Genomic DNA, 122159 nt, shown 5'->3' with positions numbered 1-122159 from the left:
TCATTCCCCATTAAACAGGAAGTGTGATCTGGGAGTTCTAAGTCACAGACTTGTACAAGCAGCAGAGTTAAGCTACTCTCCAGAGTTTATGACAGTGTCCTCCTGCCCTTTGCTTATGTTCAAAACACTGAGAAACCAAGATAATATCTGTAAGCCTGGGAAATCTTGTAGAGCTCATTCCCGGAATGCAAGTGTGGTCCAACATTCATGAATCAATGTAATTAATTCATCCTATTAACAGACTAAATCAGAAAAACTATGAGATCAAGATAGGCAAAAAATGTATTCAACAAAATTCAACACCTATATATGATAAACAAACTAAGAACTGAAGAGAAATGGCACATCCAGATGATGGAATATTATTCAGCTCTAAAAAGAAATGACCTGTCAAGTCTTGAAAAGACATGGAAGGAACTTCAGTGTATATTGCTTAGTGAAAGAAGCCAATCTGAAAAGGCTATATACTGTATGCTGCTAAGTCACTTCAGTTGTGTCCGACTCTGTGCGACCCCATAGACAGCAGCCCACCAGGCTCCCCTGTCCCTGGGATTCTCCAGGCAAGAACACTGGAGTGGGTTGCCATTGCCTTCTCCAATGCATGAAAGTGAAAATTGAAAGTGAAGTTGCTCAGTCATGTCCGACTCCTAGCGACCCCTTGGACTGCAGCCCACCAGGCTCCTCCATCCATGGGATTTTCCAGACAAGAGTACAGGAGTGGGTTGCCATTGCCTTCTCCCATATACTGTATGATTCCAACTATATGACATTCTGGAAAAGGTGAAACTATGGAAGCGGTAATAAAGATCAGTGGTTGCAAGGGGTTAGGAGGAGGGAGGGAAGCAATGGCAGAGAATAAACAATTTTATAGGTGGGTAAATATATTCTGTATGATGTCATAATGGTAGATACATGTCATTATACATTTGTAGAAACCTGTAGAATATACGGCAGCAAGAGAAAACCATTATAGAAACTATGGACTTTTGAGTGACTATAATGTGCTCCTGTAGCTTTATCAATTGTAATAAATGTACCACTCTCGTAGGATGTTAATACTATTGGATGCTGTGCCTATGTAGGGAAACTCTGTACTTTCTTTTCAGTTTTGCTGTGAACCTGAATTTGCTCTAATCAAGTCTATTAAAAATGACAGGCACATCCATACAATGGAGTGTTATCCAGTAACAAAAAGAAATGAGCTTATTTTCACAAAAACTTATGACTTTTTAAAATTTGTTTTTTAATTGAAGGATAATTGCTTATGACTCTTAAATGCGTATTATTAAATGAAAGAAGTCAATCTGAAAAGGCAACTTGCTGCTGCATGATTCCATTTGTATGACATTATGAAAAAGGAAAAACTATACAGAGAGTAAAAACATCAGTGGTTTTCAGGGATGTTGAGAGAGGAGGAGAGAGTTGAATAGGTGAAGCACAGTGGTTTTTTAGGGTGTTAAACTATTTTGTATCTGCTATTATTAATTTATTATACTAATACCATACTTAATATTAATATCATGATACTATAATGATGGATATACATGGCACTATGAAATTGTCAAAACCCATAGAAACTTTACAGCAAAAACCTTGAACATTATGTTCAATTTTAAAAAATAATTTATGCAGTAGAGGGAATCTCATAATGGAATTTAAACTTTGATAAAATAAAGTGTATTATACATTTATGAAATAACCTCACCATACAAGGTGAGAGGAAAAGGGATTGACCCAATTATCTTGGGACATGAGTGAAGTGAGACTAGAGTCAAGTAAACTACATATAAGCACTGTACTCTGGTTGCTAAAGTTGCTTTCCACAGGCATTCAGGTTAGTCATCCTGAAGCTGCTACACATGTATTTTGGAACCGAATAATTAAATAAATGAAGGGCAGATGGTGAAACCCAGGAGTGAGAGATTACTGTTAAGCTAGTGCGGAAGGCTAGAATGACCTACATGATATTGGATTAGATCTGGAGATGTCAGTATGAAATGATGTTTAGCTTAATGCAGACTCAGATGAGTGCATACAGAGAGATGTATAGGTATGCTTATATGCATGGGTTAATATAAACGTATATGTTTCTTTGCTCTCTCAGCTGGGAGGGCCAGAAACGGACACTCCAATAGCAGCAAGCATACTCAGTGCTCATATCTTGCCTTCGTTTTTATATAACCAGCTTTATTGAGATTTAATTCACATACATATAATTCACCTATTTAAAGTATACATTTCAAAGTTTTCCAAAGCAGCTGCACCATTTTGCATTTCTATCAGAATTGTAGAGTATGAGTGTTTCCAGTGTCTATGCATCCTTTCCAACAGTTACTGTTGTCCATCTTTCCAATTACAGCTGTCTTTGTGGGTATGAGATGGTATTTCACTGGGGTTTTGATTTGTATTTCCCTGATGGTTAATGATGTTCAGCATCTTTTCATGTGCTTATTGGTCATTTGTATATTTTGTTTGAAATAATGTCTCTTCAGATCCTATGTCTATTTTTAAACTGAGTTATTTTTCTTTTCAATGGGAGTTCTTTATATGCAGTCACACTGTGAGGCACTGGGGGGTTAGGGCTTCAATGTATGGATTTGGGGGGACAATGAACAGTTGTAAGAGTGGGTAATTTAGCCCCCCAAAACAACTGTTTAAATTATAATAAGTGTTATAAGAGGCCATGGCTGTTTTCTTTTGCTCTCTCATGATATCTATCTCATATTTATATACTTTATGTAAATAACAATACATTTACATACTCTATCATTGATCAAGAAGTAGCAGAAGTCCTTTATATTTGCAAAAGAAAATAACAGGAAAAAAGTTTATTTTATACTTTAGAGTTCTTTAGGATGCCCTATGTTTCATTACAATTCATACTTCATTAAAAGAAAGAAAAGAAAAAATAGGGAATTCCCTGGCAGTCCAATGGTCAGGACTCGGCACTTGCACTGCTCTGGCCCGAGTTCAGTCTCTAGCTGGGGAACTAAGATCCTGCAAGCCATGCAGCATGTCCTAGATAAGTAAATAAACCCTGACACAGGTGACCATGACAACCCACACACAGGGTTGAAGAAGCCACTGTGGGAGAATGTCCCCTGGGTCCTCCAGACCTCACTGAGAGAAAACCATAGATTTGCACTAAGATTTAGCTACAATAATATTTGTTGTAGCACTTTTTAACAAACTGAAAGTTGGAACAAATTAAAGAACTGATTAAACAAATAGATATATACCCCCAAATAAATTTGTAATCATCAAAAATGATGTTGCCAAATATTTATCAAAATGTAAATGGTGGTTGAGTATACATCAACATCAGTACACCTTCTCTGACCCTCTAGGCATGCCTTCTGTGGACTCTAACCAGGGCTATAGGAATAGAGACAGGCTAGAGTTTGAAGGTAGGATGCACAATATCAGGTTCTCAGCAGGACCCAGGAACTGGCAAAGACATCAGTAGTCTTGGAAATACAGTGTACACATGGTGAGATTCATTCAGCAGTCTCTCTGGAATGTTCCCCAGGAAAACTGAGGTGCAGGTCCCCGTGGTTTCAGCTGAGGAGGAGCAGAGTTCAGTCAAATGCTGTGTTTTAGATTGGGAGATATTGTAAGAAATATGAGAGTTGAAGACAAATACCTGGGCTAGGATTTACCTGCTGGCTATTTGACCTTGGACAAGTCACTTCACCTTACTGAGCCTCAGTAAAACTAGAAATAATACCTGTGTTGTACTAGTTACTTTATCCCTTCCCCCTTTTAAAAAATTAAGGTAACAAATACTGCTGCTACTGCTGCTAAGTTGCTTCAGTCGTGTCCGACTCTGTGCGACCCCAGAGACGGCAGCCCACCAGGCTCCCCCGTCCCTGGGATTCTCCAGGCAAGAACACTGGAGTGGCTTGCCATTTCCTTCTCCAATGCATGAAAAGTGAAAGTGAAGTCGCTCAGTCGTGTCCGACTCCTAGCGACCCCATGGACTGCAGCCTACCAGGCTCCTCCGTCCATGGGATTTTCCAGGCAAGAGTACTGGAGTGGGGTGCCATTACAAAACAACCTAATTTAAAGTAGGAATGTATGTGGGTGCACACATTCATGCTAACTGTTCCCTCTGCCCAGCACACTTCCACTATTTCATTAAGACTTTCCTCAAAGATCAAGGAGGCCTCCCTGCCTACCTAATCTAAATTTAACCCTCTTCCCATTTCCCGTACCCCATCTACTTTTTCTTTGTGTACCATGCATCACCTCTACTATACTATGTAACTTACTGATATATTGTGCTTACTGTTTATTGACTACTTACTAAAAGTAAAATTTCATAAAGGTAAGGGTTTTTGTCTGATTAATGTTGTATCCCCAGAACCAGGAAGAGGGTTTGGCTCAAGTCACAGGTTAAAGTGTCTGCCTGCAAAGCGGGAGACCTGGGTTCGATCCCTGGGTCGGGAAGATCCCCTGGAGAACAAAATGGCAACCCACTCCAGTATTCTTGCCTGGAGAATCCCATGGACGGAGGAGCCTGGTGGGCTACAGTCCACGGGGTCGCAAAGAGTCAGACACGACTGAGCGACCTCACACACACAATATGTTTCATAAAACAATGCTTATCACATGGGATACATATGTGATACTTTACAGTATTTTATTTTTTAAAATGGTCACATACAAGATTCCATTTATACGATGTTCCAGAAAGGCAAAATTAACCTATAAAGATACAAATTGGAAAATTGGTTGTTTCTCAGCATGTGGGGGAAAGGATTGATTGGAAAGGGGCAGAACTTTCTGGGGATATTAAAATGTCTTGCATTTTGATGGCATGGTATACAACAAATTTTACATTTTATTCTCTGTGAGTTACAGATAGACGCATGATAGATAAATGCAGATAGATAAATGCAAATTATTCTATTTAAATTTTAACCCAACTTTTAAAAAGAACTGGCAAATAAAAAATATTAGTCTTAACAAAGATTTCATCCCTCTTACTATTGTACTGGGTTTCAACCCATAGTTTAAAAAACTGACTTACGGGTTGCTGTGGAGTTAAGGCTAGACATCATTGGTAAGGCAGGTAGCACTCCACTTGTATCTGGTCCCATCACTTCATGGCAAATAGATGGGGTAAAAAAATGGAAACAATATTTTCCTGGGCTCCAAAATCACTGCAGACTGTGACTGCAGCCACAAAATTAAAATACCCTTGCTCCTTGGAAGAAAAGCCATGACAAGCCTAGACAGCATATTAAAAAGCAGAGATATCACTTTGCCACAAAGGTCCCTCTAGTCAAAATTATGGTTTTCCAGTGGTCATGTACGGATGAAAGTTGGACCATAAAGAAGGCTGAGCGTGGAATAGAATTGCAGTACTGGAGAAGATTCTTGGGAGTCCCTTCCACAGCAAGGAAATCAAACTAGTCAATTCTAAAGGAAATCAATCCTGAATATTAACTGGAAAGGCTGATGCTGAAGCTCCAATCCTTTGGTCACTGGATGGGGAGGGCTGACTCATTGGAAAAGACTCTGATGCTGGGAAAATAGAGGGCAGGAGGAGAAGGTGGCAAGAGGATGAGATGGTTGGATGACATCACTGACTCAATGGACAAGAGTTTGAGTAAACTCTGGGAGATAGTGAAGGACAGGGAAGCTTGGCATCCATGGGATCGCAAAGAATCCAACAGGACTTCAGTTCCGTTCAGTTACTCAGTCGTGTCCGACTCTTTGCAAACCCATGGACTGCAGCACGCCAGGCCTCCTTGTCCATCACCAACTCCTGGAGTTTACTTAAACTTATGTCCGCTGAGTCGGTGATGCCATCCAACCATCTTATCCTCTGTCGTCCCCTTCTCCTCCTGCCTTCAATCTTTCCCAAATTCAGGATCTTTTCAAATGAGTCAGTTCTTTGCATCAGGTGGCCAAAGCATAGGAGTTTCAGCTTCAGCATCATCCTTCCAATGAATATTCAGGACTGATTTCCTTTAGGATGGACTGGGGTTGGATCTCCTTGCAGTCCAAGGGACTCTCAAGAGTCTTCTCCAACATCACAGTTCAAAAGCATCAATTCTTGGTGCTCAGCTTTCTTTATAGTCCAACTCTCACATCCATACATGACTACTGGAAAAACCATAGCCTTGACTAGATGGACCTTTGTTGGCAAAGTAATGTCTCTGCTTTTTAATATGCTGTCTAGGTCAGTCACAGCTTTTCTTCCAAGCAATAAGCGTCTTTTAATTTCATGGTTGCAGTCACCATCTGCAGTGATTTTGGAGCCGCCCCCCAAATAAAGTCTGTCGCTGCTTCCATTGTTTCCCCATCTATTTGCCATGAAGTGATGGGACCAGATGTTGTGGTCTTAGTTTTCTGAATGTTGATCTTTAAGCCAACTTTTTCACTCTCCTCTTTCACTTTCATCAAGAGGCTCTTTAGTTCTTTGCTTTCTGCCATAAGGGTGGTATTATTTGCATATCTGAGGTTATTGATATTTCTCCCAGCAATCTTGATTCCAGCTCGTGCTTCATCCAGCCCACCATTTCTCTTGATGTACTCTGCATACAAGTTAAATAAGCAAGGTAACAATATACGGCCTTAACGTACTCCTTGGAAACAGTCTGTTGTTCCATGTCTAGTTCTAACTGTTGCTTCCCAACCTGCATACAGATTTCTCAAGAGGCAGGTCAGGTGGTCTGGTATTCCCATCTCTTTCAGAATTTTCCACAGTTTGTGGTGATCCACACAGTCAAAGGCTTTGGCATAGTCTGTAAAGCAGAAATAGATGTTTTTCTGGAACTCTCTTGCTTTTTTGATGATCTAGCGGATATTGGCAATTCGATCTCTGGTTCCTCTGCCTTTTCTAAAACTAGCTTGAACACGTGGAAGTTCACAGTTCAGGTACTGCTGAAGCCTGGCTTGGAGAATTTTGAGCATTATTTTACTAGGGTGTGAGATGAATGCAATTGTGTGGTAGTCTGAGCATCCTTTGGTATTGCCTTTCTTTGGGACTGGAATGAAAACTGACCTTTTCCAGTCCTGTGGCCACTGCTGAGTTTTCCAAATTTGCTGGCATATTGAGTACAGCACTTTCACAGCATCATATTTCAGGATTTGAAATAGCACACTGGAATTCCATCCCCTCCCTTAGCTTTGTTCGTAGTGATGCTTCCTAAGGCCCACGTGACTTCGCATTCCATGATGTCTGGCTCTAGGTGAGTGATTATACCATCATGATTATCTGGGTTGTGAAGATCTTTTTTATATAGTTCTTCTGTGTATTTTTGCCATCTCTTCTTACTATCTTCTGCTTATGTTAGGTCCATACCATTTCTGTCCTTTATTCAGCCCATCTTTGCCTGAAATGTTCCCATGGTATCTCTAATTTTCTTGAAGCGATCTCTAGTATTTCTCATTCTATTGTTTTCCTCTATTTCTTTGCACTGGTCACTGAGGGAGGTTTTCTTATCTCTCCTTGCTATTCTTTGGAACTCTGCATTCAAATGGGTATATCTTTCCTTTTCTCCTTTGCTTTTCACTTCACTTCTTTTCACAGCTATTTGGAAGGCCTCCTCAGACAGCCATTTTGCTTTTTTGCATTTCTTTTTCTTGAGAATGGTCTTGATCCCTGTCTCCTGTACAATGTCATGAACCTCCGTCCATAGTTCATCAGGCACTGTCTATCAGATCTAATCCCTTGAATCTATTTGTCACTTCCACTGTATAATCATAAGGGATTTGATTTAGGTCATACCTGAATGGTCTAGTGGTTTTCCCTACTTTCTTCAATTTAAGTCTGAATTTGGCAATAAGGAGTTCAAGATCTGAGCCGCAGTCAGCTCCCGGTCTCGTTTTTGCTAACTGTATAGAGCTTCTCCATCTGTGACTGCAAAGAATATAATCAATCTGATTTTGATATTGACCATCTGGTGATGTCCATGTATAGAGTCTTCTCTTGGGTTGTTGGAAGAGGGTGTTTGCTATGACCAGTGTGTTCTCTTGGCAAAACTCTATTAGCCATTGCCCTGCTTCATTCTGTACTCCAAGGCCAAATTTGTCTTACTTACTGACAAATTTGCCAATAGGACTCACTGACTGAACAACTCCACCGGCAACATTTCAGACATTCAGTAAAGCTTGGTTTTCTTTTCACATCCCTGAGGGCGCTTCTCAACATGGAGTCAAACACTTGTGTGCCCTAGCTACCACAGGTTGCTCTCTGGGGTGCCACACCTGCAGAGCTCCCATATCTCCCAATCCCAGGAGCCCACTCACCTGGGACTCATGAACTCGGGCTGGGAAAGGTCCTGGTAATGAACAATGAACTAATAAGCCACCACCAACCGGAAGAGTTTAAGAAAGGTCAAAAGGAGACAACATATGTTCCGACCACCTCCCAGAATCCTCGCTGGCACCCATCTTGGCTGAACAAGGCTTGCACCACCAGGAAGGACTCTGAGTTAGAATGATTGGCTAAAGACAACCTGGAAACTAATCCCATCACCATAAAATCTGAGACTGCAGAAACACATGGCAGAGCTGTTCTCATGGAGCCCTTTCTCAATAAAATCTCTTGCTTTGTCAGCATATGTGTCTCTTTGGACAATTCATTTCCGAGTGTTAGACAAGAGCCCAGTTTCAGGCCCTGGAAGGGGTTCCCCCTTCCTGCAACAGGTCCATGCCTCTACCCCAAAGCCTGGCTGAGCCCCATTGTTCACCACGGCTCCCTCACACCCATGCCATCTTTCTCCACACAGCTCAACCTCCAGCCCCGAGGAAGGCCAGCTAAGTGAGCGGCTTGACCCCTCTTGACTCAGTCCTGTCTGGGGGCCACGATCATCAGGACCTGGAGGGCACACAGGCACAGAAGAAGCCGCCACGCACGGGGATCTCTAAAGCAAGTTCCCTCCGACTGCAAACTACATCTCCCAGAATGCCCGCGCTGCCGTGCTGCACATGCGCAACGAGAGGCCAGGGGGCGCCTGAGGGGTGGTCCCGGCTAGTTATCTCATTTCAGCCTGCTTAGGCGCCTGGGTCTCCCCGGAACGAGACACACGCGCAGTGCCCTGGCAACCTTGCGGACTTACTCTATTTTAAGAATTCTCCCGGAAGGATCACATTTCACTAGAAACTTGAGGACTTAACTCTGGAATTTGAGTTTGAGTCCAGGCCTTTCGTTATGGGCCTGTGAGTATGAAGTTACAAAATGAGAGATACGTTTTAGAGGCTTCCTTAAAATACCTGCAAATAGAAGCTAACAGTGGTTGAAGTTAGTACTGAGCGAGTGGGATAATCGCTAAGAACATACACACACAAATTTATATTGATTACACAACTCGCCTGAGTAATATTTAAAGAGAAAAATTTGAGAATGCTTGGAGAAAGTTTTCCTCTTCAGGGCAGTTCAATATTAATCAAGATGTGTTACCAGTCCTTTGGAGACAGCAGCAAGAAGGTCCACTTCAGAAGTAAAGGAAGCACCTGGTTGCACCTCTCCATTCTTTCACGGAAGAATGGAGAGGTTCAACCTGGTATTGTAGGGCACACGTGGAGCACAGTTCTCCAGGAAAGACCATTAATGGTGCTGCTTCCTGCGGTTCTTGTCAGTGGTGGGAGGGGCGGCCTGCAGTCCAGCGGTGTTCTCCGAGCTTAGGTGAGTTCTCGCGAGTCTGGAGCAGTTCTCCGGGGACACGTGCAGGCCTGTTGTATGCTGCTGCCGCCAACTTGGGTTGCAGGGCCTGTGCAGGCTTCTGCTCACCACAGGCGGAGTTGGGGTTCAGCATAGCGGTTCTGCACCAGGAGCTGTAATGCGATGGGTTCGGTGCAAGGCCTCTGCAGAGTGTCCTATACAGGTAAGGGAAACTAGATTAAGCACAAAAGAAGAGGTTAGAACTTACAGCTTAGATTCTCTTTTATTTTTCCCAGGGACTCTAGCAGCCTTTACTGGTGGCAAATCCCTTCTCTGTCTTTTTACTTTCTCCTCATGCTTGAGGGGAGCTAAGGGGCGATGGAAGGTCTGATTTCTTTAACTGTTGCTGAGTTTGGCTTTTGTCTTCCGTGTGGAAGAGCAGAGCATCTGTGCTGCCTTGAGATATGTCATATTGTTAACGAGCTTCAGCCCTGACTGTTCGTATTCCTGAGCGACCGCCAGTTGAAGTTTTATAGAGTCTAATCTTTTAGAGACCGAGGACAGTAGACAATTAAAAATAGATGGCCCAAATGTCAGCAAGAGGACAGTTTATTAAGAGGCCCAGGAAATGTAGGTGAGGGCTTGTTTTGTTGCTGTTGTTTGGTCAATAAGTCATCTCTGATTCTTCCGCCACCCCATGGACTGTAGCTCCCTCCATGCACCCGTTCCCCGCCCTCCCTGCCCAGCTTCCCTGTCCATGGAATTTTCCAGGATATGAATACTGGAGTGCATTGCCATTTTGTTTTCAGGAAGTCTTCCTAACCCAGGGACTGAACCCTCATCTCCTGCATCAGCAGGCATATTCTTTACCATCAAGGAAGCCAATGGCTTTTGTTAGCCAAGTTGGTTTTCTAGTAGCCTGTCTACACTTTCTTCGATTAGGCCACTTATATTGATGTAAAAGCAACATGACGTTTTGACCCTCTCACAGACTCCTCCTTGGTCAGCTAACTGATAATCAAGGGCAGTCCAGTTGTCCTAAAATCCCTGTTGCTTGGCATATAGGATTAACTTATCTTTTGCCATTTTAAGAAAAGGAGTTTCAGGTTGGAGAGAGGTTCACAAGGGTCATTTTTGGGGGTGAGGGAATGGGGGCAGTTGGTTCTGTTGTCTTGGGTTATTTCTCTGGAGGCTGGGGCTCAGGATCCATCTTCATTCAAGTGTGATGTACCCACAGAGTTATTCCCCTACAACTTCAAGGAGGAATGGATGGTTAGGATCACTCTGGAGTCCCTTCCACTTAGGAGTGAGCTGTTCTTGTGGGCTGCTGGTTTTCTATGTGTTTAGGTACACCCAGTTCCTGGCCCAAAGGAGTATAGGGCCAGGTCAGTGTGTGTGGTCCTCCTGGTTACCATATTCTGTGAGACCTTTCATGGATTCTTCTACCTGGAGAACTTGAGTTGTTTTATTCCAAGGGGGTTAGGTGTCCCTTCTGGGACTTGGGGAATGGGTCTATCATACATGAGTTCAAATGCACTTGTTTAACTTATCCCTACCTGGAACTAACCATATGTGGAGCGAAGCAATCAGAAGCGCCTTAATCCAGTTTTCTTGAGTTTGCTGGCATAGTTTGCTTGCTAAGGACCATTTCAAGGTTTGATTGGATCTCTCTGCTTTCCCTGATGAGTATAAGGTCCACTATCACAGTATCCCCTTCATCACTTGAGACACAAATGCTGAATTATTATCATTTTGTAGGGCTCCTAGGAGCCCAATCCTGGGGATTATTTATTTTAGTAATGCCTTAGTCATTTCATCTTTCCTTTCAGTTCTAGAGGGGAATGCTTATATCTGAAATTGCCTGGTACTCTCAGCATGACAATGAAATCAATCTGCCAGTGTTCTCTAGGGTATGTCCCTCTGGTTTGAACAGGTCTTCTTTGGGGGCCTCTGGGGCCTCTGGTGTTGGAGTTATTTATTGTGCCAATGGGGCAAGTGTCAACTACCCAATTGATTTATGTTTTTCATGGCTGGGGTCTCCATGATCTCAACTGGCTAATAATTGATATATAGGACTTCCTTCTGGAGAGGATGATGGCACCCCACTCCAGTGCTCTTGCCTGGGGAATCCCATGGACGGAGGAGCCTGGTAGGCTGCAGTCCATGGGGTTGCTAAGAGTTGGACACGACTGAGTGAGTTCACTTTCACTTTTCACTTTCATGCATTGAAGGAAGTGGCAACCCACTCTAGTGTTCTTGCCTGGAGAATCCCAGGGACAGGGGAGCCTGGTGGGCTGCCGTCTATGGGGTCACACAGAGTCGGACATGACTGAAGCGACCTAGCAGCAGCAGCTGCAGGACTTCCTTCCCATAGTGAGATCCTTAATGGTCCTCCCTGATGGTTTGGCGAGCTACAGTTTAGGGCATTAACTAGCCACCCATGGCTCTCCAAATCCCTATTGAAGCCCCATTTTGGGGCTTTGTGTAATTCTTTTCTGTATAGATTGGGGAATAATTGAATGGATCTGACCTTCAAAGTATGTGGGTTAGTTGCCAACTTGCTGGCTTAGGTCCACCCTTTTTGGCAGTTCTGGAGAAGGGAAAGGCTACCCACTCCAGTATTCTGGTCTGGAGAATTCCATGGACTGTATAGTCCATGGGGTCACAAAGAGTCAGACAACTGAGCGACTTTCAGTTTGGCAGTTATGTCCACCATGTTGTTATATACACCATTATTACCTCTGCATCCTCCTTTTGGTGACTCCAACAATGAATCATTGCTACTTTTTTTGGAAGCTGTACTACTTATGAGAGTTGTACTTATAAGAACTGTACTGCTTCAATAGGGACTTTCCTGGTGGCTTAGACAGTAAAGCGTCTGCCTACAATGTGGGAGACCTGGGTTCGATCCCTGGCTCAGGAAGATCCTCTGGAGAAGGAAATGGCAACCCACTCCAGTACTCTTACCTGGAAAATCCCATGGATGGAGGGGCCTGGTAGGCTACAGTTGATGGGGTCACAAAGAGTCGGACATGACTGAGTGACTATACTTTCACTTTTACTGCTTCAATATGCTTAAGACATGTACTGCCTGTTTATTCTCTGCAGTAAGCGTAACTCTTCCCCTCCAAATAGCTCCATGTCTGGGTAGGATGGCATATGCATATCAGGAATCTGTGTAAATATTTAAGATCTTCTCTGTCTTGATCTCTAAGTTTTAGGTAAGGGCTGTCAGCTCCACCTTTTGGGCCAAAGTCCCTGGGCATAGGTCTCTTGGTTCTGTGATTTGGGTCTGGGAGGTTACCGCATATCCCACTAGCCTTTTCCCCTCACTCATAGAGCCACACCCATCCTCTTCAGCATTCAGGAGAGACTCACTTCCTAGGTTAAGGCAATTGGGATAGACTGTTCAAGGGCCTCATGTTCAAGGGCCCTATTTCTGTAGGTGGTTAGATGACAGGATTTAGGGTACAGTAAGTTTGACAGATTTTTGTTTCTTTCTGCCACACCATGCTCCAGTGAAAGTGCTGAGTCCTAACCACTGGATTGCCAAGGAATTCCCAAGTTTTTATAGTAACCACTGAGTTGTCCAAAAATGTAGCCTGGACTTGAATTGACTTTCTGGGTAATAACAATTTCAGTCATGTTTAACTCTTTGCAACCCTATGGACTGTAACCCACCAGGCTTCTCTGTGCATGGGATTTTACCAGCATGAATACTGGAGTGGGTTACCACTTCGTCCTCCAGGGGATCTTCCTGATCCAGGGGTGTCTCCTGCATTGGCAGGCAGATTCTTTGCCACTGAGCCATTTGGGAAGCCCATTCTTTTCCCCTGGGGCTTATTAACGCTTGAAACCAGTGTGGGTTTAATATGATGATTGACTGTCAAAACATTTAACTTCTCAACCTCCTTTAGCCAGTAGCTGCTACTGCCTATAGGCAAAGAGACCATTCCTTAGCAGTTTGATTTAATTGTTTGGATCTGTCCAGAGAAGTTTGTCCTCAGCCATTAACATTTACATCTTGTGCCCACTGTCTAGGGGAATGCCAGTCTCCAGTTTGTCTCCCATTAGGTGAATATCCCTTCCTATCAGGGATATAGGACATTTGGGGATGTATAGGAAGAAATGGGTGAGAGTGTATTTGTCCAGTTTGCATTTTAATGACTCTGTGGGAGCCTCTTCTTGGGCCTTCCCTGATACTCTGATAATTTTACAACTCTTGTAACTGAGTTTGCCTTATCTGGTGTTTAAAAATGAGAACACTGGTGGCACCAGTATCGACTAAGAATTCAACAGACTTTCCCTCTATGACCAGTCTCAGATGGAGCTTCTGAGGGGTCAGTTGGAGTGCCGACTTAGGAGCCCCTGGCCCCATCATTCTTCATATATTTGGACCACCTGCATTTGAGGGTAGTGGCTGGGATCTGCCATTTCTATCCCCCTTTGGGGGCGCTGAGGGCATTTTCCTTTCCAGTGTCCTTCTTGTTTACATGTGGCACTGATCATGTACTAGTTTCCTTGACTTGCTATCCCTTAATGGAGGCGGAGGGGGCTACTCACCATGTTGAGAATCTCCATGGGCACTTAGTCCAGATTCCCTTCCCACCTGGTTAACACTGAAGGGCAACAACTGATCTCGGGTGGCCTCGACATGCAATGGCTTGGAGCGGGGCTTGGGTTCCTAGCCAGAAATTGAAACTGGGTCGCAGCAGTGAAAGTAACAGATCCTAACCACTAGATCAGTGGTCAGTGACAAGGGCCCTGGCCTTCAGCCTTGCAGAAAAGAATTCCTACAAAGATGGAAAGTAGTAAAGCAGGTGAAGTATTTATTAAGAGGAAAGAGTACAGTACATGTGGACAGACACATAGCCAGACTCAGGGAGAGAGAGTTGCTGAGTCATGACCTTGTGACAGTTTGAATCACATTTATGGGGCATTTCTTTCGTTCTCCTTTGACCAATCATTTTGATTTGCCTGGTTCACAGTCCATATTTGGTATATCTCAGGATCCTCTCATGTGTGCATGCATCTTTTAACCAAGATGGATTTTACCGAAAGGCATCTGGTAGAACATCCCTTGACATAACTCCCCTTTGGCCCCCAAGGGGCCTATCTGTGCATTTGTGGTCAGGGAGATCTCCTGACTTCTAGAATGAAAGTAATTGATCTGGGCAGGGCCAAGCCTTCTCCCTTGATTGTCCTGCTATTCTCTTCTTGGAGTTTCAATCCATAGGGAATGAATCTCCAATCGCTTTACCCTGGGGGGCAGGGGGCCCATCAACTTTCTGCCTCACAACTAGTAGGTGGATTTGCCTCTGGGCCTTTTAACCCTCTATATCTCGGTTATTAAACACCTGGTAGGCAACCCCAACCAGGTGAGAGGTGTGTCTAATGTTGAGGGCACTGTGGGCCTATTGACAGATTTCTTCACTGCTACCTAGGTTACTTTTAGGAGTGATCTGTCTAATTCAACAGCTACTATTTTCAACTCAGCATTGGTGTCTTTTTGGGAGACCAGAACAAACAAACAAACAAAACCCAAAAAACAAAAATCCTTTTATTTACTTAGAAGTATTTCCCTGTCTCATCCTTGAATTTTAAGTTTAATTTCTCATATGTGCTTTCATTCTCTTCCACCATATCCAACCCCAAATTCTTTTTTTGTGTGTTTTGCAGTTTGCACTGTTTTAGTTATTTACTTCCCTAATCCAGATGTGAATATGTTTTTATATATTGAAATATTAAAATAAGAGTCTTTGAATCATAGCTACAGAGAACAAACTTATAGTTACCAAGGGGAGAAGGGCGGGGGGTGGGGGGGAGTGGGGGGGGAGGGCGAGTAGTTGGGACAAACTGGGAGGTTGGGATGGACATACGTACACTACTGTGTATAAAATAGACAGCTAATGAAAACCTGTGTATATCATGGGGAACTCTACTCAATGATCTGTGGTGACCTAATTGGAAAGGAAATCTAAAATATGTGTAAGTATAACTGACTCACTTTGCTGTACAGCAGAAACTAACACAACATTATAAAGCAACCATGCTCCCAATGAAAAGTCTTTTTTAGTGATGTCTGGGTCATGCTGAAATTGGTATAAATTTTCGTTATCTGAACTCTTAGAAAACATGATCATAATATTCAGTGTTTGAAATTAAACTAGTATTATATCAGTACAAAGCACAAGTTAATCCACCGACAAAGCCATAGACTGATTATTAAAGCTTATGATTACAGTGTGCTTAAGTTGCACACTTAAATTATATTGCTCCAGAGTGATACAACAATGGGTAAGCCATTTTTGTTAATTGTAAATCATCAACAGCCAAGGGGGAGAAACAGCAATAGTAAAGACCAGGAAAGGCATAAAATCTTTGCCGTATCAACCTGGGAGGACAGCAGTGTTGTTTACAGTCTTACATCTTGGGCCACCTTATGCATTTTGTATATCTACTACTGTGGGCAAGAATTCCTTAGTAGGAATGGAGTAACCCTATAGTCGACAAAAGAGTCTGAAATGCAGTACTTGGTTGCAGTCTCAAAAATGACAGAATGATCTCAGTTCATTTCCAAGGCAAACCATTCAACATCACAGTAATCTAAGTCTATGCCTTCTAAAAGATGATGCTGTTAAAGTGCTACACTCATTATGCCAGCAAATTTGTAAACTCAGACTGGAAAAGGTCAGTTTTCATTCCAATCCCAAAGAAAGGCAATGCCAAAGGATGTTCAAATTACCATACAGTTGCACTCATTTCACAGGCTAGCAAGATTATGCTCAAAATCCTTCAGACTAGGCTTCAGCAGTAAGTGAACTGAGAACTTTCAGATTTACAAGCTGGATTTAGAAAAGGCAGAAGAACCAGAGATCAAATGGACAGCTTAGGCTGGATCATAGAAAAAGCAAGGGAATTCCAAAAAACATCTACTTCTGCTTCATTGACTATGATAAAGCCTTTGGCTGTGTGGATCATAATAAACCGTGAAATATTCTTAAATAGATGGAAATACCAGACCACATTACCTTGTCCTGTAGGCAGGACAAGAAGCAGCAGTTGGACATAGAACAATGGACTGGTTGAAAATTGGAAAAGGCTATATATTGTCACCCTGATTATCTAACTTTTATGCAGAGTACATTATGAGAAACGCTGGACTGGAAGAAACACAAGCTGGAATCAAGATTGCCGGGAGAAATATCAATAACCTCAGATATGCAGATGAAACCACCCTTATGGCAGAAAGTGAAGAGGAACTAAAAAGCCTCTTGATGAAAGTGAAAGTGGAGAGTGAAAAAGTTGGCTTAAAGCTCAACATTCAGAAAACGAAGATCATGGCCTCAGGTCCCATCACTTCATGGGAAATAGATGGGGAAACAGTGGAAACAGTGTCAGACTTTATTTTTCTGGGCTCCAAAATCACTGCAGATGGTGACTGCAGCCATGAAATTAAAAGACGCTTACTCCTTGGAAGAAAAGTTATGACCAACCTAGATAGCATATTCAAAAACAGAGACATTACTTTGCCAACAAAGTTCCGTCTAGTCAAGGCTATGGTTTTTCCTGTGATCATGTATGGATGTGAGAGTTGGACTGTGAAGAAGGCTGAGTGCCGAAGAATTGATGCTTTTGAACTGTGGTGTTGGAGAAGACTCTTGAGAGTCCCTTGGACAGCAAGGAGATCAAACAAATCAATCCTAAAGGAAATCAACCCTAAATATTCATTGGAAGGACTGGTGCTGAAGCTGAAACTTCAATACTTTGGCCATCTGATGTGAAGAGCCTACTTATTGGAAAAGACCCTGATGCTGGGAAAGATTGAAGGCAGAAGAAGAAGGGGACAACAGAGGTTAAGATGATTGGATGGCATCATTGACTCAATGGACATGAGTTTGAGCAAGCTCCAGGAGATAGTGAAGGACAGGGAGGCCTGGCGTGCTTCAGTCCATGGGGTCCCAAAGAGTCGTATGACTTAGTGACTGAACAACAACAAAAAGGCTTACTGGTTACATATCTGAAGAACATGGCAGGATATCTAAAAAATGATAGTCTCCAAGGATTCTTCCCAGTTTCCAGTGATTTTTAGTTATGGTCCACTGGGTTCTGAATATGTGTAATTACATCACTTGCTGCTTTTTATTTAGTTTGGAAATTTTGCTTATCACTGATTAAGACCCTGTTTTCATCCTTTAGCCTCTGGTTGGCTGCTTTTAGGTCTGGTAACACTTTGAGCTCTTTTTTCACTTCAGATAGCTCAGCTGGTAAAGAATCTGCTTGCAATGCAGGAGACCCGGGCCGATTCCTGGGTCAGGAAGATCTCCTAGAGAAGGAAGTGGCATCCCACTCCAGTATTTTTGCCTAGAGAATCCCATGAACAGAGGAGTCTGGCAGGCTACAGTCCATGGGGTTCCAAGAGCCAGATACAACTTAGCAACTAAACCACCATATCAATTCTTTTTAGAGCTCTTTGTCCCCAGTTTCCCCCAGTTGCCAATAGTGACCTATCTGGAAATCTTTATTGTCTCTGGGTGGCCTCTTCCAACTACAGTTTAAGATCTATCAGTTCCATATATGTATCATGTAGCTATGCTTTCAGTTTTTCATATTTAGTTATAATTTTTTCATAAAGCTTTTTAAGGTCAATTGAGTCATCCTTTTCTAGCCTACTACTGTAAGTCTTTCTTTTTTCTAATAACTGTGTGATCGAGAACAACTCAGCAAGGAATTAGACCAATCCTTAGATGATATGGAACTTGTTTCACATCTGGAAATGGAATTCATCTAAATTTCTTTCTTATTGGGTCTCCCATCTGTATCTGGATGTTCTTTTTTCATTTTAATTTCTTTCTTGTGTCCAAAATTAAACTCCTATATATCTTTTCTTTCTCTGTCACTGTTGCTCTCTGATTGATTTAGTCTCTAATTTATTTTCTCCTTTTTCTTCTTCTCTCTTTTCTCCCTCTTTTTCATTTTCTTTTATTAATCTTTTGGAATAAGCAGAAGTTATACCTACAAGGTGGTTTGACGTGTTTAGATGACTTGAATCATAGAGTTAACTGTTCATGGTAGAAAGTGAACAGGATGGAATGGTTGAAATTGATTCTGGTTTGTAAGGCTGATATATTTTTTTTCTTTTCCTTTATGGTTTATTACAGGATATTGAATACAGTTCACTGTGCACTTCAGTAGGACCTTGTTGTTTACCCATTCTGTGTATAAGAGTTTACATCTACTATTCTCAAACTCTCAACCCATCCCTCCCTGCCCCACCCCACCCAGCTCTCCTTAGCAACCACAAGTCTGTTCTCTATCACTGAAAGTCTATTTCTGTTTCTTCACTTCAGTCAGTTTAGTCACTCAGTCAAGTCCAGCTCTTTCCATGCCCATGGACCATAGCATTCCAGGCTTCCCAGTCCATCACCAACTCCCGGAGCTTGCTCAAACTCATGTCCATTGAGTCGGTGATGCCATCCAACCATCTCATCCTCTGTCATCCCCTTCTCCTCCTGCCTTCAATCTTTCCCAACATCAGGGTCTTTCCCAAGGAGTCAGTTCTTCACATCAGGTGGCCAAAGCATTGGAGTTTCAGCTTCAGTATCAGTCCTTCCAATGAATATTCAGGACTGATTTCCTTTAGATGGACTTGTTTGATCTCCTGGCAGTCCAAGGGACTCTCAAGAGTCTTCTCCAACAAAACAGTTCAAAAGCATCAATTCTTCTGTGCTCAGCTTTCTTTATAGTTCAACTCTTACATCCATCCATGACTACTGGAAAAACCATAGCCTTGACTAGACAGACCTTTGTTGGCAAGGTAATGTCTCTGCTTTTTAATATGCTTTCTAGGTCAGTCATAGCTTTTCTTCCAAGGAGCAAGCATCTTTTAATTTCATGGCTGCAGTCACCATCTGCAGTGATTTTGAAGCCCAAGAAAATAAAGTCTGTCACTGTTTCCATTGTTTCCCCATCTATTTGCCATGAAGTGATGGGACCAGATGCCATGATCCTCATTCTTTGAATTCTGAGTTTTAAGCCAGCTTTTTCACTCTCCTCTTTCACTTTCATCAAAAGGCTCTTTAGTTCTTCTTTGTTTTCTGCCGTAAGGGTAGTGTCATCTGCGTATCTGAGGTTATTGGTATTTCTCCCTATTCCAGCCTGTGCTTCATCCAACTTGGCATTTCGTATGATGTACTCTGCATATAAGTTAAATAAGCAGGGTGACAATATACAGCCTTGATGTACTCCTTTCCCAATTTGGAACTGGTCTGTTGTTCCATGTCTGGTTCTAACTGTTGCTTCTTGACCTGCATACAGATTTCTCAGGAGGCAGGTGAGGTGGTTCTGTATTCCTATCTCTTGAAGAATTTTCCACAAAACAGAATTTTCTGTTTCTTAGATAAGTTCATTTGTGTCATATTTTAGATCCTGCATGAGTGATATCTTATGGTATTTGTCTTTCTGACTTACTTAGTATTATAGTCTCTAGTTGCGTCTGTATTCCTGCAAATGCCATTATTTCATTCTTTTTTATGGCTGAGTAGCATTCCAGTGTGTGTGTGTGTGTGTGTGTGTGTGTGTATTCTTTATCCATTCATCTGTCAATGGACCTTTAGGTTGTTTTCCTGTCTTGGCTATTGCGAGTAGTGCTGTTATGAACATATGAATCTTCTCAAATTATAGTTTTGTCTGGGTTTGTGCCTAAGAGTGGGATTGCTGGATCATATTTCAACTCTAGTTTTAAAAGGAACCTCCATACTGTTTTCTATAGTGGTTGTACCAATTTACATTCCCACCAACAGTGTAAGAAGGTTTCTTTTTCTCCACACCCTCTCTAGCATTTATTGCTTGTAGACTTTTTAGTGATGGCTATTCTGACTGGTGTGAGGTGGTACCTTGTAGTTTTGATTCACATTTCTCTAACAATTAGTGATGTTGAGCATCTTTTCATGTGTCTGTTGGCCATCTGTATGTCTTCTCTGGAGAAATGTCTATTTAGGTCTTCTGCCCATATTTTGATTCAGTTGTTTGTTTTTTTGTTATTGAATTATATGAGCTGTATATATCTTTTGGAAATTAAGCCTTTGTCAGTCACATCATTTGCAAATATTTTGTTCCAGTCTTTCCACTTTGTTTATGGCTTCTTTTGCTATGCAAAAGCTTCTAAGTTTGATTATGTTGCATTTGTTTGCCCTTGCTTTTATTTCTTTTGTCTTGGGAGATATGGCTGATAAATCTTTCATGTTCTGAAGTACTTTTGTCTATATTTATCTGCTCTATCTATTTGTCTGTCTATCTATTTGCTCTATCTATTTATGTATCTATCATTTATCTAGATGTTTCTGCTTTCTTCTTTCTTCTTTCTTCTCTTTACCCTGCTTTTATTTCCCCCTTTTTTCTTCATTTTCTTGTTCTGTGATATGGGGCTTCCCAGGTGTGGTCAAGAACCCGCCTGCCAATGCAGGAGAGATAAGAGATTTGGTTTGATCCCTGGGTCAGGAAAATCCCCTGGGAAAGGGAATGGCAACCCATTCCAGTATTCTCGCCTGGAGCATCCCATGGACAGAGGAGCCTGCTGGGCTACAATCCATGGGGTTGCACAGAGTCGGCCACTACTGAAGCAACTTAGCACACGCACACATGATTTGGGTATAATGACTTCCTCATATTGGTTTTTTTTTTTTCAGCTTCCTAAAGTTCAGTCTATACTATGTTCATCTTCTAGCCTGTGTTCATCTTCTAGACTGTTCTAGCCTGTGTTCATCTTCTAGACTGTCTTGCTTGTCTAGATCTTGCTTTTCTTTGGGTTTCAGAACCTTTCATCTCTAACAAGGGTGAAGTATGATATTCATGTTTCCTTGACTTCTAATGTAGAGGAAAGTGCCAGCAACAATTGTAGTCAGGGTTATTTGTTGCAGGGTTTTTGATTACTTATTCAGTCTCCTTAATGGGTTTAAATTTATTCAGGTTTTCTTCATAATTTAGTATTGGTAAGCTTTGAGTGTGTAGGAATCTGTCTATTCCATCCAGATTATTTATTGGTGTACAGTTGTTCATATTAGTGGTTCTCTCCTACAATATCTTTCTAGTTCTATAAAATCAGTTGTAATGTCCTCTCATTTCTGATTTTAGTTATTTGAATCTTTTCTGTTTTTTCTTAGTCAGTCTAGTTAAATGTTTGACGATTTTGTTGATCTTTTTGAAGAACCAACTCTTCGTTTCATTAATTTTCTCTATTGGTTTTTATTGTCTTTCGTTTATCTCTGCTCTAATCTTCATTATTCTTTCTTCTGGTAGACTTGGGGAACATTCACTTGTAATTATCACTGTATAGTTTTTTTTTTTTTTTTTTTTTTTGGCTGTGCTGGGTCTTCATTGCTGTGCATGGACTTTCTCTAGTTGCACTGAGTTGCAACTATCTAGTTGCGATGTGTGGGCTTCTCATTGCGGTGGCTTCTTGTTGCAGAGCACAGGGTCTTGGGTGCATGGGCTTCAGTAGTTGTGACATGTGTGCTTAGTAGTTGTGGCTCGTGGGCTCTAGAGTACAGGCTCGGTACTTGTGGCCCACAGGCTTAGTTGCTTGTGCATGTGGAATCTTCCCAGACCAGGGATTGAACCTTATATTGGCTGGTGGGTTCTCAACTGCTGGACTACCAGGGAAGTCCCATTATATAGTATTTTTCACTGTAGAATTACACTGTGTTATGAGTCTGTATTCTTAGATGACTGATTGGATCAGAATTCTCTTAAGATTAGCAGACCTCCATGTGTGATACAGTAACTCTCTCCTAAGCAATCCTAACTTTCCTTGATTATTTCACTTTTTAAATGATACTTTTATCATATTGTAGTTTATTTTGTTTATTATTTATTCACTTTGGAATCATTTAAGCACAAATGGGTCAGGAATATTTAACTGTATTAAAATGATACAGCTAAAGCTCTAGAAGAGTACATGACAAATAGTAGGTGTTTTCTGAGTATTTGCTGAACAACTAAATGATAGAATGAATGAACAGTTTTACTGGTTTAATAATCTTCGTGAAATTATATTCCAAAATTCCATACATCACAAAGCTTTTAAGGTGTGGGTAAGCTGGGAATAAAAAAGATGAGAAGACCAGAAGAAAAGGGTGTTTTCATTTTGGTGAGGTAATCTAAATATTCCTTATTTACTATAGTAATTGGTGAGAGTAGTGATAAATCTATATACTAGTAATAGGAGCATTCTTGAAAGCCCTAAGGTGAAAGTGAATTGAGGAAGAACAGAATGTCTGATGTTAAATGAATGAGAGGAAGTGGTTTATAATGATGTCCAAAAATTGGAAGAAGATAATGTAGGGCATTTTAAGGCATGCTATAGCATTTTTAAAAGAGCAGATTTCTTGAAGTTTAATGGACAAATAATAAACTGCATTTATTTTGATAACATTGGCTTATGTATACACCAGTGAAACTATCACCACAATCAAGATAATGAAAATATTCATCATCTCCCAAAGTTTCTTCTTATCCTTTGGAAATTCCTCTTCCCTGACTGGCTTCTGCCTCATCCCCAGGCAACCACTAACCCTGTTTTCTGCCACTATATATTCATTTGCATTTTCTAGAGTCTGATGTAAATAGAATCATAATGTATGCACTCTTATTTTTACTGATTCTTTCAGCACACTTATTTTGAATTTAATGTAATTTTCTGTGTATATCAAGAGTTCATTCTTTTCTATTGCTGATTGGTATTTTTCTGTATGGATAGTTTATCCATTTGTCTGTGATGAACATTTGAGTGAATTTTAGGTTTTGGCTTTTACAAATGAAGCTATGAGCATTCCTGTACAGATGTCTCTATGCTTATGTCTTGGATATTGTATGTTGTATGTGTACATGCCCAATACTTATTCTCTTGGATAAACATTAAAAAAGGAATTGCTGCACCATATAGTCAGTGAATATTTAACCTGAGAAATTCCCTGTTTTCCAAAGGGATTGCAGCATTTTACATTCCTACTGGCTGTGTGTAAAAGTTCATTTCTCTACATCCTTCCAAGTACTTGGTAATAATTAGTTTTTAAAATTTTCATCATTTTAGTAAGTGATTAATGCTATCTCACTCTCTTAAATTAGCATTTCCCTGATGACTGATGATGTTAGGCATTTTTTCTTGTGCTTATTTGACATCAGTATGTCTTTGGTGAAGTGCGTATCTAAGTCTTTTGCTCAGTCTTAAATAATTTCCTTGTTAGAGGTCTTCATATATTTTAGCTGATGGTTCTTTATTAGATGTATGATTTGGAGATACTTTCTCCTAGTCTGTGGCTTGTCTTTTCACTCTCTTAAATTGTGTCTTTTGATGACTAGAGGTCTAGTTTATCCTTTATTATTTTATGGTTCATGCTTTTGGTGTTAGCTAAGAAATTTTTGCCTCATCTTAGGTCTCAAAGGATTTCTCCTTCATTTGATTCTAGGAATTTTATAGTTTTTGTTGTTTGGTTGCTGTGTCCGACTCTTTGCAACCCCATGGACTGCAGCATTTTATATTTAGGACTGCAATCCATTTTAATTTTTTTTTTTTTTTGTATGTAGTATGAAGAATGGAGTAAGATTCAATTTAAATTATAGATATTCAGTTATTCATGGAGAAGGCAATGGCAACCCACTCCAGTACTCTTGCCTGGAAAATCCCATGAACTGAGGAGCCTGGTAGGCTGCAGTCCATGGGGTCGCGAAGAGTCGGACACAACGGAAGCAACTTAGCAGCAGCAGCAGCTCAATTATTTAGGCACTATTTGTTGAAAAGGCTATTCTTTCCCCCCACGGAATTGTCTTTGTGATTATATCAGCTGGATCTATTTCTGAACTATCCTACTCTGTTTCATTTATACATTTTTTAATCTTTACACCAATACCACACTTTCTTGATTATTGTAGCATGTGTATAATAACTCTTGAGATCAGGTAGTGTTAAGCTGCAAACTTAATTTTTTCCTCAAAGCTCTTTTGGCAATTCTTGGTTCTTTTCCTTTCCATATGAATATAAAACTGTCCTTTTTCTATAGGGACAGTTTTATTTCTTTCCTTGTCAGTTTCTCCTCAAAAGCTTGCTGCCATTTTGAATAGGTTGCACTGAAGCTATAACTCAATTTGCAGAGTTTGACATGATAACACCAGGGCTCTGACACATGAATGTCATATAGTTCCTTTAAGTCTTCTTTAATTTCTATTAGTATTTTTTATAGTTTTTGGTATATTGGTGTTTCACATCTCTTGTCAAATATGCCCCCAGATCATTCATATTTAAAAATTTGTCATAGATGTTTAAAATGGTATTATCTGATTTTTTAAAAATTTATTAATTTTTTAATTGAAGGATAATTGCTTTACAGAATTTTGTTGTTTTCTGTCAAACACCAACATGAATCAGCTGTAGGTATATATGAGTCCCCTTCCTCTTGAACCTCCTTCCCATCTCCCTCCCCATTCCACCCTTCTAGGTTGATACAGAGCCCCTGTTTGAGTTCCCTGAGTCATACAGCAGATTCCCATTGGCTATCTATTTTACATACGGTAATGTAAGTTTCCATGTTACTCTCCCCATCATCTCACCCTCTCCTCCCCCCACAATTTCTGATTATTTGTTGATTATATATGGAAGTACAATTAATTATTGCATATTGATCTGGTATATTCAACCTTTATAAGTTTACTGATTAGTTCTAGTAACATTTTCTTTGTAGAGTGCATTAGATTTTCCACATGGAAGATCATGTTATCTACAAATGAATGTGGCTTTACTCTTTCCTTTCCAAACCAAATAGTTTTAATATATTTTTTGCCTTATTGTGCTAACTAGACCCTCCAACACAATGTTTAATAGAAGTTGTGGGAGTAATTCCTTCCACTTTATTCAAGATTATTTTAGCTATAATAGGACCTGTTCCTGTCCATGTACGTTTTTTTTTTTCCCCAAAACCAACTTTTTATTGAAGTATAGTTGAATGTTGTGTGTTGTGTTAGTTTCAGTTGTATAGCAAAGTGATTAATTTTTATATATGTGTATATTTAAATATATTCTTTTTCAGATTCTTTTCCATTATAGGTTATGACATGATATTGAATCTAGTTCCCTGTGACAATCTAGTTCCCAGTAGGTCCTCATTTATCTGTTTAATATATAGTTGTGTCTATCTGTTAATACTAAACTCTTAATTTATTCCTTGCTCTCTTTCCCCTTGGTAACCGTAAGTTTGTTTTCTATGTCTGTGAGTCTTTTTCTGTTCTATAAATAAGTTTATTTGTATCTTTTTGTAGATTCCACATAAAAGTGATAGCCTATGATATTTGTCTCTGACTTACTTCACTTAGTTGATAATATCCAGGTCCATCTTTGTTGCCACAAGTGGCATTATTTCATTCTTTTTTATGGATCAGTAATATTCCAGTTCATTTTACACACACACACACACACACACACACACACACACACACACACGCACACATGCCATATATTCTTTATCCATTCATCTGTTGACAGACATTTAGGTTGCTTCCATGAACTGGCTATTGTAAATAGTGCTGCTCTGAGCATTAGGGTCCATATATCTTTTCAAATTAGAGTTTTCATCTTTTTTGGATATATGCCCAGGAGTAGGATTGCTGGATCATGTAGTAACTCTGTTTTTAGTTCTTTAAGGAATTCCATATAAATAGTTTTGTCTAAGTCTACAAAAGATAATTTACTGTCATTTTTAAGACAAATTGCTTTAAATCTGTAGCTCAATTTTGGGGATAATTAATATCTTTACTATCTATAGTCTTCAAATCAGTGACCATGGTATGTCTATTTATTTTATTTCTTTTAATGACATTTTGTGATTTTATTCCCAAAGATTCTACATGTTTTGATAAGTATAAGTGTTTCTATTTCTTTAGAGTGATTAAAAATGGTATTAATGTTTTTATTTCTGTTTTAATGTTTTTATTATTAGTATATAGAAATGTGATTGACTTTTGTATCTTGTATCCTGTTCCTTTGCTGAACTCACTTACTAGTTTTAGGCATAACACTGGTAAATTCCTACATAAACAATCATTTATGTCATCTCTATGTAGGGACAGTTTAATTTCTTTACTTTCTGATCTGTACACTTCTAATTTTGCTTTCTTTTGTTATTTCAGTGGGTAGAATTTCCACTACTATGTTGAAGTAAAATGGTGATAGCAAACATCATTCTCTTGTTCCTGGTCTAAGAGCGGAATCATTCAGTCTTTCATCATTAAGTATTATATTTTCTGTGGGGTTTTTTTGGTAGATGCTCTTTATTAAGTTATGAAAATTCTTGTCTGTTACTATTTTGCTGAGAGGTTTTTTGTTTTGTGTTTTTAATCATGCATGTACTAGATTTTTAGCAAATGCCAGTTCTCTGTCAATTGACATAACCATTTACTTTTTCTTTGTATCTTGTTGGTTAATTTTCCATTTTTAGCTAGCTTTGAATACTTGAAATACATTATACTTGGTTATAGTGTATAATTCTTTTGCTATATTACTATATTTGGTTTGCTAATATTTTATTGAGTATTTTTATGTTTTAAGTTCATGGGAGACATTGGTCTGTAGTTGGTTTTTTGTTTTTTTTTTTGTACTGCCTTGGTATGGTTTTGGTAATAATTTCCTGATAAAATGGTTTGGAATACTGAGATTTTGGTAGAATTCTAGTTATGGAGCCATGCAAATGATCTCTTTAATCTTAGTTGAGTTTTGGTGTTTGAAGAAATGGTCCACTTCTTCTACCCTGCCAAATTTATGAGGTTGAAGTTCATAATATTCTCACATGATTGTTTCAATGAGTGCAAGATCTATAGTAACTTAATATCTAGTTCTACAATTTCCAACCTCTTTTTAATTCTGAACTGTATTTTTTTTCTTTGGTTTATTTTTCTCTTCGTTATGAGTATCATTTTCCAGTTTCTATACATACCTGATGATTTTTGATTTGGTGGCAGACAGTGTAAATTTTATCATGTTGGATGATAGATACTTTAGTGTTCCAGTGCCTATTTTGATGCTTTTTTCTGTATTTCAGCTAAGTTACTTGGAAACAGTTGTTAACTGGCATCAGAGTAAGATTTAAAGGTTGAACTAATGATTTCCCACTATTGAGGCAAGACCTTTCTGTGTATTCTTCCCAGTGAATTGTGAAATTTTCTAGTCTGGCTGATGGGAACAGGCATTAATCTTGGCTTAATCTTGAACTCCAGTTACTGTTTCCTCCTTCCTCTCCAGTGTCTCTTTTCCCAGACACTAATTTTCCTTGTATACATGCACTGACCAGTACTCTCCTGAATACTTGAAGTGGACCCTCTGCAAATCTCTGGAGCTCTCATTATGTGCAGCTTTCTCCTCTTTGATCTCTGCTCTGTGACTATAGCTGCCTTGGTCTCTCGGTACTGTTAGGTCTTTCTATACCACTCTGGAAGTCTATTGGCCCCTGCCTGGACTCGCTTTTCATGTCATACCTGGAAATGTTCTCAAGGCAGTAAACTGGGCAATCAGAAGGGTCACCTCAATTTGTTTCCCATCTCTCAAGGATCACTGTCCTTCGCAGCCTGATGTCTAATACCTTTAAAATCATTATTTCATGCATTTGTCTGGTTTTTCCATTGGTTCAGGTGAATGTTCCCACCCATTCCATATTACTTCACTTTGGTCAGAAGCAGGAATTTGGAATTGGTTTATCAAATTTAATTTTGTTTTATAAATATGTAAATATTTTTTGTGGTTACATACTCAAATCAACAGAACTATGGTATATTCAAAGAATATAAGATCCAATCTGTGTCCCTTCTATCTTATTTCCTTCCTCTCGTGGTAGCAAGTGTCTAAGATAGCCACCAATGAGTCCCACCTCCTGATAAAATACTCCGCATAAGTAAGCAGCTTCTAACCAACGGCATATGGCAACATTGAGGGGATATCACATATATAATAAGGTTATAAAAGATTGTGACTTCCATCTTGCTTACAGACTCCTCTCTTGACTCCCTAGATAAGCAAGTTGCAAGTTGGAGAGTCCTGTATGGCAAGATACTGAGGGTGGCTTCCTCACAACAATCAGCAAGGACATGAATGCCCTTAGTCCAGCAATCTTTGAGGCATTAAATTCTACCAACAATCATGTAATTGAGCTTGCAAATGAGTCATTTGAGTCTTCAGATGAGAGACCCCAGCCTGGATCAATACCTTGATTATAGATTTGTAGAAGACCTCAAAGCAGAGGATTCAGATAATCCATATCCAGATTCCTGACCCACAGAAACTTTGAAACAATAGATGTGTGTTGTTTAAAACCATTAAGTTTTGGGTAAGTTGCTCTATTTCAAAAGATAACTAATAATACCTTTTGTAGATTATATTTTATTTGGTGACTTATTTTTCCATCATTTGCTTTTTAAGGTAAACACATATACAGTTGATCTTCATTATTCACAGATTCTGTATCTACAAATTCACCTACTTGCTAAAATGTATTTGTAACCTCAAAAATCAAACTCAGTGCTTTTTCAGTCATAGGCAGACATGCCCAGAGTACCAAAAATTTGAGTTGCCCCATGCACACATTCCCAGCTGAGTTTAAACAAGGGAATGCTCTGCATTCTTGTTCCAGCTCTTACACAGAGGTGAACAGATGATGAAGATAGTAGGGGCAGTGCAACGTGGTGCCAGAAACTCCAGCTCCAGGGCCAGCCAGACAGGGTTTGAATATAATTCTGGCCTTTGTTATTGGACCTCAGGCAAATCACTTAACTCTTTTGAACTTTGCTTTTCTGGTAAAATAAAGACAATAGAATCCACCAACAGGAGTTGTTTTTTAAGGTTATAATCTTAATTATACAAAGTTGTAATTTAAGATTTTGAAATCTGTTTTATATTGATTTATTTCCCTTTGGAGGTATGGTTCAGTATTCACTAGTTCTGTGTTTGCAGCAACTTAATTGAACATAGCTACCATGAATAAGAAGAATTAACTATATACATATTCACATTTTAGAAACTAAATGATAATAACAAACTATTCTCATTTTTTCTACCTTTTCCCCTCATAGAACATTATATTCTCTTTACCTCCATAGCAATACATAGAGATATTTCTGTCTCTCTCTTACAGCTGAATACTACTGTTTTATATGTATACTGTAATTTATACAGCTGGACCTGTTGGCAAATGTTTGGGTTGATTGTTGTATTTGGTATTAAAAATAGTACTGCACCATTAAAAAAAAATAGTACTTCAGTGAGTAACCTATTTTTGGGGGGAGGGCAATGTATATTTGGGATATATTCCTGGAATGGAGTTTCTGAGTTCAGAAGCAAAAACTTACATGTAGTGTTGTGGTTTTAGACTTTGTTACTCCTCCTTTTAAGAGGTAGAGCTTAATTCCCATTCCTTTGTTTGTGGGCACCCTTAATGATTCACTTTCAGCACATAGAATACAGAAGTAATGAGATGTCATTTCTAATATAGGTTATAAGATGACTATGGCATCTATCTTGTGTGTGCTCTCTCACTGTCTTTCCCTTGACTCATTTGGTCTGCATAGAAGCCAGCTTATATACTATGAGGCAGGCTTGAGAGAGGGAAGACCCACCATGTCATGAGGATAATTGAGTAGCCGAGGGATGCCCTTATGATGGGCAATTGAGCCTGGAAATTGAAATTCTGAGGCTTATCACCAGCTTCTTCATTGAGTTTAGAAGCATAACCTTGAAATTTAGTTTAAACATCTACAGTTATTTAGCCTTGAAATAACTACAGCCCTGGCTGACGACAGCTTGAGTGCAGCAACCTCTTGACAGACTAGATCTGAACCACCCAGGTCAGCTGTTCCTACATTCTCAACTCACAGAAGCAGTGAAACAGTTAATTACACTTATAGTTTCAAACTGCTACTTTCTAGTAACTTGTTACACAGCAATAGGTAACAAATACATATAGTTATGAGTTGAGTCCAGTCTGACTTTTTGCGACCTCATGGACTGTAGCCCGCCAGGCTCCTCTGTCTATGGAATTTTCCAGGCAAGAATACTGGACTGGGTTGCCATTTACTACTCCAGGGAATCTTCCTGACCTAGGAATCAAACCTGCATCTCTGGGGTCTCCTGCATTGTCAGGCAGATTCTTTACCACTGCTGCTACCCTATTGCCAAGTCTTCTATATAGTGAAAGTGAAACTCCTCAGTTGTGTCCGACTCTTTGCGACCCCATAGAATATACAGACCATGGAATTCTCCAGACCAGAATACTGGAGTGGTTGCTGCTGCCAAGTCGCTTCAGTCGTGTCCGACTCTGTGCGACCCCATAGACGGCAGCCCACCAGGCTCCCCTGTCCCTGGGATTCTCCAGGCAAGAACACTGGAGTGGGTTGCCATTTCTTCTCCAATGCATGAAAGTGAAGTCGCTCAGTCGTGTCCGACTCTTAGCGACCCCATGAACTGTAGCCCACTAGGCTCCTCCATCCATGGGATTTTCCAGGCAAGAGTACTGGAGTGGGGTGCCATTGCCTTCTCCGACTGGAGTGGTTAGCCTTGTCCTTCTCCAGGGGATCCTCCTAACCTAGGTCTCCCGCATTGCGAGCAGATTCTTCACCAGCTGAGCCACAAGGGAAGCCCAGCTCTATATAGGGCTATGTCATTTTTCTGTCCCATTAGTAATATATAAGAATTCCAAGTTCCCATGGCATTCTTACTAACATTCTGTATTTCCAAACTTAGAATACTGTTTTTAAAAAACAAGGTAATAGAAGAGAAATAATATCTCGCTATGGCTTTTTTATTTTTTCATTATGACAGAGGCCTCCCCTCCCTTCAACTTCTCTCACTTTTATTTTCTTCAGTCGGCCTTTGCAGTTACTGCAGTAACAGTGTACCCTAGAGAACTCCTTATAATCGTTCTTAACGTAAATTTCATTATTAATGTATATCCTATTTCCTTGCTCCTCGGTGAACTCTTCCACCACTTTGGCGGGTTTCCCCCACAGTGGAATTTCCATTCCACATTTTCACCCCTCTCAGCAAGTAGAATCTCCTGGTATAGGGTTGCGCCATTTACAAACACTTTTAAGTAAAGTCGCCAGTGAGAATATTTTACTATTCCAAATTATTCGTCTTTTACCAAACTCAGCCTTCTAATGGGGGACATTATCACTCAGACTTCTTACCCAATCCTGTAAAATCTCTCTGCAAAATTTTGTACGTTACAGGTTTGTATAATCCGCTTTTATGTTATCTTTCCCCCTCCCCTCGCTGCCTCTGTGGTACAGCCCAGACAAAGGCGCTGAGTAAACTGAATTCCTCTGCTTGTACGGAACTGACCAGTCTCGCAAGATGGCGGCTCCCACCGAGACATATAGCATGGGAGTGGCCATATTGCCTCCTGAACAAAGCCGCCCAGGGTGCAGAGTGGGCAAAACTCCACCGTACGGAACAGCGCACGCCGGGGAGCCCCGCGCTTTGCTCACCCAGACAGGAAGCGGGAGAACTCAGCCGTCTTGGGTTAAGCCGTGATGGGCGTTTCTGGAACTGCAGGTCAGAAGGCGGACATGTGTGGTGATGAGTGTCTTTTGGATTGGTAATGGGATAAGAGGGGTCCCTGAGTGTCAGTGATTGGAGACTGATGAAGTCACTGGTAGGGAAGGTATGTAGGATTAGGGTTGGGTTTATTTGGGAATCAGGGATGGGGTTAGCTATAAGATTAGTAATTGGATAACGGTGTGTCAGTGATGGGATTATCTGTGGGATCAGAAATGGTGTGTAGGGGGACTGACTGGTGTTGACTGGGTCAGGAATCTAGGGGACTCTGAAGAATCAGTGATTGATGAAGGAGGCTGTGGACTAAATGATGAGGGTGTCCATGTGGCAGGCAGTGATGTGGTGGGCATGGGGGAGTTCTGTGGAGTATGTGATTGCTCGCCCCAGGATTCAGAGATTTGGAGGGAGAACTAATGACCAGGGTGTCCTGGATGATAGCCTAGTTTTCGTTTACATACATTAAAATTTCCACAGGTCACAGGCAACCTTTCAGGTCACATCCCTTCTCAACCCATCACTATGCCCTTAACCTGGTACCCCTAACAAAAATGATCATTTTGAAACAGTAACAAACAAATCAGAAAGGATAGGATTATTATGAAAAGTATGATTTTTGTCCTACCTCTGTTTAAATTTATTGAAATCATTTTATATTTTATTCAAGAAACATTTATTAAACAACTGCTGGGTGCCTGGAGGTAAGTATGACTATTTCTCCCAGTTGTTTCCTTACAGATCTATTTTGACAAAGCTTAGAATACCCCATATAAAACAGTATCCCTGTGGCAGGAGTACTCAGTTCCTCTGAACCAGTTAAATCTTGTCTATCTGACTCCTTGTGGGACTGAGAAGGATTTACCAGGTATGTATCTTCCTGTATTAGGGTATATTCCCTTGTATCAATGGTCCCAACTTACTACTATTTTTATATGCAGACATCCATACTGTTGGAATCAACAAGAAAAGTTTAAACATATTGATTGGCAGAAGTGTCTGCTGAGTTGCAAAGAAAATATAAGAGCTCTTGGGAGATTAGACTTTACCTGCTTATTCCTTTCTAGGGAATAAGGGAATACATTTCTCAGTTTTTGATTTGCTCATTAGCTGTTGGGGAACTTATCTTGGTATGTTGTGTGTGTGTGTGTGTGTGTGTGTGTGTGTGTGTGTGTGTGTGTATTGCCTTATGAACTCCTGCGAATGGAATTGCTGATTAATAGCAGGGGGGAAATAAGTTGTTAAAAAATCAAAAAGACATATCTTCACATCCATACAATTAAAAAACCTTGTCCAAGTTCTGCATGATCAAAGTATGTAGTTACAAGAGAGCTTACTTCACATTATATTTGCTAATTTTTCCATGAAGACCAAACTATCTTCTCCCACAGGTTTGCTTATCATCTCCCTAACTTCTGTGGTTGTTGTTTCTAGACTGGTGAATATAGAAGCTGCATTTTGCATCCAATCTATGAAAATACCCTTCTAATCACCAATTTTGCCTTTTTAGGCATCTGCCATTTTAGAGGAGAGCAGAAAAAGATGAAGTCCCAGGTGAGTTGCTTTAATTTTTAATTCTTTAAATTTCCTTTTTTGGTTCTAAATACAATCAAATGGAAAAGTGAAGATAGCTAAAATTTAGATCAGGGAAAGATAGCCAAAATAAAGATCCAGACCTAGAAAAATTGCTAGGTAATATGCAGATAATTTGGCTTGAAACCACTTTAAAAAGTTGGTGTACAATTTTTCTTATCTTTTTGCTGACATCATCAGTTAACATGATTTGCCGTCCTCTAAAGAGAAAGAAGATACATTTCCCATAGGAAGAAATTATTTTTTGCCATATAAAACTGAAACAACTTTCAGTTTTGGATCTTCCTTTCAGTAATGGGATATACAGTGTTCTCACCAACACTCCTGTGGTAAATGCAATAATCAATTTGTAACTGTATCATAGAGTGATTTCTTTTAGAAGGAAGTTATCATAGCATCATAGCCTGACTCTGTAACTTTATCCTTTAGAGCTGGAGTCATCAGACTATTGCCTGTGGGGCAAATTCAGTTTTCTAACTGTTTTTGTAAATAAAGTTTTACTGGCAGCACAGCCATGGCATTTGTTTACATATTGTCTATTGCTTTTTTTGACCTACAGTGGTAGAGTTGGATAAGCACCATATGGCCTGAAATGCTGAAAATATCTACTTTGCTGAAAAAATTTGTTGACCTCTGCTTTAAAGGACTAGATAGAGTATAGAGGCTTCCTGTTGTCCAGTTTTATCTATCAACAAAGTCTAGATAATACAGAATAGATATGTTTTGAATGGTCTTCCAAAATATTTCTTTCTTTCAAAAAGTAGTCCTTAAAATATAATTGTCAAGAATTCCCTTGCAGTGGTTAGAGCGCTGAGCTTCCACTGAACGGGGCACAGATTCAGTCCCTAGTTGAGGAACTAAGATCCACAACTGAGTCATTTGTAGTGATGTGGATGGACCTAGAGTCCGTCATAGGAAGGACTAAGTCAGAAAGAGAAAAACAAATATCATATATTAATGCATCTCTATGGAATCTGTTAATAGAAAGATGGTACAGATGAGCCTGTTTGCAGGACAGGAATAAGATGCAGATGTAGAAAATGGACATGGGGTGGGAAGGAGAGGGTGAAACAAATTGGTAGAGTAGGATTGATGTATACACAACTGTGTAAAATAGATTGCTAGTGGGAAGTTGCTGTATAGCACAGAGAGCTTAGCTCCGTGCTCTGTGATGACCTAGAGCAGTCAGATTGGGGGAAAATGGGAAAGAGGTTCATGAGGGAGGGAATGTATGTGTACATATAGCTGATTTACTTCATTGTACAGCAGAAAGTGACACAACATTGTGAAGCAATTATACGCCAATAAAAAAGATAATCATAACTTTACATGAAGGTTACCTTCTTATATGAATAGATGGAATCTAAAAAATTACTATTAATAAATAATTTTTATGGAGAAGGAAATGGCAACCCACTCCAGTATTCTTGCCTGGAAAAGTCCATGGACAGAGGAGCCTGGCTGGCTGCAGTCCATGGGGTTACATGACTGAGCATGTGTGCATGAGGGTGGAGGGTCACGGGTTGGTAGCAATAAACTGGTAGAACTAAAAAATAAATAAATAAATAAATAAATAAATAATTTTTAAAAATATATAATTGTCTTGCAAAGCTTTGGAAAGCAGGGGTTCCTGATGTTCTGAAGATGAGTATGGATTTTTTATTGGCCCAATAGATTCAATTACCATGGCTAATTAACTTGCTTATTCCTTTAGGATTAAAGATTTGTATTTTTTCCATACAGTCCAGAAGTAGAAGTCATCATTTTCATACACATATATCTTTTCTCCCTCTAACACCTATCCCCCTTCCTTCTCCTCCATCTCTTCCATTCTCTCAGTCACTCAAGCTGTAAAAATTGCTTGTAACTGATATAAAAAATACAATTTTCCACTGATAATGTGCTGTATTTTATTCAAAATTAACAAAGCTTATACATATATGGTATATTAAAGCATTCTAGTGTTATTGATAAAGCAAAATTAGAATGTTAGCATTACATTTATGAATTTTCTTATCAGAATGGATTTCCTCTATTTTCTACATTTATTATCTTTCTCATGTTACTGTCCTTTAGATCACAGGAATATTATTCAAAGTGTGCAAAACCATTTTAAATTAAGTATGAGCTTTATTCTCTATAATTTTCATTCTTTCCTTTTTAGCAGACATGTCTTGAATATTCAGTATATGTCACAGATGCTGGCTAGCTGTGAAATAACTCAAAATTTAGGTATGGTTCTTTCTTGGGAAGAATACAGAGAAAAATGGGGCAAACAGATGTGGAAACTAACACAAATACATAAAAGCTCTATAATAGAAATGAGAGCAAGGAACTTTTATAGTGATGAAGGAAGAGCAGCCAGCTTTATAGAGAAAGCAAGAATGAGAGGCTTAAAAAATGATTGAACTTTGGATCATGAAGGAAGTAGGATGAGGATGGGTAACAGCATTTGCAAAAGTAGAAAAGGCTGAGAATTTGAGGAAAACTAAAGTGGAGGTGTTTTGTGGAAAGTTTGTCTAAAGGTGATATTAATGTAATAAAATATAAAAAGTCTTAATTACAGTATCAAGGAAGGCATTGTGGAGTACAGTGGTCAAAAAACCAAGGTATTGAGTCAGGATACCTGTTTTTAAATCTGACAGTTGACCAGTCATGTATATTTAGTGTAACCTTTGGCACAAAGTGACTTAACCATTGTATTATGAGAGTTATCTCTCATGAGAGTTATCTCGTATGTAAAGTAGGAAAACTAAAGGGATTGTTATGGGAACAAACTAAATGTGTGGTAGGTTGATGGTGTGGGATGAGAGAAACCTTAAGATTGACATGATTGAGATGAGAATAAATATATACATAGATAGATAGATGGAACCAAAGGAATCTTTTAAGCAAGGGAATGTTGATATTTAATTTTTTTCATTTTGAAAGAAGCATTTGATAATAAGAGAATAATTAGGGGAAAACCCTTAAAAATAGTTTTAAATAATACAAATCATTTAGATTCCAGAAGGCAATGGCACCCCACTCCGGTACTCTTGCCTGGAGAATCCCATGGACGGAGGAGCCTGGTAGGCTGCAGTCCATGGGGTCGCTGAGGGTCGGATACGACTGAGCGACTTCACTTTCACTTTTCACTTTCGTGCGTTGGAGAAGAAAATGGCAACCCACTCTGGTGTTCTTGGCTGGAGAATCCCAGGGATGGGGGAGCCTGGTGGGCTGCCGTCCATTGGGTCGCACAGAGTCAGACATGACTGAAGTGACTTAGCAGCAGCAGCAGCAGCATTAGGTGACAACTATTGTGAACATACATAATGGTGACATAATTAAAACCATTAGTTTACCCTCCAGAAATGTCTATGGCTCTACAGTTACCCAAGTCCTTTATTTCAGTGTCATGTCAATAATTTATTTTGGCTTTTTCATGAATGTTTCCTGCATATTTCTTAAGTGTATTCTTTTTCAGTATTGCTATTATAATTGATGTATTTCATTATATTCCTAGCTATTCCATATATGTAGGAGAATTGTTAGATTTAGAAGAAGCTAAGATTTCTTTCCTATGAAATGAGGGGATTGGATTAGCATCTTCAAGAACTCTGACATTTTCTGACTCTCTAAATGTGGCTCTTCTCAAAAAATTTTTATGTGTTATACTTTAAAAATCCTTCTCTATAATTATTAATAAAAATCCTCCCAGTCAGGTTTTGTTGTTATTTTATAGTTTTGGGTATTTTTAAAATTAAAATTTTTCCTCATTCAGAATATATATATTTTTCTTTTTTCTAAGACATATGATATCATTGTATTATAATTGATATACTTTGTTATGACAGCTAGAACTGGCATAGCCGAGTACCACAAACTGCATGGATTAAATGACAGAAATTTTTTATCTCATAGTTCTGGAGGCTGTAAGTCAAATTCAGCTTATCAGCAGGGTTGGTTCCTTCTGTGGACTTGAGGGAAGGATCTGTTCTAAGTCTCTCTGTTTGGCTTATAGATAACTTATCTTTTCCTCAGGTGTCTTCATTCTATGTGTGTGTGACTCTGTTCAAACATCTCCTTTTTATATGGATATCAGTTATATTGGGTTAGGGTCCACCCTAATGACCTCATATAACTAATTACATTTGCAAAGGCCCTGTTTCCAAATAAGGTCACATTCTGATGTTCTAGGGGTTAGAACTTCAACTTACTAATTTCTAGGGTATACAGTTCAGTTTCTAGCATATGAATTCAATATTATTCTTTTCCTGTTAACTTTCCAGTTGTTTCAGTACTATTCATTGGCTAATACATGTTCCATTCAGCTATTTTAATGCTGCTTTATCACTTACTAAATTACCATTTGTATTAGGTAGGCATTTTATGATTTACCTCTTTTGTTTTCCTGTCCTGTCTGGCTCTTGTTAAAGGCAGGATTTGACATTGAGTCTCCCAAATACTCTGATACAAAACTAAGTGTAGGTATAGTTTTGCATGCTATAGTAGAAATGATAAGAATGATGACTTTAGATTGAACAGGAATATTATTGTTACAGGGATTAGTATCTTTCAAGGATGTGGCTGTGGATTTCACCCAGGAGGAGTGGCAGCAACTAGACCCTGCTCAGAAGACCCTATACAGGGATGTGATGTTGGAGAACTATAGCCACCTGGTCTCAATGGGTAAGAGTGACTTCCCTATATAACTCAGACTTGACCAGTCAAGTACCTTTCCTTACCAGTCACTATAGTTAGGTGGTTCCTGAAGTGTATATAATGACTTTGATGATCTTAATACCTTCCCCAATGGAGGTCATTACTTTCTGAAGGTTAAATGAACTACTTCATTGTAGACCTCCTTAAACTGCATCTTCTCTTTTGCCTTCTGTGCAGTCTATCGCAATTCCTCTGATTTCTATTTAATAGGGCATCCAGTTTCCAAACCAGATGTCATTTCCAAGTTGGAGCAGGGAGAAGATCCATGGATCATTAAGAGAGACATACCAAATCGGATCTGTCCATATGAAGGTCAGGCAGATGGGCGACTAGGTAAGTGAAATATCTGTTTTGTTTTTATTTTGGTTGATTGATGTCTGAGGCTTGTGTTTTTCTCCATAGTGAATTTTCTTACTCTTTGTTCCTGTACTGAAAATTTAGTAGGCACTCAACAAATAATTAATCAATTAAATAATTGTGGACCTTTATAGGGGATAGCTATTTCTTATTGATTCTATATTCTATTCTTACTGATTCTATTCTATATATTCTATCTTTTGTATTAAATATATATTGTTTTATATATTTAATGCATTTTATGAAAAGGCTTAATAGGCAATAGAAGGCAAATTTCTTCTAAAAACACAGGTTGCATTACAAAATTAAATGTCAGATACTGCTACTGTTTTTAAAAGTTCAGAGAAAATTAGAGTCTAAAGAAATGCAACAGAATTTGAAAAGGCATTTTTCAGAGCATGCAACTGTAGCTGCTTTGAAAGATAAATTGAGTATTGATGATGATGAGAAAGGGAGGTGAAGGCAAAACTGTTGGTAGAGGTGGGCAAGAAGAATATATGAACAAAACCTGGAAGATAGGGAAATACAGCTTTTCTTGGAGAACTTTGCTAGTTTTATTTGATAATATATAGAAGGAACAGTGGAATTCAAGCTTGGATTCTTGGTGTGACTCTGATACTGAATCCACAGCATGATCTTGAGTATTTCTCTTGTTTATATTAGTTGTTAATTAGGAAAGTAGAATGAGAGGAGATGCAATATTTTGAGTACAGAAGAGACCTTGTTTCTTCAGCTAGGGGTGACAGGACAATACTAGCCAAGTATATAGCATATGGTTTATAAAATAAATGAATTTGAATGGTGAAAAGCATTTACATTCTGAAAGCAGGAGAAATGGGAAGATTCTAAAAGAGTAATCCAAGATTAGAGTGATAATAACTCAGATAGTTTTCTGTCTCCTTCAGGTCTAGTTTTTTCATGAATATTTCTCTTTAACATCTTTGTCTATTCATTACCCTGATCATAGTGTATGTTTTATTGTCTTCTGAAATGGCATCTCATCCCTGTTTGGGTTCATCACTTTTATTAGATCAATCATTTTTTATACTCCTCTGTGTTCTGTTAATTATTCTTTATGACTTTTTAATTTTCCTTTCTTTTAGACAGGAAGAGTAACCTTGACAACCCCCAATCATGTATTTTGGGGTCTGTTTCCTTCCATAATAAGATATTGAAAGGAGTCATAAAGGATGGTTCATTATACTCCATTTTAAAAGTCTGTCAAAGTGATGGCCAGTTACAGAAATGTCAGAAAAATAGACTTTCCAGACAAGTAACAGTCATCAACAACAAAACAATGACTGTAGAGTCAGACTACAAATATGATGCACTGAGGAAAATATTTCAAGAGTGCATAGAGTCAGATGCTTCAAGACAAAGACCCTATAACTATGATGCCTTTACAAAGAACTTGAAATCTAATATTGACCTACCTAGTTGTAACAAGAACAATTCAAGAACAAACCTTGATGAGAGTTTTGAATGTGGAAAATCATTCATCCACAGTGTGGCCAATTCTAACCTTGAGAAGCTTCACAATGGAGTAATTCCCTGTAATGATAATGAGCATGGAAACATTTTCAGCAGGAAACAATCCATTATTCATTATCAGAATGTTGAAACCAAGGAGAAAACCTGTGTGTGTATTACATGTGGAAAAGCCTTTGCTAAGAAGTCACAGCTCATTGTACATCAACGAATTCATACTGGGAAAAAACCATATGATTGTGGTGCATGTGGGAAAGCCTTCAGTGAGAAGTTTCACCTCATTGTACATCAGAGAACTCATACTGGGGAGAAACCTTATGAATGTTCTGAATGTGGAAAAGCCTTCTCTCAAAAATCATCCCTTATTATACATCAGAGAGTTCATACTGGAGAAAAACCATACGAATGTAGTGAATGTGGAAAAGCCTTCTCCCAGAAATCACCCCTGATTATACATCAGAGAATTCACACTGGAGAGAAACCTTATGAATGTAGAGAGTGTGGTAAGGCCTTCTCCCAGAAGTCGCAACTGATTATACATCATAGAGCTCATACTGGAGAGAAGCCCTATGAGTGTACTGAATGTGGGAAAGCCTTCTGTGAGAAGTCCCACCTCATTATACATAAAAGAATCCATACCGGGGAGAAACCCTACAAATGTGCTCAGTGTGAAGAAGCCTTCAGCAGAAAGACAGAACTCATTACACACCAGTTAATTCATACTGGGGAGAAACCTTATGAATGTACTGCTTGTGGGAAGACCTTCTCCCGAAAGTCACAGCTCATTATACATCAGAGAACGCATACTGGGGAGAAACCCTATAAATGCAATGAATGTGGAAAAGCCTTCTGTCAGAAATCACATCTCATTGGACATCAAAGGATACACACAGGAGAAAAACCTTATGTTTGTACTGAATGTGGGAAAGCCTTCTCTCAAAAGTCTCACCTCCCAGGTCATCAGAGGATTCATACAGGAGAGAAACCATACGTATGTGCTGAATGTGGAAAGGCATTTTCTCAGAAGTCAGATCTTGTTTTACATCGGAGAATTCACACTGGGGAAAGACCCTATCGGTGTGCTGTATGTGGGAAAGCTTTCATCCAGAAATCACAACTCACTGTACATCAGAGAATTCATAGCAGTGGTAAAAATCATAGTGAACTAAAAACACAGACAAGCTTTCAGTATTAGCTCAAGGCTTAATACACAACAGGAACTTGATTAATTTGATAAATTTTTTGACAGCATCTTTATAGAGAAAATTTTACAAGAGAATTCACATCTGTAGTGTGGTGATACCTAACTCAGCAGACATGATGGAAAATAATTACATAAATGAAGGCCATTTTCACCATAGCATGTAGAGCTTTTAAAGTTATGAATTGAATGGTTAGTAGAGCAAATTATGTATATAGAATGTTGTCAAAGTATATATTCCTTATTATGCCCCATAACAATAAACATTGTAAAATTGTTAATATTAACTTGGCATCATTTTGGTCATATACATTAATTTCCTATAAAGAACATGAAGAAAGCTTGATTTAAAAAAATCAATTCCAAGAAACTGCATTAACAAGGAAAGGCTTGGGAGTTCCCTGATAATAGGACTCAACAATTTCACTGCTGTGGCCCAGGTTCAATTCCTGGTCAGGGAACTAAGATCAAGTTGCACAGTGTGACCAAAAAAAAAAGTGGGGTGAGGGGCTTAGCATGACCCCTAAAGATACATGTAAAATTCTTATACAAAGATGGAAGGATAGGTTGATAAGATTCAGCAAGGGTGATAGTTGCACATTTTCCCATTTCAAGCATATAAGTTGATCTGTATCTTTGGAAGAATCCTTTTGAAACCGATGCTTCTTGGCCACGTCTCCTATTCCTCTTGAAACATTTACTTTTCCTTACTAAAAATTTGGTATCGTGGAAAGACTTTGGTACTGAACCACATTGTCTGGGTTTTCATCCTGGCTCAACTAGTCAAAAGATTGTATGACTTCAGGCAAGCCTGCTTTACTTTTCTGAATATTTTTTCTTACTGGTGAGTAGAAGTACAGCATAAAGCACATTTTCAGTTAACATTAGTTCTTTTTATCTTTTGTCCCTCAGTTTCCACTTGATTCCTTCACATTTCATGCCCACCTTATCTGTTTCCTGCATGGCTGAATTATCTGTTATAAAACTGGATGAGAATTTCTGCAGGGGGAGAAAGCATACCTGACAGAGAGGAATGTGGGAACCTGTGTGGGCAAATTTCTGATCTCAGTATGAACACTGAGTTGAAAGCACTGACATCAAATATAACTGACCATTCATATCTTAGATAGAAGGTCTAAGATTGAGCTACTCTGAAACTTCCTCTTGAAACATGTCCTAACTGCTCTTACGGAGGCATGAGAACAATTAGGGATCATACTGAGAATATAGAGAAATTTGGTGAGGAGGGTGTTTTATATAGTGACAGCTTTGGACCTTATGTAGGTTTGAACAGTTTCATGGTTCCACCTTATAGACTTCCTGTTTGATCCTTCCACCATCACAACTCCCAGGCAGCCTCATTGATCTGTTAATAGATTTCTATAAAATCTCATTTCAGATTTAGCACTTTGCCTTCTTGTTTAACCTTTACCAGTTCTTTTTCTCCCCAGCATTTTACTAGAGGAGCTAGCCAGTACGGTTAGGCAAGAAAAAGAAATCATAGGCATATTCAGGTTCTACAGAGACTTAAAGTTATTGAAAAGATTTGAAGACAACTAAATAAGAAAAAAAGCCAATTCTATATTATCTATTCCAGAAAAGAGGAGGGATCCCTGACATACTTTATGAGACTACCATTATCTTGATGCTAAAGCCAGAGATATTACAAGAAAATACTTAGTAGCCAGTATTTTTCCTGAACATAGCCATAGCCATTCTTAATAGACTATTTGCAAATCAGATCTAGAAATATATTTTTTTAAAAAGGTATGTCATGGCCAAGTACAGTTTCATTCAAGAATGCAAAGTTGGTCCAGTATACAAAGAAAAGATTTTGGTATACTTCCACATACCAAGAGCCTAGAAAGTATAACTATATGGTCATGTCTATATATAGGGGGAAATTATTTGACAAAAATGTATCAATTTAGAATAAAACCCAGTAACAGAATAAAGGCCAGCTTCCTCAAATAGTTGAAGGACATCTATAGAATATCTAAAGTTAGTATATTTAATAGTGAAAGACTGCCTCAAGATTGGGAAAAAGTTAAAGATGTCTGCTCTACTTTCCTTGGTGAATATTGTACTGGTGGTCTTAGCCAGTGCAGTAGGGAAAGCAAAAAGGCAGGGAGTGGGGTGGAATAGGGGAGTGGAGTGGAATAGGGGAGTGGAGTATAGTCAGGAAGGGAAAATAAAATTGTCTTTATTTACAGACAACATTGTCTACACAGAAGATTTCAAAAGTTATAAAAATTCTAGGGAGTTCCCTGGTGGGCCACTGCTCCACACTCCCAATGCAGGGGGCACAGGTTTGATTCCTGGTTGGGGAACTTAAATCCTGCATGCCTCATGATGTGGCTGAAAAGTAAGTTAATTTTTAAAAATCTACTAGACCTGATAAATGGGCTTCACAAAATATCTAAGTAAACAAGGAGATACTCTATAGATGAAAAGATTCAATATTGATAAGGTATGAACTTTCCTCAAATTGATCTATATATTTATTGCAATCACCCACAGAAAAGATCTCAGCAGACATTTGTGTAGAATTTGACAACCATATTCCAAAATTTATATGAAAATGTAAAAGACCTAGAATAAACAAGATATCTTTGAAAAGAAACACACTCATATTACCTGATTTTAAGGCTTATTATAAAGTTAGAGTAATCAACTACTGTCATAAGTATTGTCATAAGAATAGATAGGTCAATCAAATAGTATAATCTAGAAATTAAACCACACATACAACAGATTTTTAACAAAGTTGTCAAGGTAACTGAATGGACAAAAGATAGTCTTTTCAATAGACAATGCTGGAACATTTGGAAATCCATGTGCAAAAACAAAACCCCCTGATTCCTAGCTCATACTCATATAAAAATCAATTTGAAAAAAAATCATGAGCATAAAATACCCATGAAATTCTCTTTATGTTATCTTTGCAGATGAATTCTTGACATACTTCCCCACATTGATTCTTAATATTTCAGGTATTATTTTTGTTTTGTTATTGCCATCTCTACATCATAATGCTTACACACCAGGCACAGCCAGGTTAGTATCATTTCTAATCATGTAGTTATAGCCAGGAATTTCACCTTCTTCTTGTGCTGGTTAAGTCTCTCAATGTTTGAGTCCTTATCTGCAGTAGCCCCGGAGGAATCCATTCAATCATTTTGATGAGGACTTTCAGTGGTACAACATATGATGCAAATTGAGGGTTCTGCATTCTAATGGCTTGTGCTCTAACTGAATTACAGAGGTTTTAATACATTTCTGTGATAGGGAAATACTGAATTTCTGACTTGGTGAGGAGATTGAAAATTCATAGAATTCTCTAGGAAATCATTGTTACTGTCCAGCAGCTAGTTTTGTGAATTTAGAGCTGTGAGGGATCTCAGGTAATCCTTGAGATGGTTATCCGGGATCATCTCCAGTCTCCTAAAGGACTGAACTACTTTCTCACCATCATCACCTTGTTGGTAATAGGCAGCACACTCATCATGGCCTATCTGTTTACCAGTGCATGCCATTGTCACCACAGCCTCCTCTCAGAATCTTCAACAAACGAAAAAGAGGGCATCTTTATACAAAGGCTGGTATCAATATTTTAAAGCCAGAAAACTGCGTCAAAGGTCAGCACACATTTTCCATCTTTAAAAGAAAACAGAAAAACTGTCTTTAATTCCTTTATACATAAGAGAAAGTCGAGATATTAAGAGTAAAAGCAAAACAAAGAGTAACTTGGTTTCCACTCATCAGAAATCATAATTCAAACCCAGATATTCTGATGCCAGAGTCTACACACTTAACCACTGTTAGACTGCCCCCTTTTCCATTGTAGATTGTTTCTTGAACTGTTATTATTTTGTATGTTTTGATGCCTGCACAAAGGTACTCCCCTTCTATTTAGCCAAACTTAATTATTGAAAAAAAATCTTTAAAATTCACTTTTAATTGCTTTAAAGATTTAATTCTAATTTTTTATGTTCAGAAAGGTGCTCTCCTAGATCCTAGAAATGAGATAGCTTGTTGATAAACATGGAAATAAAATCATGGATTTTTAAAAGAGCTCAGAGAATCAGAATCTGAAGAACATAGGTGAAGCCATTGATACTATGCCTTCAGTGACCCTCCTAAGCTCTGGGCCTCAAAGTTGAAAAATCTAGAAGTATAGTCCCTTAGGAACTGTGTCCTGATTGATGATACTCTGTTGCAGGTGGTACCAACAGATACTGGCTCCAGATTTTGTTGAGATGATCAGGAGGAAATTTAATGCCTCATATTGCTCTGGGATTCCTTATGTAAGGAGATTCTTGGAGAGCTCCCAGATATGGCTGTCTGAAGAGTGTCACATCCACTATTGTACTTACCAGAGGTAGGCCAAGTCAATCTTTGGAGGGGTCATATGTTCATATAATGGCAAAACATGACCATGTATTGTAAGACTTTTATACTATATATGAAGTGGTATACTACTTGCAGGTAAAGTGGGACAAGCTAAAGGTATATACTACAAATGCTAAATAAATCATCAAGTAAAACACAGTTATAGTTAGTAATCATAAAGGGAATAGAAAGGAATCAGAACAAACATTCATTTGATCCAACAGAAGGCAGAAAAAAAAAGAACAGATAGGACAAATAGGAAATAAAATGGAGATGATAGACTTAATCTAACAATATAAATTATCACGTAACAGTTCAAACACACCAGTTAAATAAAGGTTGTTATATTGGCTAAAACAACACAGCCTAATGATATACTGCCTATGAAAAGCACACTTTAGAGATATGGATAGGTTATTTTTTTCCTGTACAAATATTTGTTTTTAAATTTCTTTTTTTTTTAATTTTATTTTATTTTTAAACTTTACATAATTGTATTAGTTTTGCCAAATATCAAAATGAATCCGCCACAGGTATACATGTGTTCCCCATCCTGAACCCTCCTCCCTCCTCCCTCCCCGTACCATCCCTCTGGGTCGTCCCAGTGCACTAGCCCCAAGCATCCAATATCATGCATCGAACCTGGACTGGCAACTCGTTTCATACATGATATTTTACATGTTTCAATGCCTTTCTCCCAAATCTTCCCTCCCTCTCCCTCTCCCACAGAGTCCATAAGACTGTTCTATACACCAGTGTCTCTTTTGCTGTCTCGTACACAGGGTTATTGTTACCATCTTTCTAAATTCCATACATATGTGTTAGTATACTGTATTGGTGTTTTTCTTTCTGGCTTACTTCACTCTGTATAATAGGCTCCAGTTTCATCCACCTCATTAGAACTGATTCAAATGTATTCTTTTTAATGGCTGAGTAATACTCCATTGTGTATATGTACCACAGCTTTCTTATCCATTCATCTGCTGATGGACATCTAGGTTGCTTCCATGTCCTGGCTATTATAAACAGTGCTGTGATGAACATTGGGGTACACATGTCTCTTTCCCTTCTGGTTTCCTCAGTGTGTATGCCCAGCAGTGGGATTGCTGGATCATAAGGCAGTTCTATTTCCAGTTTTTTAAGGAATCTCCACACTGTTCTCCATAGTGGCTGTACTAGTTTGCATTCCCACCAACAGTGTAAGAGAGTTCCCTTTTCTCCACACCCTCTCCAGCATTTATTATTTGTAGACTTTTGGATCGCAGCCATTCTGACTGGCGTGAAATGGTACCTCATAGTGGTTTTGATTTGCATTTCTCTGATAATGAGTGATGTTGAGCATCTTTTCATGTGTTTGTTAGCCATCTGTATGTCTCCTTTGGAGAAATGTCTATTTAGTTCTTTGGCCCATTTTTTGATTGGGTCATTTATTTTTCTGGAGTTGAGCTGTAGGAGTTGCTTGTATATTTTTGAGATTAGTTGTTTGTCAGTTGCTTCATTTGCTATTATCTTCTCCCATTCTGAAGGCTGTCTTTTCACCTTGCTAATAGTTTCCTTTGATGTGCAGAAGCTTTTAAGTTTATTAGGTCCCATTTGTTTATTTTTGCTTTTATTTCCAATATTCTGGGAGGCGGGTCATAGAGGATCCTGCTGTGATGTATGTCGGAGAGTGTTTTGCCTATGTTCTCCTCTAGGAGTTTTATAGTTTCTGGTCTTACGTTTAGATCTTTAATCCATTTTGAGTTTATTTTTGTGTATGGTGTTAGAAAGTGTTCTAGTTTCATTCTTTTACAAGTGGTTGACCAGATTTCCCAGCACCACTTGTTAAATTTCTATTTTGCATTGGACTACAGTTGATTTGCAGTGTTGTGTTAGTTTCAGGTGTACAGCAAAGTGATTCTGTTATACATACACATATATCCTTTTTAAAAATCTTGGCCCATCTAGGTTATTACAGAATATTGAACAGAGTTCCCTGTAGCTCCTTGTTGGTTATCTATTTTAAATATAGTAGTGTGTATGTGTCCATCCCAAATTCCCAATTTATCCCTCTCCCCCCATCTTTCCCCTTTGGTAACCATAGGTTTGTTTTCAAAGTCTGTGAGTCTGTTTTTATATAAGTTAATTTGTATTGTTTTTTAGTTTTTTAAGAAACCTCCATACTGTTCTCCATAGCGACTGTCCAGATTTACATTGCCAACAGTGTAGGAAGGTTCCCTTTTCTCCACACCTTCACTAGCATTTACTTGTAGACTTTTTAATGATGGTCATTCTGACTGGTGTGAGATGATATCTCATTGTACTTTTGATTTGTATTTTTCTAATAATTAGTGATGTTGAGCATCTTTTCATGTGACTTTTGGCCATCTCTATGTCTTCTTTGGAGAAAAGGTCTATCAAGGAATCTGCCTATTTTTTGATTAGAGTGTTTTTCGATTTTGAGCCACCTGTGCTGTTTGTAAAATTTGGAGATGAATCCCTTGTTAGTTGCATTGTTTGCAAATATTTTCTCTCATTTTGTGGCTTGTCTTCTCTTTTTAATGGTTTCCTTTGCTATGCAAAAGCTTTTGAGTTTAATTTGTCCCATTTGTTTATTTTTATTTTCATTACTCTAGGAGATGGATCAAAAAAGATATTCCTGCAGTTTATGTCAGAGAGTGTCCTGCCTATGTTTTCCTCTAAGAGTTTCATAGTATCTGGTCTTAAACTTAAGTCTTTAATCCATTTTGAGTTTATTTTTGTGTATAGTGTTAGAGAATGTTCTAATTTCATTCTTTTACATGTAGCTGTCCAGTTTTCCCAGCACCACTTATTGAAGAGGCTGTCTTTTCTCCATTGTATATTCTTGCCTCTTTTGTTATAGATTAAGTGACAATAGATGTATGGGTTTATTTCTGGGCTTTCTCTCCTGTTTTGCTGATAAGTATTTCTGTTTCTGTGCCAGTACTATGGTATTTTGATGACTGTAGCTTTCTAATGTAGTCTGAAATCAGGAAGCATAATTCCTCCAGCTTTGTTTTTCTTTCACTTTTCTTTCTCAAAATTGCTTTGACTATCTGGGGTCTTTTGTACCTCTAATCAAATTAAGATTTTTTTTGTTGTTCTGGTTCAATCAGATTACCAATGAAAAGTGCCATTGGTAATTTGATAGAGTTTGCATTAAATCTGTAGATTGCCTTGGGTAGTATAGTCTTTTAAAAAAATATTTTTTCTTCTAATCCAAAAGCATGGTATATCTTTCCATCTGTTTGTGTCATCTTCAATTTATTTTATTTGCATCTTAGAGTTTTTCAACTACAGTTCTTATGCCTCCCTAGGTAGGTTTATCTCTATGGAATTTTATTCTTTTTGATGCAGTGGTAAATAGAATTGTTTGTTTAATTTCTGTTCTTTCATTGTTAGTGTATACTATTGCAACAGATGTCTGTGTATCAATTATGTACTCTGCAATTTTACTGAATTCTTTGATGAGCTCTAGTAGTTTTCTGGTAGCATCTTTAGAGTTTTCAATGTATAATATCATGTCATCTTCAAACAGTGACAGTTTTACTTTTTCTTTTTCAATTTGGATTCTATTTGTTTTTTTTCTCTCTCTGACTGCCATGGCTGGGACTTCCAAAACCATGTTGAATAAAAGTGGCAAGAATGGACATCCTTGTCTTGTTCCTGAATTTACTGGAAAGGCTTTCAACTTTTCACTATTGAGAATAATGTTAGCTGTAGGTTTGTCATATATGGCCTTTATTGTGTAGAGGTAGGTTCCCTCTATTTCCACTTTCTAGAGAGTTTTTAAGCATAAATTGGTACTGAATTTTGTGAAGAGATTTTTCTGGATCTATTGAGATGATTTTATGGTTTTTATTTTTCAATTTGTTGATGAGGTGTATCACACTGAATGATTGGAGATATTGAAAAATCCTTGTATCCCTATGATAAATTTCACTTGATCATGGTGTATGATTTGGTTTGCTAGTATTTCATTGAGTACTTTGGTGTCTGTTTTCATCAGTTATGTTGGAATGTAATTTTCTTTTTTTATGGTATCTTTGTCTGACTTTGGTATCAGGTTAATGGTGACCTCAGAGCAGAAGTTTGGGAGTGGTCCTTCCTCTGTAAATTTTTGAAAGAGTTTCAGAAAGATAGGTGCTAACTCTTCACTAAATGTTTGATAGAATTTGCCTGTGAAGCCATCTGGTCCTGGACTTTTGTTTGTTGGAAGTTTTTAAATCACTGTTTCAATTTCAGTGCTTGTTATTGGTCTGTTCATATTTTCTATTTCATCCTGCTTCAGTCTTGGGAGATTGTACCTTTCTAAGAATGTATCTATTGCTTCTTGATTGTCCATTTTATTGATGTATAGTTGCTTGTAGTAGTCTCTTATTATCCTATGTATTTTTGCAATGCCAGTTGTAACTTTTCCTTTTTCACTTCTAATTTTATTGATTTGAGCCCTCTCCCTTTTTCTCTTAATGAGTCTGGCTACAGGTTTATCCATTTTGTCTTTTCAAAGAACCAGCTTTTAGTTTCATTGATCTTTTCTATTGTTTTCTTTGTCTCTATTTCATTTATTTCTGCTCTAACCTTTATGATTTCTTTCCTTCTACTAACTTTGGGTTTTGTTTATTCTTCTTTCTCTAGTTACTTTAGGTATGAAGATTAGGTTGTTTATTTGAGATTGTTTCTTGTTTCCTGAGGTAAGATTGTATTGCTCTAAGCTTCCCTGTTAGAACTGCTTTTGCAGCATTTCCTAGGCTTTGGGTCATTGTGCTTTTGTTTTTATTTGTCTCTAGGTATTTGTTGATTTCCTCTTTCATTTCTTCAATAATCCATTGGTTGTTTCATAGCATATTGTTTAGACTCTAGGTGTTTGTGTTTTGGGTTTTTTTTTTTTTCCCTTGTAGTTGATTTCTAATCTCATAGTGTTGTGGTCAGAACAGATGCTTGATATGATTTCAGTTTTCTTAATTTTACCAGGGCTTGCTTTGTGGTCCAGCATGTGCTAAATCCTGCAAAATGTTTCATGTGCACTTGAAAAGAATGTGTATTCTGCTGCTTTTGGAAGGAATGCTCTATGAATATCAGTGAAGCCCACCCAGTCTCATGTCCTTTAAGGTCTGTGTTTCCTTATTGTTTTTCTGTCTGGTTGATCTGTCCATTGATGAATGGGGTGTGAAAATCCCATTACTGTCGTGTTAACTGTTGATTTCAGACAAATTCAGTTGTAGTTGGAGCTCTTAATCCTTCTCTTAATGATTAATAGAACAAGGAAATAAACAGTTAGCAAGGATATAGTAGATAGAATTGAACACCACTATCAATCAACCTGACTTAACTGACATTTGTAGAACATTTTACCCAACAATGGCAGAATACACATCTGCATACAGAACATTTACCAAGGTAAGTCATATTGCTGCTGCTGCTGCTGCTGCTGCTAAGTCGCTTCAGTCGTGTCCGACTCTGTGCGACCCCATAGACGGCAGCCCACCAGGCTCCCCCGTCCCTGGGATTCTCTAGGCAAGAACACTGGAGTGGGTTGCCATTTCCTTCTCCAATGCATGAAAGTGAAAAGTGAAAGTGAAGTCGCTCAGTCCTGTCTGACTCTTAGCGACCACATGGAATGTAGCCCACCAGGCTCCTCCATCCATGGGATTTTCCAGGCAAGAGTACTGGAGTGGGGTGCCATTGCCTTCTCTAGTAAGTCATACTACAAGGTCATAAAAAAAATTAGAAAGGAAATGAAGTATTCTGAACTAAATGAAAATTAAACACAATGGATCTAAATTTTTGAAAAGCCTCTGAAGCAATACTTAGAGGGAATTATAAAGTGCTAAATGTGTACAGTGGAAAAGATGAAAGGTCATAAATCAATGACTCAGTTTCCACCTTAGGAAATTAGAAAAAGGAAAAAAGTGAAACCCATTATAAATCAGAAGAAAGGAAATAATTGAGTTCAGCAAGGATTAAATGGAAGAAATAGAAAAAATTAACACAAAAGTTGAGAAGGCCAGCATTACCCTGATACAAACCAGGGATAATATAAAAGATAAAACAGAGCAATGCTGCTGCTGCTAAGTTGCTTCAGTCGTGTCTGACTCTGTGTGATCCCATAGATGGTAGCCCACCAGGCTCCCTCACTAAAATAGATTTTGAAATTCTAAACAAAATTTTATCAAAATTATTCCTTCATTATATAAGTGAGATAATACATCAAGACTAAGTGGGTTTTTGGAGAATGCAGTGGCAGCCCACTCCAGTACTCTTGCCTGGAAAATTGCACGGATGGAGGAGCCTGGTAGGCTGCAGTCCATGGGGTCGCGAAGAGTTGGACATGACTGAGTGACTTCACTTTCACTTTTCACTTTCATGCATTGGAAAAGGAAATGGCAACCCACTCCAGTGTTCTTGCCTGGAGAATCCCAGGGACATGGGAGCCTGGTGGGCTGCCGTCTATAGGGTTGCACAGAGTCGGACACGACTGAAGCGACTTAGCAGCAGCAGCAGCAGCAAGTGGGTTTTATTTCAGAAGTGCCAGGTTGGATTAACATTTGAAATTCAGTCAGTGGAAGTCACCACAGTGATAAACTAAAAAAGAATATGGTATCTAAGTAGATGTAGAAAAAGTACCTGAAAAGTTCAACATCTGTGAAAACAAATTTCTTTATTCAGATAACAACAAGTGCAAAACTAAGAGCTAACATCATACTTAATGGGAACAGATGAACCATTTTCCCTCTAACATCAAGAACAAGAAAAGGATGACTTCTTCTATTACTTTCATTCAGTAATGTACTGGAGACCCTAGCTGGTACTATAAGCCAAGAAAGTAAAATGAAATCCTGTTTGGGAAAGAAGAATTTTAATTCTCCTTATTCATACATCATATGCTCATCTATATAGAAAATCATAAGTAATCTACAAAAAGAGCTATTAGAACTAAAAAGTGAATTTAACAAGGACATCATATACAAGATCAAAATACAAAAATCAAATTATAGCCACATATTAAAAACACAAATTGAAATTTAAAAAGCAGTACTTACAATAGCATTAGAAATATGAGATATGAATACAACTAACAAAATGTGTACAGTATTGTACCTATACTCTGAAATCTGTAAAACATTGCTGAGAGAAACAAAAAGGACAAAAATAATGGAGAAATATATCCGATTTGTTGGTTAGAAGACTCAATATAGTTAAGATATCAGGTCTCTCTAAATTGGTCTATACATTCAACACAATCCCTACCAGTATCGCAGCAGACAACTTTATTTTTTGGTAGAATTTGACGACTGATTTTAAAATTCATATGGTGATGCAAAAGACCTAAAATAGCCAAAAAATTCTTATAAAGGAAGTATAAATTTGGAGAACTTACTACATAATTTCATGTTTTTCTTTAAAGTTGCAGTATCAAGACAGTGTAGTATTGCTTAGTGTTAGTAAAATCTAGATGACCTCACTTATACAATATTCTGAAATAGACACAATTTTATGGTGTAATAAATCATCGTTTGCCTCAGTGAGTGGATTAGCTGAGAGGGAACATAAAGGAAATTTCTCATTTGATGGAAATGTTGTGTATTCTGATATGGTTATGCATTTCTTAATACTCATCAAACAATATCATTTAAAACTCTGCACTTCAGTATGGGTTAATTATATCACAACAGGAACTCCCTGGCAGTCCAATGGTTAGGACTCTGGGCTTTCACCTCAGGGATCACAGTTTTGATCCCTGTCAGGGAACTAAGATCCCACATGCTGCATGGTGCAGCCAAAGGAAAAAATACATATATACCACAAGGAAAGAAACAAGACAATAAAAAAATCATATTATAAATTAAAAAAATATATCATTAGAAATGAAACTTATACTAAAAGAACAGACTATGAAAGATGCAATTTTCTTTGTATTTTCAAATAATAGTTCATAGTGTTCTGAGGTTCTGATCTCTTAGAAAATGATCTTCATAAGTAATTATAAAGCATTATTTGGAAAAGCTTCTCTAGTATCTGTATTTGTTGGATATTTCCTCCTTTTTAGAACTTATACTTACGTGGAAACTTAGTCTCCTTCCTTTGGTTAGTAGCAGAGGTTTCTTGTCCAGCTTTCTTGGATCACATGTGAATACAAAAAACAGAGCTGTTGGTTGTGTCCTGTTTTCAGAATTTCAGACTTCCCTGAGTTAACCAGGCTAGGTTAAAAATGTAAAAATGTAATTTTTACATTTATAATTTTACTGTGATGATCACGTTAAGAGTTACGTTAAAATGTAAATTTCAGTTCAGTTCAGTCACTCGGTTGTGTCTGACTCTTTGCAACGCCATGGACGGCAGCATGCTAGGCTTCCCTGTCCCTCACCAACTCCCAGAGGCTACTCAAGCTCATGTCCATCACAGTGCTGCCTAAAAACTTGAAATTCCTGGCCAGTGGGCAGAAGTGTATGTTCAATGTGGAAGAAGAAAAAGAGACCCATGTCCCTCTCAACACAAGTGGTTTTGCCCCAGAAGCTATCTGTGACCAACTGCCTGAAACCCAGGAAGAATGCTGCTGTCCTCAACCAGATCTATGAGGAAAGGGGATCTAATGACTGGTTTGACATAGATAAAAATCTGCCTGCCAAGCTGAGCAGGTTAAAAATGAATGTGACTTCTCTGGGTACAGCCCACAAATGCCTCCACTGGAGGAAAAGTCAGGGCCAGGGCTCCAGCTGCAGTCTCTCGGAGGCCAGAGATGCCACACCTTAAGATGGGCCAGTTCACCTACTCTAGGCACCAAGGGGTGATAGTAAGGGGTCTCCTGGTGGTGAGGGGACAGCAGGACTAGCACAAGCTGAGTCGCCAAGTGGCAAAGCCAGCCCAGTAAGAACCATGTGGCTACAGCAGCCACAACAGGTGCATAGGCCATGTGCTTCTTGCAACTTTGTAACTCATCTCACTGAGAAGTTGAAACTCAGGAGCCTCTACCTCTCTCCTAGCTTCATGAGAGCACCAAGTACATCATTGATCCACAGAAAGGCTTGCTGTTTTCTAGTGTGAAAGTCCATGAGAACTTCATGTAGGAAATTCACATCAACTCCACAGGAAACGTGGGCAGCCTCCAGAATTGGGTGGCTTAGTTTTTCTCTCATCACCTGACAGACACTACCACTGAATTGAATGGAATAAAGAGCTAGAACTCGAAAAATAACATGTGACAGCTACATCTGTGTGCAAAGACCATCTCTGTGACCACCCAATGGAAACCCTAGGAGGAGCTGCTGTGCCCTCAGCCTGGCCAGCTGCTGCATCATTTGACTGTGGCCCAGCCTGAATACTAGCACTAGGTCTCAGAGTAGTGGGACCCATTCACCTCACTGTTCCCCTTGTCCCTATTTGAAATTGCCATATGAACAATTATTACCAGTTTCATTTATGTGCCTGTCGATGTGGCAGTATGTAGTCTTTGTACATACTGCTAGACAGTGCTTTCCCAAGTGAAATTCTTGTGTAATTTTTATATTTATAATTTTACTGTGATGATCACATTAAAAGTTATATTAAAATGTAAATTTCAGTTCACTTCAGTCACTCGGTTGTGTCTGACTCTTTGCGACTCCATGGACTCGAGCATGCTAGGCTTCCCTGTCCCTCACCAACTCCCAGAGCCTACTCAAACTCATGTCCATCACATTGGTGATGCCATCCAACCATCTTATCCTCTGTTGTCCCCTTCTCCTCCCGCCTTTAATCTTTCCCAGCATCAGGGTCTTTTCCAAAGAGTCAGTTCTTCGAATCAGGTTGCCAAAGTATTGGAGTTTCAGCTTCAACATCAGTCTTTCCAATGAATATTCAGGACTGATTTCCTTTAGGATGAACTAGTTGGATCTCCTTGCTGTCTAAGGGACCCTCAAGAGTCTTCTCCAACACCACAGTTCAAAAGCATCAATTCTTTGGTGCTCAGCTTTCTTTATAATCCAACTCTTACATCCATACATGACTACTGGAAAAACCATAGCTTTAACTAGACAGACCTTTGTTAGTAAAGTAATGTCTCTGCTTTTTAATGAGCTGTCTAGGTTTGTCATAGCGTTTCTTCCAAGGAACAAGTGTCTTTTAATTTCATGGCTGCAGTACCATCTGCAGTGATTTTTGAGACCCCCAAAATAAAGTCTGTCACTGTTTCCATTGTTTCCCCATCTATTTGCCATGAAGTGATGGGACCAGATGCCATGATCTTCGTTTTCTGAATGTTGAGTTTTAAGCCAACTTTTTCACTCTCCTCTTCCACTTTTATCAAGAGGCTCTTTAGTTCTTCTTCGCTTTCTGCCATAACGGTGGTGTCATCTGCATATCTGAGGTTATTGATATTTCTCCCAGCAGTCTTGATTCCAGCTTGTGCTTCATCCAGCCCAGATTTGGATCTTAATAAATTTGGAGCCTAATAAAATGAAGCACTTAGAAATTTGATGTTCTACACCTAACCTAGAAAGATAAAAATGCTTATTTCCTTGTGATAAATCTAAATTCTCTTCTAACCTTCTGTGATACATTAGCTCCATGAACTGAGGCACACTCTGTGGTGTCTGAGACCCTCATAAACAACTTAAGGGGGAGGGGTGTGTATTTGTAGGTTGTGTGGTGGGGTAGGGATTAATGATGATGAAATGTCCCATTCTTTCCCACTAGCCGCGTTATTTTTTCCTTTTGCACTCATTGCCCAACTTTTCCCTATACTTGTCATTTTTCTGTAGATGCTGTGTGACGGCCCCATGAATCATCCCTTCATTGTATGGCTGTATGATCGGTTTGCCCTGCAATGAATCATCAAGTCAAGCACTGTAGAATGGGGCTTCCTTCCATAAGATCTCCACTCAGCAGGGAGAATTCATTGAGTTCAAAGGTTTTTTTTTGAGACCAGTAAATTGCATAGACTCAGTCCTTAATTTGTTCCTTGGTCTTTTCATACCCATGTGATGATCCACCTCTTCGTAACTGCCAGATATCAGACACTTTCAAGCTCATCCAGTTCTGTGTACATAGGATGGGCTTAATTTCTCTAGCATTCAAAAAACATTGTTTTCTGGAAAACAGTCTCATTGTCAAACACTTTCAGAGTGGGGCTGTCTTCTGCAGAATGGATGAAGTTGACTCAGGACATACATCGATGTTTATGTCTATCAGTCTGGATTCAGCTCATTTCCACTGGCTGCAGAGTGAGCTGAGTGCTACCTGAAGATATGGGGTGGGGGGGGAGGGAGTTTATTTTCCAAACCTGATAAAACTAAATTCTTCAATTCTCAGATTTTCTAAGACCTTAACCCTCTACTTAACTATGGATGGAGGTTCAAGACATTGTACAGGAGACAGGGATCAAGACCATCCCCATGGAAAAGAAATGCAAAAAAGCAAAATGGCTGTCTGAGGAGGCCTTACAAATAGCTGTGAAAAGAAGAGAAGTGAAAAGCAAAGGAGAAAAGGAAAGATATAAGCATCTGAATGCAGAGTTCCAAAGAATAGCAAGGAGAGATACGAAAGCCTTCCTCAGCAATCAGTGCAAATAAATAGAGGAAAACAACAAAATGGGAAAGACTAGAGATCTCTTCAAGAAAATTAGAGATACCAAGGGAACACTTCATGCAAAGATGGGCTCGATAAAGGACAGAAATAGTATGGACCTAACAGAAGCAGAAGATAGTAAGAAGAGGTAGCAAGAATACACAGAAGAACTGTACAAAAAAGATCTTCACGACCCAGATAATCACGATGGTGTGATCACTCACCTAGAGCCAGACATCCTGGAATGTGAAGTCAAGTGGGACTTAGAAAGTATCACTATGAACTAAGTTAATGGAGGTGATGGAATTCCAGTTGAGCTATTCCAAATCCTGAAAGATAATGCTGTGAAAGTGCTGCACTCAATATGCCAGCAAATTTGGAAAACTCAGCAGTGGCCACAGCACTGGAAAAGGTCAGTTTTCATTCCAATCCCAAAGAAAGGCAATGCCAAAGAATGCTCAAACTACCGCACAATTGCACTCATCTCCCATGCTAGTAAAGTAATGCTCAAAATTCTCCAAGCCAGGCTTCAACAATACGTGAACCATGAACTTCCAGTTGTTCAAGCTGATTTTAGAAAAGGCAGAGGAACCAGAGATCAAATTGCCAACATCTGCTGGATCATCTAAAAAGCAAGAGAATTCCAGAAAAGCATCTATTTCTGCTTTATTGACTATGCCAAAGCCTTTGACTGTGTGAATCACAATAAACTGTGGAAAATTCTGAAAGAGATGGGAATACCAGACCACCTTTCCTGCCTCTTGAGAAACCTATATGCAGGTCAGGAAGCAACAGTTAGAACTGGACATGGAACAACAGACTGGTTCCAAATAGGAAAAGGAATACGTCAAGGCTGTATCTTGTCACCCTGCTTATTTAACTTCTATGCAGAGTACATCATGAGAAACGCTGGTCTGGAAGAAACACAAGCTGGAATCAAGATTGCTGGGAGAAATATCAATAACCTCAGATATGCAGATGACACCACCCTTAAGGCAGAAAGTGAAGAGGAACTAAAAAGCCTGTTGATGAAAGTGAGAGAGGAGAGTGAAAAAGTTGGCTTAAAGCTCAACATTCAGAAAACTAAGATCATGGCATCTGGTCCCATCACTTCATGGGAAATAGATGGGGAAACAGTGGAAAGAGTGTCAGACTTTATTTTTTGGGGCTCCAAAATCACTGCAGATGGTGATTGGAGCCATGAAATTAAAAGACACTTACTCCTTGGAAGGAAAGTTATGACCAACCTAGATAGCATATTAAAAGCAGAGATATTACTTTACCAATAAAGGTCCGTCTAGTCAAGGCTATGGTTTTTCCAGTGCTCATGTATGGATGTGAGAGTTGGATTGTGAAGAAGGCTGAGCGCCAAAGAATCAATGCTTTTGAACTGTGGTATTGGAGAAGACTCTTGAGAGTCCCTTGGACTGCAAGGAGATCCAACCAGTCCATCCTAAAGGAGATCAGTCCTGGGTGTTCATTGGAAGGACTGACACTAAAGCTGAAACTCCAATACTTTGACCACCTCATGTGAAGAGTTGACTCATTGGAAAAGACCCTGATACTGCGAGGGCTTGGGGGCAGGAAGAGAAGGGGACGACAGAGGATAAGATGGCTAGATGGCATCACCGACTTGATGGACATGAGTTTGAGTGAACTCTTGGAGTTGTTGATGGACAGGGAGGCCTGGCGTGCTGTGATTCATGGGGTCACAAAGAGTCGGACACGACTGAGCGACTGAACTGAACTGAACTAAACTGAACTCTACTTTCCTCTGATCTACTCACTAGAAAACAGCTAGAGGTTCTGTGTTTCCTGCTGCTCCAGAGCCTGTTGCATGCAGAGAGGAAAGGGTAATTTGTGGTCCACTGTACATTTTAAGATCACTATAAGAAGTGGAGAACAGTGCTTATTTCCCCAACCTGTGTGTGTATGTACTTAATCGCTCAGTCATGTCTGACTCTTTGTGACCCCATGGACTGTAGCCTGTCAGGCTCCTCTGTCCATGGAATTCTCCAGGCAAAAATACTGGAGGGGGTAGCCATTCCCTTCTCCAGGGCATCTTCCTGACCTGGAGATTGAACCCAGGTCTCCCACATTGAGGGCAGATTCTTTAACCTCTGAGCCACCAGGGAATCTGTAGCCTACATCAGGAATGTAAGGAGCTCTGGGAGTACAGGTGGAAGCTTTTCTCCACCCAAGTATTCGTGGTCATGGAGAATTCCTCCTTACCATTCTAAACTTAGGACCCCCAAACTCCAGTTCCATTTTGGGAGCATGTGAAGTTTGTTGTTTATTATTCCTGGAGGGGTTCTGTAGGAAATGTTGGCCCTTTTTGATGCCTGTGTAACCCCAGCCATTCCAACCTGGTAGTGTACAGTTCAAAATAATCATGGAAGAGGGGGACGGCTAAGTCCAGCTCTTGGGCATGGAATTAATGGGTTTCTCATTTTTCAAAGGTCTGAATTTTTTTATAAAGCTAGTATTATAATAAGTATTAAGCAGGGTATCTTCAGAGAGGTAAAGGGAGCAACTTGAGATGGTAGTGGGTACCATGCCACCATCACTGGCCCTCCCTAACTCTCATCAGCTTCAAGAAGTTAAGCCAGCTCTCAATCAGAGAGAAAAACTGACTGCTTGCTTTTCTCTAAGCTCCAGTTCTTGGGATACTCTAAATGTCACAAATGCAGCAGAGACAAAGGACACCATTCTCCTTTTAGAATAAATATATTTGAGACTATGAAAAACTGAGCACAATCTCTTCAGTAGCGAGAGAACCAGCTAATTTTCTCTGATTGTATAGAAACATTTGAGAGAAGTTTTGCAGGCAACAGAAAGGGAATAGAGAAGGACTTTATGACTGAAGAAATATCCTCCCCCAGACACAGATCCTGGGGCAGGTATGAGAATGGTCTGTTGGACCTGGCATCCTTGGTCCAGGCTCCCTGACAAGGTTCAAACACAGTAGCTCATTCTGGAAGCTCACAATTTTCATGAGTTTTATGATTCTGTGACTTGCCTATTGTTTAGAGCATTTAGCAATGTAAGAGTCTACTTGAATGGGTCAGGCTGTGTTCCTCATCCTTTTTTCCACAGTGATGTAGGGATCTTTGTAATCACAGGAAAATATCTCTTTGAACTCAGCCTGGGCCTTGAGTTACTCAGGCAGACTTTCTTTCCTTGATTAGTTCTGTACCTAATCTCAGTTTTTCTTTAGGATCTAGCCAGTGGCTGACTTTTCTTCTGAGTTTCAATATCCCCTTTGCACATAGATGCAGTTCTGATTTCTAGTGAATCTGAGCTCTGCACAGAAGTTGACAGTGCCCTGGTTTTGTACCATGAATCTGTCTTCTATTCAGTGGATAAAACCACTGGATCACATGTCTAGTCCTGTTTTCTAAGTACTCTTTTGTCAGCCTTATGGTAGGTAGTAGGATGACATGTTACTAGAAGTCCCTGCTATAAGACTGTCCTGCATAGAGGCTGTCCTCTTTGAGGTCTCCAATTCTGCATTCCCTTTTTGCTTTTCTCTAGCTAAGGGTTTCCTATGGTACTTAGGATCTTCTCTCTCTTAAGCTGGTGATAGATTCTTCTCCTATTTGATCCCCTCCCCAGCCTGAGCCAATGAGCAAAACCTTAGGGCGATGACTATGTGGCCATCTGGCCCTCTTCACCCACAGGTAAGCATGCAGGAGATGAAATTTTTCTTCTCCTTGATCTGCTTAAGGGTTTCCCCCAAGGGGCTTGTGGCTTTAGCTATATAGTCAGCCTTTGAAATATAGATGGCTGAAGAGGGAAAGGTCTCTTCAGAAGTGTGGGGTCAGGGGAGGAGTTAGGGTACATAGGCAAAAGGGGTCTAGTTGTGAAATAGGGTCCAGAATCTGAGTGTTTTTTGGGGGTAGGAAGGAAAAGGGAAGAGGTGATGTGAAAGAAGGTCCATCGATATTGTTGGATTCAGCATGAAATGGAACTCTGATGGAAGTTGGGCACCCAGTGTTGATGGTAAAAACAAGGAAACCAAGAGGGTAGTTCAGTCCAGTGGGAAGTTGGAGGCCAGAGTGAGTGATGACTCATGAGTCCCAGAGGAGACAGAGTCAGAACAGCACTTCTCCCAGATCCTTCTGCAACAGAGTATCTCCTTCTAAGGTTGCGGTCTTACACTCCTCAGGGCAGGATCTTGCTCTGGCTGCTCTAAAAAGCCACATCAAAAGAGCTTGTGCAGGGTGCCTGTAAGAGACAAGAGGTAAAAATAGCATCCAAGAGCAGAATGGGGACAGGCTGGGGAAGCAGACCTGGCAAATGGCATGTTTCTCCACATTTCCTGGTACCCTTATCTCAACCCAAGGTTTCCTTTCACTCTCCATTCTCCATATGTCCCCTTTTTGTGCCATCCCAACTCCTATGGGGTCCTGGAATTTCCAGAAACAAGCCAGGAAGAAGGATATATGGAAAAATAAGAGATTAATTTTTTCCAAAGAGAAAGTTGGTGCCTTTAAGGGAAGCTCTCAAGTTAGGAAAATAGCCTATTGGTTGAAAGAAGAAGCAAGGGATCTTATAGGAAGCTTTGTAGAATGTTCAACTGAGAAAAGACTATTTCAAAATTTGCCGAGAGCCCCAGGAATTAAGACATAATGTCAAAAAGTCAATGAGAAAATCATAAGGCAGACATAGGTGCAGTGCTGTGTCATTTACAAAGTGCTTCCATGCACATTGATCCCAGCTGACAATCACAATATTCCTGTGAGGGTGGCAAGCCAGATGCTGTCTCAAGGAATGAGGCTGAATATCATGAAAGTTAACAACTTGTACAAAGTCAGGTCCCAAAATGTTGCCTCCAAAACAACCTATACTGCTTCTGCCATCTCACACCACCACTCCATGGGCGCAACCCACTGCCCAGCTCCACTGAAATTCATGTGGAGGAGAGAGAAGGGATTAGAAGTGTGTCAGTTTCTGATTTACTGTCAATGTACTCTCCTCAGGGGGCTATCCTTTTTTGAAGGCTGGCTTTAGGAACTGATGTCCCAACAATTGTGGACGTGAGATCTCATGAAAGGAGCAAAAAGATATCCCCCGGAGAGGCCTGGGTTGAATAGCAAAACCTTAGCTTTTTTAAGTTCCCACTTTCTCCTCCTGCCACTGAGTTGATGTGAAAAACAAGGGAAAAAATGAAGAAGGGGATCCATTTCTTATACTTCCAATTCTAAGCAAGCAGCAGACATTCGTTAATGAGTACAGTGACATTCTATACTGATAAAATTGAAATCTGTACTGTTTCCATATTGAAAGGAGGAGAAAGAGATCTTATAAGAAGCTTTGTAGAATGTTCAGCTGAGAAGGACTATTTCAAAATTTTCCCTGAGAGCCCCAGGAATTAAGATTAATGTCAAAAGGTTAGTGAGAAATCATAAGGCAGACATAGGTACAGTGCATATCTGCATACATAAGGCAGACACAGGTGTGTGTTTTCAACTGAGTCTTCTATGTCACACTCAAAGAATGACTTACTGCCTTTGTCCTCAGTTGGTATTTCAGATAGTAGTCTACTGTAAAGGGGCACAGAAACTCACATTTTCTGGAATGTGTATGCTCCATTCTGTAGGATTTTGCTTCATGAGTAGAATGTGTATTAGAGCCTTTTAGAGGCTCAACATTGCTCTCTTGAGTCAGCCCCAAAACAAGGGAGAGGCTTGGCCAGGTAACACTTATAATAGGAAGGCAGCTGCTGAATAAGCATTGAGGGCCTGTTCTCTTCAGGTGCCCTGAACTCTCTTTAGGAACCAATCCATGGTCCATGAATCACAGTTACCACATCTAAGCAGATGGTCTGTGAACTTTGGTTAGAAACCCTAGTCTCCACTATATCTGTTGTCCACCCAACCAGTCTTGTTAGTCAAATGATATATATTAATCTCTCCTGAGAACTCCCATTCCTGTTATCTCTCCATTCCAATAATTGATTTAGAATAGTGGGAATAGGAAAAGGAAAAATAAGTCAAGTCAGTCTCTATTGTGGACTAAGCCTAGAGTTCCTTTATCTGACAAATGCCTATTTTTTTTTCAAACATTTATAATTATGTACACCACTGGCTGCAGTATCAAGGCAGAAAGGAGACCCCAACTTTGTGCAAAAGTAAAGGATGGAACCACTGCACCAGGACTCAATAAATTTCAGAAGTAACCAGCCAAATTTTCTATCACTTAAAATGCACTTATACCCCAGGAAGCTGAACACAGAGAATACCCACTCTGGTCTGGACTTCCAGACCTGCTTCACAGAGCTACAGAACAATCACAAAGGGTTCTGGAGCATGGGAGAAGGGAAAATGAGGAAGCTGAACCCCATCCTCATCTTCTGCTACCCAGCCTAGCAGGTCTCATCATGACCCCCTATATCATCCTGGTTTTTCCATTTACTGCCAACAAGTTTTCAGCATATTATATATATTATATTGATTTATATAAATTTCATGTAAACGAATATATAATTGGTTGCTTTTGCCAGGAACACTTTTATGCCTTTCATGTGTACTTACTCATGTAATTCTTAATTATAATTCTATGATTTAAATACGATTATTGTCCCCTTGTTAAATAAAAGGAAACTAGGGAGCATATAATGTATGTTATTTGTCAGGGCTACACTGATAGCAAATAGCAGAGCCAGCATCCAAGCTAGGAACTTTGGCTCCAGTCACATTCTTTACCACCAAACTGTGTCATGTAAAATATCATGGTCATATGGATCAACAGTCCAAATCAATACCATCAGATGATCACTTATCTCCATTTAGCACTTTGCACAGCAATTTCAAATGCACTCCTGATACCTTTCACTTGTGGCTCAGAACAGTGTGCAAAGGCATGAGACTCTGAGAGGAGGGACTTGCCTAGGGTCACAAATGTTAAAGCGCAGAGACAGATTTGAATCCACAACACATTAGGGTGTATTGCTTTCTTCTGCATTTCTCAGAAGACCCAGAGGAAACTGAGGCCAGGAGAGGTTAAATGAGTAGCAGTGTCCTATCTCCAGCTGGTCCAGCTTGTTACTCTACATGTGGTTGTTGCTACACTTGTACAAAGTCCTAGTTAGTCCTTTTCTCTGTATTGAATGTTTGGTTGAAACTTGACCCTTCAGACTCCTTGTGGGGAGTCAGGATTCTTGACAGCACTCATGCAGGAGATAGGAGAGTTCTTTTCTTAGACCAGACAGGTGCTATGCGAAAATAAGAGAATTAGGGAGATGAAAAAGGCAGAGGGTGAGCAAGGCAGAGGCTTTCTATGAATCAGGGGATTTGGTAGCAGTGACTTGTGAACCCATTACCTGTCCTTAGAGCCCACAGTAACCTTTGGAGAAGAGTTATGGGCTTAAGTGTTTCCATCAGCACAGCTGGGTTCAAATCATAGCTCTGCAAGTCACTGGGTGTGTACCCTGAATAGATCATTCAATCTTTCAGGGTCCAGCTTTCTTAATTTGTAAAATAGTGTTGATAGTGTGACTACTCCCAAAATGACAGTTTTATTAAATAAGGTCAACTGTTATTTACCTTATAAGTGGCATAAAGGTTGCCATCAATACATTTCTCTTCCCTTATATCCTGTCTTTCTTGATACTCCCCCCTTGATACTGATCTAGGGTAAGTATTAATGAGATATTACTTCTTTGCAAAAGAGAAATGAAAAATAGTGTTTTTTCCCCTAAGACCAGTTTATTGGTGTATGACTCAAAAAAAAAAAGCTGTACATATTTAATATATACAACTGGAAGAGTTTGGAGATAATAGAAATGCTTTCTTTGAATGGCTTTATAGTGTTGGGTTGTTTTATCAATCTTGCATGACTGGCAATAAGAACTAACTTAGGTGTATTCAACAGAGAGAAAAGAACATTGGATATATAGGCAGAATGACTGTGAAAGAGAATAAAAATGTGTTATATACTGATGAGCAAGTTTAGGAATGACAGAAACCTTGTCGGTGGAAATAGTGCAAACCAGAAGACAATAGAGTAACTTCTTTACATTACTAAAAAAAAGAAAACTGTCCATATAGAAATCTTGGCCCATTAGAAATATATTTTAAAAAACAATTGTTAAATGAAAATGTCTTCAGAACTACAAAAGCTGAAATAATTTATCACCAACAGACGTGCACTGCAAGAGAGTTTAAAGAAAGTTCTGAAAGCAGAATATAAAATGACAAATGTGGAGCAGTAGGCTAAAAGTATTTGGAGGGTAGGCACAAGAGTGGGAAGCTGAAGGTGAATTGAGACAAAGATCATTGAAAATGAGCAGAAAGATAAGGATTCAGATTCACTTTCAACAACACTGATATTAGTAATGCTAGTATTATTAATATCAAATACTACTGAATGCTGGCTCTGATGCCAGGCAGTATGCAGAAAGATTAACATTTATTATTTAAGACTATAAAATTAATATTTGCATTATTTCCATCAACAAGTTTTCTGTCATTCCTAAACTAGCCCAGTATACCCATTTCACCCAAAGTAAGCTAATGTTAGAAAGAAGGATAGTGTTAACACTTCATATCTAGGCTTTACAATCAAACAGACATGTCATCAAATCATTTATTTTCTATCTTTATGACTTTGGGTAAATTATGTCATGTCTCTGAATTTCAGTGTCTTCATTTGTAAAATCACCTTTAATGTGGGAGACCTGGGTTCACTACCTGGACTGGGAAGATCCCCTGGAGAAGGGAAAGACTACCCAACTCCAGTACTCTGGCCTGGAGAATTCCATGGACCGCCTAGTCCATGGGGTCGCAAAGAGTCAGGCATGACTGAGCTACTTTCACTATCACTATTTGTAAAATGGGGATAATATTAATTTTATAGACATTACGAAGACTTAAATAATAAATGTCAATCTCTGCATAGTGCCTGGCATCAGAGCCAGCATTCAGTAGTATTTGATATTATTAATAATACTAGCATTACTAATATCAGTGTTGGTGAAAGTGAATCTGAATCCTTATCTTTCTGCTTAGTTTCAATGATCTTTGTCTCATGTCTCAATTCACCTTCGGCTTCCCACTCTTGTGGCTACCCTCCAAATACTATCTTTTACCCTACTGCTCCACATTTGTTATTTTATATTCTGACATCACATTTCTTGAGTACATCTTCCCAACTTTGCACGTGTCACAGTAACCTACTTTCATCATACTTGCTCTTCAATTTAAATTCTGAGACATTATTTCTACCTTATCTAGCAGATAGCCTACTTTGATTCTTCCAGAAAAAAAGAGGTATTCATGAATGGAATTCATTCATGTTGCATCTTCTAACACACAAAATTGTCTGCAAACCAATCATTTTATTTTTCTCTCCAATCTCAGAATTATCCAAGGGTAATCATTGCATCTCTTCCCAAATTTTTTTCAAAGGTGGTCTAGAACTCCTTTCTACAACTTTACTATTGACTAGTCATTTCAATACATCATATCACCATACTCTGTTTCATGGCAATTACATATCTCTCTTTTTGTATCACATGTAAGAATCTATTTTCCAAATCTGATAGACACTACTAACCTTAAATTAATGCAACCCTGAGAAGAGTCTTTCAATGTGATTGCATATTCATTCCATTATCACTCTTTTCCATCCCACCACTCTTTGGTTTTCCTTTTTCCTCTCTGGTCATTTCCTCTCAGCTCCCCTATAAATTATTCTTCCTTCCTTCATCTGTCCCAGAAGGGTTATTTAACATTTGCTAGGCTCTGACTTTCAGTCCTTTTCTGTCAAGGGGCAGCCTTAGTCCAAGATCAGAGAGCAGGCCAATGTGTTCACGCTTTCTGTCCCTCCCCCACTTCCCACATCCCTCCTGGTCTTGGGAAGTAGTAGCTCTCCCCTGTTGCTAGCCAGAGGATGCTTCACCCCCAGGGATGTCTCTCTTGGATCAGCTGTGTCAGTCAGTTTCAACTAAGTTATGTTGCAGATAAACACCTCCCCCAAAATCTTAGTGATTTGCAACAAAGAGTTTATTTCTTATTCCATTTACATACCTAGAGTGTATCAGCTCCAGGATGCAGGTTGATGGGTTATCTGGGATATTGCTCGTCTTAGAGGGAAGGAAAAAAAAGAGAAAGTGGTAAAAGATGATTCTTAAAGACCTTCTTCAAAGGAGCACATAATTCACATCCATTAGCTGAAATAAGTCATATGTTCAGGTCTTAAATGGTACAAAAGTCTAATTATCCCTCAGTGAGGGACTTCATGTGGCAGACAGACTTGAAGACAGTCCCTGTTTATACCAACACTTATATGGTCATCCTTTGTGCAATTCCCTCGAGTGTGGTCACAGGATCTGTGACTTGCCTCTAACATAGACTATGGCAAAGGTGACACAGGGTGTCGCTTCTGTTATTATGTAACAAAGATGAGTACTAGTAGAAGTTCTTCCTTATTAATTTTGATGAAGTACTCTGCTCATGTTGAGAGCTGCACTGTGGAGAGAGTGCCACATGACAGGGAACTGAGTGAGGGTCTACCTGACAGCCAACAAGGAAGAAAACTGGTGAAAAAATGAATTGGAAGTACAAGTAAGCTTGGAAGTACATCCTTGTCTAGTTGAACATTCAATGAACCCCAGCCTTGACTGACAACTTCCTTACAATCTATGAGAAACACTGAAGCAAAGGATCCAGTTAAATTGTTCCTGGACTTCTGAGCTACAAAATCTATGAAATAGCAAACCTGTATTTTTTTTTTAATCATGAGTTTTGGGTAATTTTTAATGTAATAATACTCATAATATAGCAATGTTCAAAGGCTCTGATAAGATAGAAAATTTTTGAAAAATAATTAAATTTGTGTGGTCCACTTGTATGGCCACAAGTATTACCTCCTTTAACTTAGCATGCAAAATATCCTCACCCCCTCCCAAAAGGAGGCAACCAAAATTTCCATCTTTTTGGCCTAAGGCTGAAGGTTCAAGATTTCATCATAGTTTCTATATAAGTGTCAGATATACCTTCTCTTAATTCAGAGACCTGTGAACTAAAAATTACAACTTACCTGCCTCCCAGCATTCAATAAAAGAACAGAGACAGACCAACCACAGTGAACATTCCCCATTTTGAAAAAGACTGGTTGGCTGTGGTTGTCTCTTACACTGATAGCCACTAATGAACAACTCCTAGAGTTTGCCTCATTTAGTCCCCTCCTCTTGAATTTAAACTGGTCTTGTGACTTGTTTAAATAGTAGAATACTACAGAAGTACATTTGGACTAACTCCTGTCCTAAGCCTTAAGAAGTCCTAACAGCTTCCAATTGTGTACTGCCAGGGCCCAGGGTCCAGCCACCATAAGGAAGATGTATGATTATCCTGAAACTACAATACTTTTAAGGAAACCTATGTGAGCCACCTGGAGAGGCCACATGGAGGAGAAGCAGAGTGCACCAAATGACAGCCTCACCTGAGATTCCAGCCAACAGCATAGACCAACTGCCACCATCGGGGACATTCCAAATCAGTTGAACCTCCAGTGAGCCATCGTGGATATTCCAGACCAGTTGAGCCTTATGATGACTGCAGCCACAGTTCACACCACACAGAGAAAAACTATTCAGATGAGCCCAGCTAATCCACAGAGTCGTGAGCAGCAATAAATGGTGGTTGCTGATTGCAGCCAGTGAGCAAGGCAGGTACACTGTCCCTGAGTACCTGGCCTAGTGGTTGTGTCTGTATATGTGCAGGGGCCCTAAGATGGGAGGCCCCAAAGCAGCAGCAGAAGTGGCCGTGGGCACAGCCCCAAGAGAGTACAGGGGGCACAGCTTTCAAATGGGACAGCACAGGACCTGGGTGGTAGGCTGTTTGCTTCCAGACCTCATCCCTAAGTGTTTGCAATGATTACCTCTTGGTGCTGAGCACTGGGACAGGTACTGCAGATGCCCACCCTGTAAACTGTGTCAGTAAATTATTATAAAATAACATCATATACATAGACATTGCAATAAAACATATCAGAAAGTTATTAGTATCATTCTGGTTTTGGAAATTGCTGAGTCATTACAAGCAAGTACCCATAGGCTTAAAGATAGAAATTAAATTTAAAGATCACACAATTTAACAGAAAAAAGCACTATTTTTATATGAAACTTTGCATAAACCAGTTATTCAGAAGGCACCTTGAAAATTAATTTTTCCTTGTAGTTCATTAAATTTCCATTGCATAACCTTTCAATTCAGACAAGAAACTCACTTGTATAAAGAGTTAAATCTTTCCAGAAAAAGTGTTAATGTCAGACTTAACAACTTGACAATGAACTATAGTTTATCCTTCAAAATAGTTTATCAGAAATATGTTTCAGGGTTGTCACCACCAAAAAAATAATCACAGCTCCAGTAACAGTTCCAGTAGCAGAAAGATTGTTTTCAAAGTTAGATACTTTAAAAAATTAGGTACAATCTTACATTCACTAAAACTACCTCATATTGCTTTCAGTTATACCCATGTGAAAGTTAAGTTGCTAAAGCTATAAATTGTGATGACCTAATAAATTTGCAGAAAGATAAGCCAAAAAAATCAATGCTAAATCAAGAAGTCACAAGAGTATAGTATTTTATTCATTATTTTATATAAATTATGTCTAAATAGTTTTTACAACTTAAAAATTTATGTTCTAATATATCACTATTACCTCTATTATATTTTCTAAGTAATAAACATTTTAAAGGTAAAATCTTTATATTTTAGAATTTTCAGTAATCTTTTCTTTGAGTTTTGAACAAGGGTACCCATGTTACCATTTTGCAATGGAACCTAAAATTATGTAATATATCACACACACCTATTTACTCAATTATTTTTATCTTGTAATAAAATTTTTCATTTATAGAGCATATATATTTTGTTTTAGTATTCTTTCAGTAGATTTATATGTTGATGCATTTTATAAAATTGCATACCTTTAAGAAAATCCTAAAATTTGACATTATGCCTAGAACACACTGAAGTTGTATATCAGCTCTTCTTGAAGAAACATGAACAGTAATTTGTATTATTTGAAGGAAAATAACAAGAATTCCTACTACCCTGGTTTTTTTATTTAATTGGAGGATAATTTTTTTACAATATTGTATAGATTTCTGCCATACAACAATGTGAATCAGCCATATGTATACATATATCTCCTCCCTCTTGAACCTCCCTCCCACCTCCCACCCCATCCCACCCCTCTGGGTTATCGCAGAGCACCAGGTTGAACTCCTTGTGTTATACAGCAATTTTCTACTATCTGTTTTACAAATGGTAATGTGTGTGTTTCAGTGCTACACTCTCAATTCGTCCCACCCGCTCTTTCCCCTGCTGTGTCCACAAGTCTGTTCTCTTAAGTGAGGTGAAAGTTGCTCAGTTGTGTCCAACTCTTTGCGACCCCATGGACTATACAGTCCATGGAATTCTCCAGGCCAGAGTACTGGAGGCTTTCCCTTCTCCAGGGGATCTTCCCAACCCAGGGATCGAACCCAGGTCTCCCGCATTGCAGGCTGATTCTTTACCAGCTGAGCCACAGGGGAAACCCAAGAATACTGGAGTGGGTAGCCTATCCCTTCTCCAGCAGATCTTCCCAACCCAGGAATCAAACCAGGGTCTCCTTCATTGCAGGCAGATTCTTTACCAACTGAGCTATCAGGGAAGCCCTCTGTTCTCTTTATCCGCATCTCTATTCCCGTCTTGCAAATAGTTTCATCAGTACCATTTTTCTGGATTCCTAATATATGTGTTAATATATAGTAGCTGTTTTTCTCTTACTTCCTTCACTCTGTATAACAGACTGTAGGTGCATCCACCTCACTAGAACTGACTCAAATGTGTTCCTTTTATGGCTGAGTAATATTCCATTGTATACATGTACCACATCATCTTTATCTTCATCTGTCGATGGGCATCTGCGTTGCTTCCGTGTTCTGGCTATTTTAAATAGTGCTGCAATGATCACTGGGTACATGTGTTTTTTTAAAATATGGTTTTCTCAGGGTATATGCCCAGTAGTGGGATTGCTGGATCATAGGGTAGTTTTATGCTTGGTTTTGCAAGGAATCTCCATACTATTCTCCATAGTGGTGGTATTAATTTACATTCCACCAACACTGCAAGAGGGTTCCCTTTCTACATTTCCTCTCCAGTAGTTATTGTTACCCTGGTTTTGATCCTAGTACTCTAAGTCACTCTCTCATCACTGTTCTTGGAGATGTCCCCCAAATTTAGAACAGTTCTGTCAATTCTGCTGAATTACTTGAATAACAATTTCTTCATTCTGTGTTGGGGAAAAGGATTTAGGTAGCTGCAGGTATTAAGTGTAGTGAAAGTGAAAGTGTTACTCAGTGGTGTCTGACTCTTTGCAACTCCATGGACTGTAGCCCACCTGGCTCCTCTGCCCATGGAATTCTCCAGGCAAGAATACTGGAGTGGGTGCCATATCCTTCTCCAGGGGATCTTCCTGACCCAGGAATTGAACCCAGGTCTCCCACATTGCAGGCAGATTCTTTACCGTTCGAGCTACTTGGGAAGCCCATTAAGTGTATTAAATGTTACTTAATATTGCATATTCTGTAGGGGCAGAGAAGATGACCTAGGATTGTCTGTGGCTGAAAAGGTGGTTGTTAGAGAAAAGGTTGGCCTGGGAGCTTAGAGATAATATTGTAAGAGTTAGTGAACATTAGTTGAGATGTCAGAAATGAGATGGATTCTATGATAAAATAGCAACTATGTAAAGACTAAATCACCCAGTAATTTTGATAGGTTAATTTATAACTTCTTATAACTTCTTTGTGGTCATGGTGTCTTCCCGCATTGTTAGCCAGAAATCTCTGTGAATCAGACCTGCTGATGCTGGCCTCTGAATATAGTGGCTATTGTGATACTGGCAGCCATATCCCAGGGATTGGGTCATGAGAGGATTTGCTTGACATTTCATTCAATTGGCAGAGTCTGTAAAGAAAAGTCAAGATAAGTTCTTAAGTTGCCATTGCCATTATTAAGATACTGGACTGAATGCTTTGAGAAACAAACATCAAAGCTCTTAAAAATTATAAGCATGTGACTTGAGGTTAAAGACTGGCAAGAAAAATTAAATAACAGTATAAGTGACCTATTTGACAACTCTTTCTTCTACATTTTAATTATTTTTTTAATGTTTTGCTTTATTTTGAAAGTATTTATATGGGATAAACATTTTAAATGCATTTCTCTAAAATGCTTATTAACTCACTGTAATTTTTATATGTATTATTATAGATATATATGGTTCATCCCAGTTGAATGATTTCCTTTGTCCCAAATGTTCGTTCTTATGCTGAGTCCCCTTAGATTTTAAATTCAAAATCTGAATAGTGTTGCATGACATTTGACACATAAGTTCAATCTCTATGGAAAACTGAGCCAAGTATCATGGGCTCCATGATAAAATATCTAGTTCATAAGCAAGAACCAAATTAATCATAATATGGAGTAATTTTTGTTTTCTAGTTATTGTGAAATTGAGATTATCATTTATGCAGATAATTCTCAAAGTTTAGTGTTCATTATGAATACGAGGTTCGCTCCAATCCAGCTGAATTTTTGGAGCTGTATAAATATGGATTCAAAATCCACAAATGTTTTCTAAGCTCTAGCTAATGGAAAGAAAGCTTGATATATGGTAATATGGAGATGTTTTCTGGAAATATCAAGTGATAACTCTTTCTAGTTATGCTGAAGCCAACAAGTATCAAGATTTTGAACTCTGTTGTTCCCAGGTTCATTTAGAACATCAAACAGTATGTATTGCACATATACTCTGCAGATTTTGTTGAGTGTTGAGGAAATAGGATTTCCTGAAATGAGCATGAGAGAAACAGAAGTTTCATAACTGCTTGATGTTTTTTGGCCCAATTTAACTGGAATGATGAAACTGTTATTCACTGAGTCTGGGATAAATGTTGGAGAAACAGGTTTTGGAGGGAAAATATAATGGTTTCATATATAATGTTCATCTTTTTATCTATGGGCTTCCCTCGTGGCTCAGAGTACAGAATCTGCCTGCAATGCAGGAGACCCAGGTTCAGTCCTTGGGTTGGAAAGATCCACTGGAGAAGGCAATGGCAACCCACTCGAGTATTCTTGCCTAAAGAATTCCATGGACAGAGGAGGCTAGCAGGCTACAGTCCATGGGGTCGCAAAGAGTCGGAAACAACGAAGTGACTAACACTTGCACTTTCACACTTTTTTTATTGATACGTAAGAGTTTCTTAATGGTAGGCGAATGAATATAGCTTTCACTTGATACAAGTTGTAATTTTTACTGTTTTATGAGTTATTTTTAATATAACTAATTATAAATATTGTTAAATTTTAAGTTTTTGATCATTATTGTATCTTTTATATTGATTGTATCTTTTATATCACAGATTTAAAAATTTTTTTCCTCTTCATTTCCTTTAGTATATTTTAATCTTACTTATATAATATATAAAATTTTTGTATATGTTTGAGCTTTTTGTGTTCTTTTGAGAAGATAGTATATATAATCCAAGTCTGAAAATTTGGATATCAAGGGCCATTGGCACATCTGTGTATCTCTGCATGCTTCCTCTAATTTGTCTCCATTGTTCATGATTTTCTGCCTCATTGAAGTCTGCTGTAATGCATATATTGAAACATGCTTGAATTTCATCAGATGCAAACTGATTGTATCATTTCTATTTCTAATTTGCTCTAAATTAGATCATTCCATCTTTCATGCTTTCTGCCTTTAGCCTTTTTCCCTGATTGCATTGCATGCCTTTTTGGTCCTCAATATGGATCAGAAACAGAGAGCTGGGAAATGTATAAAAAGAAAGTTTGAAACTGTGAAGAATTATGAGTCCAGAGGATAGTTCAGAAAGGTGAGAATCAGAAACATTCTCATTTGAGCCCAACATCCATTTTCATGCATGCTCAGAAGCATGTCATTGTCTTTGACCAGGTGACCTAAAAGAAGCCAAGTTCCACAATGTGGAACTTGTACAGTATGGTGTCTGTGGAGTGCATCTGGGAGTGATCTGACATATGCTGACTCATTTCCCCGCTGCTCTCAGCACTGCAGTTCATTTTATGCAGCTCCCTGCAAAATGAAAAGAATGAACAGCAGCTATGTAACTCTCAATGTAAATTTCCTAGTACAAAGATAACCAAAGAAGTTCTCATCTGAGAATGTTTTTTATCCGAATTTTTGCATTGCTTATTGTGAAGAAATTTGAAATTTACTGATTATAGAGCAAAACTTAGAGAACAGAAGTTAGTCTTGTAGGTTCCTTCTCTGCACGACTGATGAAATACATAAAGATAAGAAGCTCTAGACTTAAATGGCTCCCTAGAACTGACTTGTACAGCACATGTCCATCATGCACAGTGAACACTGATCTCTAATTCTAAAACCAGAATACATCCTAGAACAAAAATCTGTTTTTTGGAAGTGTATATGGTAGTTTGGACCCTTCCAGAGATAGATGTTATGCTTTCTGTTTGCTTGTATCTTTAATTAATGATTAGTAAAATTTGCCTTTAAGGTGCATAATTTCTCTGCTTTGACAATTTGACTTCTGTTGTAGTATAATGACTTTTGATTAGAACTGTATCATTCAACCAACTTTTAGGGTGCTTGTGAAATTACTATAAATTCTTACTCAGCTTCTCATTATTATCTTCTTTCATTTTTTTTAATCTCAATTCTTAAAAATTACTTGTTTTTGCCTTTTTCTTCTATATTTGATTCCTTAGGATAATCATTTATTTTGAAGAAAATTCTTCACTGTTGCTCCCCTAATGACTCAGACAGTAAAGAATTCACCTGCGATGTGGAAGACCTGAGTTTGATTCCTGGATTGGGAAGATCCCCTGGAGGAGGGCATGGCAACCCACTCTAGCATTCTTGCCTGGAGAATCCCCATGAACAGAGGAGCCTGGTGGACGACAGTCCATGGAGTCACAAAAAGTCAGACTTGACTGAGTGACTAAGCACTGTACAGGAGATAGGCCGTCTTTCCATTTAGTCCATCATATTCAGAATACTGAAAGTAGAATCAAATCACTTTCTGATTTCTTAATTGAGCTGCTTGTTCCTTTCTCATTTCACAGGAACAGGAAGTTCCTCACATGTTCTCATCAAGAACAGAGTTGCCAGAGTTGTCCATCTGGTTTGTAAAGATGCAGGATGGTCTCAGAACCTGAAGCAAGCTGGAGAGACCTCCAAAGACATAATTTAAAGCCACACTCTGAAAATAACAGAGCAAATGGGAAAGGCCTGTTCTCCACTGAGTTTTCAGTCCTGGTAACTGAGCTAAAAAAGATTGTGGCCTCTTCCAACCTCAACACCAGTCTCAACCAGAAAAATGAAATAAATATTTCTCAGTCAGGTTAGTTTGTCTATAATTATATCTCATTGCCTGGAAAAATGTTTTAAGACTGAGTGCACACTGCTGAGTTTCTAATTGGAAGAGAAATGATATTGAGTTCCTGTACTGTATTTTTTAGGCAACTTTCCCTAATCTATATTATTTCCTTCTTTCCGCTCGCTTTGGGTTTAGATTGTTTCCCCAGATATTTAAGAGATAAAGTTAGGTTGTTGACTTAAAATCTTTCCTCTTGTTAAATGTAAGCATTTACAGCTATAAACGTTTCTGTGCCATTCACTCATTCACTCATGTTGCTTTAAACCCTTGGAGTTTGGGATGAGGGGATCACACTACTGCAACAGGCTTCTATGATCACCACACTCATACGGCCCCCTGGGGAGAGATCAGCAGTTCCTGGTGACATACTAGAAGTGCCCTCCATGACAAGGCCAGGCTTGTAGCTCTTTCTATAGCCATTTTAAACATTTTTTAGTATATTTCACAAATGCCTGCCATGGACATGCTGGCCCCACTTCCTCCTGGGTACATGAAGGCTGCTCTAGCCAGACCTGAGATTAACTGTCCTATGTCTGCATCCTCAGTTGCTCTCATGTTTATAGCACCTGTAGTGGGTGCGTGGTAAGTGTTGTCATTGCTAATGCTACCTCTGTTGTTAGGCCCCACCAGTTTCTGGATTGCAAGAAAGAATGTGCTTCTCTGGAGTAAAGGATAAATTCAGTAGGCCTGGGTTGTCTAAAACCTGCATGTTCCAAAGAAAGGTTTGACCCTTGCCAGGCTCCCAGAAGTTAACCTCTGAGTTTTTGGAATATACTGACTGATAAAAGCTCATTTTTTACATGGGGCTTTGGTACACTTGACAGCAGTTTGACATCTGAGAGACTAAGTAACTAAGGTCAGCCATGTCACTCCTTTTCTAAATGATCCTGAATAAAAACTCTGGACACCCGGCTCAGATGAACTTTGTGGGTTGGTAATACTTTGTGCATGTTGTCTCTCATTGTTGCTAGGGGAATTAAATGTCTGTATCAGTCCACGGGGAGAGGACAAAATCTGCATCTGATGGTTCTTCTAGATTCTTCCTTTTCCTTGGCTAATTTTTTTTTTTTTCTGCATTATGTGGCATATGGGATCTTAGTTCCCAAAACAGGGATCAAACCTATCTCCCCTGAGCTGGGAGTTGTTGTTATTGTCCAGTCTAAGTTGTGTTCAACTCTTTGTGACCCCATGGACTGCAGCATGCTAGGTCTCCCGGTCCTTCACTATCTCCCAGAGTTTGCTCCAATTCATAAGCATGAATTCTTATTCATGGAAGCATGGAGTCTTAACCAGTGGACTTCCAGGTAAGTCCCCCTTATCTAATTTTAATCTGTATCTTTTTTTCTCTTTTTAAAATTCATTGATAGTAATTCATTAATAGTATTAGTTTCAGGTGTACAGCATAGTGATTCAAAGTTTTTATAGCTTATATTTCATTTAAAGTTATTATAAAATATTGGATATATTCCTGAAAGGTTGCTGCTGCAAGCCGTGTGTTATGCTGGGATTCGTATCCTATCCCCAGAGGAGAGGATTTTGATCCAGGTTCAGAGACAAGGCTTGACTACTTGGAGCTTTTTGTGTAGCAAAGTTTTATTAAAGTATAACAGAGATAGGGAAAGCTTCTGACATAGACAGAAAGGGGACAGAAAGAATGCCCCTTTGCTAGTTTTTAGCAAGGTGTTTTATGTCTGTTAGAAAGCTATTAGGTAAGAAAGACACCTCAAGGCTGAGGGAGTTTTACCAGGCTCCTCTCCCACAATATGCATTTTTGAGATAGGATGGCAAGAGGTGTGTCATCCCCCGGCCATAAAACAATTGACATAAATGCTGGTTTGTTGAGCCATTATCAGCCTAAGGTTTGAGAAAAGAAAAAAAGTTAGTCTTAGGCAGAACCATTTTGAAGAAAGGCAGATTCCAAAGCAAATACATAGTTTCATTACACAGCTTAAGAAAAACATTTCCATTAAAAAAAAAAAACAAAACTGCATTGGTTAGCTCAAGGAAGAACCAGGTGTCCTCAACACAGAATTAAAAGCCTCTTTTAAATTTGTGTAGAGAAGTAAAAAAAAAAAGCGTCTGCCACTTGCAGTTTATTTCCTCCTGCCACTTGGGGACCTCTGGCCTTCCTGCCTGTTACCCTCTCATTCCCTGTGCTCTAGCATATATTCTTGTAGCTTGTTTATTTTGTACATAGTTGGTACCTCCATATCGCCTACCTCTCTCCCTTTTGGTAACAACTACTTTTTTTTTCTTCTACATCTGTCAGTCTGTTTCTGTTTCATTATAGTCATCTTTTTATTTTTTAGATTCCATATATAAATGATAAGATGCAGTATATGTCTTTCTCTGACTTAATTCACTAATACCCACTAGGTCCATTTCATTCTTTTTTTTTCCTTTTTTTAAGGTCAGATGGCATGTGGAATCTTAGTTCCCTGACCAGGGAGTAAACCTGTGCCCTCTGCAATAGAAGCACGAAGTCTTAACCACTGGACTGCCAGAGAAATCCCCAAATTTCATTCTTTTTATGCCTGAATAATATTCCATTTGTGTGTGGGTGTGTGTGTGTATATACACACCACATCTTCTTTATCTGTTGAGGGACTGATCATCTGTTGCTACCTATGGTAATTCATGTTGCTATGAATATTAGGATGCATGTATCTTTTTGAATTAGTGCTGTTTTCTTCAGATATGTACTATGGAATGACATTTCTGGATCTTTATTGCAGTTCCTTTTTTAGTTTTTTGAGGGGCCTCCATCTTGTTTTTCACAATGGCTGCACCAATTTACATTCCTACAAACAGTTTCTTCATAGGAAAAAAGATTTTTCTCCACATTCTCACCAACATTTATTATTTGTGGTATCTTTGATAATAACCATTCTGACAGATGTGAGGGGATACTTATTTGATCTGCATTTCTCTTATTAGTAATGTTGAGCATCTTTTCACATGTCTATTGACCATCTGAAAGTCTCCTTTGGAAGAATGCCTATCAGCTCCCCTGCCCATTTTTAAATAGAATTGTTTGCTTTTTGTTGTGAGACATTATGAGTTCTTTATATATTTTGGATATTAACCCTTATAAGGTATATGATTTGCAAATATTTTCTCCCATTTGGTAGGCTGTCTTTTTCATTCTGTCAATGGTTTTCTTTGCTATGCAGATCCCATTTGTTTATTTTTTCTTTTGTTTTCTTTACCTTAGGAGACAGATTTTTATAAAATATTGCTACAATTTATGTCAAAGAGTGTTCTGTTTTCTTCTTGGAGTTTTATGGTTTTCAGTCTTACATTTAGCTCTTTAATCCATTTTGAGTTTATTTTTGTGTATGGTATGAGAAAATGTTCTAATTTCATTCTTTTACATGTAACTGTCTAAATTTCCCAGACTGCTTATTGAAGAGTGTATCTTTTCCCTTTTTCTGTTCTTGCCTCTTTTGTCATAGATTAATTGACTGAAAATGTGTGGGTTTATTTCTAGCTGTCTACTCTATTCCACTGATCTTTGTGTCTGGTTTTGTGCCAGTACCATACTGTTTTTGTAACAGAACAGGAAGAGCACAGCCCTTGGCATGTAGCATTGCTATGCCTAATTACTCCACATCCTGTTACTAGGCAACTAGGTCTTGCCCAGCCATTGGTCGATGCCTCAGTGGGCCCCACCCACAAGCAGCCAACTGTCAATGAGTGACCGTTGGTTGTCCTGCTCAGCTATTGTTCAGCCCTGCCCAGTGGTAACTGTCAATGAGGGACCACTGGGGAAATGATTCAGCCAAGGGGTGGTAGTGTGGTGGTCATCAGGTGGAAAGGGAGGTAAGAGGCAGATTCAGGCCTTCTCCTGGAGGCCCGCCAGCTTACCTAGCCTTGGGCCCGTGAGTGAACTAGAGGCTCCAGGGAACAAACTAGAGACTACATCCTGCAGGACTCCAGAGCCTCTCACTAAGGCCCTCCGCTAGCTTTGGCCCAGGCCTTGAGGCAGCGGTGAGCCTCTCCCCTGTCCCTGTCTCTACAACCTAATAGCAGTGGCTGTCTGTATGGGCTACAGTCTGTGAGCCCTAGTCTCCTGCTTTGGGCAGCCTGAGAAGACTAAGGGCCAGTTGGGTTGGGTGCCTGGCTCCCTAAGGGATGACAGCTGGGCAGGATGTGGGAACCTGTCCTTGAAGGAGCTGCCAGCTGAGATCTGTCTCCTCTGAGACAGGACTGGGATCTTGGAGGGTAAAAGTCACACCTTGGGACTTTGCCCTTTCTGTTCAGGAGAGAGAATAACAGTCATCTGGTAGAAATTTATAGGAACATTGTTACCTGACCATGACCAGACCTCAAGAACAAAGAATCTGACATGGAGAAGTCTGCAACAACCAACCACTCCCATCCCTCACCTTTTACTTTTAAAGGGACTGCTGAAAGCTTTCAGTAACTTTGGGGTTCTTAGGGCATGAGCCACCCATTTCCTTGTATGAATCTGTAATAAACCTTTCTCTGTTCCAAACTCTGTTTAGTGTTGATAGGCCTTACTGTGTGTCAGGCACATGGGCTTGCGAATTTGGTAACATTTTGATTACTGTAGCTTTGTAGTATAGTCTGAAGTCAGAAAGCAGATTCCTATCAGGCACAGGCTCAGGCTCCTTCACAAAATTTACCTTAAAAATTTTCTTCAGAATTCAAACAATTTTAAGAACATTATCTCTAAAATATTCTTAATATTATTTATATTAATATATTGTATATGATAATATATATTTAAGGTATATTATATAGTTTGTATATTATAGGATATATTTTATGTTATACTGTATTAACATTATAATATGTATTATCTAATACATTACTTGGTTATTTACCTTCTTTTAATGTGCAAAATATCCTCCCTAAGGGAGGCGACCTGAATTCCTATCATTTGGCTTAGTCTCAAAGTTCAGCATTGCATGATAGTTTCTGCGTAAGTTTCACATCTGCCTCTTAATCCAGAGGGTTAGGGTTAGGGTTAGGGTTAGGGTTAGGGTTAGGGGAGACTAAATTCACACATAACGTCCAATGAAGAAAGAGGGACAGGATAACCACTGTGAACATTTCAGTTTGAAAATAGAAATATTGGGAAGCTGTGGTAATCTATACATCAGTGACCAGGAATGAATGACTCCTGGAGGTCTCATTTGGTCCCCTCCTCTTGAATCTGATGGCTTGCTTTAATAGAATGTGACATAAGTGTTATTTATTATATTACTCCTGCCCTGAGACCTAAAAGGACATGACTGCTTCTAATTTTGTATTCTTAGGGTTCAGTCACCATAGAAGAAGTCTGATTATCCTGAGACTACCAGACTTTTAAGAAAGCCCAAGTGAATCACTTGAAGATGACGTATAAAGGAAGATCAAAGTGCTCTGACTGACAGCCCCGCAAGAAATCCCAGCCTTTAGGCAGCTCCAACTGCCACCATCTGGGACATTCCAAATCAGTTGAGCCTTCAGTGAGCCATCTTGGACATTCCAGACCATTTGAGCCTCCAGATGGCTGCAGCCACAGCTCATACCGCATAAGGAAGGAACTACCCAGGTGAGCTCAGCAAATCCAGACTCTTGAGCCAGGATGATAATTGTTGCTGATTGAAGCCACTAATTTGAAGGTGACTTGTTACATAGAAACAGATAATTGAAACAGAAACTGGCAGAGATCAGCTCAGAGCAATTCTTCTCTTTGTAGATCCTGTGAAAGTTTCTGAGCTGTGGGTGGGGATGTCTTATTTAAGCCTGAGATGCCTTAATCTCTGATGGCTGCTGCAAGGGAAGGACCTTTTCTGAATGATAGCGGCAAGGAGAGGCCTTTTCTGAATACGCCTTTTCTAATAAGTATAGCTTCTGAAAACACAGGACACGTTTTCTCACATGAACTGTAGCATCACAAGGCTTAAAGAAAATCACCCTTTAAAGCTTTACAACCAAACATAGCATCCTTTGGATATACTGCTCTTACTTTCTATAAGCTTATATTATTACCTATCTGTATTCTTCTCCCTTTCCACATAAGAGACTGCTAAATCCTCTGTACAGCAGTCAGCAAACTGAACTCAAGTCTAAGTAGAAAGCATGCATGTTACTCTTTCCAACTCCCAGCAGGTCTCTCTAGATCTCAGCGCTCTACCACCTATGCATTCTTGTGCTCATGGCAGCCTTGACTGGCCCAAACATCTCTTTGCACCTCAGTATCCTGCATGGCAGCTTCCATGAACACTTACCCATATTTTCTTCTCAGCTCTCAGGCAAGCCTACACCTGCACAGTTTCTTTTTAGCCTTTGAGAGATGTGGCATGCTGGATCCCAGAAAGACTCTTGGGTCTTAGTTCAAGATCTCTGGGAAGCAGATTGGAGAGGAACATTTGAGTGCAGCTTTTATTAGGAAGAAAGTGGAGAAAGCGCAAGGTGAACTGTGAGGCAGTGATGAGAGAGACTTTGATCCCACAAGGAGCTCTGGAGCTGGATTGGCCTTGCAGAATGATTTCAGACTGAAGCAAGTGACTGGAACTTTGTGTGAGCCATATTCCCTCAGCTCCTGACTACCAGTGGGCAGTTACACAACAGCTGTAATGAGATGTTATGTGGGAAACAGAAGATAAGTGGTCCTCCCATGTGCAGTGTTATAAAGAGTAGCCTGAACACTAGCTAGGATGATTTTGCCACAAACTCTATGGTATAAACCTTCAGCTATTTTATGGCTTAAACATTTTCCCATTTGGCAATGACTCTTTTGGGCAACACTGAGCCAGAAAACCTGAAAAGTTTACATTTAATAAAATATTAGATGATTAAATTGTGTTTCTTTTAAAGAGAGTTGATTATGTGTGTGCTCCTTACAGGAAGTATTTTCCACCTGCCTTAAGAGTAGTAGTGATATCACTCACCCCATGAAAATTAGCTGAAGAAGCTTCAGCGTTTTTTTAAAAAATAAGTATCCTAAGAAGACTCTAGCCAAAGATGATAAATTTACATATAAGACAGCAGAAGGGGGTTTGAATGTCAGTTTGTGGCACATGTCCTTTTATTTAGTCACTGTTTTTCTAAACTGTTTTTCTAAAACAGCTTTGTTCATTTTTCCTTCAAGTTGTCTTGTGCGCCGTTCTAATGTTACTGTGTTGTTTCACTGGAAGAATTTTGCCAAGAGTTTGAATGAGGCCAGTTTTTATCAATGTCTTTAGCTGCATCAACCAGAAAATTAGTTAATTTTAATAACAATTTGTTTCTTTTATTCAGTTCACACAGTAAAAAAATTTTTTTGGAATCTCATTTTGTTGAACATGAAACAAGTTACATAATTGAAAGTATAAATTTAGCTCAAAAGTTTAACATTGACTGTGAAATTGCAGTTGATTCTAGAGCAGTGCAGAGGTTAGGGGCGCTGACCACCCTGCCCCTTGCCCTAGAAAATCCATGTATAATTTTTGATCCCTCAGAACTTGAAGGAGTACTGCTTTGAAGTAGTCTGCTGCTGCTGCTGCTACGTCGCTTCACTTGTGTCCAACTCTGTGTGACCCCATAAACAGCAGCCCATCAGGCTCCCCCGTCCCTGGGATTCTCCAGGCAAGAACACTGGAGTGGGTTGCCATTTCCTTCTCCAGTGCATGAAAATAACACATTGTATAATATATATTACATTCATGACATACCTAACTTTTTCTTAATTTTTTCAATATTTCTGGTCTGTTGTAGACCTCCAAAAATAGTTTCCAATATTTTTATTGAAAAAAATCTGTGTATAAGTGGACCAGCACAGTTGAACCTGTGTTGTTCAAGGATCAACTGTATTTTTGTTTTGTTTTGTTGTATTTTTGGCCGTGCTACATGCCTTGTGGGATCCCAGATCCCCAACTAGGGACTGAACTGAGGTCCTTGCAGCAAGATTGCAGAGTCCTAACCACTGGACCATCAGGAAATTCCCAAACTGTATGTTTTATGATGGTAATAATATAAAAATATTGGAGTCATAGTTAAAACTATAAATTTACTAAATTAAGAAACCCATGAGAAAATTTCAGTTGTAGTACACACAAAATTCATTTTTTCATTCTAACAAGCTGCTATACTCCAACAAAATGAGACTCCAATAGTCCAAAGAAAGGTTTTAATGTTTTTACATTCATAACGGAGTTAAACTGTGTGTACTATAGCTGATGTTGAATATATTAAAAAAAATAATTATTTCTTCATGGTTGTACACATTTTCAGTTGGTTCCTAAACATGTTTGAACTTGAAAGAACTAATTTGGAAGTGAAAGTGTTTTGCAACATTTTTGCTGGATGTAGAATTTTAGATAGAAAATTTTCCATTTTAACCCTATAAAATTGTCTCTCTGCTGACCTTCGTTATTTGTGACAGTAAGTTTGCAGTGATTCTTACCTTTTTGTTCTTCTACCTGCAATTTCTCTTTTTCCTTTGGTTGCTTTAGAATTTTTTATCTCGTGTATAGAATTTTATTACAGTTTTCAACTTGTTTTAAATATTTTCAACAATTATTTTTTCTTTTTCGTCTTCTAAGACTCCAGTTCCATGTACTGCTTGATATATGTCACATGTCCTAAGACTCTTGTCATTCGGTAAATTTGTTTTAAAATCTTTTATTTTGTGTGATGCCTGCTATTACACCTACAATTTCACTGTTTTTCGTTTTTTTTTTTTTTCCTCCTTAGAGTTAAATCTGCTTTTAGTTTCATTTAGTGACATAATTTCAGATATTATATTTTCCATATCTAGAAGTTCCATTTCATTCTTCTTTATATTGTCCATTTATCTCATTATGTTTATTTTTAAAATACTTGAACATATGTGTAAATCCCTTGTCCACTCACTCTGTTTTTGCTTTTTCTTCTTTGTCTCCTGTGGTTACCAGTCACATTTGCCTATTTCTTCCCATTTCTACTTATTTTAATTGTATGCTGAATGTGTGATTTTTACATTATTGAGTGACAGATTTTGTTTTATTCCTTTAAAGAGTTTTGGACACAATTCTCTAAGAATGGCAGGGTTTCTGTTGATTCCCACTTTTTATGCAGGTGCCTGGAAATCACCAGGTAGAAAACTGGGGTGATTTTAGGGCTTGGTTTGCTTGTTTCCCTTCCTCACTGATCACAATCCTGTATTACCTATTGTTCATTATCTGAAAATAGCTGTTTCAGAAATTTTTTTCAGTTCACTCACTTAGGATGAGAGGACTTTTTGTGAGGCTGTTACCTTTTCATGGATGGAAGTAAAAGTACATTAGATGACCTTCCTTTTCAAAATGTGTGTAATTTTGGATCCCTGCTTTGTTATGCTTATTGATAGGAAACTGATTTTCTCCATTTTCAGAAGGCATCATCCTTCAGAGAACAGGAAACACTTTGAAACTCTGGTATCTACAATGAGTGAAGAGAGGTTTTCTGGTGGTAATCAGTACTGGGAGGTGAAGCTCCCAAGAAAGTCCACTAGACCTGTGTTTGGACTTGGGTCACTGGGAAAGAAGGGATGTATGTACTTAGTTGACCACAGTTTCTTGTTCACTGAGCCTCAAGAACAATCCATTTGAAATTCTTTCTCAGCATTCCCTCCTTTCCTTCAGACAGTTGTGTCACTATGGAGACAATCTGGTCTATAATGTGACAGAGTGAACCCACACTTACAGTTTTAATTTACAGTTTTAACTTACACCTTCCTTCCAGTCTGTTTCTCCCTTAAGATCCTAGACAGTGGAATGGATCTTCTCTCACTGATCACCCTGCAGTTGGAACTGATTTCAGTTGCAATTTCCACTGCAAGTTTCAGTTTCATTATCTGGACAACCAGTATGTCATGACCCAGGCTATGAAGTTTCCATGTGCTGATTCCTGGATCTTGTGGTCTCTTAGTGCTGCATATACTTGGATAAAAATTCACTGAAACAAAACAAGACTGCATTTCCTACCATTCACCCTCAGAAGGGAATGATAACAGTGTAAGTTTTCCACAGTTATTTCAAAAGCCTGTGGTATTTGGCACAGAAAAGATACTCAGTAAAGTTATATTCTGGAACAGTTTATATAATCACAGATACAGATCCCTATTTTTGCTGGTAAGCCAAAACTCACATAGTCATGACTTTAATCATCTATTTTGAAAATATTTAAGGTAATATAGAAGTATGGATTCCAGAATTTTATTAAAATCAGCATCCCTCTTCTATTATTCGTATCACAAAACTTCTTAGTGACACCAATTTTTCACTCTTACACCAATTTTTCATTGTAAAAGCAATTTTTTTTTCTCTTATCCATGCTGCCCTGCCATCTCAGTCTCCCTGTCCATCTCTTTCCCCCTGTCCCTCTCTGTCTAACCTTCAGTCTGCCTGCATGTTACATCCCAGCATGTTACATCCCCATCATGTTACATCCAACAACAAGTTTGTGTCTCCCTGGTGGTTTATTTTGGCTCTGGGGGCTGAGGGGGTCTTCTCAAGAGTATGCCCTGTCAGGTTTCTGTTTTTATCTTCTCTGAGAATGTGGCTGGGGGCAGAGGAATTAGTACCAAATAAACAATGTGGATATAGGTAGGTGATCTCTATGAGTAGTTTGTAAATTAGGAACTTCATGTTAGGAATTACCTTTTTGATTTCCAGTGGATGACGTTTCAAGCTACTAAACTAAAATCATATTCTGTAGAAATCCAAACACTTTTCCCACTGAAGCACAGTCAACTATTAATATAAAATATTTTAATGTGGTTTCATCTTATAAGACAAAAATTTAGACCAGGTCCCAACTAATGAAGTGTCTTGACCTTTCATTATGCACTCTGTAGAGTATTATTATTACTTTATTGCCTTACTTGTTTCAAATACAGCATTATTTAAACAATACTGAAATTTGAGGAAACGGGGAAGGACAGACATTCTTGAACACATTTTTTTGTTGTTTTGCTTTTTTTTTTTTTTTTTAATAATTTCTCAATTCCTTTCAGTCTACTTGCAATAGACTTCCTGTTACATTAGTGACCTGCTGAATTATATGACCAAAGTAGGAATGCAAACATGTTTCATTAAACCTACAAAATGAAGTCACAAGTTTGTGCAATAATTCTTCAAAAAGTATTTCCCTAAGGACTTCAAGGTAGATTGTTCTGACACTTAGTGCTCCTTGTCAACTCAGCGCCTAATTACCTTTGTGGTGCAAGTTTCCCTCCCCATAGTGGTATGCCTTTGACCTCCAATCATTTACACAAATCTGCTTCTGGGCAGTTGCTTGTTTCATATTCCTCCAGCTGAAATAGTTCATCTCTCTCACTTTGTTTCTAAAAAAAAGAAATAATGTTTGCTTTATTCTTATTTTCATTCCCCTTTTTTCTACAATGAATGTTCATTGTTTGTATTTAAACATATTTTTCACATTATATACAAGTCATTGTTTGAGCCTCCATATCCATTTGAAGACCTGGTTTTAGTACTGAGTGGAAGGTGAAATGTTGGCTAAAATGTGCCCTTAGAGTGTGGGAAAGCACCTGACGGGCTGAGAGGACCCAAACAGTCCCTCCCCACATTGTTGGCACTTACCTCTTCTCTGATGTCTCTCAGCCTAGAGACAACAAGCAAACAGCAGCGGAGTTGCTCCATTCCATCTCCAAAGCTCTCAACATTTTTGGAATGTTATTTAAATACTATCTATATTCAAGAAAATCCAGGCCCAGCAGAAGAGAAAGATACTGAGTTTGTTCACCTCTTTTCTATCTATACAAAATAAGGGATTGCCACACATTTTGGGGGGTGTACGTGTGTGTGTGTGTGTGTGTGTGTGTGAGTGTGTGATGGAAGTTCTACCACTTGTGGTGAAAATGACCGAATATTCTGAAGTAGCATCTGGGAATAGGCAGGATAAGGTCCACTCTGATACGGATACGGTTGGCCCTACCCAACTCATGATAGAAGCCACTTTGTCTCTACTCAATAATCCCAGAATCAGTTATTTTAATTTTAATGGTGAAGAAATCTTAGAATTCAAGGGGCTTTTGTTTGTTGGTTTGGTTGGTTGGTTTGGCTTGGTTGCTTTTCCTATACAGGTTATCTAATTAGTTATACCTATAGGCTAAGAGCTAGGATCAGAATCCCTGTTCGTTGCCAAGAAGACACTAAACAAATCTGTTAGCTTCCCTCTATCTCAGTTTTATCAACTATAAATGAGGATGATGGTACTTACCTTTCTCATAGCATCAGCAGAGAAATCTGTAAAAAACAGAAAAATGTCTGGCAAAAGGGACTAAGATAAAAGTTTCAAACTGGCAGTGTGTTAGCCTTGGGCTATACATGCATATATTTTCCAGTGGGATCACACACCACAAATAGAGCAATCTCTTGTTATCTGTACTCTCATTATAAGTGTATTTGCTACAATGACTTTCAGACATTGAAGACTGTGAAGGAGTGAGCCCTGATGGAGAGAAGTGCTTACAGAGGGAACTGAATTTTAAAAGTTCTTGAGTTGAGGTCATGTCTCACTTCCAAAGGGAAAACCTTGTAGTAATTGCACAGACTTCCAGTGAAAACACTTGAATTGTGCTGTAACGGTCCAGGCAGAGGGCAGACAGTGTGCTGCAGTTGTATTTCAGCTGTGCTTGGAGGAATAATAACAGTGACTTGGCATTATTTGAAGGAAATGTAACACGAAGAAGCCATAACTAACCACCTGCTTTTACTGTCAGTGCTCCAGCCACACTGACCTCTTTACTGTTCATGACAATACATGTTCTATCCTTAAGACTTGGAACATGTTTGTCGTACAGTAGATGTCTTAGTCCATTCAGGTTGCTTTAACAAAAATACCATAGACTGCTTAAAAACAAATTTATCCTCACAGTTCTAGAGGCTGAGAAGTCCAGGATCAAAACACTGGCCAATTCAGTGTCTCATGAGAGTCCTTTTCTTGAATCATAGACAGTGGCCTCACTGTGTCCTCATAGTGCAGAAAGGGTGAGGGAGCTCTCTGGGGTGTTGTTTACAAGGGCACTAATTCCATTCATGAGGACTCCACTCTTATGACCTAGTTGCCTCACAACAGCCCCGCCTCTAAATAGCGTCATTTTGGGTGCTAGTTTTCAACATAAGCTTTTGAAGGGATACAAACCTTTCCTCTATAGCTGTGTGTATCCAATAATAATTTGCTAAATGATTTGAATAAATAAAATCTCTCACATGTGAGCGTGAGAACATGGAGATTTTGGTAGCTGAAGTTAAGTGTGCCTTAACATAAATTTTGTCAGAGCAGAGAACTTGACCTGGGATTCCATACAGCTAAGGAGACAGTGCTTGGGAGAAAGGATGACCTCAGCAGTAGTAATCTGAGAGTCTGAACATCTGTTGAGATTGAGAGGATAGAGATGGAATCTATAAGAATTCAGCTGTGAAAGAACTGAATCACCCACTGATTATGGCAGGTTAATTCACCTAGGTAATGACTTATTTGTGTTCATGATACCGTTCCTCTTTGTTGACCAGGAAGCTCCATGAATCAGACCTGCTGTTGCTGACCTGAGAGGAGGCTCTTGTGACATTGACACCCATATCGTTGGGGACTGGGATTATAAGAGCGTTAGTTTGGCAACTGATTCATAGTGCAAAGTCTATGGAGGAAAGTCCAGATAAATTTTTAAGTTGCATTTGTCCCAAGAGTAAGACAAGTTTTTTGGGGATCTTGAAAGTAGAATTCCAGAATATATGGTCTTTTCTTAAGCCAAGTATCATGACTCCATCAGTAAAAATATCTTTTTTTCATAGATAAGACCTAAATGAATCAAAATACAGAGTAATTTCTGCTTTTAAGTTATTATAAAAATTTTGGTTATCATCTAGAAATATGGTTCTCAAACTTAATTGCTTATTGTAATTATACTAGGCATCACTCCAGTCTGGCTGAATGTTTGGAGTTATGTAGGTGTGGACTTGGAATACATGAATGTTTTCTAAGCTTGAACTAATGCAAAAGAAGCTTGAAAATTTTTAATTTGGAGTAGTTTTCTGGAAGTAGCAAGTGATATTCTTGAATCCAAAAAGTTTCAAGAGTTCTGATTCCTGCTTTCTTGGGCTCAGTTAGGATTCTCTTAGACAATTTTGATTGTTTTTGTATTTCTTTGCAAAACTCCTTTTTCCCAGGGAATTTCTCAGTGAATCTGCTCTGACAGTTCAACATCTGTGGCAGTGTAATGACGTAATCAGAACTGTCCTCAACAAGCCTCTGAGATTACTATAAATCCTAACACTCAGCTTCTTATTATTACTTGACTTCTTTCCTTGACTATTTGTTAATACCTCATTCCTTTAAGATTTCTTATTCTTTTTCAGCTACCTTTGATCTCTTAGGGTAATCATTCATTCTGAGAAAATCATTTACAGAATCTTCTTCTTACCTAAGATACACAAGAGATGGACAATCATTCTTTTTGGTTAGATGTCTAAAACCTAGGATCCAAACAATTTTTGGATGTTGCTTACTTAATTGAGTTCCTTGTCCCTTTCACATTTTACAGGATTAGGAAGTTCCCCACACTTCCTCATCAAGAACAGTTATGCCAGAGTAGTTCATCTGGTGTGTCCAGCTGCAGGCTGGTACCTAGAACCTGAGGCAAGCTGGGGAGATCCCTGAGGACAGAATTTAAAGCCACACTCTGAAAATACCAGAGCAGGTGGAAACGGCATGTTCTTCGTTGAGTCTTTAGTTCTGCTTAACTGTGACCTCTTTGGTCCTCAACCCCAGACTCAACCAGAAGAAGGAAATGACTATTTCTATTGGCAGGTTAGTTTCTATATTATTACATCTCATTGCCTTGAGTGGTGTTTTAACAGCTGTGTTTCTTGTGTAATGTTGAATTTCTCATAGCACGGAAAATGATTGAGTCCCTGCACCATACTTTTTAGGCAACCTCTTAATACCAAATTGAATTATTCTATTCAAAGGCTTACTTGGACTAGGGTTGTTAGCATAACTTTGCTACTAAGTGTGAGGTGTGATATTAAATTCAAAATATTTTTTCTTGAGGTTGGGTTTCTTAGCAGAGTCTGATTTTAAATAATGAATATAGTAATTGTTAACAGCAAATTGTTGACTGGCAACACAGTGAAGTCACAGTTTTCTGTTATCCCTACATAAGTTCCTCTTTTATTCATAACATTTATACAATGACACAATAAACAGTTAAATTTTATTAAAATCATTGACATGATTGTTTTGTCTGTAAGATACCGGGGAGGTGATTTAATTATTTCACTGGTTGATTTAAAAATGGTAAGGGCATGTGTGGCATTATCAGATTAGTACAAGACCACCCCCTCTAGTGTAGACAGGGGCCACAGTAAAGAATTTAAGTTTATTCAAAGCTAAAAGACAGAGAAATGGAACTCTGCTTTAAGCTCAGCATGAACTAGATACCAGGCTCTTTTGAGAAACTGAGTATGTACTGACAGACAGTGCTACTTATCCTAATTGATGTCTCTATTTTCCTTCTTGACAGAAATAATAATATGGATAATTTTGAGTATTATTTTAACTGTGGTCTGCTATTTCCATGGTTGTTTTCTTCATTGCGGTGCAAGGAAGATCTAAACGTAAGTGGGCTGGGGCAATGCGATGACTGTCATTTGAGTTTGTCTATTGTTGGGGCCTGGTGAAGTAAGGTGGTGACTTGCAAGAGTAAATGATTATCTAAAAGAGTTTTATATGTATTTAATAGAGACTGAGGCTTGGAAAGCAGGAATATGAAGGGTCATTTCCTGGTAGCACTACTTTGGTTAGGAATCTTGGTTTTATTTTGGCTGAATTACTTATTATTCTCAATCTTTCTGTTGTAAAAAAGATGTTATTTGCCCAATACAATAGATTCCTACATGGACTTTAAACTTCAGCCTCCCTTAGTCTACCTTCAGTTAAGAATAATGTAGGGGCCCTTTCCCTTAATTCTACCACCCTGAGTAGCCTGGTTCCCATAATGGAGCAGATGAGATGTCCACCTCAGTACACTACAGCAAAAGACAGACAAACTATCACAAGAAGTTAAGTAGAAAGAAACCCAAATTGTAGATACCACCCACTTTCAAATAAGAGGATAACTTAGAGATAATTTAAACTTTCTCAAACGTTCTCCTGAAGAAAACTTTCCCCAGTGTTAATTTGGGTGAATACCTGATTAAATAAAGTTAAAATTTCTTACTTTAAAAGTAATCAGAGATATGAAATACAATATGAATTATGAATCTCTAAAAGCATTTAATTTCATGAATGAATATTTCAGAAAATACTAAGTTAAAAATATATAAATGTCCATATTTTAAAAGTAAATATATAATGTGAAAAAATACTTAAGATGGAATGAATTAGTTTTCTTTTTATATCCATGGGTGATATTTATTTTCCATGTATTTCTGATCCTCCCAGTTAGGCATTATAAAGAATGTATAGTACTCTGAAAAAAAGTTTAGAAAAAACAGTCTGATAATTTTCTTCCCTAGTAATACACTCTATGCATATCAATCAGACAAAAGGTGAGGATCCCTCTTTAAGGAGAATTGTAACAGGAGCCCCCAAATGGTTAGAATCCTAACAATTTCTTATTCCAGTAAAATTCCTGGAGCATATGAGGCACTTGATTTATGTTACATTGAATTACATGTTGAACCCAATCCCTCATTTTCCATGTGGAGAAACTGAGGTCTAAAGACATTCACTGATGAATTTAGTCCTGTTAACAGAACTGAGATTGGGATTCTGAACACCCAGCTTCCAGTTCTTGCAGTCCTTTAACTCTGCCATGATGTCTGTCTCAAGCAAGGACAATTTTGAGTTGAAATACAATGTTGTTAATATTTGTTCAATTTGTTAATAATGTTCAATGCCAGCTGCCAATTGGGACTGTTCTTATTTCCATGATCTAAGTAAATCTATGTCCAAAATGCTGCTGCATTTTTCTAATTTCAGTTCCTCCTAATCTGCCATCTATAGACCCATACATTTCACAGTGCTGACTTTGTGCAGAGTGACAACTAGAAAATAGGTGAAGTCATCCTCAACAGTCACCCAGGAGGACATGATTTGGCATTGCCACTCATCACCCATTGAGGACTTCATATATTTAATTTGTCCATTTTGGCTGAATAGTTCATATTAAGCAAAACTTAATAGAGTAGTGATGGGGTAAAAATCAATGCAGTTTCCCTATCACTCTTCTATAGGGAGGAAAAATGTTCTGCAATAAAATGACTCAAAAGTCTTTAATCTGGGATTGATCCTTTTCCAAAGGCATAGTTTCTGTTGCATCTTTCTGAAGTTTGATTTCTGGGTAGTTTGGAGCAAACCTGTCTCTGGCATTGCCCAGGTTCTTTCTCTTCAATTTTGGAAGACATGAACATTTTCCATGGCATGGGCTTGCCTGGCCTCAAGGATGAATGTGCTTGGAGAGCACCAGTTGGATTAAAGCATTTATTCTTCCCTCCCCAAGACTCTTCTTTTATCTAACACATCTCCAAAATTGCTCAACCTTTGTTACTTTGGAATTGACACTGAGAAAGTTTCTTTATTCCCAATTTTTCTCTGCATTTTTCCATACGGCCTTCATATTTTATTCAAAAGCTTTGTTTTCATAGTCTAGCTCATAAAAACCATATTGAACAATTTTTAAAGTACTTTCCCCCTCCCTCCCTTGCTTCCTTCCTTACCTCCTCTCACTTTCTCTCATCCACAGCCAAGTTGGTATGAAAAAGCCAATTTTCCCTTTAATTACATATTCAATTGAATGCATATCACATGTAGTTTATCATCTAATCATCACTTTGCCATGAACAGTGTTACCATTTTGATACCTAGATTCACAATCTTTTAACTTTTAAGATATAAAATAAATTTTTCTATGGAACTTACTGAGATCACTTCCAGAGATTCAGAGTATGCTTCAGTTTGCTAATTGTAGCAGCAGAGAGCTAGTAATTACTCATACTTGTGTGCTAAGTTTTTTCCTGTCTCTTCATTCTCTGTGTCTTCTGAATTTCCATGTTCTATGAGAAACATCTTCATCACAGTTGACCTTGTTCTGAAAATCTGTAATTCCCATCTTTTTACTCTTCATCAATTTCTCTAATACGCTTATTTTTAACTAGAGTAAAAATTACAGACATGTCAGTACATTGAATTTCTACTACGATTTGGCTCTCTGAAACAGTAAATCTTGGCAGAATATTTTTGTCATAGTCTTTGGCCTCTCTTTTTTTCACATTGCATAGTCTTATTACCGATAACAGTTTATATGTCTGACACTGGTGGAAATATGACTCAAACTTCTGGATACTTTCTGATCTGTCCATTCAAATCCTGTCTCTCAGTTGTTGAAAAATATGGATTCTTTTCCTTTCTCTTAAAATTATCTTTACTTTTTTTTGTGCTAGAAGTATATGAAAGTTAAAGTCTCCTGGGGATTAGAGTTGATATTGTCAGGTTTCCATCAGTGCAATAATAAATTCCACTTAAACGGACCATCATATAGTTGATTTATCAGAACAGGGGAGACCACTACTGTGGTCAAAACTTCATCCACATTGATTCCAGTTTGTAATACAGGTTCTTCTCTTTCTCTTTCCCTTACTGAGTTCTTTTACTGAGCTTCTCTTCCCCCTGTGTGATACTGATTCCTGCCATCCATATCAAATCCTCTCCTTAGGTGAATCAACTCTCTTGGGGAGGTGGGTGAAAACATGGTTTGGTAGCTTTGGTGCTCTCCAGACAGGCTCCGAGAAGCTTGGCCCTAGAGTAATAAATCATTCCAGTTTGCCTGGGACTAGCCTGGTTTCGGTAATGAAAGTCATGTGTCTCAGGAAACCTTTACTTGATATGAAAATCTCCTGTTTTCTATAATGGGTACAGAAGGTTGGAGGAAAACAAAACCAATGCAACAGCCCTCAAAATAGGTTTGAAAGTAACAATCTTTTTAATATCAGATGAATACAGCATAGATTATCTACCTTTTTCAGTCACTGTCACTGTTTTTTCCCCCCATTACTGATATTGGCAACCATAATTTGCAGTTCACAGCAATGAATCACCTGTTGCTGCATCAGTCTGCGTGATGTGACCTGTGTGTGTGTGAATGCATTGTGATCATGAGCATTACCCATCCGTCTCTGACTTTGTCAGTTAACTGTTGTACATTGTATTGAGATAGTGCTAAGTTCTCTGAAAGAATATTGGCTGGCATTTCTCAAGTTTGATAGTGAAAACTCAGAGCTCTAAGAAGCTCAGTGAACCCAAAGCATGAGAATCATGAAGAAAACTGCACAAAATCACACCGTAATTAAATTACTTAAATCTAATGATAAAAGGAAAATCTGAAGTCCAGAAACAGAAAAAAGATGCATTATTCTTATTCTGTAATAAGAATTACAGCAGACTTGTCAGTGGAAAAAAATGCATGTCAGAGGAAAATATGGGTAACTTCTTTTAAGTATTAAAAAAAATTTTTTAAGCTGTCAGTCTACAGTCTACCCACCAGAAATGAATTTCATACACAAATGTAAAATACTTACTCATCCCTGCAAAAGGTTAAAGAATTAATTGCCAGCAGAGCTTTACTGTAAATGTCAAAGGAAAGCCTGTAATCTCAAGGAAATAGAGCATGTGGAAATCTGAATTTGTACAAGAAATGAAATTCATTGAAAATAAATCTAGAACAAATACAGGACTCTTTTCCCCTTACAATTTAAATCTCTTCAGGAGATAATTGACTATTTAAAGCTAAAAAAATTGCATATTTGTAGTTTTATGATGTATATGGAAATGAGTGATAAGAATAGTACTTACACAAGAATGAGGTAAATGGAAGTGTATTATTATATGACCCCCAAAGTGCCATGAAGTTTAATATTGCTTGAAGGTGGTCTGTATTTAAAGATGTATACTATAAATAGTTATCTAAGAATTCATCATAATGTAAAGCAAAATTATAACATAATTCAGTTCAGTTCAGTCGCTCAGTCGTGTCTGACTCCTTGTGACCCCATGAACCGCAGCACCCTAGGCCTCCCTGTCCATCACCAACTCTCAGAGTCCATCCAAACCCATGTCCATTGAGTTGGTGATGCCATCCAACCATCTCATCTTCTGTCGTCGCCTTCTCCTCCTGCCCTCAGTCTTTCCCAGCATCAGGGTCTTTTCAAATGAGTTAGCTCTTTGCATCAGGTGGCCAAAGTATTGGAGTTTCAGCTTCAACATCAGTCCTTCTAATGAACACCCAGGATTGATCTCCTTTAGGATGGACTGATTAGATCTCCTTGCAGTCCAAGGGACTCTCAAAGAGTCTTCTTCAATACCACAGTTCAAAAGCATCAATTCTTTGGCTTTCAGCTTTCTTTATAGTCCAACTCTCACATCTATATATGACCACTGGAAAAACCACAGCCTTGACTAGATGGACCTTTGTTGACAAACTGATGTGTCTGCTTTTTAATATGCTGTCTAGATTGGTTATAACTTTTCTTCCAAGGAGTAAGCATCTTTTAATTTCATGGCTACAGTCACCATTTGCAGTGATTTTTGGAGCCCAGAAAAATAAAGTCAGCCACTGTTTCCCCACTGTTTGCCGTGAAGTGATGGGACCGGATTAAACATAATTAAAAATAGTCTAATAGGAAAAAGAATGCAAAGAGATAAGCCAGTTCAAAACAAATAGAAAGGTGTTGGCACACAAGCGTATCAATAGTAACATTACACATAAATGGTCCAAAGTGAAGTGAAAGTTGCTCTGTCATGTTCAGCTCTTTGTGACCCCATGGACTATAAAAAGTCCATGGAATTCTCCAGGCCAGAATACTGGAGTGGGTAGCCTTTCCCTTCTCCAGGGGATCGTCTCAACCCAGGGATCAAACCCAGGTCTCCCACACTGCAGGCGGATTCTTTACCAGCTGAGCCACAGTGAAGCCAAAAGACCCAACTAAAGGTCAGACTGTTAAATTAGATTAAAAAAACAAACAAGACACAACAATATGTTGTGTATAAGAAACCCAATAAAAATGCAAATGTTGCTGAAAAGTAAAGATAGAAAATAATACATAGCATGCAAATGCTAATCCAGAGAAATGGAAAGTGGCTATATTAATAGCAATCAAATTAGATTTCAGAGTATAGAATATTTACAGGGATGGAAGACTATGTAGAAATGATAAAGGGCCAATGTTATAAGAAGATAAGACAATTCTAATTCTTTGTACACCAAATAGCAAAGTTTCAAAATACATGAAGCAGAAAACCTATAAGTCTGTGAGAAGAAAGTGACACATGTACAGTATACACTCAGGAATGTCAATAACAATATCTCAGTAATTGACAGAACAAGTAGAAAGAAAATCATTAAGGACACAGTAGACTTAAACATTACTCTGAACCAACTTCACCTAATTGACAGTTATAGGATATGCCACAACACAGTCAGATCAGATCAGATCCCAATAGCAGAGTACAAATATAACTTTTTCTCAAGTGCCTATAGGCCATTTACAAAGTATCATTTACATTATGTGTCATAAAATTAAAGATTTCGGCAAAATATAATAAGGTATGTACCTTATTCATATCCTTGTTAGCATGAAACTACTGTGGAAAAAAATCATTAGTGTGGGATCCTTAATGGAATCCTGGAATAAAAAAGGACTTTTGTGGCAAAACTGATGAAAAACAAATGAAAGTTTTAGTTTAGTTAGTGATATTGTTACCAATGTTAATTTCCTTGTTATGATCATTGTACTATAGTATTAACATTAGGGGAGGCTGGGTGAGGAGTATATGGAAACTCTCCACTATTTTTGCAACTTTACTGTAGGTCAATATAAGGTTTTTTAAAATGTAAGTGAGGTTTTGCCTATTAGCTTTTGTGAACTGCTGGCATAGTTAAGATAGTAAGAAAGACTTAGGTTACAGACCTAGGTTATCACTTATTACCTATGTAACTCTGGGTAAGTTGCTCAAGTCCTCTGAACCTTTGTTTTTTTAATTTGTAAAACAGATGTTGATACCTTAATTTTAAAATTGTTATGAGAATTAGGTATGTAGGTTATGGGCCAAGTACAATGCCTGGCACATAGGAGGCAGCCGCAGACTGTTTTTCTTCTCACTGCACAGCTGAGTTGACCTGTATGCTATGCCCCTATTCTTTTGGAGCCCATAGTCCAGACAGAAAAACATTCTGATCATTTCAGCTTTACTGTACATGATTTCCTATCCGAGGACACTCCTCAGTCTGCCTTGTACTGTTTGTGATTTAGCATTAATGATTCTCATGAGCAGGCAAAGAGAGTAACAGAAAAGATGACAATACACTCTACTCTACAGTGAAGTCCTTGTGAAGAGGATTAGTAAACGCTTCCCCAGATTCACCACCCAGACCTGAGTACAGGGCTTTTCACAATTATATTGAAGTTAGTGGAAAGTAAGAAAGGAAGAGAAATCTGACCACACACCCAGTGAATGAGGCTGTGGCCAATGGATTTTTGTTTTTGTTTGGCTTTCCATTGAAGGAGGATCTGTGTCCCCTACATCCTGGGCTGCTGCCGCCTTTTCCCTTCTTTTTCACCCCTGGTGGTTCCGTGCCAGGCAAAGGGCCAGCAGAAGGATGACGTTAAGAGTTGATTTGTCTTCTTCCAGTCATATGGTGATGGGAACTTTTATCAGGAGTTCAGTCATTTTCCTTTCTTTTCCTCTAGGCTTCAGCATGGTTTGGGAGACCTTCTGGCTTCCATCCTGTTAATCATGCAGCTTTCAGTCTGCAAGCTTGAGATGAGGGATCCCACCACTGGAACTTTAGCTGTTCTGATACAGGCTTGCTGGTGGTATCTTCTGCAAGCACTACACCCATGCTGCCTTCTGGGGAGAGACTGGTACCTCCTGCCGACATGCTGAATTGCCCTCTGAGGACAAGGAGATGCTCACAGGCCTTGCTACCTCATAGGTGGGTACATGTTGGAAGCACCTGCCCTGGCCACGCTGGCTCTGCTTCTTCCTGGATTCATGAAGGCTGCTCCTGCCAGTGCTGGGTTGATCTGCCCCAAGTGTGAAGATGGTGGATGCCATGTCATAGTACCTGCCGTCATTGCTGCCTCCCCTGCCCCTGCTGCCATCCTTTTGCCAGGTATCGCAGGTTTCATGATGGCAAGAGTATGTGCTCCCATAAGACTGCTAGGAGGACTCTTGGAGTCCTTGCTCCCCATTAAGCATAACCAGAAGAGATGACTTTAACTAGCTCAGAGATGATGTGAAGTCAACCTGATGCTGACCTGATCTTGATGTTCTTCTCTGAAGATATTCATGACCTGTGCTGAGGGGGAAGAAACAAATAGAGAAGGAAATGAGTGAAGGCCTCTCCCTATCCCTTGAATAACTCAAGGGCTTGTAATTAGAGGAATTTTTGATGTCAAGTCCAGTCTCTTTAACACCCTGTCACATGGTAGTGATTCATGTTTTGCTTGAGCAGTTCAAGTGTTAAAAAGAGCACAAGTGAATGTCCTCATACCCCTTTATTTTTGTACACTTTTTGTTCATACAGCTGCAGAATAGATTCCAAAGGCAGTTCATGTTTTCACATGAGCCTCACAGCACCAACTGCTTTGTAGCAGCAAAGCACCATGGCGCGATTTTCTCCCGAATCTTAGGTAGACTCTTCTTGCCCTCTGTCTCTGCTGCTGCTACTGCTGCTAAGTCACTTCAGTCGTGTCCGACTCTGTGCGACCCCATAGATGGCAGCCCACCAGGCTCCTCTGTCCATGGGATTTTCCAGGCAAGAGTACTGGAGTAGGGGGCCATTGCCTTCTCCAGTCCTCTGCCTCAAAGGCAGCTAAATCCACTCTGTCCCAGCTGGGATGGCCTGAGCACTGCTCGAGCTCTTCCCTGATAGTCTTGGGAGGTTTTTCCAGTAAATGGAAAGATTTCCAGCACTTAAAGAGCAACACACCTGAAGGTAAAAAGAGCAACTGGTGGCAACTTTCAGATGGAGGCGTGGCCTGCGAATTGATTGCCTGTGCAGATCCATGCCTGTGGATTGCTATCTTAAGTTCAAACAGGGCTGTTAACCCTTGGCCTAGCCATATTCTACTTGCTCTGTTCAAAGAGGGACCAAGTCCTGTGCATTCTACTTCACTTCTCACATCCACCTCTTTTTCTTGACAGGCCAAGCCCTAATTTGGATTAAGTACATTAAGTACATCACTGATCTCATCATTTTAGTCGCTCAGTCATGTCCGACTCTTTGTGACCTCATGGACTGTAGCCCACCAGGCTCCTCTGTCCATAGAATGGCTCCCTGCCATCTGCTAAAATAAGTACATGCAAATCCCTCCCTCCGTCCCTCCCTCTGGCATGCAAGGCCCATTGAACATCCTCAATCGCCCTGTCTGGTGTTACTTTCCACAATCCCCCTTATACACTCAGTCGAAGGTCTCTTCCTCCACAAAGGCTTGGTGAACCTCTGGGGCCATGTCATATCTCTCCTTCCTTTGAATCCATACCATATTTGGGAGTCCTGCCACAGAGACACCTAACAGCTTCAGTTCCACATTGGAGTGTATTCTTTGCATCACTGTCTTTGTTCTGCTCTATAATTCTTAAAGGGAGGGACTGAAATGCCTAGACTCACCTGGTCAGCTCTAAGGTCTTTGTAGACTTGAGCCATTTGAACCATGTAATGCAGCAACATAGATTTGTTGCTTAAGGCTATCTTTTGTGAAGACAGCTGAAAAGACACATTATCTCTTGTCCCAGTTTCCTTATCAACCTCATAAGGATCTGTTTCCCTAGCTCCTACAAGCACAGTGTCTGGTGAATGCGGTGAACCCATACATAGTGCCCTTAGACAAAGGTGCCCTCTAGGCAGACCTAGCCCCTCAGACAGTCTGGCTAGTAGACTCCGGGCTGAGGCAAGCCAGCACCATGATGATCACACAGCTGGTGAAAGAAACGCAGCCTGTATTGTGGACTCTCACCCTCAGCTCCGAGCCAGGGGAGCCAGGTGCCCTGGTGCCGTCAGCTGCCTGCAGAACTGTGTGGGACAGCCTTACTGACTCTCAAACCTCAGACTTGAACTCCCCCACCCTTCCCTACCCCCAGGCCTACTTAAGTTCACTTGCTCATCAATCTGAGCAGCTTAGCTTTCCTTGTAGACCAGAGGTCAGCCAACCATGGGCTGTATCCAACCCGCTACTTGTTTTGGAAATAAAGTTTTACTGGAAAACAACTTTCTTTTACATGTTTTCTATGGCTGTTTCTATGCCACTGTGGCAGAGTTGAGTGACTGTAACAGAGACCATATGGCTTCACAAGGCTAAAATGTTATCTTACCTTTTACAGAAAAAATTTGCCTACCATGTCCTAAACCTCTGTGTGTCTGGAACTTAGTTCACCCGAAGCACCTCCAGCTCTCATGTATTTTATGTTATTACTGAGAGTCTGCTTGTAGTTGGTCTCTGCTCTTCTGTCCAAACAACCTGAGCAAGGGCATGTGTTCCTTAGGGCTTCCAGGGCTCGCCTACCTGGTGTGAAATCCATCTTCGCTCCTTAGTAACCTGTAGCCTTGGGAACCTCACTTTACTCAGGCATAAGATGAAGATGGTAGAAGATGTGCAGTGTATGAGTTAATACACTCAGTTCCAGTGGGGATAGATCCAGTAGGATGTTAAGTAGATGGGAGTGGATTTCAGCACCTTCCTCTGTAAGAAGCGCATGGAGAATTTGGCGTTGGGTATCCGAGTGTGTGTGGATCTTCTCCACAGGCAAAGGAAGGTGGAACTTGCTGGTTCAGCTCTTCCCTGTCTGGATCCAGTTCCATTCCTGCCACATTTTGGCCTCACCACCTTGGGGCTCCCACGTGCTTTCCTATGCACACACCTCACACTAATCCCCTTTTAGCCTCAAACCCCCAGAGGGTGGGACAGCCCAGAGCAACTGAGGATGGGACGGGGTCAGTGATTGTTGACCACTTAGCCTATTGTACCAGAGATGATTGAGCCCGTGGACGCAGATTGGCCCCCACGCAGGGTGTGGAACCATGGTGGGCAGTCTGGAGGGCCATCCTCTAGCCTGATGCACCAGTTCCCTGCAGCCTCGCTGTGTGCTGCAATGTGAGCAGCCGACAACAAGACTGCAACTCTTTGGCTCTCTCAGGAGCCTCCACCTCAGCCTAAGCCGCTGCGCCTGGCCGCTTTTAATCCTCTCTTGTCCACTGTGAACTGTCACCATCTCACACCCATGTGTCCTTGGCCCCCAACAACCTCCCTCCCCCAAAACATAGTGCCACCCTGCTATAGACCCTGTGACCCTCTGGAGGGATATGGGAACCTAAGTCTACTCTTCCAAGGTTCTGGAAGGAGAGAGATATTCATAGAACTCACAAGATGTGCTGCATTCAACATTTGGGTCCACCACAAGGAGTAGGCTTATTGCCAGTCACAGACAATGATAGTGAAGTGAACACAGATCTGGGGGCCTCAGGAAGAATACCATGGGGCCATGGGTCAGGAAGCAAAAGTTGTGCAAGATTGCTAGAAATTACCACATAGACTGGAGGATGTGCTGAGGATGGAGTCAGCAGGCATCAAGCCACAGAAGGCATTTTAAGGCCAGAGGAGTTTACAGCAAGACTGTGACAAATGACGGTTAGGTTTTAGGAAAAGGGTTCCAGTAGCTTCTTGAAAAATGGCTTTAAGATGAACGTCTGTGGAATCTGACCGGTTATTAATATGAGGCTACACAACAATCTAGGCAAGATATAGTGAGCTGATTTAGGACAGTAATTGTTAAGAGAAAAGAGGTGCCAAATTCAAGAATCATAAAGGGATTAAATCAATAAGACATGGTGATGAATTAGATGGGGTGGTGAGAGCATGGATCTTGGGGCTTAGGAGAAAGTGGGGACCTAAGAGGACCTTTCTTCTCTGGTACAGGAGGAAAAGATGGTTTAGGCAGAAATGATTTGGAGAAGCCAGGAGAAGACATTTGCCTAATGCCCTCCATTTGTTCTAGACCCAAGAATTCTTTTTAATTTATTTTTAATTGGGGAATAATTATTGTGCAATACTGTGTTGGCTTCTTTCATACAACAATGTGAACCAGCCATGACTATACATATGTCCCCTCCCTGTTGAACTTCCTCCCACCCCAGCCCCATCCCACTCCTCCAGACTGTCACAGAGTCGTGCTGAGCTGAACTCTGTGTTATATAGCAACTTCCTACTAGCTATCTCTTTTACATATGGTGACGTATATGTTTCAGTGCTACTCTCTCAATTTGTGCTACCCTCTCCTTCCTTCACTGTGTCCAAAGTCTGTTCTCTGTGGTTGCATCTCTATTCCTGCCCTGCAGATAGGTTCATCAGTACCTTTTTCCTAGATTCCAAATATAAGCATTAATATATGACACTTGTTTTTCTCTTCTGACTCACTTGACCCTGTATAATAGGCTCTAGGTTCGTCCACCTCACTAGAACTGACCCAAATGCATTTCTTTTATGCACATATACATACTCCGTTGTATATATGTACCACAACTTCTTTATCCATTCATCTGTTGATGGACATCTGCATTGCTTCCATGTGCTAGCTATTGTAAATATTGCTGCAGTGAACACTCTTGGGGGGGTACATGTTAGACCCAAGAATTCTTAACCTGAGGTCCATAAGGCCCTTGGCAGTCTATGAATGGAATTCAAGGAGTCCATAAAGTTGGTGGGGAACATTTACATTTTTATCTTCTCTTTTTGGTATAAATGTAAATTATTTATTTTATTTTTTTTTAATTTTATTTTATTTTTAAACTTTACATAATTGTATTAGTTTTGCCAAATATCAAAATTATTTATTTTAAAAAGCACTTACATAATGCTTAGTATATTCTAGTTACTGTTCTGTATCCTTGAACACATTCTTTAATCTTCATAACAAATATGTTAGTAAGTGCTGCTCTCTCTTTTTTACATTAGAGGGAAACGTGTTATTCATCTATTGCTACATAGCAAATTATTCAAATTTGCTACATATCGACTTTGGACAACACATATTTATCATCTCACAGTTTTAGGGCTCAGGAATTTGGGCATGCCCTCAGCCTCTCACAGGGCTGCAGTCAAGGTGTTAGCCAGTTCCAAGGATTCGTCTGAAGACTTCATTGAGAAGGGATCTGCTGCCAAGCTCACATAAGTTGTTGCTGAATCCAGTCCCTCAAGGGCTGTTGTGTTGTGGGCCTCTGTTCCTTGCTGGCTATTGGCTGGTTGCCACTCTCATTTATTTGTGGGCCTCTTCAGCATGTCGGCTTGCCCCATCAAACTCAGAAAAACAGCAAGTTTGCCAGCAATATAAAAGACATAAAATTCTGGAATCTAGTGGAAGTATTATCTCCTCATCATTGTTGGTTAGACACAAGTTACTCAAAAGGATGGGCTTATGTAAGACTGTGGCTAGAAGGAGGCAGCGATCACTGGGGGCCACTTTAGAACCTATCTCCTGCAGGAACAAGGCCCAGAGGGAATCGTTGCTTACCCAAGACTACACAGGTGAGGGGCAGCCAGGATTCCAAACTGAACAAGGCAACTCTAGAGTCTGTGTTCCCACTGAACGACGCTCCTTCTTATGGTGTAAATTGGATGTACCAGTGTATGTGTTGAATTTTCTGTGAGGTCACACTAGAAATTGTGGATAAATGTTTCCTGAGAGAAGGAGAGACTGGATAGGATATTAACTCTGTCAGGTATGTAATCTGCAACTATTTCCTCCTAGTCACTGGTTGCCTTTTCATTTTGCTGATGGTTTCCTTTTCTATGTAGAAGCTTTTTAGTTTGATGTAGCTCCACTTGTTTATTTTTGCTTTTCTTGCATTTGCTTTGGCTGTCAAATCCAAAAAATCATGGCCAAGACCAGTGTCAAGGAGCTTCCTATGTTCTCTCCTAAGAGTTTTATGGTTTCAGGTTTTACATGGAAATCTTTCATCCATTTGGAGTTAATTTTTGTGCATGGTGTAAGACAGTGGTCCAGCTTCACTCTTTTTGTGTGTGGCTGTCCAGTTCTGCCAACAGTATTTACTAAAGAGACTGTCCTTTCCCCTTCTTTACCACTAGGGCTTCCCAGGTGGCGCTAGTGGTAAAGAACCTGCCTGCCAATGCAGGAGATGTATGAGACGGGGGTTTGATCCCTGGGTCGGGAAGATCCCCTGGAGAAGGGTATGGCAACCCACTACAATATTCTTGCCTGGAGAATCCCATGGACAGAGGAGCCTGGTGGGCTACAGTCCATGGAGCCACAAAGAGTCAGACATGACTGAAGCAACTTAGCACACACGCACGTCCTTTCCCCACTGTGTGTTCTTGCCTCTCAACGTAAATTAATTCACTTTACACGTGTGATTTATTTTCTAGGCTCTCTTTTCTGCTCCATTGATCTGTGTCTGTTTTTATGCCAGTACTGTACTACTCTGATTATTGTAGCCTTGTAATACAGGGATCATGATGCCACCAGTTTTATTGTTCCTTCTCAAGATTGCTTTGGCTATTCTGGGTCTTTCATGGTTCCATACATGGGGAATTGAGGCTTCTTGGTGAGGCAGGTGGTCAGTTAACAGGAGAGCCAGATCTGGAGCCTGTCACCCTGGTGTAAAGCTCTGGCCTTCCATTCAGGGCTCTGGCAGAAGCCGGCAGACTGTGTGAAATAAGACCTGAACTCCTTGCTGTGCCCTCATTCCCCAAACCTCCCTGGAGATCTCCTTAAAAGTTGTTTGAAACTTAGCAGCAGAGAGAGGGGCAGGGGAAATACAGGAGTGAAGAAGGGACAGAGATGCAAGAGTGGTGCATGGAGAAAAAATGGAGCAGATGGGAAAACAGAGGAGACCCAACAGGGTGAATTGGGAGGGTAGGGGGCAGTGCAGGAAACCGTATCTCAGGTCTGAACAGCATTGCTCAAAGCCCTACACGTGACATCCAGTGGAACCCGCCATCTTAAAGCTGACTTTAGTCTAAGCAACCCTAACTTCAGTCTGTCCAGTCAGGTGGGTAAAATTTCCATCAGTTTATCAGCAGTATTTTTGTCAAGCTTCTTTTTTTTTTTTTTTAAAAATTCACATTTGTTTTACATATGACAGTCATTGTGCCCTGTCTTCAACATTTAATATCATCCAACTCATCCATATCTACAGCCTTCACAGTGAGGTTACCCAAGTCAAGCCGTAGGGATGCATTCTAATCTAAGCTATAAAAAGCCTAATTTTATGTTAAATCAGGATAAGCCAGTGCTCTAGAGAAAACACATAAACTTCCAAGTCCTCTTCTTGTCCCAAGTTGGTCATCCTGGCACCTTGAAGGAGCATTGTTTCCGGCTGTTAAGGTTATGAATTCTCCCACATGGGGGCCAAGATGAGTCCATTCCCACTACAGGAATTTCCAGACAGGACAGAGAGAATGGCATTAGCTGCCTCAATAACTGACTTGGTTGGGGTTAGAAGCAGGGACTCAAACACCATGGAAACTCAGAGTCACAGAACCACCAAACTTAAGCTAGGCAACAGAGTTCACCTGATAGAATCCCTTGCTTTTGCTTCAGGACATAAGGCCATCTTTTCCTGATCAATGTATTTTATCTCCTTTATAATACTGATTTAATGAAAATAAGTGTATTGTCACACAACACAAAAATATGCCATTATTCAATGGCTGCTGCTATTTAAGCTGAAACAATTATTATATATTCCTAGTGAACTTTTTACAATTCTTAAGTGTCTTTTCATAAATCTAGTTATTCTTTATTCTATAAAGCCTACTCTGACTAATTTTAGCACAGTACCCAAGTTTTCCTTTTGTCAGACTTTATATGGGGCTTTCTTCCTGCAACTGAAATAACTTTTTAGTTTGCTTTGTATTTATGTTACTTCCCTGGTGGCCCTGCCTGAAAGGCAGGAGACCTGGGTTTGATCCCTGGGTTGGGAAGATCCCCTGGAGAAGGGCATGACAACCTATTCCAGTATTCTTACCTGGAGAATCCCCATGGACAGAGGTGCTGGTGGGCTATAGTCCATGGGATTGCAAAGAGTCAGACATGACTGAGTGACTAAGCGCATATTTATGTTACATCTCACATGAGGAACATGTGGTTCAGTATTCCATTTAGTCTAATAGTCTTTACTTGTAATTAGTATAGTTTGTTTACACTCAGTGGAATTAATGTTTATTTTGGTTTAGTTCTATCATTTCAGTATTTGTTTCCTATTTCACTTATCTATTATGTAATTGCACTTACTTTTTTAGCATAAAGCCATAATGCAGCAATTGGAGGAAGACATAGCAACCCACTCCAGTATTCTTGCCTGGAGAATCCCATGGACAGAGGAGCCTGGCGGGCTACAGTCCATGGGGTCGCAAAGAGTCAGACATGACTCAAGTTATTTAGCATGCAAAATACAGCATTGTGGATAAAAGCACTGGCTCTGGAGTCAGGCAGCTTGGGAGCGTTTCCTAGTGCCACTGCTTGGGAGGTGTGACCCCAACCGTGTTTCTGAACCTCTCTAGTCTTCATTTTCTTAACAGGAAAAGATGGTGGCGGGGGTGGGGGGAGGGTTAATAGCAATTGTCATAATTATCTGATGGGGTTGGGAGAGTCAGCTTTTTAAAATCACAGGTAGGGAATTCTCTGGCAGTCCAGTGGTTAGGCCTCCACACTTTCACTGCTAATGGTCTGGGTTCAATCCCTGGTTGGGGAACTAAGATCCCACAAAGCCGCACAGCCTGGCCAAAAAATAATTCATTAAATCACAGGTTAAAAAGCACTTAATAGTAATGTTTATAAAATATACTTTCCATTAATCTTACCTATTATTTTATTAAACAATAGACTTAATTTCTAAAGCTAATACATTCCCATAGCTACTCTGACATAGAAAGTAGGAGCTGCATTTGCTATCCTCTGCCACCTTCCATAACAATGTTTTCTCATCATTTAGGTTGACCTTTGTATTTCTTTTCCTTAAGGAAAAACTAGCTCTTAAACATTTTATCAAATTTTCATTCTTGACTTCTTCTTGTCTTTTACGTTAACCCCTTGGATTCATGTGCTGTCGGTGCCCTGCCCCAAATCTCGTGGGCCCACCTGAGTTCAGTAGTAGCAGCAAGAGATATTTGCCCTGTCAGCTTTCCACATTGGGAGCCTGGAGCTCTCTTCTCTGCCTGGGCACTTTCTCAAGCACCACGGGAGCTTTCTCAGCTGCTAGAAGGAGCAGCCAGATGTGCAGGGAGTGACAAACTGGATAAAATCTCAGCACCCTTGTCCTTGTTAGTGTTATTCTGAGACATATTTCTCACACTCGTTCAGAGTTTTCCACAATAGTAACCTGCTCTTTAGCCTTATTTTCACCCTAGTATCACTTTCCCAGTTTCCTCACTGGTGTTTCCTAGGATTATCTTGCAGATAAATATTGCATTCAGTCCTTCTCAAATGCTCGTTCTGCAGTCATTGAGATGATCATATTTTTTCTCCTTCTGTGTCTTACCTTGTGGTGGTTTTCAACAATTTATTTTCAAATATTAATCAGCATTGAATTCTGAAAATAAACTTAATAATAAACTTAACAGTTGTGACACACGGATTGATAGATAAGTTGATTCATTTTATTAACGTAGACTAGACTGTTTCGCTCAGTCATGTCCAATTCTTTGGGATCCCATGGACCATACAGTCCATGGAATTGTCCAGGCCAGAATACTGCAGTGGGTTGTCATTTCCTTCTCCAAGGGAACTTCCCAACCCAGGGATCGAACCCAGGTCTCCCACATTGCACACAGATTCTTTACCAGCTGACCCACCAGGGAAGCCCAAGATTACTGGAGTGGGTAGCCTATCCCTTCTCCAGTGGATCTTCCTAACCCAGGAAGCAAACCGGGGTCTCCTGCATTGCAGGTGGATTCTTTACCAGCTGACCTACCAGGGAAGCCCTGGTATCCTATAATTTTCATTTCCTATAATGTTTTATCAAGTTGGGCATAAAAGTTACACTGCCTTTACAAAATGTGGTGAAGAGTAGCCATGTTTTTCTATTCTCTAGAAAAGTTTGTGGTAGATTTTTGCTTTCTTCCATTATAAATGTTTAGAAGAATTTCTCTTGAAAATCATCTGAACTTATAGCTTTCTTCATGGGATGGTTTTTAATGTTTTATTCAGTTGTTTTAATAGATAGACCTGTTCAGATTTTCTATATTTTCATGAATTGGTTTTAGCAAGTCATGTTTTCTAGGAATTAATACATTTCATCTAAGTTGTCAAATTTATTGTCAAATTGATTCACAATATCTTCATATAAATTTTGTAATCCCTATAGAATATTTTTCTCTTTTTTCTGGCCCTTATAAGGATTCATTAATTTTAAAAAAATTTTGTGTCATAGAAGTGGTATTCTGCACATGAGAGGAGGCAAATTTAGCTATTGTTCCCTGCTGCTGCTGCTAAGTCACTTCAGTCGTGTCCGACTCTGTGTGACCCCACAGAGAGCAGCCCACCAGGCTCCGCCGTCCCTGGGATTCTCCAGGAAAAAATACTGGACTGGGTTGCCATTTCCTTCTTCAATGCATGAAAGAGAAAAGTGAAAGTGAAGTCACTCAGTCGTGTCTGACTCTTAGCGACCCCATGGACTGCAGCCTACCAGGCTCCTCTGTCCATGGATTTTCCAGGCAAGAGAACTGGAGTGGGGTGCCATTGCATTGTTCCCTATTTAACCATAAATGCAATTATTTTTTAACGACTTGTTTACTTCTGAGTCAGGACAGGAAGGGCTTCCCTGGTGGCTAAAGAACTGCCTGCCAATGCAGGAGATGTGGGTTTTATCTTTGGGTGGGGAATATCCCCTGGAGAAGGAAATGGCAACCCGCTCCAGTATTCTTGCCTGGAAAATCCCATGGACAGAGGAGCCGGGTGGGCTACAGTGCACAGGGTTGCAAAGAGTCGGACATGACTGAGCATAGCACAACAGCATTCCAAGTTCCTATGCAGTATGTTCTTTAAAGACATGACTTAGCAACTAAACAGCAACAGGGCAGAAATGCATGAATGTATCACCAGCACTGATATGCCTAGTGCATATTTGATAGTTAATTTTTAAAAAACCGATTACATGTTGATGGGGTAGAAAAGAAAAAAACTCCCACAGAATTTGAGCTATTTTCAAACATGTGTTTTACCAGCCCTGTGCCTGGCTTATAAAGATGTTCAATATTTTATAATAAAGTATTACTTTATTTTATAAAGAACCCTTCAAATCAATAAGTAAAGTTGAACAGGCTAAAAAAAAAAAAACAGCAGAAAGTAAAACCAAAAATATTTACAAAGTGTGTATCTGAATATTCAACATAAGTAGTATTTAGAAATTACAAACTTACAGAAGAGGATGTTCTACCCATATACAATTGAATAAACTCGAATAGGCAAAGAAACAGCTTGAAGATTTTATGTAGATCTGCGTGCAGGGAAGAAGATTTCCTTATAAAATGATGGGATGTTGGCACAATATTTCTGAGAAGAGTGATAGGAAAATGCATATCAAAAGTGAAATGAATCAGAAAGAGAAAGAGAAATACCGTATTCTAACACATACATACAGAATCTAGAAAAATTGTACTGAAGAATTTATTTACAGGGCAACAATGGAGACAGACAGAGAATAGACTTATGGACACGGGGAGTGGGGAGGAGAGGGTGAGATGCATGGAAAGAGTAACATGGAAACTCACATTACCACATGTAAAATGAATAGCCAACGGGAATTTGCTGTATGGCTCAGGAAACTCAAACAGGAGCTCTGTATCAACCTAGAAGAGTGGGATGGGACGGGAGATGGAAGGGAGTTTCAAAAGGGAGGGGATATATGTATACCTATGGCTGATTCATGTTGAGGTTTGACAGAAAACAAAATTCTGTAAAGCAATTATCCTTCAATAAAAAAAATAATTTAAAAAAAGTTTAAAAATTAAACAATACCCTTTGATGCAGCATTTCCTTTCTAAGAAAATTGTTGCAGAGAAATTATCAGATAAGTGGATAAGGATATAGATGCAAAAATTTATTACTTACGGAAATAAAATGTAAAAACAAAACAGGCCCTTTTCAGGAGGGAATGTTACAGAGACAATGCACTGAAGGAAAAAGGTCAACAAGTTAAGGAAATTTTTATATCTTAATTATTGATGGATATTAATGGATTTTCTTCCAATGACTCAGAAACAAAATAATAAAAAATAATAATTGTTATGATCACCAGGTGGCAGCATGGCTCTTTTTTTAAAATGGAGCATTTTGCCATTGGTTCCAGGTTGTCCCTCCAGAAGTTCCAGCTTTCTTAGTCAACCAAGATCCATGTCTGACTTACAGAAATTCCCTTTATAGCGTCATGCACTATGGTAGACTCCAGCACATTAGAACACCTACTGAAGCTGCCCACTGAGATGTTAGGGAACTCCATACTTTAAAGTTCTTCTTTAAATGAGAATATAGCCCCGGGACCCAAGTCAGCTCTAACCACATAGAGCATGACTGCTCTCCCCTCCAGAATTTGGAAACATTTAAAGATAGCTAGCACTGTTTTCCAACATTTAATCTTATCTTTTCCAGGTGGAAAAGTCTCCAGTTTTCTGCTTTGCTCTTTATAATGCTTTAATTTTCTTGCCGTATTCATTCTGCTGTCGTTTCCACTTTTTCCAGGCAATCATGTAGCCAGCTAGTGCTTTGCGTATGTGTCTTTGGAATCCCAACACCAATGCTTCCTACTTGTATGTGCTTGGGCACATTACTTAAGCACTCTGTCTTTCGGATTTTTCAACCATGAATTAGGAAAATAATAGAACCTATGACCTCAAAGCTTAGTGGTGAGGATTAAATAGGACAATTGTGAAAAGTAGATAGCACAAGGTATGGCACACATGAAATGCTCAACTTGTGTTAGCTCGAACTGAACTTCTGTTTTCTAAAAATAATACTCATGGAAATCTAATGAGAATGTCAGTAAACTGCCTAGCATAGCATATGGTGCTCAAGGGCTTCCCTGATGGTGCTGGTGGTAAAGAACCCATTAGGAGATGTAAGAGACTCGGGTTCGATTCCTGAGTGGGGAAGACTCCCTGGAGAAGGGCATGGCAACCCACTCCAGTATTCTTTTCTGAAGAATCCCATGGACAGAGGAGCTTGGCGGGCTACAGTCCATAGGGTTGCAAAGAATCAGACACGACTGAAGCAACTTTGCAAACCAAAAAAAAGCACGACACAGGAGAGCCAGCATGTAAGGGACGCCTAAGGGCTCTGTGACTCATGACTAATGAAAACATAAATGATGGCAAGAGTGATGGCTTGGTGTTTTGTTTCTCTGTTTTATGAGACCTTACTTTTTTTTTTTTTAAAGATAGTTTTATGTTTAAAGCAAAATAAAGAGGAATGTAGAGAAATTTCTCATAGACTCCCCTACCCCTCTACATGCACAGCCTCTTCTATTTTTAACATTTCCCATCAGAGGGGCACATTTGTTGCAATTGAGGAAGTGACATTGAACATCATAATCACCCCACCTCCATAGTTTATATTATGGTTCACTCTTGGTGTTGTAGTTTCTGTCTACTATAATGTTCCTTCTCCCTAAAGAATGTCCTTAATATTTTTGTAGCATATTCTGCTGGTAATCAATTCTCTCAACTTTTATTTGTCTCATAGAGTCTTTAATTTACCTGGCAAGTGGTCCTGTTTCTGATTAAAAACCTATGTGTGATTTTTTTCCAGGTCTGGCCATAGGCAATTACAAAGTCTTTCTTGACCTAAAACAAATAGACTGACAAATATTTCTCCAGCAAATGTGGGTTTATTCAGGATCAGCAGAGAATTGCAACTCGGGATCTGCAACAATGGGGAGCCACATGCAAGTCCCCACACAGAACATGTTTATAGAGCAGGGGAGGAAATTAGGGGAGGGGGCTGTAGTTAATAAAGAATTCATGGCTTTTCACTGTCTGAGTTCTTGCCAGGAAAGAAGATGAATCTTCTTCCTATTGGGCTCTGCAATGGTGCTGAGTGTGAGAGCTCCCCTTTCTGGTCTCCCAACTCTATTTAATTAAGGTTTCTGTTTATTAATTTTTTATAACTTTATCCAGCTGCCTTTCTCACACCAGCCTAGACTTGGCACACAGCTTGTGCATTGCAGTCTCTGAAAGGAATTGCAGTCAATGACACAGTCCACCCGGCCACACGTGCTCTTTTGTATATCAGCGTTCCTGGTTCAAGTGTCTCTGGAGATCTCTTTATTGGGGTCTCTTGGCAGAAGCCTTCCTCAGACACTTCTGCTGAAACCCCTTTGTTGGGAACAGAGGAGGGAACCCATGTTCTCCACACTGACTCAGTACCCAATACTTTTCCAGTCTAGTCTTCCCTGCTCTCCCTGCCCCTGGCCTCCAGGTTCATAAAATTGCAGGAGCTTTCAGATCAGGGGCACCCTCAGCAGTGAGACAAGCCCCACATCTTTGCTAATCCACTTAACCCTTAATAGGAGTTACCATTCCATGAGGGAAAATGGAATGGAGGAGTCAATGCTTTCTCCTGTTTAGCCTCTTGCTTGTACTATGACAGTAAGTAATTAAAAACTTGTCTGTTATTTTTATTTTTCCTTGTCATTGGCTGCTCCAATACCGAACTCCTGACACCTTGATTTTGAAAGGTGTTTTTATTATGACTGGAATTCTGGGTGGACAGTTTTGAGATTAAGAACTTTAAAGATGTCATACCATTGGCTTCCTGCTAGGACATGTATTTCTTATCCTTATTCCTCTGATTTAATGTCTTCATCTTCTTGATGTCTTAAAAATTTTCTTTTCATCATTGATGGTCAGAAGTTCAAAAATAATGAGTTTAGATTTAAGGGTGGAGTTATTTGGTTGGTTATTTGGGGGTTTTGCTGTTTACATTGCTCATCATTTATTCTATCTGAGGTTTTTCAAACATGAAACTTTGGTTTGATATCTTTCATTGTTTTTGAAAAATTCTTAGTCATTATGTCTTCAAATATTTCTTCTGCCTTGTTCTCTACTTTCTTCTTCTTGTGGGACTCCAGTTATGTTTACTTTTGTTTGTCATAATGAAAAATCATCCAGTGACTGTTGGATTTATTGTGCCAATAATTTAATTGTTATATATACATTCATGTGTGAAAAGGCACTCTAGTGTGCCTTTCTTATCCTGTCTTCATACGACTATGTTATCAAGTAAAACTAGCTTCACTGCATAAACTTTGGATGTGGTTCCCTTTTTCTCACATTCAGGGATTTTGTAAGGGATTAGAATTAACTCTTTTTGAAATTGTTGGAGAATTGCCTATATAACTTGCTGTACATGTGTTTTGTATAGGAGAAGATAATAACTTTTTTTGTAATTTTATTCATTGTTATAGGACTATAGGTTTTTTATTCTTGATATATAGTAAGTTATATTTTCTCAGAAATAGTCATGAAATTATCAATACAAATTACTTTCTGGTATTCTCTTACCATATTTTAATCTAGACTGAATTGATAGTTATGTGTCTTTTTAAATTCTTTTGTCCAAGGATGATCTTTTGATTTTCTTGATTCTCTCCATTTTACTTTTGTTTTCTAATCAATCATTTTTATTGGTTTCCTTTGTTTTCTTACTAAATCTGCTCTTAGCACCTTCACATATCTTTATCAGGAATGATTTTATTGTACATTTCTTACCTTCTTTATTTGGACTCACTTTTATTCTGCAGTCTCCATTTCTAAGATAATAACCCATGAGTATACAATAAAATATGCAAAACCAAAAAGCTCTTTTTTTTACAAAACCAAAAAGATTTTGATACATGATTTCATAATCATTAATTTATTGATATTTTAATGTACATGGTTTCTTCTTTGAACTCTGGGTTATTTATGCACGTGCCTTTAATTTTCAAATATATTAGGCATTAAACTCACCTTTTTTGTACTAACTTCCAATTGTGTTGTGGTCAATAAACATGCCTATTCTTTGAAATTTGTGAAGATGAGTTTCTTGTTGTCCACTCAGTCATGTCCAACTCTTTGCAACCCCACGGAATGCAGCACACCAGACTTTCCTGTCCTTCACCATCTCCCGGAGTTTGGTCAAACTCATGTCCATTGAGTCAGTGATGCCATCCAACTGTCTCATCCTCTTGTTACCCTCTTCTCCTCCTGCCCTCAATCTTTGCCAGCATCAGGGTCTTTTCCAGTGAGTCACCTCTTTGTACCAGGTGGCCAAAGTATTGGAGCTTCAGCTTCAGCATCAGTCCTTCCAATGAATATTATGGGTTGACTTCCTTTAGGATTGATTGGTTTGATCTCCTTGCTGTCCAAGAACTCTCAAGAGTCATCTCCAGCACCACAGTTTGAAAGCATCAATTCTTTGGTGCTCAGCCTTTTTTATGGTCCAACTCTCACATCCATACATGACTACTGGGAAAAACATAGTATTGGCTATATGAACTTTTGTCAGCAAAGTGATGTCTCTGCTTTTTAATACACTGTCTAGGTTTGTCATAGCTTTCCTTCCAAGGAGCAAGCATCTTTAAATTTCATGGCTGAAGTCACCATCTGCAGTGATTTTGGAGCCCAAGAAAATAAAGTCTGTTACTATTTCCATTGTTTCCCCATCTATTTGCCATGAAGTGATGGGACCAGGTGCCATGATCTTAGTTTTTTGAATGCTGAGTTTTAAGCCAGTTTTTTCACTCTCTTTCATTTTCATCAAGAGGCTCTCTAGTTCCTCTTTGCTTTCTGCCATTAGGGTGGTATCATCTGCACATCTGAGGTTATTGGTATTTCTCAATAGCTTATGACCTAGTTACTACAGAATCAATTTTTATAAATGTGTTTTATAGTTTTGGTGAGAATGTGTGTTCTTTAATTGCTCACTACAGATGTCTATATATCTATATTTATCAAGATAAGATTACTTGTGTGGTTTTATTCTTCTTGAGTTGTCGATAATTGAAAGATATGTTTAGCCTGTTCTTACTGTGAGTATCTTGGTTTCTCTCTGATTCTATTATTTTGTGTGTTATCAACTTTAAAGCTATTTTATTAGGTACATGTATGTTTGTAGGTGATGTATCTTCTAAAAGAATTAGTTTTTTTTACTATGTATTTGCTCCCCTATGTCTAAAGATGTGCTTCATCTTAAAACATTCTGATAATATAAAGAATTATATTGGCTTGACTTAGTGAATTAAAGAGGTAAAAGGGTTTGTTCACACAGACTTCTTGGCCTGAATTCCTCATCTCTGGTGAAAAGGGTGTCCTTCTGCCTCCAGAAACAGGGAGAGCACCTTTCACATGGGAGGTTTATTTCCTGCTTTCAGGGAGACAGAGAAGAGGGTCAAAGTGTCCCTTTTGTGTCAGTTGCTTCTTAAATAACTGTAATTCAAAGCCATATGCCATTGTGGCATATCTGGGGGCAGCCTGCCCCGGGCCCCAGCAGTTTGTACTATCCCTGGAAAGCTGGCAAAGCTTCATTCACATTGATTACCACCCTTCTTTCTCTCTATTTCTCCCCTTTCCACCTCCTTTCCCTTTTCAGTGTGTATCATGTTATACTTCCTTATCCAATAATGTTTACTCTTTAGCATTTTTAGTCCATTCATGGAATTGTTGAAAAACTTTGTCATCCCATATCAGTTTACCAAGTGTATTAGTTTTCTAGGGCTGCCTTAACAAATTTCCACAAATTTAGCGGCTTAAAACAAGGGAAGATTATTCTCTTACAGTGTAGGGTGCCAGAGGTCTGAAGTTGAGGTGTCAGCAGAGACACACTCCCTCCAAAGGCTCTGGGGGACAATGCATTGCCTGACTCTTCTATCCTTTGGTGGCTCTGAGCATCCCTTGTCTTGTAGCCACATCTTCCCAGTCTCTGCCTCTGTGGTCACATTACTTCTTCCTCTTTCTCTTTGTCTCTCCTCTATGTGACTTTCATAAGGATGCTTGTCATTGGATTTAGAGCCCACTCAAATAATCCAGGATGATCTCTTTTATCTCAAAATCCTTAATGACATCATCAAAGAACTTTTCATCAAATAAGTTCACATTCATGGGTTCAGAGAATTAGGCAGTGGACATCCTATTTGGGGTGGGAGGGAGTGGACATTTAATCCATTACACTAAGAAAGAGTATTAGTCCCTTCTGAAAGCATCAGTCTTCTTGCAACAAAATGGAAAGTTGTACTTTATTTAGCTTAACTTCCCAAAATTCCAAAATAATTCAGTACTAAGTATGAACATAGGAAAAATAAGAGCAGTCTACTGCCCTGATGTTCAGAGATTTCATAAATTATTCTTTGGCCATTTGCTGTTCAACTTCTAGATCACAAAATATCTTCATTTTTAGAGTAGATATCCACTGTTTGTTATACATGACCCAAGTAATCGTTGTGTTCAACAACACAACAACTTTCATATTGGATTTTTTTCTAACACAATTCTAAGTGTGTTTTCTGAAGTATAAATCTTAATTAAAAGTATAAGTATAAAAAAAACTCCAGTAGTAGAAATTCTAAAGCCACTAATAACAATTTAAAATTCCTTAAAATATATTCCTTATATTGTTGTGACATGACTGAGCACATATGCACATTTGGTGTGATAAAGTTAATTCATATATTGGGACCCAGAAAATGGAGGGTGACCCCATGGTCCAGCCTACATCACCTATTGAAACCTCAGTCACTTACTGGAAATACAAGGGATCCCAACATTCACCAACCACAACCCTCCAACTCAGCTTTAGCTAGCTTACCTTACCCTAATTTCTCAGATTGTTTAGCTGCTGTGATATTATAATTTATAAGAAATACATGACCGAAGTATATTTCTCATATATTCTTGGTCTTCATCCACAGTTCTGACTCTCAACTCCCCAAGCCCTTGGAATTTCCTGAGCAGTAAGAGCAATACTCATTTGTTATAATATTTGATCTCTTGTTCTCAGTTCCCGAAAACCCTTCAGAGCTATAAAGGTGAAATAGGTGTCTTGTTATTCATAATGAGCCCCTTTTCACCACATCTGGGTTATGTTCATGAGGTGATTTTTGGAAAGCAGCTAAGGATGGGGGCTGGGTGCCAGGGAAACCAAACCCAGGAATAGAGGGGTGGAACTTTCAATCTAGAGGTTGAATCACTCACCAATGGTCAGTGAGTTAATTGATCACACCTAATAATGAAGCCTCCATAAAAACCCAAATGCAGGGGATTTGGAGAGCTTCCTGGTTAGGAAAGCCAGAATTTTTTTATGTTCCTGCATACCTAGCCCCAGACTCCATGAGGACAGAAACCCTTTTGTTTGGAAACTTGCCCTATATGTCTCCTCATCTGGTTGTTGATTGAAGTCCTTTAATATCCTTCTTAATAAGTGAGCGATACTGGATGCTTGGGGCTGGTGCACTGGGACGACCCAGAGGGATGGAATGGGGAGGGAGGAGGGAGGAGGGTTCAGGATGGGGAACACATGTATACCTGTGGCGGATTCATTTTGATATTTGGCAAATCTAATACAGTTATGTAAAGTTTAAAAATAAAATAAAATTAAAAAAAGAAAAAAAAAAAAAAAAAAAAATAAGTGAGCAATGTAGGGAGTAAATTTCCTGAGGTCTGTGAGCTGTTCTAGAAAATTAATCAAACACAAGGAGGTCAGGGAAACCTCTGATTTATAGCCAGTCAGAAGGACAAGTAACAACCTGGGCTTGCAGTTGGCATCTGAAGTAGAGGGTGGTCTTATGGGACTGAGTTCTTTCCCTGTAGAATCTAATGCTATTCCCAGGTAGATAGTGCCAGAATTGAGTTGAATTATTGGACACCTAGGTGTCTGAGAATTGCTTATTGGTGCAAGGAAACCCCTCCCTCTCCTGCCCCCCACCTCCCACATGTGCACACACATGCGCATGTATGTGCGTGTGCATGCACACACACACACACACACACACACACACTTTGGGATTGGTTTTGGTACAGAAGCTTAGTTGCTCCATGGCATATGGGATCTTAGTTCCATAACCAGGGATTGAACCCATGTCCCCTGCATTGCAAGGCAGATTCTTAACCACTGGACCACCAAGGAAATCCCTCTTTGTTTTTAGATAACATAAGCATTGAGTATTTACACAGGCCCGGCTCTCTATAAATATTTTAAGTCCAGAGCATGTCATGATCCTTCCAGGGGCCCTGTAGAGATAAACATGATCTCCTTTTACTTATAAGGGCAGCAAAGTTCCAAGACAGCTACTTTCAAGAAACACACTGGTGGAGCCAGAGAGGAATTCAGTCTGCTTGACTTAGAAGATTTTGCATGTAAACAATTCACTCTATAACGGTATCTGTCCAAAGGTAAACACATACAATCATTTCTACGATTTTGATAAATAATGTTAGAGACCTGCTAACACAGAAACTTTTTTTCTAGCATGTAAATCTTTATGGAAATTGAAGAGTCTTTCATATACCTGAATTAAATTATTTGTGTGATTTAGACAATGTAAAAGTTGCTTCTTCAACTTTGGGGATTAAGGGTTTCAAAGGAAAATTTATTATTACCATGATCATCTCACAATCCTTTTTCCATTCTCTCTCTTTAGCAAGAGTCATGTAAAGACCTGATTAAAGTTTAATCTTTCTTAAAGATTTTGAAGATTGTGCTCTTAAAAGTTTAGAAGGCCATTTCTGTGGAGAATTAAAACTTAGAAATTGAAAACTTGGTATTTTATTAATTGTGAATTGGTTATGAAATAATTTCTGAAAGGAGGAGAGGTATAATTTTTATACTAGTTCTAGGGCCATTGGTGTATTTAGTGCCAACCCTCAGGGGTCAGTAGGGAAATGTCTCATGGTTCTAACTAGTGATTTTTAAAATCCCACCCATTAGGATCACAGGTGTTTTTACATTTGGTGTTTTACTTTGGTGTTTTTACATTCTGGGCTACCTGACAGTTACCATTATTGAAAGACTCCTATGAGTCAGACACTGGCCAAATCCTCTACTTACATTATCTCATTTAATCCTTCCCACACTCAGAAGGAGCTGTCGTGACCATCAGACAGGTGGAGAAACTGAGATTCGTCATACAGATCACATTTATTGAGTATTTGGTGTGTTTTATCTTTCCACCTTGCACCTGTGACCTCACTTAATACTCATAACAATTCTGTGATGTGAGTGTCATTTTACATCTATCTTACAAGATGAGGAAATTGAGGCTCAAAGAATTTACGTTACTCGCCCACGACCACAAAGCTAGTGAATCACGAAGCCCATATTCTTCAGGCCCTTGCTCTTAATCTCCTGCTATACTGACTCCCAGAAAGGGAGGGAAGGAGGAAGACAGCCAACACCTAATGCAAAAGATGAATCTTCCACTCAGAGATGATGGGATGAGATAAGTCATGAGAGCTATCTTCAAAATGTTCAGGCACTGTCACAAGGAAAACAAATTTGATCTCTTCAGGGTGGCCCCAAGAGGGTCAAGCTGGCGCCCCTGGGTCCCCTCCTGTCTCACTGAAAGGAAGAATTCTGACAGGAGTAGTTTCAGCAAGAAAATGATTCCTTTTCCCTGAAACACGGTTCTCCGATTTTAACCTGCTCTCTGATCACCCAGGGAGGTTGTTTTTACAAAGCAGACACTCAAGACCCTCTCCCAGGGATTCTCAGTGAGTGTGAAGCAGGGTCCTGAGGGCTGCGTGTGTAAGCAAATGCTCCTGGGTGACCCTGATGCAGATGGCCTAGGGCCACACGTGTGTGTGTGTGGTTAGTTGCTCAGTCACATCCGACTCTTTGCGACCCCATGGACTGTAGCCCTCCAGGCTCCTCTTTCCATGGGGATTCTCCAGGCAACAATTCTGAAGAGCGTCTCCACGTCCTCTTCCCAGGGATCTTCCCAACCTGGGGGTTTGAACCCAGGTCTCCTACAATGCAGGTGGATTCTTTACCATCTTGAGTCACCAGGGAAGCCCAGGGCCACACAGAGAAACACCAAATAGGCAGCAGCTGGCAACTGTATGGTTAATAAGGGGATTCCTTCATTTCAGGGGAGGCTGGATTGGGTGGTCCCTATGTTACTTACATCTGGAGTCTCTGAAGGCAGAAATGTAAAATAAACTCTTGAGCTGCCAGAAACATGATAGGATTGCCTGGAAATTTCTGTGAGCTGACTGCTCCACATGGAAAAAAGAGCTCTATTGCCATCTGGTGGGCTGCCTAAAAGTCTTCATGTTCAGATAACCTAAAACTGTTGGAGGGTTTTCTCATTTAATTCTGATACCATCCACTTTTTTTTTGTTTCAATTAAATTTTATTGGAGTATAGTTGCTTTACAATGTGTTAGTTTCTACTGAACAGCAAAATGAATCAAATATATGTATATATATGCCCCTGCTTTTTTAGATGTCCTTTCCATTTAGGTCACCACCGAGCATTGAGTAGAACTCCCTGTGCGATGCAGTAGGTTCTCATTAGTTATCTATTTTGTATGTGGTATCAGTAGTGTATATATGTCAATCCAATCTCCCAATTCATCCTACCCCTTCTTTCCCCCTGGTGTCCATATATTTGATCTCTACATCTGTGTCTCTATTTCTCCTTTGCAAATAAGATCATCTATAACATTTTTCTAGATTCCACATATATGCATATATATAATATTTATTTTTCTCTTTCTGAATTACTTCACTCAGATACCCTCCAGTATACAGATCAGGAATATGATTCAGGAAGGCTGGGCAGCACACACAGCTTCGGGCCCATACCCAGAAGTTTCCCAGTCCACTGCTTCTTATTGGATTCACATCAGCACCGCGAATGCCTCCAGTGGTTAAGACTCTGCACAGTTTCTATCCCTGGTTGGGGAACTAAGAACATCATGCTGCATGGTCCAAAAAAAAAAAATCCATTAAAAAAAAAAAAGAGCACACATGGGCATGTGGAAATGGCAACCCACTCCAGTGTCCTTGCCTGGGAAATCCCATGGACAGAGGAGCCTGGTGGGCTGCAGTCCATGGTGTCACAGAGTTGGACATGCCTGAATGACTGAACACACCACATGGCATGGGGCACGCACACCCATTGGCCGCCTCTGTTGCTGAGGCTACACAGTGCCAGCCTCAGATGGGTGAACACAGCCTGATAGCCAACCTCCCTCCCTCCCTTATTTAGCTCCCCAATGGCTCAGCA

At 39.3% G+C, this 122159-nt stretch overlaps 1 protein-coding gene across 8 annotated transcripts; it reads left to right on the top strand.

The window, feature by feature from the left end:
* Nucleotides 1-7501: 7501 nt before the first annotated feature.
* Nucleotides 7502-76142, top strand: ZNF300 (zinc finger protein 300). Of its 8 annotated transcripts, none has more exons than XM_055558857.1 (8): nucleotides 7592-9640; nucleotides 28663-28977; nucleotides 31934-32198; nucleotides 32923-33063; nucleotides 33706-33749; nucleotides 38333-38459; nucleotides 38703-38825; nucleotides 39953-41824. In XM_055558857.1, the coding sequence occupies exons 5-8, from the start codon at nucleotides 33738-33740 to the stop codon at nucleotides 41530-41532; spliced, it is 1842 nt and encodes a 613-aa protein (XP_055414832.1). In that variant the 5' UTR covers nucleotides 7592-9640; nucleotides 28663-28977; nucleotides 31934-32198; nucleotides 32923-33063; nucleotides 33706-33737; the 3' UTR covers nucleotides 41533-41824. The 8 variants fall into 8 exon arrangements, 5 of the variants coding, with proteins under 5 accessions (XP_055414830.1, XP_055414832.1, XP_055414834.1 ...); XM_055558859.1 differs by having other exon boundaries at nucleotides 7592-9839; nucleotides 32937-33063; XM_055558856.1 differs by having other exon boundaries at nucleotides 7592-9839.
* The last annotated feature ends 46017 nt before the right edge of the window (nucleotides 76143-122159 follow it).

Source organism: Bubalus kerabau, chromosome 1 (genome assembly GCF_029407905.1).
Source record: "Bubalus kerabau isolate K-KA32 ecotype Philippines breed swamp buffalo chromosome 1, PCC_UOA_SB_1v2, whole genome shotgun sequence".
NCBI classification, from domain to species: domain Eukaryota; kingdom Metazoa; phylum Chordata; class Mammalia; order Artiodactyla; family Bovidae; genus Bubalus; species Bubalus kerabau.
Note: the sequence above shows the minus strand (reverse complement) of the source record. Positions and strands in the feature narration are given on the sequence as shown.

Excerpts from the sequence above, each read along its gene's own strand:
- ZNF300 (XM_055558855.1), top strand. The coding sequence starts at position 9,800 with ATGGGTTCGGTGCAAGGCCTCTGCAGAGTGTCCTATACAG. Across the intron at positions 33,750-38,332 it reads AGAAAAAGATGAAGTCCCAG|GGATTAGTATCTTTCAAGGA; the intron begins GTGAGTTGCTTT and ends TTATTGTTACAG. Across the intron at positions 38,460-38,702 it reads TAGCCACCTGGTCTCAATGG|GGCATCCAGTTTCCAAACCA; the intron begins GTAAGAGTGACT and ends TCTATTTAATAG.